The sequence below is a fragment of the Macaca mulatta genome, chromosome X, assembly GCF_049350105.2.
Source record: "Macaca mulatta isolate MMU2019108-1 chromosome X, T2T-MMU8v2.0, whole genome shotgun sequence".
NCBI lineage: Eukaryota > Metazoa > Chordata > Mammalia > Primates > Cercopithecidae > Macaca > Macaca mulatta.
In genome coordinates, this window is record NC_133426.1 from 23,421,908 (window position 1) to 23,566,086 (window position 144,179).

Sequence of the window (144,179 nt, forward strand, 5' to 3'; positions counted from 1 at the left end):
CACTTGAGCTTGGGAGGTGGAGGTTGCAGTCAGCCAAGATCATGCCACGGCACTCCAACCTGGGTGACAGCGAGAGACTCCATCTCAAAAATAAAATAAAATAAAATAAAATAAAATAAAATAAAATAATGTCTTAACATATGTCCCTCAGTTGTCTTTCAGAATCTTGGACCCTCCCCACACACATACTGAGGACCCCCACCGAATGGATCCATTGGCACGTAGACTTCAAATAAAGGGGAATTGAAGACTGTCCAGTGGTGAACTCTGACCACTGTTCTCTGTTCTAAATTTCTTCCTGAGGGCCTTGGAGTCACACTCCAAAGCCAATTAACATTTTTTTCTGCTGACCCAAAATTTTTAAACAAAGCTTCCCTTCCTTAACCAATTGCAAATCAGAAAACCTCTGAATCTACTTACAACTTGTAAGCCCTGCTTCAACATATCCTACCCTTTTAGGCCAAACCCAATGTATAACCTCGATGCATTGATTTATGATTTTTGCCTATAGCTTCTGCTTTCTTGAAATTTAACCCTGCCTTTAAAAACCCTTACCTGCAAGCCATCAAAGAAGTCAGGATTTGAGCAATAGCTGCCTAGTTCTCCTTGCTTGGCATTCTGCAAATAAACACCTTTTCTTCTTTTGCTGCAAAAACCTCAGTGTGGATATCTGGTTTTACTACATCGGGCAAGCAGACCCCAATTTGGTTCTGTAACACCACTGTTCCAATCATGGCATTTCCCCATTGGAAACATCATTTATAATCAAGAGAAGAATCACAAATACTTAACACAGTTCTTCCCACAATACACTCAATAGTATCAGTTACAACATCTTGTGCGTACTGTTCCATAAGAGCCCACACATAAACTTATATCTGTCTAATTTGAGACTTATTTCCACATCCAAAGTAAAAATCATACCATGCCCATGGAGGCTTCAAGGCATTACGGGGACTTGTGCCTCAGCATCCATAAGGACTGAAAAAGTTTGGAAAGTGTCGTCAAACCACCAACACACTTTAACAAGTGGATAAAGTCTCTAGTTGCTATTAGAGAAGAATGGACCTCATCTTTACCCTAGACCTATTTGGGTTTTTTTTATTTTTGTTTTTGTTTTTTTTCTGAGATGAAGTCTCACTCTTGTCTCCCAGGCTGGAGTGCAATGGCGCGATCTCAATTCACTGAAACCTCCGCTTCCCAGGTTTCAGCAATCCACCTGCCTCAGCCTCGCGAGTAGCTGGGATTACAGGCATGTACCACCACACTCGGCTAATTTCTGTATTTTTAGTAGAGATGGGATTTCACCATGTTGGCCAGGCTGGTCTCGAACTCCTGACCTCAAGCGATTCACCCGCCTCGGCCTCCCAAAGTGCTGGGATTACAAGCATGAGCCACCGCACCCAGCTATTTGTTCTTGAAAGAGGAGAAGTCTGGGTAGAAATGTGGTGTTGAAGGTGTTAGATCAACAACATTCCAAACAGCACAGACATTAGCAAGGTTTTCTAGGTCTTCATGGCCAGGTAGGCTTAAAACATTGGATAGGTTGTTAAGTAAAATGGTGATCTCCTTACAACACTGGATAGGTGATTAGGCAAAACAATGATCTCCACTCATTCCCTCCAACACGACTGCCAGTGCTCCCTCATCTGTTTGCTGAGGAGGAAACCTCTATAGACTCATTGGGCTATTACTCAAACCTATCCCTCATGTTCCTTCCATTCTGTTCATTGTAGAAGTAGACCTCAGAACATCTCTATATAAGTGACTGCACTCTACCAGCAGCTACTATTTTACTTGTGGTCATAGGTAATGGCCAGAGGAAAGCTGTTTCAATTTCCCAGTAACACATATGGATACTCAACAAACAGGAATTGCATTTCTTAGATTTATGTCTAATATGAACTATCAACTCAAGACAGCAGGTATCTCAGAGACAAAGATGAAAGATCACATGGCCGTTATCATCAAAGAATTTATCAATGTGGTCTGTTTATGAGTACCAGTGTTGTGAACATTAAGCTGTTTTCTATTCTGCAGCACTATTCTGGTGGTGGATGGGCAGCAAAAAGCCCCCATCCCAAAAGACCATGGAGAAGATGAAAAACTGCCTCATAAAATCTTTTCAAGGGAGATACGTAGGTGAGTGGAAGACGGCCTCAGAGCAATTCCTCACAAGCTTCCTATCCTCTTGCATTCTGAGAAGATTGCAAGGCATTCTGCCACATTTAGACAAACCATGCTCAAGTTCTGCCCTATGTGGCCTATATGGATACATATAGGGTGACCAGGACAAAATGTACATGCAGTGCCCTACACATGGATAACAGCTGGGAGTTCCTCTTCCTGGAACATCTGTAAATCAAAATATCTTCCCATTCATGGTGGAAGCTGGTGCTGTCCATTCCCCACCATACGTTCCAGGTGTTCTATAGAACTTTAAGTTGCATAACTGGAGACCCACCACGATGAATGAGGGGAAGAGGGATGGTTTGAATGACACTAGTGAAACAGCATCATTAAGCTTCACTCACAGCCCTAAGTTATAGAAACATGAGATTAGTGTCTGACTCATTAGAAAAAAAATCTGAGGCTGGATCTATCCTTTCCAGAATTTACAAAAGGGGGCTCGTTGGGTAGTGACTTCTGTCTCCAGTAGAAGAAAAGTTTATGTCCTCCATGTGGAAATATGGATGATAAGAAAGGGAGTGTGATGGGATTTTCTCTACCATCAAGAGGAAAGAATGAAAAGAACTTCCTCCTTGCTTCAAACAAATGGCAAAGAGCATCTGAAGCCTTGTCTTACACCCCCGGAGTGTTGAAACACAGGGTTAGTAATAAGTTCATATAAGTGAAGTCAAGAACCTGGAGTTTAAGCTTCCCTGCCAGAAGATACAATAAGAAGCTGGCTTGAGAGCAAACTGCACTTTTGCCACATGCAGAAGAAAAGGCTGTAATTTCCAGTGTCACATGTGGAGGCTACAATATTGAATGGCTTCAAACGGTATTAAAATTAAAGTACCCAAGAGGAGCACTTGGAAATAAAAGAGGAAGCCCTACAGAAAAGTGGGCCAAAAATTCCTAGGAGCTAGGGCACATCTAGTGGCCAGGTAGAGAAAAAACATTCCTGAAAGCCTACCTTAAATAGGAGGTTGAACACAACCCCTCTCATTTAAGAGATTTTTCAGATGCTCTGTTATTGATTGAATCATGTATTTCAAAAATTCAGATATTGAATACCTAACATCTAGTATTTCAAAGCACACATTTATTTGGAAACTGGGGGGTTACAATAGTAATCAAAATAAAGTAAAGTTATTACAGTGGTCCTATTCTAATATGAATAGTGTCCTTATAAGAGGAAATTTAGACACAGACACAAATATAGGAGAATGCCATTTGAACATGAAGACAGCCATCTACAAGCCAAAATGAGATGGCTGGACCTAGATTGTTCCCTCACAGCCCTCAGAAAAAATAAACCCAGCCAATACCTTGAATTTCAACTTCTAATCAACACACACACATAAGATTTGAGGTGGAGAGAGAAAAGAATTCTTAGAGAGAGTTGTTGGTATGGTGGGCATTTTCTCCACATTCATAAGAGAGGAACAATGATTGCTTCTCACTTGATGTAAACCACTGACAATGAGATTCAGACAAGTTGACTGATGCCCATAAAGGTTGAGGGACACAGGAACTAGCATCTGACTTGTACAAGGAAAAACAAAAAGCTGAGACTGGGGGTGCCCCTGGGGCACAGTAAAAGTTCACCTGGTAAGTGAACAGCAATTCTACCGTTTACAGAAGAAAAATACTTGATTTCCAGAATCCATTTGCAGACCTGGGGGTAAAAAAAGAGCCTGAGAATAACTTTAAAGGAATGTCAGCCAAGAGAACCATGTGGAGGTACAAAAAGAGCTCAATACTGGTAGATACCACAAAATGCCAAGGAACTATTGGGGTGGGAGGGTGTGCAGTTTAAATGACCAATCAGAAGAAAGGCCCCACATGGGGCAGGGGCATGATGTCTGAAGTCCCCATGGGATCTTCCACTCAGGATTTCTTATCTCAGAACCCCATACTCACATTACAAAGCCAATCATGCAAGAGTGTTCTCCCTGAGCCCTTCTCTTGCTCTCTCAAGATCTCATCAGGGGTATAAAAATAAGCAAATACTCAACTGGAGTATAGATGGAGAAAATAAAGGCCAAAAAATGACTGCCATTTCCACTCCCAACCCATACATGCACGTCACTCGCAGGATTCCAATACTCAAGCAAGCCTCAGCTGGGAGTAGAAGATCTTTCCCAAGATTCAGGAAATGATGTATTGATTATTACACTAGAATAAGCTTCTTACAAGATGGAAGTAGCCACAGGACATCTGGCTTTATGAGAGTAACCAGAAAAGCTATGAGAACATCCTGGGCTTTTTTCCCAGACATGGGAAGGACAGGTCAGCAACACAGTTTTCATAGAAAAAAGAATGAAGTTGTTTTCTTTTTATTAGACTTCTTTCACATCAGTTCAACAGGACTTGAATGAAGAAACAGTGATCAAAGTCCAATTTGACTATGCTCCAAAGTTATATGACAACCTAGAAGTCATATTAAGGACTGCAGGAGAGTCATCTACATTGTCACTATTTGATAACACAATGCCAGAGATAATGACACACTGTGACCTTTCAACCATCCACAAATATATTTTTCTATTACCTTCTAAGGGACTTTTAAAATTACAAAAGAAATTACCTAGAACCCTGACGTGTCACATTACAACAGGAAAACAGAGTAAAAATGCAGAAACTGGTATTCTATAAAATGAAGGGCTCCTTCACAGTAGCCAGCCCAGTTTGACTAGATGCCTGAAACTTCAGTGAAATCAACAGCCAACAAATACTGAATATTTTAAAGAGACATTTAAATATACAAAACAGGCTGCCTCCCAAAACCCTCAAGTCCAAACATCACATTTTCTCCACATTCATGAGAGAGGAACAATGATTGCTTCCCACTTGATGCAAACCATTGACAAAGAGATTCAGAAAAGTTGACTGATGCCCATGAAGGTTGAGGGCGACAGTAACTAGTGTCTGAACTAGGCTTAAAAGTATGGGGACGGCCAGCACGGTGACTCACACGGGTAATCCCAGCACTTTGGGAGGCCAAAGCAGGTGGATCACTGGACGTCAGGAGTTCAAGACTGGCCTGGTCAACAAAATGAAACCCCCGTCTCTACTAAAAATATACAAAAAAAAAAAAAATTAGCCGGGCGTTGTGGCACACACCTGTAATCCCAGCTACTCAGGAGACTGAGGCAGGAGAATCGCGTGAACCCAGGAAGTGGAGGTTATAGTGAGCAGAGATCACGCCATTGCACTGCAGCCTGGGCAACAGAGTTGAGACTCTGTCTCAAAAAAAAATACATGGGGACATAATCACACTGGAGATAATCCAATATATAAATTCTCTCTAGAATAAACAAGAGAACTCAGGCCCAGAGAGAGTTAAATGTAGTCACATATGTGGAGGGTCTGCTTGATCTCTGACCACTCCTACAAGGATGTGATAAAGAAACACAGGTTTTACCCCACTTTATTCAACCTCAATTTCCCAGTATTCTCTCATGTGTCCTCTTTTCTCTGCTCCTTCCTCAATTTTCCCCTCGTTGTCTACTTTCCCCATTGTCACTCATTCCACTAGTGGTATTTATAAAGAATGCAGTGGTTCTCTGACTCAGGTTAGGTCCCCAATGCTACGGGAGGCTTCTTAGGAGTACCTGGGTACAGAGATTCTAAAAGAATCCATTTTGTCGTTCTTATCTTCTATATGTATGTGTTCCTAAATAATATCCACCTATAAAGAACCTGAGCCTCAACCAGTTTCTCCTCTCTTGCTTTTCATAATCTCCCTTTTCACTTCTTCTATTTACCAACCATAAACCTCTTAGACGGAAAAATATTTGTAAATATCTGCAATAGTGTGTTACATAAGAGTTTCATAAGTAAAACACCAGAAGCATGAGAAACCATAAAAAATATGTGAATTGGAAATCATCATAATTAAAATCTTTTGTGCCAAAGGACATTATCAAGAAAGTTAAAAGACAATCCATGAAATCGGAGAAAATAATTGCAAATTATATATGTGATAAGGCTGTAGTAACCAGAATAAACAAAATACTCTTTAAAACTCTGCAATAAAAGACAACACAATTTAAAAATGGGTAAGCATATGAATACACATTTCTCCCAAAACGATATACAAAGTTTTAAAAAGCGAATGAAAAGATGTTCAACAGCTTTATCATTGGGGAAATATAAATCAAAATCACAGTAGATACCACTTCACACCTACTAGAATGGCTATAATCAAAAAAACAGGGACAATAACAAATGTTGGCAAGGATTTGTAGAAATTGAAAGCTTCATACATTGCTGACATGCAATAGTATAGCCACTGTGGAAAACACTTTGGCAGGTCTTCACAAAGTCACAGAGTTACCATACCCCACAATTCCAGTCGTAGGTAAATACACAATAGAATTGAACATATGTTCATAGAAAAATTTATTCTCAAATGTTCATAGCAGCATTATCCACAATCGCCAAAAATAGAAACAAACGAATGTCCATTAACTGATAAATGTATAGAGAAAATGTTTATACAATGAAATATTATTCACCCATAAAAAGGAATGAAAGATTGACACATGCTGCAACATAGATGAACCTAGAAAACAACTATGCTACATGAAAAAAAAGCCATTCACAAAAGGTGACATATTGCATGATTCCATGTATAGGAAATATCCACAATAGGCAAATCCATAGAGTCAGATAGAAGATTAGCGGTTGTGAGGTAGTGGGAAGTAGGGGGCACTGAGAGTGACTGCTAATACATATGAGTTGTCATTTCTGGGATAATGGAAATGTTCTGGAATGAGACAGTGGCAAATGTTCCATAACACTGTGATTATACTAAAAACCACTGAACTATACACTTTAAAGTGGTGAATTGTATCTCAAAAAACTGTAAAATAAAACAAACATTTATCAAACTCATAGTTTATGTGTGGATCACAAATTCAGGAACGGCTGAGCTGGGTGGTTCTGGCACAGGGCATCTCATGAGGTTACAGGCAAGATGTCAACCAGGGCTGCAGTGATCTGAATTGATTAGAGCTGGAAAATCTGCTTCCAAAATGGTACAGTCACAAGGCTGGGAAGGCAGTGCTGATAGATTGTGGGAGACCTCAGATTCCTCCCATATGAGCCTCTCTGGGGGCTGTTGGAGTATCTTCAATGACTTGGTAGATGATTTTCCCCAGAACAAGTAATCCCAGTGAGAGACAGAGAGAAGCTATTCTCTTTTTGTGATCAGGCCTCAGAAGTTACCAAACATTACTACCATCTTATATATTTAAGAGAAGTGAGTCCCTAAGTCTGGCCCACACTCAAGGTAAATCATATTTATCCTATCATTTCATCTTGATCACATAGGGAAGGTATTATTCTCTGTCATCTACAGATGAAGAAACTGAGGCTCAGAGAGATCAAATAAATTTCCCAAGGCCACAAGGCCAATAGGTGCCAGAGTTCATTTTTGTTTTTGTTTTAATGTATTTTTTTTTTATTTTTATAGATTTAGGGGTATATGAGCTCTCACACTCTGTAAAGAAATACCTGAGACTGGGTAATTTATAAAGGAAAAAAGTTTAATGGCCTGGAGTGGTGGCTCATGCCTGTAATCCTAACACTTTGGGAGGCCAAGGTGGACAGATCACCTGAGGTCAGGAGCTTGAGACCAGCCTGGCCAACATGGTGAAACCCCGTCTCTACTAAAAATACAAAAATCAGCCAGGCATGGTGGTACATGCCTGCAATCCCAGCTACTTGGGAGGCTGAGGCAGAAGAATTGCTTGAACCCAGGAGGGGAGGTGGAGGTTGCAGTGAGCTGATATCGTGCCACTGCACTCCAACCTGGGCAACAGAATGAGACTCCAAAAAAAAAAAAAAAGTTTAATTGGCTCACGGTTCCACAGGCTATATAAGAAGCATGATTCTGGCATTCTGCTCAGCTTCTGGGGAGGCCTCAGGAAACTTACAATCATAGCAGAAGGCAAAACGGGAGTGAGGCATCTCACATGGTGGGAGCAGGAGCAAGAGAGAGCGAAGGGGAAGTTGCTACATGCTTTTAAGTGACCGGATGTCCCGAGAACTCACTTACTGTCACGATAACAGCACTAGGAGGATAGTGCTAAACCATTAATGAGAAACTGTCTCCATGATCCAATCACCTCCCACCAGGCCTCACTTTTTTTTTTTTTTTTTTTTTGAGATGGAGTCTCACTCTGTTGCCCAGGCTGGAGTGCGCTGGCGCAATCTCGGCTCACTGCAAGCTCCGCCTCCCGGGTTCACGCCATTCTCCTGCCTCAGCCTCCCGAGTAGCTGGGACTACAGGCGCCAGCCACCACGCCTGGCTAATTTTTTGTATTTTTAGTAGAGACGGGGTTTCACCGTGTTAGCCAGGATGGTCTCGATCTCCTGACCTCGTGATCTGCCCGACTTGGCCTCCCAAAGTGCTGGGATTACAGGCGTGAGCCACCGCGCCCGGCCAAGGCCTCACTTTCAACCTTAGGAATTACAATTCAACATGAGATTTGGGCAAGGACACAGATTCAAACCATATCAAGGGGGTATAAGTGCAGATTTCTTACATGCGTGTATTGCATGGTGGTAGAGTCCGGGCTGTTAGTGTACCCATCACCCAAATAGTGAACACTGTATCCAACAAGTAATTTTTCAGCCCTCACCCTCTCCCACCTTACTATCTTCTGTAGTCTCCAATGTCTTTTATTCCACTCTATATATTTATGTGTACCCTTTGTTTCGCTCCCACTTAAAAGTGAGAATATGGCTGGCCAGGTGCAGTGGCTCACACCTGTAATCCCAGCACTTTGGGAGGCTGAGGCGGGTGGATCATGAGGTCAGGAGTTCGAGACCAGCCTGGCCAACACGGTGAAACCCTGTCTCTATTAAAAATACAACAATTAGCCAGACATGGTGGTGGGCGCCTGTTATCCCAGCTACTCAGGAGACTGAGGCAGGAGAATCATTTGAACCCGGCAAGCGGAGGATGCGGTGAACCTAGATCATGCCACTGTACTCCATCCTGGGTGACAGGGCAAGATTCCACCTCAAAAAAAAAAAGTGAGAATATAGGATATTTGACTTTCTGTTTCAGGAATTATTTCCCTTAGGATAATGGCCTCCAATTATATCTATGTTGCTACAGAAGACATGATTTCTTTCATTCTTTTTATGACTGACTAGTATTCCATGGTATATACATATCGCATTTCCTTTATCCAATCATCCATTTATGGCCACTTAGGTTGATTCCATATCTTTGTTGTCGTCAACAGTGCTGCAATAAATATATGCAGAGCTCGTTTTTGAACGTACAAACTGCTGACTCAAAACCTGTGCTCTTAACCTCCATCAGTGGTGTTTCTGAACCAGACATGCTATACGCGAAAGCAAAGATGCATGTGGCCCAAAGGACCAGTTAAATACTCATCTTTGGGGCTGGGGACCGAGCACCTGAATGGTTTTTAAGATCCCTAGGTGTTGCTGAGGTGCATCTTGGGTTTAGAACTGTCCCCTCTGAGCCTGATGGGTTTGTATTATCAATATGGGAAGCTGACTCCAGCTGGATGGTATGTGCCTTGAGGACAGAGTTCCCACCTCAACCTTCCTTGTGGAACCTACTGTGACAGTACAACATCTGCCCGAAGGAAGCAAGCACTAGAAGGATTCTGAGCAACTGCTACCCAGGAAGACAGTTTCTAGGATGTTCCAAGGGAACTGAAGTTTTCATGAGAGATGGCCAGCCTGGATACTCTCTCCAGTAGGCAGGAGATTCACTAGGGCCCACTTGGGGTCAGTGCCTGCCACAGTCAGGGGTATCTCAATCCAACTCAGAGCAAAAGGGTATCAGAAAATAATGCTCAGCACAAGTTTTCTCTCTCAGCTCCCAAGTGGGTCCTTGTCTGGGAGTGATTTGAGGCCCCCTACACAACCAAATCCTCATCATACCCAAAGAATATCAAAGAGTTTCAAAATGTACACTAATAGCTAACGCCCTTTGGTATTGTATGTTCCATAGTAGCCATGCGGGTACTCTTCCGAAGCCTCTGTACAAAGATGTGTACAGAGTAATGCACTTTGGACTTAAGACCTAGAATGAAAAACTTTATCAGCAATGAATGTTTCTACCTGAAGGCTTAGCCCCTTGGCTGGGAGGGGTGCCAGATCATTGGCTCCTCCTGGAAGAAGGCACTAGGACAACTGGAAGTGAAGGAGTCCTTATACAACCAACAGATGTAAGTTGTTGACTGCTCAAATAAAGTGCTTTTCCAGATCTAAGACTGGTGTTTTCTTACCATTTGAACAGAGACTATTCTATTGAGAAAACAACTTTTTTCAGCACTTTCTTGTAGAAGTTTGAACCCAGTGTGTTTACTCTCTCCAAAGGAACCAATATTTCAGATGTAATTTTCACTTTTCCAGAATTGTTTTACTAGTTTTAAAAGATGTTATCAATAACCCAGTCACTGTGAGGGTACAACATGTAACCTTTTGCTACCATCTAGTGGATCTACTGAACTTTACACTGAAACATTTTTTTTTTTTTTTTTTTTTTTTTTTTTTTTTTTTTTTTGAGACGGAGTCTCGCTCTGCCGCCCAGGTTGGAGTACAGTGGCCGGATCTCAGCTCACTGCAAGCTCCGCCTCCCAGGTTTACGCCATTCTCCTGCCTCAGTCTCCCGAGTAGCTGGGACTACAGGCGCCTGCCACCTCGCCCGGCTAGTTTTTTTTATTTTTAGTAGAGACGAGGTTTCACCGTGTTAACCAGGATGGTCTCGATCTCCTGACCTCGTGATTCGCCCGTCTCGGCCTCCCAAAGTGCTGGGATTACAGGCTTGAGCCACCGCGCCCGGCCAACACTGAAACATTTTTGCTTTAATACAGTCATTCTACTACTTCATTACCTTTACCCAACACCAAGTAACACCGCTAACAAAAACAGCAAGATAGGTCCCCAGTGCCTTATCTCCTTTGGTGCTCCTCAATGAACACCACCTCCATATAGCTTTTTTGTATAAATTTAAGGGGTACAAGTGCAATTTTGTTACATGCATAGATGGCATAGTGGTGAAGTCAGGGCTTTTACGGTATCCATCACTCAAATAACATACACTGTACTCATTAAATAATCTATCATCATCCACCCCCTCCCACCTCCACAGTAGCTTTGAACTGAGCTTACAATAAACAAGCAGCATAAAGTTTACAAATCTATAAAAATAACTGGGATACTTAAAGTCACTAGTAGAAAATGGCAGAAAAAACAAAAGGAACTACAAGAAAGCTAGCATTGCAATGTGATGATCTTTCAGACTTCTCTGTCCTGAGGACATGATGTCAGCTAACGGAGAGAGGGCAGCTCCAATAATCCTCTACACTAATCCACTCCGAATTTGGTTACAATACTAAATTGCTATATGATGAATAGTAAAGCTATCTGGGAAAGAGGAGGCTAGCTATTGATCAACATTCATACTCCCCTTCTTTTACAGAATTGGAAGTTTTACCTGAGGAAAAACTTCCTGTTCCAGGCCCCCTGCTACAGACTTTAGGCCCTTGCCCTTGCCTTTCCTTCTAGGGGCTAGACATGATGGTGAGCAATCCCTGGCCGTGTGAAGGAGGGCAAGAGTTTAAGATGGCAGAGTAACAAGATAGCAGCCTGATGCCAGTCTGGAGTTCCCACCCAGAATTTTACATGAGAGAGAAAGGAACAAGTGGAGAGGCTAGGGCAGAAAGACGGAAGCAATAGGAGAGGTCAGGAAAGGAGGGATGCATGGAGACATCCTTGCACTTGTGAGATTTGGCAAAGGAGGGACCTGAGATGAGGAACTTAAAGACATGTCCTTGGAAAACACCAAAACTTAGAGGTTAGGAAGAGAAAGACTAGTCATAGAAGAAACAGAGCAACAAGATGAACAACAGAGGAGCACCAAAGTCATAGGGGTAAGGGGACCATCAGTCTTATTGTAAAAAAAAAAAAAAAAAAGGCTTGAGAAAAGACTCATAGATCTATATATAATAACTGTGGGATGTCAGTATGACCATGCCCTGGAGCTATCTGCCTTTTATAATCCTCCCATTACCTTACCTACACAGTATGCCCAGATCATCCTTACGTGGCTCACCGATTCCTTCCATATATACCTTGTACCATCTTAGAACATCTCCCACCCTCAGACATACTGGCCACACCAGGAACACATTATTAGTTATCACCTCATAGTCACCATCATTATCACAATGCCCCATAATTGCCCACAGCCAACAAGCACAGCAAGGTGGAATAAAATGTAATCCAGCTACACTATGAATACAGCATCTAAGACAGAACACTGGAATTCAACAGAGAAGTGAAAGGAAATACCCAAGGCATGGAAGGAGAGGAGAGGTACACAAATCAGCTCAGCCAGGATCAGATGGGAGCCCAGAGGCTCCCCAGTGTGGGGAAAGGGTAAGTGAGAGATCCCCAGTCGTCCACATTCCCACTACAGACTCCTATAATGCTAGCCACAATAGAGCCCCTCAACTCTCACAGGCCCTAAGACTAGCATGGGGAGCTGCCTGGAGACCATGCGATGGCATTGCTCTAGAGAAGTTGCTCACACTGGGTCCCACACACTCCCCAAGTCCTAAGCAGCTATAGCATGGCACCATTTTGAGAGCCCAATCCCCACTATACTGCATTCTTCCCTGGAACCCAACAGTCCCTGCATCTGCACATCCCTGGAGCCCCACTAACATCCCCTCACATCCACCCAGAGGTCTGCAGCAGTATGACACCAGCTAGACCCAGCAAAACAGTAGGCTCCCCAGCACTCTGGCACACACACTGACTGCCCTGCACCCCAGGAACGGGCAGTGCAGTGCACCCAGGAGGATGCTCCAAAGACAAAGAGAGCCAAGTCACATGCTCCTCAGAGCCTGAAACTCGACTGCCTGGAGCCACAGCCATTGACAGCAACCCCGCTCCCATCACCAGCAGGACTACAGGACACTTAAATGCACTTAAGTGTCTTGAACTCCTGATCTCAGGTAATCCGCCCGCCTCAGCCTCCCAAAGTGCTGGGGTTACAGGTGTGAGCCACCACACCCACCCAAATAATTTAATTTTTTAAAAAAACAGGAAATTTCACAAACACATGGAAACTAAATAACACACTCTTGAACAACTATTAGACAAAAGAGGAAATCAAAAGGAAATTTTAAAACTACCTGGATACAAATGAAAATGAAAATACAATTTATGAAAACTTACGAGATGAAGCAAAAACGTAATAAGAGGGTAGTTTATGGCAATAAATATCTACATCAAAAAGAAGAAAGATGTTAAACAACCTAATTTTATAACTCAAGGAACTAGAAAAAGAACTAATTAAATCCAAAGTCAGCAGAAGGAAGGAAATAATAAAGATTACAGCAGCAATAAATGAAATAAAAAAACAACTTTAAAAATCAATAAAATTAAGAGTTAGTATTCTGAAAAGATAAACAAAATTGACAAACACTTAGCTAGACTAAGAAAAAAGGGAGAAGACTCGAATGAAATCAGAAATGAAAGAAGTACAATACAAAAAATGATGCAGAAATAAAAAGGATTATAAGGGATTATTATGAACAATTATACACCAACAAATTGGATAATCTAGAAGAAATGAATAAATTCTGAAAAATATACAACCTAGCAAGACCAAATCAAGAAGAAACAAAAAGCCTGAAAAGCTTAGTATCACATAAGGAGACTGAATTCATAATCAGAAACCTCCCAACAAAGAAAAGCCCAAGACCAGATGGTTTCATGAGTGAATTCTACCAAATACTCAAAGAAAAAATGCCAACCCTTCTCAAACTCTTCCAAAAAGTAAAAGAAGAGGGAACACTTCCAAACTCATTGTATGAGGCCAGCATTACCCTAATTCCAAAGCCAGCCAAAGACAGCACAAGGGAAAAACAAAAAAAAAAAAAATCTGTAGGCCAATATTCCTGAAACATAGATGCAAAACATCTTGAATAAAATACTATAAAACCAAATTCAACAGCACATCAAAAGGATTATATACCACAACCAAGTGGGATTTGTCCCTAGGATGCAAAGATGGTTCAATATGCAAAATTTAATGTGATATACCACACTAACAGAATGAAAGATAAAACCACATAATCATCTCCATAGATGCAGAAAAAGCATTTGACAAAATTCAGCACTCTTTCATGATAAAAAATCTCAACAAAATAGGTATAGAAGGAACTTACCTCAACACAATAAAGACCATTTAACCCACGGTTAAAATCATTTTCAATGAGGAAAAACTGACAGCTTTTCATCTAAGATCCAGAACAAGGCAAGGATGACAATTACTGCCACTGCTACTTGACAAAGTACTGGAAGTCTTAGCCAGAGCAATCAGGCAAGAAAACAAAATAAAAGGCATCCAAATCAGAAAGAAAGAAGTAAAATTATCTCTGTCTGCAGATAACATGACCATACACCTAGAAAACCCTAAAGACTCCACACACACATACACACACACACACACACACACACACAAAACTCTTAGAACTAAAAAGCAAATTCAGTAAAGTTGTAGGATACAAAATCAACACTAAAAAATCAGTGGTGTTTCTATACAGTAACAACAAACTATCCAAAAGGGAAATTAGGAAAACAATCCCATTTAATTAGCAAAAAAATAAAATACTTAGAAATTAACTGAAGAAATTAAAGACTTGTACAGTAAAAATTACAAAACACTGATAAAAGAAATTTTAAAAGACAAATAATACAAAGACTTCCCATGTTCATGGATTGGAAGAATTAATACTGTTAAAATGTTCATACTATACAAGCAATCTACAGATTCAGTGCAATTCCTGTCAAAATCACAATGGCATCTTTACAGAAACAGAAAAAACAATTCCGAAATGTATATGGAACCATAAAAGAAACCGAATAACCAAAGTAATATTGAACAAGAAGAACAAAGCTGGAGTCACTTCCTGACTTCAAATTCTATTACAAAGCTATAATAATCAAAATGGTAGGGTACTGGCAGAAAAACAGATGTATAGACCAATGGAACAAAACAGAGATCCAAGAAATAAAGCCACACATATATGCTCGACTAATCTTCAACAAAGGCATCAAGAATACACAATAGGGAAAGGATAGTCACTTCAATAAATGGTGTTGGGAAAACTGGATATCCACATGCAAAATAATGAAATCAGACCCTTATCTTACACCATAAACAAAAACTGACACAAAATGGATTAAAGACTTAAAGATAAGGTCTAAAACTATAAAACTCCTAGAAGAAACCAGGGGGAAAACTCCTTGACATTGGTTTTGGCAACAATTTCTTGCATATGACACCAAAAACACAGGCAACAAAAGCAAAAGTAAACAAATAGGACTATGTCAAACTAAAAAGTTTCTGCACAACAAAGGAAACAATCAACAAAACGAAAAGGCAAGCTAGAGACTGGTAGAAAATATTTACAAACCATATATGATAAGGTGTTAATATCTAAAACACATAAGCAAATCTTACACCTTACACCTTAACAGGAAAAAAAAAAAACCCAAATAACTCAGTTTAAAAATGGGCAAAGGACCTAAATAGACCTTTTTTCCAAAGAAGACAATACAACAGGTATATGAAAAGGTGCTCAACATCCCTAATCATCAGAGAAGTACAAATCAAAACCACAATGGGATATCACCTCACAACTGTTAGGAGGGCTATTATCAAAGAGTCAAAAGATACGTGTTGTCGAGGATGTTATACACTGTTGATGGGAATGTAAATCAGTACAGTCATTATGGAAAGTAGTATGGAGGTTCCTCAAAATATTAAAAATAGAATTACCATACAGCCCAGCAATCCCACTTCTGGGTATATATCCAAAGGAATTGAAATGAGAATTAAAAGAGATATCTGCATATCTGCACTCCCATGTTTACTGCAGTATTATTCCCAATAGCCAAAATATGAAAACAACCTCAGTGTTGGTGGATGAACAGATAAAGAAAATGTGGTGTGTCTGTGTGTGTGTAATATTATTCAGCCTCAAAAAAGGAAGGAAATCCTGCCATTTGTGACAACTTGGATGAACCTGGAGGACATTGTGCTAAGTGAAATAAGCCAGACACAGAGGGACAACTACTGCATGATCTCACTTATGTGTGGAATCTAAAAAAGTCAAACTCACAGAAACAGAGAATAGAAGGATGGTTATCAAGGGATGGAAGGTAGGGGAAAAGGGATGATGTTGGTCAAGGGGTACAAACTTTTAGTTTTCCAAGATGAATAATTTCTGGAGATCTAATTTACAGCATAGTCACAATAGTTAACAGTACTGTACTCTATACCTATAGTTTGCTAAGAGGATATATCTTAAATCTAATCTTCTCAACACATACACACACACACACACACACACACACAATGGTAACTCTGTAGAGGTAATGAATATGTTAATTAGCTTTATTGTGGTGATCACTTCATGATATATATGTATATCAAAACAAGTTATATACCTTAAATACATATAATTTTAATATATCAATGATATTTCAACAAGGCTATTTTTTTAAAGTTTGTCTTATATCCTTCTGGAATTAGCAAAACCAGGGATTAATATCAGACTCACACAACTGAAGTCCAGAACCTGTGGCTGGAATGCTCTTGCTGGAAGATATAAAAGAGACTGACTTGTGAGTGAACCACACGTCTATCACACGCACAAGAAAGAGCTGTGCTTTCCAATGTCTACACATGGAAGCTATAATGTTGAGAGGCCTGAGATTGTATTAAAATCAAAGCATCTAAGAGGAACACTTGGAAAGAAAAGAAGGAGCACAACAGAGGGGTGAGTGACAAAATCCTAGGGGCTAAGATGCCCAGACCGAGAAAAGACACATTCCTGAAAGCCTGCATCGAATGGGAAGTTGAACACACACTGTCTCAGGTAAGAGATTTGGCAGAGGCTCTGTTATGGATTGAATTGTGTCCTCCAAAACGTTTATATGTGAAGTCCTAACACCCAGTGTCTTAGAATGTGACACTATTTGGAGATAGGGACTTTACAGAAGTAATCAAGTTAAAACAAAGACTTTAGGTGGCCCTGTTCAAATATGACTGGTGTCCTTTAAGAAGAGGAAATCTGGACACAGACATATACAGAGAGAATGCCATGTGAATAGGAAGATGGTCATCTATAAGCCAACGACAGAGGCCTAGAACAGAGCCTTCTCTTGCAGCCCTTGGAAGGAACCAACAGCCAACACATTGATTTCTGACTTATAGCCTCCAGAACTGTGAGACAAATTTCTGTTGTTTAAACACTGAGTTGGTGCTACTTTGTTGTGGCAGCCTTATCAGACTAATCTGATAAGGACAGCCTTATCAGACTTGGCCTTGGTCTCCAAAGGCCAAGATAATAAATGTCAGATACTGCCATAATCTAAAGTGAGGCACTAGGACACCTTGTGAAGAAATGGAAACATACAGGATCTGCTGGCAATACTTGTCACTTCACTTATATGTGGAATCTCAATAAGTTGAATTCATAGAAAGACAGTAGAAGGGTGGTTACCAGGATGGAGTTAATAGGGAGATGCTAGTCAAAGGGTATAAACTTTCAGTTATAACATGAGTAAGTTCTGGAGATCTAATGTACAGCATGATAACTATAGTTAATGTATTATTCTAGATTGGGTTTCTACCTGCTTAGAAGTGACCGCAGGACAGTTTGTTAAGAGTAGCCAGATGACTATGGGAACTTCATGAGATTCCTTCCAATACAAGGAAAGAACATTCTCAAGCCAGTTGTTTTACATAAAAAGAAAATTACTTTCTTTGTGTTTCCACGAAGGCGGCTCCACAACAACACAATTGTGGACACAGTGAACGAATTTCTATCTGAATACGCCCCAGAGAAATCGGACAGCCAAGCAATTATAATGACGACTGCAGACCCACTCCTCTCTGGAATGTTTGGTAGCCCCAAGGTAGGAGATACATAGCGACTTCTCAGCTATGCACAATCCTACTCTTCTAGCATTTTTCAGTGGATATTGAAAATATGAAAAAATAAAGAGGTCCCCCTGAGAAAACCAACTAGTATAAATTCCCCTGCTTAAAGGAGGGAAGGAGAATTTCATAATGGAGATGATCCTCTGGGAATAAAAAGGGGGCTACTAACCCAAAAAGAGCTGAAGGCAGTCATACATGTGGCAGTCTGCATGCACCCGGACATCTCACAGAAAGATAGGATAAAGGGATATTGGGTTACACACACATTATACCTGCCTTGTCTTCCTGAATTTCTCCCCATTCAATCCCCTTTTATCCCTTTGTTCTCCTTTGTGCTCTTTCTCTATCTTTTCCCATGTTTCCCATGTTCTTATTAAGCTGAGTGGTATCTACGAAAAAAAAAAATGCAATGGTACTCACAATGAAGACTGTACCCCAATCATTCAAGGACACTTTCCTAGAGAGTATCCTAATAAAATTTATTTCCACATACTCATCTCCCGTATATGTGGTTTCCTAAATGAGATCTGTTCCTAAATGAGATCTCCAATGACCATGGAACACATCCAGATTCTCCTCCTACCCTTTTCACTACCAACTGCATTTTTCTAAACGTGTACTGTGACCTTAGGTGCCTCTGGAATTAGAAGGTAGGTTAAAAATTCCAGCCGGGAGCAGTGGCTCATGCTTGCAATCTCAGCACTTTGGGAAGCTGAGGCAGGTGGATCACCTGAGGTCAGGAGTTCGAGACCAGCCTGACCAACATGGAGAAACCCCATCTCTACTAAAAATACAAAAAACTTAGCTGGGCATGGTAGCACATGCCTGTAATCTCAGCTACTTGGGAGGCTGAAGCAGGAGAATCCCTTGAACCCAGGAGGCAGAGGTTGCAGTGAGCCGAGATCGCACCATTGCACTCTAGCCTGGGCAACAAGAGCGACACTCCGTCTCAAAAAAAAAAAAAAAATTCTATCAAGTACATTTGTCAAAAGCAGCTGGGGCCTTGAAAATCCACTCCATGCGGGAGCTGAGGCCCAAGGCCAACATGGAGATAAGGCCTCCTGAGGGCTGCCAACCACCTCATTGCAAATTTGGAATTGCAGTTCCTAGCCTAACAACTGGGTACACAACATGTCATGATCCAAAAGGCAGAAAGAATACAAATAGGAGGAAATGATTTTTGCAAAACTACAGGACTACACATGTGGATTTACTAGGCACCAGAAGGTACAGTGAATTCAAAAGCCAACAATCACCAAGTCTTTTCAGAGTACCGTTAAAAATACAAAAGAGGTTCCCAGAGAATAACCATTAGTCTAAAACCCCCACTTAATGATATAGAGATAATCCAATATAAAAATTATCTTTAAGAACAACCAGAAGGCTTCAAGTCTAGAGAGCAGAAGGAAGTCAACCTGTGGCAGGGTCTGCATGCATGCTGACATCTCACAGAATGACAGGAAGAAGGAATACTGGCTTACATTCGCTTTTGAAATACGTAAACTAGACAACTAAATGTATCCTCAGACCCACAATTAAGGCTGCATTGAGGCAAGATGTTGTGGGTCAGACAAGTTCCTGAAAGTCCGTCTTGAACAGGATATTGAAAGCAATGTGCTTTTGGATGTAAGTATTTTGGCAGAGGCTCCAAAGGTCAAAACAATAAATGTCTAGGACCCCATATCCTAAGGTGAGGTACCATACTATCTGCCAAAACCCTGAGCAAAACTGGGTCGGCTGACATTAGTCCATTTCCAACTTTAGAGATGTGAATATTGAGGTGGAAGAAGGAGGAAAGAAATTTTAGAGGGAGTTGTCACTGTGGTAGGCATTTTCTTCTGTGTCCTGAATAAAAGCCTTCACTTGCTTTCCCTAATCTCATAAACAAACATTTAATTTAAATGGAAGAAACCTGCTGGGAAAATGTCACATTTAGAAACAAAACTGACTTTCTTAAGCCTGTGCTCCACTACAAGCTGAGCATCAGCTGTCCATTCTGCTAAGGTTTTTTGTTGTTGTTTTATTTTTTATCAACATATAACAGTTGTACATATTTTGAGGGTACAGGTGATATTTTGATATATGTATGCAATGTGTAATGATCCATTTTCTTTAAGAATTTGAGTCATTTTTCAATGGCACCTGCTGTCTGGGGATGGCATGTGAAGTAAATAGTTCATTGCAGGGAGTACTTTTTGCCGTAAAGGTTGCACCAATGTGTAACTGTATGTGGTTGGTGAATCCAAATATTAAGCCAGTCCAACTAACAGTTATTTCAAAGAATTCCACATCTGCTGTGTGCACAGGATTGACAATGCCATACCCAGAAAAGGGATATACTGCAGCCCATGAACAGTGGTAACCTTGAGAAAGGGTACAGCGCCAGATCTGAACTATCTGCATGTGGGATCCAGAGATCCTCTTTCTACTCAACTAGACAGCTGGCACTCTGGGCACATTTGCCAGACTCCCTTGGTCTCATATGCTGGAAACAGTAAGTCTTAATTTGGGGCCAGATCCTGAATTGTAGATGGACTACCATGCCTTGTTGCATAGTCTATCAAGGCGGCCATTATCTCAACATGGGCAGGACATGTCTGATGAGCTTATTAATTCCACTAATTTTCTTTTTTTTTTTTTTTTTTTTTTTTTTGAGACGGAGTCTTGCTCTGCCGCCCAGGCTGGAGTGCAGTGGCCGGATCTCAGCTCACTGCAAGCTCCGCCTCCCGGGTTCACGCCATTCTCCTGCCTCAGCCTCCCGAGTAGCTGGGACTACAGGCGCCCGCCACCTCGCCCGGCTAGTTTTTTGTATATTTTAGTAGAGACGGGGTTTCACCATGTTAGCCAGGATGGTCTCGATCTCCTGACCTCGTGATCCGCCCGTCTCGGCCTCCCAAAGTGCTGGGATTACAGGCTTGAGCCACCGCGCCCGGCCTAATTCCACTAATTTTCATCCCCAAATGGACTTTATCCACAAGGATTTACATGGGGCATAAATAGGAAGTATATCTTTTATGCAATTACCTGATTATAGTTGCCACCACTGAGGCTGAGACTTGATCATATAGTCGGCCCCCTGCCAGGCATTAGTCCACACTGTCAGCCCATGGGCATGTTGCCAGGAGTGATTCAAAATATAACAAGGTGAACTGGGGGGCTATTTTTAAGGCAAGAACTGCAGCCTATATCTAAACCAATACATCAGAATTCCCTTTTCATGCACAGAAGAAGCAAGCAGGTTTTGTACAGATTGTACAACTTCTGCAGCCTACTATACCCCATCTGCCTTCAACTTAGTAGATGCATCCATGAACAAGACTCAGGAACACTCAGGAACCTGGATGCACCAAAGCCACCAGGAACATCAAGGTGGCACAGTCCCTGCATCTGACACAGGCACAGCTAGAGGGTGACTGGACACTTTTTCCTACACCTCTAAGATACCTTTACTATCTGATGTACTTCTTCTCTGGAAATACCCTTTTCCCTTTAAAATGAATGTTTCTTAGCCAAAACTCACTTTAACAGCGTTCTCATTTGGGATTCATCCCATAATAAAGAATTCAGGGTCTATCAAGACCTGCTCCTGTCTTGTTACTCTGTTGATGTCCGCCAACACCAACTAACAAGCCATCAAAAGTCTCTAAAGTGACATATGTCAAGTGATAGTTTCAGACAAGGACCGCAAATGAATCCCAAAATGTGCTATTACCTTTAACAAAAGAGCCACATCTTTTGCTGTAAGTTTTTGTCTGCATTAATAGCAGTTACTGACACTTTCTTTGAAAATGCCTCTGGGTGACTTGCCTCAGTGGCAAGGTGGTCTAGACAACTTGTTGGAGAGTTTCTAAGGCAGGCTGTTGGTCAAGTTGAATGCCTTTCAAGCAATCTTATGTAATGAGCTGACAGGATCTCTGTGTATGAAATATATCCAATACTAAACAAGCTTATAATGTTCTGCACCAAATTTGGTTTTAGGGCAGTTTTAAAACCATCAGTTTTTCCTGAACAGGCTCAAAGATTATACTCTGGGCTCCAACCCACATGGTTCAACAGAACTATATCTAAATGACTGGCTATTGATTCTTGTCAGGATTAATCTTCCAGTGCTGGTCACTCAGATATTGGACTATTAAATACAGACAATACTGTGTCTATAGCCCTTACAATCACAATAATGTCATCATTTAAAGATACCAGGACACCTCTGGTTAGATTTCAGTCTTTTGTAGGTTTCATCCTATTCACTGATGAGAAATCACATGTTTAGGTTATCATGAGGCAGCAGATGAACATATATTGTAATCTATAAAGCCAAAAAGCCTCTGAAAAAATAATGCAGGGGTACTGAAGAAAGCATTAGCATGTCCACCACCACAAACCAGGCCATTCTTTCTCAACAATGAACTCTGTGATCACTTTGATATCTGCAAGAGGAGCAATAACGAGGACTGTTGCCATATTGAGCTTGTGATATGGTTCAGGGAAGCATCAAGTACTACAGGGTTTTTTGATCAACTAAGGGAACTCCTTTCACCAGCCCCCAACATGGAACCCTATACTGCTTTACTTATGCCCCATGACTGGGTTGGAGAAGGCTGGCAGGTTCTGGGTTACCTATTCAACCAACTACCACTACTCTATCATGGCATTTCCCCCACTGGAAATAGCCCTTACAATCAAGAGAAGAATTACATATACTTAATACAACTCTTTCCACAAAACACTCAGCAATATCAATTATAATATATTGCCTACGTATTGGCCCAAAAAGGCCCACCCATAAACTCACATCAGTCCATAGTCGAATCTGACAGTTATTTCCACATCCAAAGTAAATTTTTGACCGTGCCCTTTGGGACTTCTTAGAGCCATAGTAACTTGTGACCCCATGCCCATAAGGACTGAAAAAGCTTGAGAACTTTAAGTCCCCAACCCTTGACTACATCAAGTTCCAACATACCTTGATTGGTGCATAAAGCCTCCAGTTCCATTTAGAGAAGGAGGGGCCACATGCTCTGCCCTAGACTTGTATGTTCTTAAAAGGAGAAACATCTGGACCGGGTATGGTGGCTCTTGCCTGTAATCCCAGCACTTTGGGAGGCCAAGGTGGGTGGATCACCTGAGGTCAGGAGTTTGAGACCAGCCTATTTCAACATGGTGAAACATCATCTCTACTAAAAACACAAAAATGAGCCAGGTGTGGTAGCTCACACCTGTAATCCCAGCTACTCAGGAGGCTGAAGCAGGAGAATTGCTTGAACCCGGGAGGTAGAGGTTGCAGTGAGCCGAGATCGGGCCATTGCATTCCAGCCTGGGCAACAAGAGCAAAACTCTGTCTCAAAAAAAAAAAAAGGAGAAAGATCTAGATAGAAAGGTAGTATTAAATGTACTAAATGTGATAAATGTCAGTCTGAAGAGTACATATCTCAGCAAGGGAGGATAAGCCTCTCAGTCCTCCTCCTGTGATTAGCAATGTGGTCATGGCCAGACTGACTTGGAACATAGGGTGGATCATAGATAATGGGGTTATCTTCACCCCTTGTCCTCCAGCACAACTGGCAGGACTCCCTCATCTGCTAACCAAGAAGCCAAACACATATTGCCTCATTGTGCATTTGCCCATCCTCAATATCACTTCTTTCCTACTCACTGTAGGAGTGGACTTCAGTACACTTCTGTGTAACAGACTGTCCCTGTCACCACTTTATCAATGAGGTCTGCTACTGCTCCTCAAGTCCTGTTCCATACTTGTCCAGTCAACCTGTGGGATCTCACTTGTATTTTTTCCAAAAGGGCACTATGACCTTATCAGCCTCCAGGAAAAGGGAGTTAAAAATATGATGGAATCAATCTGTGAAAAACCAGGTGTGGCAGAGCCCCATGTAGTTTTCCCTCTTTTACTTTAAAATAAACAGGCCAACTTTTGCAGCCATTTTGCAGCAACAACTGTTCTCTCAGGAACACAGAATACTTTATTTGGTGAAAGACAATAGTTGTTCTTTGACTACAAATGGGATTCAGTGAGCAAAACCACTTATATTATTTCAAGTATCATAACTGGCAGGTAAGCCCTGGATTTTGTTGGGGATCTTAAGTTTCCCTTGCTGGTAAGCATCTGAGGCCATAGGGTTGATACCTTCAATTTGCCAATCGAGACATTATAACACAGTGAAAGCATTAGGCATAAGAGGAATTTTTCAGGCTGGGCGCAGTGGCTCATGCCTGTAATCCCAGCACTTTGGGAGGCCAACGCGGGTGGATCACAAGGTCAGGAGTTTGAGACCAGCCTGGCCAACACGGTGAAACCCTGTCTCTACTAAAAATACAAAAGTTAGCTGGGCATGGTGGTACATGCCTATAGTCCCAGTTACTCGGGAGGTTGAGGCAGGAGAGTTGCTTGGACCCGGGAGGCTGAGGTTACAGTGAGCCGAGATCATGTCACCGCACTCCAGCCTGGGTGACAGAGCAATACTTCGTCTCAAAAAAAAAAAAAGAATAATTTTTCACTGATAAGATTTGAGCATTCACAATTCACCATATAATACATTTCGAAACTAATTACACATTAGCAAACAGTGCATATAATGAATCAGCTCACAGGCCTATCAATGATAAAATCAATTTTGACTTTTTTATCTTTTCACTACAAGTTCTACCAGCTGCATTCAGACACTTGTACGGAAACAAAGACTATAAATAATTTTTACATAGACACTACAATACCAACTTCCAGGAGACCATCTACTCTCCTTGGCTGGAAGCCCAGAAGATAAGGAGGTGGGAGACATGCCAGGGGAACAACTGGCACCAGTAAGCACGAGTTTGTACTTGCTTTCAGCCATCCTCTGGGGTCACAAAAAATGTACCTTTAACAATAATTAGGCACCAATTAAACAGATTATTTCAATCTTACCTCTTGCTGCCTAACCTTCCAAACGGTTTCAACAGGTGACATACACTATTGGACCACAAATAAACTATCTTATCTTTCCCCTAACTTGGCCCACACACAGCGGGCCCATTTACCCCTACCTTGGCCCACTGTTGGACAGTGGGAGGACCCCTACACTCCCCACTCACCCATCATGTAGACAAGGATACCAGGCGGTCTTGACCTCTCCTAATACACCCTATCTGTGTTATACAATCATAAGAATCTCATCTCATCCAATGGCTTGACCACAGTAAATCCAGTGCCATGGATCCCTGGTGTCTTATCCATCCTAACATGGAATTTACAGTCTCCTAGTGGAGGAACCTTATTGCCCCTCTTGCCTACCAGCTAGGTGAGAAGATGTATCTTAGAAACCAACCTGATCAGTATGCTCTCTTGTCTAATAAAAGGGCCAACTTTTTCAGCCACACATTTCAGACCAGATATGTCATCTCATGCACAGAGATGTGCAAGGCCAAGGACAAGGCCCAAATTATTATTCCACTAAAAACTCTAAAAACACACTTATACGGCCAGGCGCAGTGGTTCACACCTGTAATCCCAGTACTTTGGGAGGCCAAGGTGGGTGAATCACTTGAGGTCAGGAGTTTAAGACCAGCCTGGCCAACATGATAAAACCCCATCTCTACTAAAAATACAAAAATTAGCCAGGTGTGATGGCACATATCTGTAATCCCAACCACTTGGGAGGCTGAGGCAGGAGGATCACCTGAGCCTGGGAGGTGGAGATTGCAGTGAACAGTGACTGTGCCACTGCACTCCAGCCTGTGTGACAGATCGAGATCCTGTCTCCAAAAAAAAAAAAACACTGGTGGTCAAGGGGAGAGGAGATGAAGATACGAAAGGCAAAAAGAGTTACTATATCCATCCAACTGAGAGTAACTGCTAAAAGGTATGGGGTATCATTTTGGGGTAATGGAAATGTTCTGGAATGAGATCGTGGTAATTGTCAAATAACAATGAAAAAACTAAAAATCACTGAACTATACACTTTAAAATAGCAAAGTTTTTGTATATTAATTATATTTCCCCAAAACTGCAAAATTAAACAATAACAAACATTTCTCAAACTCACGGTTTGTGTGGATCACGAATTCTGGAATGGCGGAGCTGGGAGGTTCTGGCCCAGTGCATCTTGTGAGGCTGTAGTCAAGATGTCGGTTGGGGCTGCAACATCAAAATTGACTGCAGGTGAAAGATCTACCTTCAAGGAGATACAGTCACAAGGCTGGCAAGGTGGTGCTGGTAGTGAGAGGTCTGTTTCTTCCCACATGGGCCTCTCCAAAGGCTGTTTGTATGTCCTCACAATCTGGTGGATGACTTCTCCTAGAATGAGAGAGGAACAAATATTGCTTCCCCATTACCTCAAGCAAATGACAAAAAACTTCAGAAAGCTTGGCTTATATCTCCTGCAGGTTAAGGACTGCAGGAAATAATTTGACTCATACAAGTAAAGTCTAGAGGCTGGGGCTAGAGCAGCTCCTGGCAGAAGGAACAATAAAAATGGGATGCTTGGGCATAACCTGCACTACCAGCAAATGCGGAAAAATCTGTGTTTCCAGGAAACAAATATGGATCCCACAAAAGACAGTGGCCTGAGATTGCCTTAAAAGGAAAAAAGCTAAGTGGGCCACCCACTGGAGCGGAAGGACTCCAACACAGGGATGGGCTACAAAAGGCCTAGGGACTGAGGGGAAGCCTAAGTGGCCAGAGGAAAGACACTGGATGTGGCAGGGTCACGTACTCTGAGGTCCCTCAAGGAGCCTGCAAATGTCCCCATGACTGTGTCAGACAAGGATTTCCTCCACATCACCAAGCCCCAAGGCTATATTGCAACTTTGCCAATCACGCAAGGGTATGCCCTTCTCCCACAAACCTGGTACTTTCTGGGTCCCCACTGTCGATCAGAAACAGTGTGTGGTGAAATCAAGTTTACATATGAACATTTATGTGACCATTGACTAATATTTGTGAGCATCAGTGGAATTTTAGCTTGATAATAGCAGGAACATGTCTATTTTGTTACTGCTGCCTCCCAGTGACAGTGTCTGGCACATAGTAAGTGCTCAAAAACTATTCCTGATCCCTACCTCACATGTTACACAAAATTAACTCAAATGGACCAAATACCTAAATATAAAAACTATAACTATAAAACTCTTAGAAGAAAAAAGCAGGTGTTTATCTTCATGATCTTGGATGAAGCAATGGCTTCTTAAAAATGGCACCAAACATACAAGCAACCAAAAAATAGAGATAACTTGTACTTCATCAAAATTAAACTTTTTTACATCAAAGACCCTAGCAAGAAAGTTAAAAGACAATCCACAGAATAGGAGAAAATATTTGTAAATCATACATCTGATAAGGGTTTAGTATCCAGAATATAAAAAGAATTTGTATAACTCAACAACAAAAAGAAAATAACCCAATTATTACATAGGCAAAAGATTTAAGTGGACATTTCTCCAAAGATGATACACAAATGGCCAAAGAACATATAAAAAGATGCTCAACATCATTAGTCATTTGGGAAATGCAAATCAAAACCACGATGAGATACAATCTCACACCATTAGGATGACTATAACCAAAAAAGAAAAAAATGGGCTATAACAAGTGTTGAAGAGGCTGTAGAGAAATTGGAACCCTCAAACATTGCTGGTGTGAATGAAAAATGGTGCAGCTGCTGTGGAAAACACTTTGGCAGGTACTCAAAAGTTAAACATAGAGTTACCGTATGGTCCAACAATTCCACTCTAGGTATATACCCAACAGAACTAAAAATGTATGTTAACACAAAAACTTGCATGAGAATGTTCATAGCATCATTGTTCAAAATAGCCCAAAAGTGTAAACAACACAAATATCCATCAATTTATCAATGGATAAACAAAATTGGTATATCAACAATGGAATATTATTAAGCCATAAAAAGGAATGAAGTACCAATACACACTACAACTTGGATAAACTTTGAAAATATTAAGCTTAAGTAAAAGAAGTTAGGCACAAAAGGACAAATATTGTTTGATCTTACTTATATGAGGTATCTAGAAGTATTCAAATTCATAGAGACAGAAAGTAGAATATTGGTTTCCAGGGCATAGGGGGAAAGGGAGATAGAGATTTATAGTTAATTGGTTACAGTTTCAGTTTCGGAGATGAAAAAATTCTGGAGGATGTGATGATGAGTGCACAACAATGTGAATGTACTTTATGTCACTGAACTGCACACTTAAAAATGGTTAAAATGGTAAATTTTACGTTATGTATATTTTACCACAATAAAAAAGGATTGAAGTACTAACACATGATACAACTTGGATGAATCTTGAAAACATTATGCTTAAGTAAAAGAAGCAAGACACAAATGATTCCACTTAAATAAAATGTACAGAATAAGCAAATCCAGAGAGAGAAAAAGTAAATTAGCTGTTGTATGGGGGGATGTTGCTTGTTGGATAGGAGGAAGGGGAAAATTGAGAGTGATTAATAGGTATGAGGCTTCTTTTAAGTGTTCTGGAATCAAATAGTGGTGAGCACAAAGCTCAACATTGTGACTATACTAACAACTACTTTATATTTTATTCTTAAAAATGAAAAAAACATGTTTTGTGAATTTTGTCTCAATTTAAGAATTGGCCAGAAAGTCTTCCCCCAGAATGAGTAATCTAAGCACAAGACAGACAGAAACTATCTTTTTATGACACAGCCTCAGAAGTAACAAAGCATTACTTCTGCCATATTCATCAGAAGTGAGTACCTAAGTCTGGCCCACATACAAAGTTAGGCTTAACGTTTACCCTATCATTTCAGTTTCACAACATGGAGAAACTATTATTGTCTTCCATGTGCAGATGAACACACTGAGGCTCAGAGAGGTTAAATAAACTTACCAAGGCCACAAGGCCAATAGATGGCAGAGCTCCGATTTGAATTTAAAAACAACTGACTCCACAACCTGTGCCATCAGTGGTGGTACTTAATTTGCCCATTTGTGAAACCTATTTGTGCCCATTTGTGAAACCAAAAACGCTTGGGGCCTCCCCAAAAACCTATTGAAACATCATTTGGTGGCTCATGCCTGTAATCCCAGCACTTTGGGAAGCCGAGGCAGGCAGATCACAAGGTCAGGAGTTCGAGACCAGCCTGGCCAGCACAGTGAAATCCCATCTCTACTTAAAAAAATGCAAAAAATTAGCCAGGCATTGTGGTGCGCACCTGTAATCCCAGCTACTCAGGAGACTGAGGTATGAAAATTACTCGAACCCGGGAGGCGCAGGTTACAGCAAACTGAGATCACACCACTACACTCCAGCCTGGGCAACAGAGCAAGACTCTGTCTCAAAAAAAAAAAAAAAAAGAAACGAAATAAATAAACGAAAGAAACATCACTTCTGGGCCTGTAATCATAGCACTTGAATGGTTTTGTTTGTTTGCTTGTTTTGTTTTTTTTTTGTTTGTTTGAGACGGAGTCTCACTCTGTTGCCCAGGCTGGAGTGCAGTGGCACAGTCTCGGCTCACTGCAATCTCCGCCTTCCAGGTTCCAGCAATTCTCCTGCCTCAGCCTCCTGAGTAGCTGGGATTACTGGTGTGCACCACCACGCCTGGCTAATTTTTGTATTTTTAGTAGAGACCGGGTTTCACCATGTTGACCAGGCTGGTCTTGAACTCCTGACCTCAGGTGATTTGCCTTTCTTGGCCTCCCAAAATGTTGAGATTACAGGTGTGAGCCACTGCACCCAGCCAGAATGTTTTTAAGCTCCCCAAGTGTTTATGAGGTGCATCCTGGATTTGGAACCTTCCCCCGTCTCTGATGGTTTTGTATTATTAATATGGGCTACTGACACCAGCTGGATGGTAAGTATCTTGAGGGCAGGGCCCCCACCTCAAGCTTCCTTGTTGATGTCACTGTGACATCACAATGTCTGCACAAGTATCATTGGATGAAAGGATTCAGAGCAACTGCCACCCAGAATGTCAGTTGCCAGGGGGCTCCAGCAGAACTGAGGGACGAACAGTAGGTGCCTGAGAGCTGGCCGATCTGGTCACTCTCTCCAGTGGGCCACAGGGGCCCACTTGGTGGGCAGTCCCTGCTGCCAGCTAGAGCATCTCAATTCAGCCCAGAGCAAAGAGGTGTAGGGACATAACGCTTTCCTCAAGCTTCCTTTCCCAGGTCCAAACTTAGAGGCCCAGTTTTGGGCCTAGAATTCACTGAGGCTTGTGGCTGTTTGTCCAATAGTCACCATGGATCACCGAAGCCGACTACGGGGCATAGGCCTGAACCGAATCCCTGGGACTCAGTCCCGAGCCCCCCGAGTCCCACTCCCCTTCCACGTGGAACAGGAGGCCAGGGGAGGAGAAGACTGGGAGCGAGAGCCACCTCGTCAGAGGCCTCCTATCTATGAGCCACCAGAAAGTGAAGAGCTGCCAGATAATGTTATGGGTAAGGACACACCCTCCCTTGGCAGAAGGAGGCTAGCGTCACCTTTTTCATCCTTTACCTCCAGGAAGCAGGGTCTGGGAAGCAGAAAGCAGAGTATACAATGGGCAGAACTAGGGTGAGGGATGAGCTTGGAAGGGGGAGATTTTTCTATCTGCCACAAAGGGTTGTTTCACAAGAGTAAGGATAAAATATGTGAAAGCAATTTGAAACTGAGGCTGTTTGGCATATTAGGTGTTATTTATAAAATCAGGTGTTTGCAATGTCAGTTGCTTACTGTGGGCCACGTTCTTTGGGAAACAAAGACCAATTACATGTTGATTTCAGCCCCAGAGAGCCCACAGTCTAGTAGAGGAAAGACAAACTTAGGAAGGTTTCTGCAGGATTCAGAAAGATAACAGGTGCTTACAGAAAACAAACGTAACATGTTCTCACTTAATTGTGGGAGCTAAAAATTAAAACAATTGAACCCATAGAGATAGAGAGTAGACGAATGGTTACCAGACGCTGGGAAGGGTAGTGGGGTCCTGGGGAGGAAAGTGGGGATGGTTAGTGGGTACAGAAATATAGTTAGAATGAATAAGACCTAGTATTTGATAGCACAACAGGGTGACTATAGTCAATAACAATGTAATTGTATACCTTAAAATAACTAAAAGAGTATAATTGGATTGTTTGTAACACAAATGATAAATGCTTGAGGTGATGGATACACCATTTACCATGATGTGATTATTACACATTGTATGCCTGAATCAAACTATCCCATATACCCCACAAATATATATATGTATATATATATGCACATATATACACACATACCTACTATGTAGCCACAAAAAATTTTTAAAACTTTTAAAAAGAAAGATAACAAGTACTTGCAGGAAGACAGAGTGCACCCTTGGATCATACAGGTTCATGCCTGTAATCCCAGCACTTTGGAAGGCCAAGGTGGGTGGATCACAATTAGCCGGGCGTGGTCGCGCGCACCTGTGATCCCAGCTACTCAGGAGGCTGAGGCAGGAGAATTGCTTGAACCTGGGAGGCGGAGGTTGCAGTGAGCCGAGATCATGCCACTGCACTCCAGCCTGTGCGACAGAGCAAGACTCTGTCTCAAAAAAAAAAAAAAACACACACACACACCTAACGCAGGGTTAAGTTGTAACGTTGCCTGTTTGCTCTACAGTTCCTTTCCAGCTGGAAGAGAAGAAATGGTCTAGGGATATGGCTTTTCAGGTTAGACTTTTCTTCCCCAAGTTTTCTGGGGACCTGAAAAGGGCTCCGACTCGAGAGAGGAGTCATGGCTGTTCACAAAGATCACTGCAAGGAAAATAATAAGAAATGTCTGTTACAGGGATAAAACGCAAGCTATTCAGAGGCAGAAAGGTTAGTTTCCCTTTTGAGGGGCAGGGGGTGGCGTGGGATGAGGAGGCTTTTTGGGAGAGATGGGCGTGGAAGGATGTCTAACAAGTGCTGGCGGCGAGGGTCGTTGGCCCTTCAATGGTGGGAAGACAGCCATGGGCGAAGCTTTGTGGAAGAAATAGGTGTGAAGGATGAGAAGGCCTAAAACAGTGCTGAGGGCGCAAGGCCAGTCACGGGCAAGGGTGCAAAGGCTCGAGGCCTGTCACCAGCAAGCGTGCGAGGCCAGTCATGGGCAAGGGCGTGAGTCCTGTCACCAGCAAGGGCTCCAGGCCAATCACCGGCAAGGGCTCGAGGCCTGTCACAGGCAAAGGCGCAAAGGCTGGAGGCCTGTCACGGGCAAGGGTGCGAGGCCAGTCACCTGCGAAGTTCTGTGTACAAGATGGGCCCGGAAGGATGAACGGGAGTCTAAAACAGTGCTGAGGGTGGGAGTGCAGGAGATCAATCACAGGTGACGACACAAGGGGGTCTTAGTCCAGTTGGTGGACGCTCGGTGGCCTGGGCCTGCCCCCAGTGCGCAGGCGCACACAGCAGGTCACAGAGGGAAGACAGCGCAGGCGCACACAGCAGGTTGCAGAGGGGGAGATGGGTGGGGAGGGCAAGGAAAAGGCCAGGGATTGGGTGATGGGGCAATTGTGAGAAGAAGGAACAACACTGCTGGGAGAGTTTTCTGGTAACTTTTCAAGTCTTCATTTAAATTTAAAATAAATAAAAAAGCTACCTTTGAAACAACAGATTAGGCCACCAAAAACTGCCGTTCACCCTTGCCTGCTGGAGGAAAGTAAATGGTTAGACCTATCCTCTCTAAGTTTTTCCAGCACTTAAAAGAGCTGCAAGTAGTGCAGATCATGGCACTGTTCACACAAATCACTTCGAGAAAAAAATTAGTAAATGTATATTAGATCTTGAAACTTATTCCTGTCTATCTGGAACTTGGTAACCTTTGACCAACAACTAACTCCCCATTCCTTCCCTCTCTCCCCGCCTTCCCTACTGTCCAGCCTCTGGTAAGCAGCAGGGTAAATTTTACAGTCAATAATAATGTGTATTTCAAAATGCATAAGAGTAAATTTGAAATGTCTCACCATAAAAGTCATAGGTAAACAAGGCGATGGATAAGTTAATTAATGTGATGTAATCATCCCACATTGGATACATATTTCAAAATATCACATTGCATCCCACGAATGTATACAATTACGATTTGTCAAACATAATTTTTTAAAATGTTAAGTGACTCTTAAAGAGCTTATTAGAAGTATAAAATGCAAGCCATTCACAAGCATATAGGCTAGATTCCGCTTGTGGGGGCTTGTGTGCAGTGGTGAGGCTTTGTGGAAGAGATGGGCGTGGAAGGATGTCTAAAACAGCGCGAAGGTCAGGAGACCTTGTCGCAGCCTTTGCAGAGTTGGACTACGCTCCAGATCCTGGTCCGCCGCGGGACGCAGGCGCAAATGCAGGCTTGGGAGAGGGGAGGCGGGGCCGGCGCCCACGTGGCGGGGCGGTGAGCAGGGCGGAGGGGGGAGGGAGGGGGCGGAGCAGGTCTCGCGAGGCCGCGCCCCGGCTCGCGCTGGCGTCGTGCACGCGGTTGTAGCTGCCTGGCGGCGGGAGAAGCCGCGCTCGCGCCAAGGGACGTGTTTCTGCGCTCGCGTGGTCATGGAGGCGCTGCCGCTGCTAGCCGCGACAACTCCGGCCCAAGGCCGGCACCGAAGGCTGCTTCTGCTGCCGCTACTGCTGTTCCTGCTGCCGGCTGGAGCTGTGCGGGGCTGGGAGACAGAGGACAGGCCCCGCACCCGCGAAGAGGAGTGCCACTTCTACGCGGGTGGACAAGTGTACCCGGGAGAGGCATCCCGGGTATCGGTCGCCGACCACTCCCTGCACCTAAGCAAAGCCAAGAGTAGGTGGCGTCCCGCCAGAGGGTGGGAGGGGAGACTCCGGAGACACGTGTACCCCGGTTACACCCCCGGAGTCTGGGCTTGGGCGGCACCGCCTACGCTGCCTCCGGGCCCTGGGCGGGCCTGGTTCTCTCCTAGGAGGGCGGGGAAGGGAATAAAGGGGAGTTCTAGCTGTGAAGAAAGGTATGGTTTCCACTGATCAGATTTTAGAAGAGGTAGTGGTTACCCCAAAAGCCGCAGCTGAGGGAAAGTGGGTGGCCCTAGTCCCGAGTTTGCATCGAGGATGTTGGGCAAACTGAAACAGTTCCTGAAACATCTCAAAGTGCCCGCAGCACATCCCGTCTTTTTCAGGTACTGTTTCAGCGAAGGAAGACATTGATAGGTTGAATCACAAAAAGTTTGATTAAACAGAAAAGTTGCTAAACACAGTTGCTAAACACAGTGCTCAGGAGGTCAAACATTTCGTTTTTCTTTCCTCCTTTTTGTTTGCATCTTACAAAGATTATTAGTAAAAGCCACCTTCCCCAAAGCCTATGTAGTTAATGGATATTCCTTAAGTTTCTCAGACATGAAGAACCTATTACAGAGTGTACTTTTGAGGGAAATGAGGGGAAAGGAGGTTAGAGGTATGCATTTGGGTTGATGATAAACCTCGTGGCAAATTTGTGTCCTGCCAATTTGGTTTTTGATTATTTGCATTTCTGTCCAGTGTACAAAGCTAATGGCCACTTTCAGGAATGACACGTCAGACGAAGTAGATACTGTGAAAGTTGTGGCCTGCTACATCTGGATGTTAAAATTAACCAAAAGTGAACAGTGGCTATAGATAAAGGCTGTCTCTTGCTTGCTATTCAGTAACCTGCTTTTCCTACAGATCATTTGACATTCTGTGGTGTGCAGTTGGCTTTTATGGTTCAGTTACAGCATGTTCCATGCCAATATTCAGTGAAAAAAGTAATGCTTCACAATTCTGAATCCCTAGAGTTAAATGGAATGTTGTTATGACTTAGGATGGGTTGGGAGTGATAAATGAGAAAAACTGTTTTGTCCTCTTAAACATTTACAGTTCTTACTTACTGAAAGTTAACTACTTTGGGACTTTTTTTTTTTTTTTTTTTTTTTTTAGACAAAGTCACGCTCAGTCACCCAGGCTGGAGTGCGGTGGGGCAATCTTGGCTCACTGCAACCTCCGCCACCCTGGTTCAAGCGATTCTTCTGCCTCAGCCTCCCGAGTAGCTGGGACTACAGGCATTCGCCACCACACCTGGCTAATTTTTGTATTTTTAGTATAGACAGGGTTTCACTATATTGGCCAGGCTGGTCTGGAACTCCTGACCTTATGATCCGCCTGCCTCGGCCTCCCAAAGTGCTGGGATTATAGGCGTGAGCCACCGTGCCCGGCCTACTTTGGGATTTTTAAGAAAACCAGTCTTAAATTTTAAAATCACAGTGTTTCCAAGCCCCACTGGTTTTACTTGCCTGGGAAAGTATTTTAAGTATGTCAGCCAGTTAAGTGTTTACTTGCATTACATATATTTTCCATAGGAAACGAATCTACTTCAAAGCTTTCCCTTTACCAGCAAAACTTAACATTTTAGTTGTTTACTACATTTCTCTGTCACATGTAGGCTTATCTAGAATTAAAGATACAAAGACTTTTGTTAGTAAAGACTATTATGGAGCCATTAAGGCCATATTTTCAAATAATTTTTAGTAATATCAAAAACTGTTCATAATTAATTTACTGTTTCCTTTAAGGAGGGAAAAAAGGCGGGGATGCAACGTGGCAAATTTGTGTTTAAAAAAGCATGGAAAGGCCAAGGCGTGGTGGCTCATGTCTATAATTTCAGCACTTTAGGAGGCCGAGGCTGGCTGATCACCTGAGGTCAGGAGTTCGAGACCAGACTGGCCAACATGGTGAAACCCCCATCTCTACTAAAAATACACAGATTAGCCGGGTGTGATGGCGCATACCTGTAATCCCAGCTACTGGGCAGGCTAAGGAAAGAGAATCCCTTGAACCCGGGAGGCAGAAGTTGCAGTGAGCCCAGATCACACCACTGCACTCCAGCCTGGGCAACAGACTGAGACTCTGTCTCAAAAAAATAAATAAATAAAATTTTTAAAAATAGGACTGGAAAAACAGACATTAGAATGTTAACAGTAGTTAAGTTGATGGGAGTTACGGAGAGAGAGGGTTTAAATATTCTTTGTACTTCTCTGCATTTACCAGAATCTTTATGTTAATTATGAAATTTATATTCAAGACAATGTGTTTTTTTTTTTGATAAATGCAAGGGATTGCTTTGGGAATTCCATTTATAGATCTTAGCAAAGTAACTACCATTCTTAACCAAATATTTCCAAAATCAATTTTCAGAACAAAATTTATTTTTCAAATATGGTTTTCCCAGTATGCTAAAATCATTAGGGCACATCATTGTAATAGATCATGAAAATTATTATAACCTTTCACTTAAGTAGCATTTTAAGTAATTTATTTAAAGTATATATAATTGAATACCCTTCTGTCTATTTCTCCCTCCTGGCCTTTACCTAATCAGATCAGGATTATATATATGAGGTAGGATGCTGGCTCAAGATAAGTAATCATATGTTATATATTAATTTTTAAGAGAAATTCATGTTGTTTGTCTCTATTTCAGAGTGACCATAAATGGTGGCTGTTACAGAAAAGTATAAGCCTTACTTTCTAGGAACCTTAGCCAACTTGGAAGCAAGTATTGCCCTCAGTGTTTATAAAGGGTCTGAAAGTATAAGTGCTATCTGAATGTGTTAACAGAGCATGAAGTGCATTATTATCTAAGTGTGTTGGCTAAAATTACTGTATGCCCTTACAAGACAGCGGCATGAACTGTTCAACTGAACCATTGGGTCACTTGAAACCTGTTCAAGGGAGTCTTCTTTCAAAGCCCTCTAGGAAAATGATCCCATGGTTTGGGATTTTACACTTCTGGCCTGACATATTTGTACATTCCCTCCTCATTTTGTATAGCCTTATCTGCAGCAGGTCCTCCATGTGTAGGTTAGAAGCTGGACAAACTAAATTAGTACATCTGGAAGACTGCCATTAGAGAAAGGAGAATCTAATTATTTGAAATGTAGGAAGTTGACAACTTGAAGCAGGGCTATAGTGAAGTATCCAGGAGGGTTTAGTGCAGGGTGGAATTTAAGGGGTCTGTGGGCATGAATAGGGGAAAAAAGTATTTATTTTCACTAACCCCCATCTGAAAGTTAGTGTTTCCTTCTATTATGAATGTCAGCAACAAACTACACTAGCTTCAGCAGTACTTGTACCTTGCACCAATAGAACCACAGTTATTTTCTTGCTACATTATGGTTATTGCAGGTATCCTGAAACACCATCTTCACTCATCGTTATCTTAGGTAGTTAAGTTGTCAGATCACGACTAGATCTTGCAGTTTTGAAGTGTTACAGAGCACGTGTATTATGATATCACCATTTAAAAAAATATTTTGATAATTGCATTTAAATACAATTGGTTTCTTTTGTAATTCTATGTATTTTCCTTTTTGCATTCAATAACACTCTTTTAAGAAGTCTGTAAGCTTCACCAGACTGCCAAAGAGATCTAAAGGTAGCCCTGATTTTTAGTGATTTTCTAAAGATGTCCTTCTACCATTCCACCAACTTTCTAAGTGTTACAGAACATCATGTATTTTTCTTTCTTAGTTTCCAAGCCAGCGCCCTACTGGGAAGGAACAGCTGTGATCGATGGAGAATTTAAGGAGCTGAAGTTAACTGATTATCGTGGGAAATACTTGGTTTTTTTCTTCTACCCACTTGATTTGTAAGTAATACATGTAAATAGCAGCTAGTAAAATCTCAGTCTTTATCAGTTGTTTTTTAGGAATATCAAACAAATTTTGTTCAGCTCTTGGTTTTTAAAAAGGCAAGCTGAAGTAAAGAAATGTATTTAAAATGGTAACATCTACCATATATTTCAGAGTCATAACACATCGACCTCAATAGTTATGTCTACATGATTATGCTGTAATGGAATAATTAGAGGAAAGCTACAATATATTCATTAAGCTATACCTACTAAGGCAAGAAAATGGACTGATAATATTTTAGAAAGCTTTAATAGCAAGACTTATGCCATAATTCTTTTTAATGTATCCCTCTTAATTAGAAAAATAATTCTATAATCCCAGCACTTTGGGAGGCCAAGGCTGGCGGATCACAAGGTCAAGAGATCAAGACCATCCTGGCCAACATGGTGAAACCCCATCTCTACTAAAAACACAAAAATTAGCTGGGTGTGGTGGTACGCACCTGTAGTCCCAGCTACCCGGGAGGCTGAGGCAGGAGAATCACTTGAACCCTGGAGGCAGAGGTTTCAGTAAGCCGAGATTGCACCACTGCACTCCAGCCTGGCGACAGAGTGAGACTCCGTCTCAAAAAAAAAAAAGAAAAAGAAAATTAAGCCATTTTCTCTAGTGATACCATGTAACTGTGGTTTTTCCATTTTTATTCTTTGCTGCATCTGTTGCTTTTCTGGGATTTGAACACTTCGCTGAAAATACTATATACTGCTTAAGGAATAAGGAATAACACCTGTGTATATGTTATGCTTATTGTGGGGTTTCTCGTCTTTCTTTAACTCTGTGACAGTGAGCATTTTTGTATATGGTCAGAAAGTTGACTAAAAGTAAATACTCCTACAGCTTTATTCACATTGAGGATTTAATTTTATTTTGCAAAACACTATTTTGAGTGTTTTTCAAAACTCATGAAAGTGAAAAGAGACCAAAAAGAGTTATGTCAATTTTTATCTTTTATTCTCTTGGAACTTACTTTTTGGTTAAAAAAAGTATCTTTGCCACTGTGCCTTTTTCCATTAGGACTAATCTAGAACCACATAGATCATATTTAAACTTGCAGGGAGGGTATACTTAAGCTCACTTCTATAGGTTGTTTCTAGGCCAGGGATTAACAAATTTTTTCTACTGGATTTGGGCTGTTGACCCGTTTGCCAACCCCCGCTCTAAGCCAAATAGGAAGAATTCTCATGAAAATTATTACATTGAGACTAAAGTTATGAGTCTGCATAATATATAATCTTTTAAATTAGTAAGAACTTGCTTCTTTCTAATCAACTCATACTGTGACTTGATTTTTTTAAGTATAGCTTAATTTCTAATAGAAACCAGATATAGAAATTTCAGTAAACATAAAAAATGACAGGCCTTCTAAATTCATGTTTATAAAACCAGAAAGTTAACATATATGTTAAATATATACAACACCCTGAATTTGGAAATTAGTCTAATGTAGCAGAAAAATATGTTGTGTTTCTCCATTGTTATTCATAACTCCATAATGGGTAAGAGATAGTTAATTGGAGCATGTTGTTAGCAGTGGTCTTCTGGGACAAGGAGCTAAGATAGCTTCTTCCTGTTTTCATGTAATGCTGGACTGTGCCTGGTTAGAGAAGGAAGAATTCTGGGGCATTTGCCACAGTCTACAAGGAGGAAAGTTACAAACGTAACCCTTCAGTTTCCTGCCAAAACTTTTTCTGTCTTCATTAAGAAGTTGGTCAAATGTATCTCTAGGTAGCATTCCTTGAAATAAGAAGAAAGGCAAAGGCTGGGCGCAGTGGTTCACGCCTGTAATCCCAGCACTTTGGGAGGCCGAGATGGGCAGATCACCTGAGGTCAGTAGTTCTAGACCAGTCTGGCCAACATGGTGAAACCCCGTCTCTACTGAAAATACAAAAAAAATTACCCGGGCGTGGTGATGGGTGCTTGTAGTCCCAGTTACTCAGCAGGCTGAGGCAGGAGAATTGCTTGAACCCGGGAGGCAGAGGTTGCAGTGAGCTGAGATCACACCACTGTACTCCAGCCTGGGCGACAGAGTGAGACCCTACCACAAAAAAAAAAAAAAAAGGAAAGCTGAGGCTGACCATTCCTACCCCTTAGAAAATATTTAAAATACATTTTATAGCCCAGGTTTCCAGGGACATCATCCTAGATTAGAACTGTCTACTTGGACATGACAGTGCTGTACCTGAACAGCTGAAACATGTTAAAATCCTGTATTGGTCTCTGATAGAAACTTGTTCCCGAAGTCTGTTTTTCAAACTTTCTTGACCATGTCTCACAGTAGGAAATACATTTTTCATTGCCAGCCAGTACACAGGCACATATATATACAGCAACATTCCGTCTGGATGCACCAGCACAGCCATGCTCCTTAAAATGCTGAAAAACCCTCATGTCATGTGGTAAATAGCCACTTCCCTTCCCTCCCCAAGTAGTTAGTCCTGCCTGGTCCCTTTCAGAAACCTCCAGAATAAAAGCCAGCTTTGAGTTAAGATTGTTAAATATTTTGAATATCACTGTTGAAGACAAACATATATATGTATTTGTATATACAAACATATGTTTCATAATTTACCCTTACTATATATGATATAGTCTCCTATTTTTTATCCGATTTCACTTTTTTAAAATGTTGTTTAGAACTCAGTTGATTTAAGGAGTCCCTACCATGGTTTGAAAAAATGCCACCCTAGTAATATTTTCTAAACATGGCCTTCTGACAACATGAGGATATTAAGGTGTAAAATCCCTGGCTGCACAGGACTGGTAGACAAGGTGGAAGAGGACCTTATCAAGAAAGGAGGGGTGGGGGTACTGGAAAACATTGCCTCCTCTCCAAAATACAGATAGATGCATCTAGTTCATAGGGTTGGTATAGGAATATAAAAAAAAATAGTGGCCGGGTGCGGTGGCTCACGCCTGTAATCCCAGCACTTTGGGAGGCCGAGGCGGGCAGATCACGAGGTCAGGAGATCGAGACCATCCTGGCTAACACGGTGAAACCCCGTCTCTACTAAAAATGCAAAAAATTAGCCGGGCGTGGCGGCAGGCGCCTGTAGTCCCAGCTACTTGGGAGGCTGAGGCAGGAGAATGGTGTGAACCTGGGAGGCAGAGCTTGCAGTGAGCCGAGATTGCGCCGCTGCACTCCAGCCTGGGCGATTGAGCGAGACTCCGTCTCAAAAAAAAAAAAAAAAAAATAGTGAAATGATGTAAAATGTTTATAGATCCTTTGAAAGCTGTAAAGTACTATATAAATAAAAGGTATTATTAAATAAAAGTAATAAAATGGGGTGTGGCTATTGCTATAAGGGAGAAGGGAACACTGGTTGACTACTGATCTATTAAGTTGTAATAAGAAAGTTTATTGAGATGTAGTTGAGAACTCTGTAATATGTTTCTTTATTAAATATTTGATCAAATGACAGTTTTGAAAAGGTTCAAATATAAAATTATTCTTAATGTGCTTTTTTATTATTAAAGGTATTTGTAAAAATTGTCATTTGAAAGTTTAGGTATATGCTTATTTGGAGAATACTGATTTTTTTTGTTTGTTTGTTTTACCTTTCAGCACATTTGTGTGTCCAACTGAAATTATCGCTTTTGGTGATAGACTTGAAGAATTCAGATCTATAAATACTGAAGTGGTAGCATGCTCTGTTGATTCACAGTTTACCCATTTGGCCTGGTCAGTATCTTACACTTACATTTGTAGAAAAAAAGAATGGATTTACTCTTAAAGCATGGGCAGATAAATCTTGATATGATACAATAAGAATATAGTCATTTATCAAGCAATTCAGGAATAGATTTATCTAAGAGTAATACATGCCTCTATACATTTTCCGGGTTAAAAAAAGAGAGAAGAGTAATATAATCAGCTGCAATAGTAAAAATGCTTAAGGATTTTATAGGACATTTCAAAATTAGGGGAAAAGTTAAATGCAGTAGATGTGATTTCTATAACGAAAACCACTGAATTATATGATTACTTTATTATGATAAATAGGGTTACCATAATCTGAAGGAAAAAAAAATCTTTAAAATATGCCATTTCTCTGTTACAGTTGTATAGTCAAACTCAGCTTTTACAATTTTCAAGAAACAATAATTTTTTTAAATTAATTTAAAAAAATTTTTTTAAATTCATTAATCATAAAAAGATGTTCTACCTAAATTCATTGTAAAGAATTGCAAAATAAAATGACAAGAGATGCCAATTTTCCCTGTCTGTTTGGCCAAGATTTAAAAAGATTGAAAAAATTTATCCACTATGGACAAAAATTGAAGAAATGGCACTCACACACAGCTACTTAGCATTTCTGGAGAGCCGTTGGGCAACATGTCTCAAAATTGGAAATTTACATGTTAATACGAGTTTTTAATAGTGTCCACAGTCTTGTGCAGAAAACTTTGTGCACAATAAAGACCATTCAGAATTAGGCCAGGCACAGTGGCTCACGCCTGTAATCCCAGCACTTTGGGAGGCCGAGGCAGGCGGATCACCTGAGGTGGGGAGTTCGAGACCAGCCTGACCAACATGGAGAAACCCCCATGTCTACTAAAAATACACAATTAGCCAGGCATGGTAGCAGGTGCCTGTAATCCCAGATACCCAGGAGGCTGAGGCAGGAGAATCACTTGAACCCAGGAGGTGGAGGTTGCAGTGAGCTGAGGTTGCACCATTGCACTCCAGCCTGGGCAACAAGAGTGAAACACCATCTCAAAAACAAAACAAACAAAAGATTCAGAATTATTTTGGTTTTAAAACATAATATTCAATTTATTAAAGTTACAAATTTAAAACACGAGCTTTTTTTTCATTTATAATCTGTGTGTGTGTATAACAAATTTTCATTGCTTGGGGAGCTACAATTTAATTAATTACATTTCCCTAAGAAATTAATTCCCATAAGTATTTTTAAATGCAGTTATATGTTTAATATATTTGAATTCCTTAAGTATCTCAATTTTTAGACAAACCTTCCCAAATACTTACGTAGTTCTAATGTGCCAAATTATCTTAAACATTATAAATAACTTAATATATAAATATGTACTGATTATTTCTTAATATAATATAAAAATATTAAAATAGCCTGGCATGGTGGCTCACACCTATAATCCCAGCACTTTGGGAGGTCAAAGCAGGAGAACCACTTCAACCCAGGAGTTCAAGACCAGCCTGGGCAACATAGTGAGACCCTATCTATACAAAAAATTTAAAAAATTAGCCAGGTCTGGTGGCGTGTGCCTGTGGTCCCAGCTACTCGGGAGCCTGAGATGGAAGGATCACTTGAGCCTAGGTGGTCGAGGCTGTAGTGAGCCAAGATCATACCATTGCACTCCAGCCTGGACAACAGAGTGAGATCCTGTCTCAAAAAAAAAAAAAAAATTAAAATATAGGCTTAATTTGCTTTATCATTTCCTTTAAAAAAAAGAAAGACAGGGTCTTACTGTGTTGCCCAGGCTGGAGTGCAGTGGCACAATCAGTCATAGCTCCCTGCAGCCTTGAACTCATGGGCTCCAACAGTCCTTCTACCTCCCCAAATGATTGGGACTGCAAGGTTGCACCACCATGCCTATTTTAATTTTTATTTTTGTAGAGATGGAGTCTTGCCATATTGCCTGGGCTGTGCTTCATCACTTCTGTAGTAATTCTAAATCTTCCGAGGATTAAAATGCATATCCACTAAGGAAAAAGTTATGTCATCCCAAATAATTTGGGATTGCTTTCCCAAGGAAATTTGGGGATACATTCTCAGCTGGATAGGTTTCACATCAACCAGAGATTTCTACTTGGGTGTCAGAACTGGGCTCCAGATACCTGGAGCAATGTCGTTTTGTTTTCTGTCTGCTGTGTCAGTACCCTCCTGTTACAGCATCAGCCCATGTCTCCTGGCTTCAAGTTACAGAATACCCATTGAGCATCCCTAATCTGAAATCCACAGTGTTCCAAAATTCAGAATTTTTTGAGTGCTGACATGATGCTCAAAGGAAATGCTCAGTGAAGCATTTCAGAGTTCAGATTAGGGATGTTCAACCAGTAAGTATGCAGATATACCAAAATCAGAAAAAATCTTAATCCAAAACACTTCTGGTCCCAAGCACTTCTGATAAGGGATACACAACCTGTACTGAAGACTGATGCATCTGATATTATAACTAACTTCCTTCACTGTTTCAAGTGGACTTTGCATTTCTTTGTCTCTCAGAATGTTAAAATGTCATCCATTTGTATCCTGTCTATCTCTTCAAGGCTTTGTCTTATGATCACACTACTGAGATCATGCTTATGATACTACATGTCTTTTGATCTATCAGTTTCACTTTCAGAAATCAATTAGACAAGTGTATAAAAGTAAGAATACAAGGATGTTTTCAGCAGTGTTTATAAAGCAAAAAAAGGTAAATGGTTTAAATCTCCATCATGGAGATTAGTAAAATATAGTAAAGATGGTCCTGACTTATGATGGTTCGACATATAATTTTTCAACTTTACAGTGGGTTTATGGGATAGTAAATACATTTTTAGCTAATGATATTTTTAACTTATGATGTGTTTATCAAGACATAACCCCTGCTGGGCACAGTGGCCTGTAATCCCAGTACTTTGGGAGGCTGAGGCAGACAGATCACCTGAGGTCAAGAGTTCAAGACCAGCCTGGCCAACATGGTGAAACCCCGTCTCTATTAAAAATACAAAAATTTGTTGGGCGTGGTGGCGAGTAGCTGTAATCCCAGCTACTCGCAAGGCTGAGGCAGGAGCATCGCTTGAACCTGGGAGACGGAGGTTGTAATAAGCCAAGATCGTGCCTTTGCACTCCAGCCTGGGCAACAGAGCAAGACTCCGTCTCAAAAAAAAAGACACAACCCCATCATAAGTCAAGGAATATCTGTGTATCCATACATTAAAAATGTGTTATAGGCCGGGCACAGTGGCTCATGCCTGTAATCCCAGCACTTTGGGAGGCTAAGCCGGGTGGATCATCTGAGGTCAGAAGTTCAAGACCAGCCTGGTCAATATGGTGAAACCCCATCTCCACTAAAAATACAAAAATCAGCCAATGTGGTGGCACACGCCTGTAATCCCAGCTACTTGGGAGGCTGAGGCAGAAGAATCGCTTGAACCTGGGAGGCAGAGGTTGCAGTGAGCCGAGATGATGCCACTGCATTCCAGCCTGGGCGACAGAGCAAGACTCCATCTCAGAAAAAACAAAAATGTGTTGTAGGCTGAGCACAGTGGCTCATGGCTATAATCCCAGCACTTTGGGAGGCTGAAGCAGGAGGATTGCTTGAAGCCAGGAATTTGAGAACAGCCTGGGTAACAAAGCTACACCCCATCTCTACAAAAAAAGTGTTTAAAACATTACCCCAGTGAGATGGTGCATACCTGTAGTCCCAGCTTCTCAGGAGGCTGAGCCAGGAGGATCGCTTGAGCCTGGAAGTTCTAGGCTACACTGAGCTATGAGCACATCACTGCCCTGCAGCCTGGGAGACAGAGCAAGACCCCGTCTCAAAAACATAAATATGTGTTGTGTATATATTTTTTTTAATGTTTAAAGGATATGAATATATTAAATGGGAAAAGCAAAACAGAAAGTATATTAGCCTGTTTTGTTAGTGAAAGAATGTGTGTATTTTGTTCATGTGTGTGCATGTGCATGTATAGAGAAAGAGTGCTGTTTTAATATATGCTGTTTACTTAGCTCTGAGAGGTAAGCATTCTGTTTGTTACAGGATTAATACCCCTCGAAGACAAGGAGGACTTGGGCCAATAAGGATTCCACTTCTTTCAGATTTGACCCATCAGATCTCAAAGGACTATGGTGTATACCTAGAGGACTCAGGCCACACTCTTAGGTACCTTTCAGTGGTTTTACATTATGACAAATCCAAGCATGTTTATAATCCTCCTTGAAATAGATGTTATTTATGAAACAGAAGAACAAATTTTGATCAAGAAATATTATTTTGAGACCAGGCACGGTAGCTCAGGCCTGTAATCCTGGCACTTTGGGAGGCCATGGTGGGCAGATTACTTGAGGTCAGGAGTTTGAGACCAGCCTGGCCAACATGGTGAAACCCTGTCTCTACCAAAAAATACAAAAATTACCCGGGCATGGTGGCGTGTGCCTATAGTCCCAGCTACTCGGCAGGTTGAGGTGGGAGAATTGCTTGAACCTGGGAGGCGGAGGTTTCAGTAAGCCCAGATCATGCCACTGCACTCCGGCCTGGGCGACAAAGTGACAAAAATAATAATAATAAATAATTGGCCGGGCATGGTGGCTCACGCCTGTAATCCCAGCACTTTGAGAGACCAAGGCGGGCAGATCATGAGGTCAAGATATCGAGACCTTCCTGGCCAACCAACATGGTAAAACCCCATCTCTACTAAAAAATGCAAAAATTAGCTGGGTGTAGTGGCACATGCCTGTAGTCCCAGCTACTCGGGAGGCTGAGGCAGGAGAATCGCTTGAACCCAGGAGGCAGAGGTTGCAGTGAGCCGAGGTCGCACCACTGCACTCCAGCCCAGGTGACAGAGCAAGACTCTGTCTCAAAAAAAAAAAAAAACAGAAAGAAATATTACTTTGTTCTATTAGTCTTTAAAATAAACTACTAAACTTAAACTATGTTACTTTATATTAGCCCTGATTAAACTATGTTAGCATCATAGACTTTTAGAGCTGGAAGGTTATTTAGAGATCTTTCACCAACTCTGTCATCTTACAAATAAAAGAGACAGATTCATAGAGTTGCGTGATCTTAGCCAAAGTTATATAATTATTTAATTGCAGAGCCCAGACTTAAATCCAGGTCCCCCAACTCCTTGTCCATTTCTTTTTCCTTTTTACCAAACTGACTCCAGTAGTGTTTTTTTCTAAATACAAGTGTCATACTACTTAGCAAACCTGTGTCTTTGGAGTAGGAAAAATTAAGGAAATATTTTACCCAGATACTCTCACTGGGTTACTTGAGCTAACAAACATTAATAGAATTATTTGAAAAGGGGGCAATTTTAGCGTGTTGTAATTTGGTTGTATTGCTGATTTGCTTTGTATTGCCAATAGTTTTTCTTATATGTTTTATGTGAAAGTGTCAGTATTTTATAATCCTGTGTTTTTTATAACAACTTTTTTGGAATATAGTTCACATATAATACAATACCCATTTAAAGAATACAATTCAGCTGGGCATGGTGGTACATGCCTGTAACCCCAGCACTTTGGGAGACCGAGGTGGGAGGATCCCTTGAGCCCAGGAGTTTGAGACTAGCCTGGGCAACATAACCAGACCCTTGTCTTCTACAAAAAAAATAAATAATTTTTTTTTGTTAAATTAGCCTGTTGTGGTGTCACATTCCTGCAGTCCCCCTACTCAAGAGGCTGAGATAAGAGGATCGCTAGAGCCTGGGAGTTCAAGGTTGTAATGATCTATGATCACACCACTGCACTCTAGCCTGGGTAACAAGAGTGAGACCCTGTCTCTAAAAAAATTAAAAATAAAGAATACATTTCAGTGGTTTTTGTGTATTTACAGAGTTGTGCAACCATCACCACAATTTTAGAATGTTTTCATACTCCAAAAAACCCCATACCCATTAGCAATCACTCCCTGTTTCCCCTAACCCACTTCCCCTGGCTTTAGGCAACCACAAATCTACTTTATGTCACTATAGTTGCCTATTCTGGGCATTTCATATAAATGGAATCCTACAATATGTGCTTTTATGACTAGCCTCTTTTCATGCATAGTGTTCTCAAGGTTCATTGTATTGTATCATGTATTGCTACCAGCAATTTCCCCTCTTTTGTACTTGCTAAGTCTTTAATGTTTTCTGCTTTCATAAAGTCTGTTACTAAGTTAATTTCCAAGAGTAAATATGCCCCAAAAAAGACTGAGGCAGTTTTAAAATGTAGAATCATTTGAACATTAACCAAGTAAAATTATCTAATGTTAGCTATATTATTTGATTTGAGCCATTAGTTTCTTTTTAAAATTTTTTTTTAAGGCCAGGCATGGTGGCTCACGCCTGTAATCCCAGCACTTTGGGAAGCCAAGGCAGGTAGATTGCTTGAGTCCAGCAGTTTGAGACTAGCCTGGGCAATATGATGAAACCCTGTTTCTACAAAAAATACAAAAATTAGCCGGGTGTGGTGGCACACACCTGTAGTCCCAGCTACTCAGGAGGCTGTGGCAAGAGGATCACTTGAGCCCAAGAGGTTGAGGCTGCAATGAGCCGAGGTCATGCCACTGCACTTCAGCCTGGGCAACAGAGTGAGATCCCGTTTGAGAACAAATTTAAAAATTATTTTTTATTTTCAAAATAATACATGCACATATGTGTATAGTTTTTAAAAGCCAGATTATCTTCAACAACTGTAAATACTATGGTACACTTCTTAGCCAAAAACAAATTTTTAAAGCTGCAGTTTTACAGTGATAATTCCAAATTATACATTAGATTGAGGGAGAGATATGCGCACACGTGTGTGTGTGTGTGTGTGTGTGTGTGTGTGTGTGTGTGTGTACCATTGGAGTAGGCAGGTAGTGTGGTGTTTGTTCTATATAGCATCCTTCTGCGTGGATGGTGTAGGAATTCAAAATACATAGAAGAAATGGCCTCACCTCTACCATTCTTCTCTTACAGAGGTCTCTTCATTATTGATGACAAAGGAATCCTAAGACAAATTACTCTGAATGATCTTCCTGTGGGTAGATCAGTGGATGAGACACTACGTTTGGTTCAAGCATTCCAGTACACTGACAAACATGGAGAAGGTACCTTTCCTTTCTAACCTTTTGATTTTTTAGTTTGAAAGATAACATAATTCGTTTGGTTTCTTATCATAAAAGTAATTTGGATATTTCCACAGTTTTCTGATTATTTACAAATTATTAGCAGATCTTTTTAACAGACCAAATTATAATTTAAAGTGCTTTAACAAAATATCAGGCCAGGCATGGTGGCTTATGCCTGAAATCCCAGCATTTTGGGAGGCCAAGGTGGGAAGATTGCTTGAGCTCAGGAATTCGAGACCAGCCTGGGCAACCCAGTGAAACCTCACCTCTACTAAAAATCAAATATATATGTGTATATATGTGTGTGTGTGTGTGTATAAAACTAATGTATTCTGCTTACTAAATAAGATGCAAAAATATTCACTATTTGCATAGTCCTTTTTGATAAAACTCAAAGAGAAAAGTTTCTGCTACTGCAATTTTTAAAATTATGTTTCTGCAAGCTTAGAATGTGTCAATCTGGCAGTATTTAGTGATGTAGTTTTCATTTGCCTGTTTGTATTATTGAATTTAGCCTTTAAATAATCCTTGATCACTTTTCTGCCTTTCAGCTAAGATGAAGTATAATAATGTAATCTCTGGGCTTATTCAGTATCACATTTGTAATCTACAAGTTCATCATTTTGCTAAAATAGAACACATATATTCCTTTTAAAAATGTCACTGAGTCACTGAGTCAGGATGCATTCTAAAGTCTCTTTTGACAAATAGTGAATCATGTCATCAGTACAAAGTACTGCAGGAAACATGGCAAACAAGCTAACTGGAAGTTTATGTAAATTTGGAGGAATTTTTGCCATGCCTAGGCCTTCCAGCTCACCAGATTCCCAAACTTTCCAACTGTATTAGAGGGGCAATCAACTCGATTTCTTATATTTTTAATGTAACTAAACACAATTGCTAAAAATGAAAATAGATTAGCTGCCTGCTGATAAGCTCCATGACTAAAATTCCTTGGTGTGAACAGGAGGCTAATAGAAGTCATGTGCTCGGTGGTCTGGAAATGTTCTTATTAGTATATTCTGTTAACTTCAGTCTCATGTAGAAACAGAAAAAGTCAGTTGCTGGAGGTAACTGAATTCTGTTTTTAAAATGTCTTCTGCCTCTTTTTGTTTCTTTTAGTCTGCCCTGCTGGCTGGAAACCTGGTAGTGAAACTGTAAGTATATATATATTTTTTATGTTGAGCTGATGGTTAGAGTCAAAAAAAAAAAAAAAAAAAACATGCTAACCTTAGAATAATCTTTCCTTGTTACTAGAACTGTCTTGATTTTGTAAATGAAGTAAACATTGCTAAGCAGAAATCAGAGTACAGACATTCTTTGGCCTGTAGGAAGAGTAGCTGAAACTGGAGAAAGCAGAATATGGGGCGTGATGCTGTGAACTTTAAAGCCAAGTATACAGATAAATACACCATTCCAAAAAAAAAGGGCAGAGGGGAGACTTGGTAGAATAATTCAGAAGTCTTATAGGTCATGTATCAAATTTCTTCCTGTATTCTGGACAAAGAAAACAGTCACAAACAAAACCTTTCTATGCATAGTAAGAAGTTTTGAGAAAATCTAGCTCAATTAATACTGAAGATAATGATTCTCTCCTTGTCATGAAGAAAGAAGAGATTGAAACACATATATTCTTTCATTTAGGAGGCTGTAAAAAAATTTTTTTTTTTTTTTTTTTTTTTTTTGAGACAAGTGTTGCTCTGTCGCCCAGACTGGAGGGCAGTGGCATGATCTGGACTCAGTGCAACCTCTGCCTCCAGGGTTCATGCAATTCTCATTCCTCAGCCCCCCAAGTAGCTGGGACTACAAGCCTGCACCACCACACCCAGCTAATTTTTGTATTTTTTGGTAAAGACAGGGTTTCTCCATGTTGTCCAGGATGGCCTCAAACTCCTGGCCTCAAGTGATCCACCCTCCTCAGCCTCCCAAAGTGCTGGGATTACAGGCATGAGCCGCTGCTCCCAGCCAGGAGGCTGTATAATTTATAGACAATCCCTGAAGTACTCTCCTGCCAAAATACAATTTAGAAACTTGCTTGAACCTTTTTAGGAAGAATATGTTTATCTTCTAAAAATCAAGAGTTTTACACAAGCTGCAGTTAGGAAATTGGGAGATACTAGAGCATTAGAGGAGGAAATCATTATCTTTGGGTAATAGAAAAATATAGACTCCTAAGACTTCCTTCCTTAGCAAACCAAAGAGAAGTACCATTAGCCATAGATAACCACTGGTAGAAATTTGCGCTCTAACCTCAGGTGTGCCCGTTTCTGGTCCTTGAACTTGGTAAGCTGATTCTTGGCTCAGGGCCTTTGCCCTTGCCATTCTTTCTGTACTCCATTTGCATGACTAGTTCCCTCTCTTTGCTCACATTTTTGCTCAAATATCATCTTAGAAGTCTTTCCTCACCACTTTATCCCCACCCTACACATCCTCCAACCAACTTTTTTTTTTTTTTTTTTTTTTTTTTGAGACGGAGTCTCACTCTGTCACCCAGGCTGGAGTGCAGTGGCCTGATCTTGGCTCACTGCAACCTCCACCTCCCAGGTTCAAGCGACTCTCCAGCCTCAGCCTCCCAAGGAACTGGGATTACAGGCGTGCACTACCACACCTGGCTAATTTTTGTATTTTTAGTAGAGACAGGGTTTCACCATGTTGGCCAGGCTGGTCTCAAACTCCTGACCTCAAGTGATCCACCCACCTCAGCCTCCCAAAGTGCTGGGATTACAGGCATGAGGCACCACACCTGGCCCAACCAACCTATTTGTAAAAGCATTTATTACCGCAACCTAAAATTAGAATTAGGATGTAACTCCAAGGGCAGGGACTTCGGCTGTGTTGTTCACTAATAAATACTGCCTATCATAATACTTTGAATAGTTTCCATATAGCAAGTCTGTTGAAAGAATATCCAAACACATAAATATATACAATTATTATTTGTCGATCAAAAATAAAATTAAAAAGAATGACCACCACAGTATGTGATAACACGTATGCATTCTTCTGGAGGGAGAATCCATAGTTTTCATCAGATTCTCAGAGATTTGTGGCCCCCAAAAGTTAATCATTTAAATAGTCAACATGTTTTCTGAAATGTCCGGTACTCATCCTGTAATACCTTTCAGAGTTAAATTGTACTTCTTGGGAGCTCTCACCGATCTCTGGGAACTTGGACACCTAGCACATGCCTGTGATTGGAGATGTTATTCATCAGTCACAGATGGTTTTGCTGCACCTCCAAGGGGAAGTGCCCCCTACCTTGAAGATGTGTCTGAAATGCTTTTTAAGGCTCCTTAAGCTGCTGCTTAAGCCAGCAGCTTCTGATTTGTATTTCTTTCTATAAGCCTCATAATCAACAAATGTAAACTAACCTGACTGATTTATACTTTTAAGGTACCTAGTGTTCAAAGTACCTTTAATGTATAATTTCAAATCCCCTTTGAGATCCATCAGAGCAACATAGAGATGAGTAAGTTTGCTATTGTAACATTAACTTTGACCTCAAAGGCAAACCTGTTGTGCAAACCCATCAGAAATTGATTCAGTCAGTCAATTACAAAAGTTACAATAAGTTATTTTTATATATATAAAGATAGATGTACTTTACCTATAACTAGCAAGTAACATAGTTAATGTGAGGTCAAAATATATTGGAAATTTTTTTTTTTTTTTTTTTTTTTTGAGGCGGAGTCTTGCTCTGTCGCCCAGGCCGGAGTGCAGTGGCAGGATCTCGGCTCACTGCAAGCTCCGCCTCCCAGGTTCACGCCATTCTCCTGCCTCAGCCTCTCGAGTAGCTGGGACTACAGGCGCCCACCACCACACCCGGCTAATTTTTTGTATTTTTAGTAGAGACGGGCTTTCACCGTGTTAGCCAGGATGGTCTCGATCTCCTGACCTCGTGATCCACCCGCCTCGGCCTCCCAAAGTGCTGGGATTACAGGCGTGAGCCACCGCGCCCGGCCTGGAAATTTTTTTTAAGTCTAACAGGTTTCTAAGGCTGTGATGCTCTTGGAGGGAACACAACAGTATTCATTAACTATTGACAGTAGTGCTTGATGTATTTGAGTTTGGGTGTTTTTTTTTTTGGTTTTTTTTTGTTTTGTTTTGTTTTGTTTTTTTACTTTGCAGCTTGAGATTTAAAAGTTGTATTCTGGACTTTAGTAAGCCCATAGTGAACACCTGCCTCCTTTTCAGATAATTGTGGCATAACATCATTTTAGCAGCAGATGATTTTTAAAGTACATTAACATCTGTAGCCATGCTCTCTAAATGTGTTTGACTTAATTAGATCAAACCTGAAGATGCCATGAAAGCCTGGTGGCCAAGAGAAGAGCTGTAAGTAAGTTTTGGGGTGCTTGAGTACAGATGTTAATTTATTCACAAAAAATACATAAAAATATTTGTCTTTTGGAATAGCCGAAATTAGTAGGTAGGACAAATCTCATTTTTTTCTAAATATACAATCTGATATACAAAAATAATTTTTACTCAAGGCATGGGCAACTAATGTCAGACTACTCATTATGTTTATTTAAAATGAATAATTTCCTTTTTTTGTGTTTTAACAGATAATCCCAGATCCAGCTGGAAAGCTGAAGTATTTCGATAAACTGAATTGAGAAATACTTCTTCAAGTTATGATGCTTGAAAGTTCTCAATAAAGTTCACGGTTTCGTTACCACATTGTGTTGCAGTAGTAATTTCTTGGAGAATATAAAGATCCACGTCAGAGTCCAAAGATATTTAGCGTTAGCGTTAGACACTGATGTCAAAAGACAAGCAGTTATTTTCTGTCTTTCCAAAGGAAGAAATGGGAGATTGAATCAAACTGAGTAACAGCAATAATGATATTTATGGAGTATATGCCATGTGCCAGGCATTGTGTTAAGCAGGTTAGGGGCATTATTTAATCCTCACAGCAACTCATTGAGTTCTTTATTTTAGAGATGAGGAAACTGAAGTGCAGGTAAATTACTTACCCACAGTCACATAGCTAGCTAGCAAAGGCAAAAATCCGACCTTGCACCCAGACAGGCTAATTCTAGTTTCTGAGCTCTTAACACTCTACTGTGGCTCACCTCTCCATAGCTTTGAGGGTAGCGGTAAAGAACACGTTGTGAGCACACTCACCTTCCACAGTAATAGGAATAGCTGGCCCCATGGCCCACTGCTCTGTAATAACATAAAGCCTTTTGCCCCCGCCCCCATCTCTAAATTTACATCTTCAGCTTGTACCAAATTTATAAATAACAAGTTAGATATTTATATTTAGTTTAGCAAAATTTGAATCCTTAAATACATATAACTAACTCTTAACAAATGACCATATACAAACCTGAACTCCAGTGCTACTTCATCACCCCATTTGGCACCCCAATATGGCAATTACTTTATTGTCATTATCTGTAGACATGCCACATAGTTAAGAGACCAGGTACCCAGGAAAATTAACTTCTTGCTATCTGTCTTCCATGCTAATCTGCTAATCTCTTTGTTTTGTTTTGTTTCTGAGACAGTGTGTCACTCTGTCACCCAGGCTGGAGTACATAGATATGGTCACAGCTTACTGCAGCCTCAACCTCCTGGGCTCAGGCAATCCTCCCACCTCAGCCCCCCAAGCAGCTGGGACTATAGGTATGCACCACCATGCCCGGCTAATTTTTATGTTTTTTGTAGAGACGGGGTTTCACCATGTGGCCCAGGCTGGTCTTGAACTCCTGAGCCTAAGCAATCCACCTGCCTCGGCCTCCCAAAGTGTGGGAAGATGCATGAGCCCCTGTGCCCAGCCATCCCCTCTCTTAATACAAAAAGCCCTTCTCCCGGGGAAAGGCCATCACTAGAAGTGGTGGGGGAATTACTGGGCTTCTGGCTGAAATAGAGTTCTGTCACAAATGGCGGGTGATTTGTAGATACATGGGAATCCAGCTGCCGTTTATAACCTTTTTCTATAGCAGAGTATGTTCTAATGCTAATTTACAGTTTACATTTTATAAACCAATCTATTAGTAAAGTTGAAGACTGCTAGTACTTTGATATCTAAACAGGTTTGTGATAACCTTGTCAATAGGCCCAATACAATTGGAATTCTATATGCAGATTTCCTCCTTCCAATCTAAAAAGTATAAATGTTTTACTCATGAAATAAGCTGGTATCCCTTTTTTTAAGAGGGTCTCACTCTGACATCAATGTATTTATGTGTCTGTATATATTCATACACATACACTCCAGGCTGGAATGCAGTGGCCTAATCATGGCTCACTGCAGCGTCAAATTCCTGGCCTCAAGCGATCCTCCTGCCTCAGCCTCCCAAGTCGCTGGGACTACAAGCATGCACCAGCATCTTCTTGATTAATAGTTTCCATTTTTTGGAGGTTTTCTAGCCTCCTGTTTATTTTAGTATCGTTTACAAGGAGAGCTATTTGTAGGTCCACTCAAAAAAACCAGTCATTAATGTTTCATTCAACATTCAGCAACTATTGAGCATCTAAACACTTGGCATATATCAATGACCAAATAACAAATTTCTGCCACCGAGGAGCTCAGTATTTGATTACTGAAGCGGGTGCTGATAGAATAGTAGTATCTTGGTACTCACAAGTAAGTGAAGATACATACCCTGACTTGCCACTTTTTTTTTTTTTTTTTGAGACAGAGTCTCACTCTGTCACCCAAGCTGGAGTGCAGTGGCACGATTTCAGCTCACTGCAACCTCTACCTCCCAAGTTCCAGCCATTCTCCTGCCTCAGCCTCCCAAATATCTGGGATTACACGCATGTGCCTCCACACCTGGCCAATTTTTGTATTTTTAGTAGAGATGGGGTTTCACCATGTTGCTCAGGCTGGTGTCGAACTCCTAACCTCAAGTGATCTGCCCACCTCGGCATCCCAAAGTGCTGGGATTACAGGTGCGGGCCACAGCGCCTGGCCTCTCACCACTTTTCATATTAACTGGGTGATATAAATAGCCTCTGAATAAAATAGCACTAAATACACCCCTTTTGTCAGTGCCTTTTATAAACTATCCCTTCGAAGAGCTGACTTCTGAAAGTCCGTAAGTCCAAGCTTACATCTTAAAGATGGTCTCATGTGGCCATTTACAAGACTGGAAAAAGAGTTGAGAAAGGATAGTCCCCTGCCCTCCTGGAGAGGATGGACCCTGGGCCTAACCAGGATGCAGCTACTAGAGACCTAGTCCCAGAAGATACTGACCTACCAAATCTAAAGCAGTGCCTCTCAACGGGGAGGGATGGAGATTTTGCCGCCAGGGGACATGGCAATATGTGGGATGTTCTTATTATCAAAACTGAAAACACCACTGGCATCTGGTGGGTAGAGGCCAGGGGTGCTGCTAAACATCCTACAATGCACAGGACAGTCCCACAACAAAGAATTATCTGCTCCAAGATATTAATTGTGGCAATGCTGAGAAAACCCATTCTAGAGACTAAGGAAAGGAGGAGACCCATATCATTTAGTAGCTGCCTGTACAGCAGGAGGTCAGAACAATGCCACAACAGTAGGAGCTTACCCAAAATAATAGATCAAGAGATGACCTGCCCACAAACATTTAAAAAATAGTAAATAAGGCCAGATGCGGTAGCTCACGCCTATAATCCCAGCACTTTGGGAGGCTGAGGCGGGCAGATCACCTGAGGTCAGGAGTTTGAGACCAGCCTGGCCAACATGGTGAAACCCTGTCTCTACTAAAAACACAAAAATTAGCTGGGCATGGTGGTGGATGCCTATAATCCCAACTACCGGGGAGGCTGAGGCAGGAGAATTGCTTGAACCCAGGAGGCGGAGGTTGCAGTGAGCCGAGATCACGCGACTGGACTCCAGTCTTGGCAACAGAGTGAGACTCTGTCTCAAAAAATAATAATAATAATAGTAAATAAATAGGAGGCCATGTGCAGTGGCTCACGCCTATAATCCCAGCACTTTGGGAGGCCAAAGCGGGCAGATCACCTGAGGTCGGGAGTTTGAGACCAGTCTGACCAACATGGAGAAATCCTGTCTCTACTAAAAATACAAAAATTAGCCGGGTGTGGTGGCAGACACCTGTAATCCCAGCTACTCAGGAGACTGAGGCAGGAGAATCCATTGAACCTGGGAGGCAGAGGTTGCAGTGAGCCGAGATCATGCCATTGCACTCCAGCCTGGGTAACACGACTGAAACTCCGTCTCAAAAAAAAAAAAAATGTAAATAAATAGGTGACCGACTGGCCGCAGTGGCACACACCTGTAATCCCAGCACTATGGGAGGCCTAGGCAGGTGGGTCACCTCAGATCAGGAGTTCGAGATCAGCCTGACTAACATGGTGAAACCCTGTATCTAGTAAGTACAAAAAATTAGCTTGGTTTGGTGGCAGGTGCCTGTAATCCCAGCTACTTGGGAGGCTGAGGCAGAAGAATCGCTTGAACCTGGGAGGCAGAGGTTGCAGTGAGCCAAGATCATGCCATTGCACTCCAGCCTGGGCAACAAGAGCGAGACTCCGTCTCAAAAAAAACAGAAGTGACCTGAAGTTTCTATGAAACACACCAGGCAATACCTTTCCAGTGCACTAATATATGAATGACATCTATTATTCCCTGCTTCTCCCCATAATTTCTAGTCTTCTGTTAAATATTTCGCAGTTAAGCCTGGCCAGTGTTCTGAAGTTTCCAGTGATCATGGTGGACAGCTCTTTCAGGGATTTCTTAGTCCCTAGAATCTCACACAAGAGATCATTCCTCACGCCCTCACCACCACAACCCCACTGTCTCTTCTCTGTCCAAGAGCTCATCTAACCCTACATCCTAAACTTCCCATCTGTCACTAGGTTTCTAGGTTGTATATTTTGTTCTCAAACACATTAACTACTATTTAATTATTTAATGATATTTTGGTATCCTAACCCCCCTATGAACTTTGTGACAACACTATGTCACTGAAAAATCTTTGAATACAAGGTTATTAATATATAAGATGTAACAAAATGTGTGTTTCAGGTAAATAATTTAATAGGCTGGGTGTGGTGGTTCACACCTGTAATCCCAGCACTTTGGGAGGCCGAGGTGGGTGAATCTTTTGAGGTCAGGAGCTCGAGATCAGCCTGGCCAACATGGTGAAACCACGTCTCTACTAAAAATACAAAAATTAGCCACACGTGCTCACTTAAACCCAGGAGGCGGAGGTTGCAGTGAGCCGAGATCGTGTCACTGCACTCCAACTTTGGTGACAGAACGAGACTCTCTCTCAAAAAAAAAGTTTCATAAAGGTCTCTGTGGTGGGGGTGAATATATATACACATATCTATGTATTTGTGTGTCTATATATACTCATACATATATAGAGGGTCAGAAAACTTTCACAGCTGGGTACAGTGGCTCATGCCTATAATCCCAGCACTTTGGGAGGCCGAGGCAGGAAGGTCACTTGAGCCCAGGAATTTGAGACCCGCCTGGACGATATGGTGAGACCTCACCTCTATAAAAAGTACAAAAATTAGCCATACGTGGTGTCCTGTACTTGTAGTCGCAGCTGTTCCTGAATCTAAGGCAGGAGGATCACTTAAGCCCGAAAGGTCAAGCCCTCAGTGAGCTATGATTGCACCACTGCACTCCAGCCTGGGCGAGAGAGCAAGACCCTGTCTCAAGAAAAAAAAAAAAGAAAGAAAGAAAAACTGTTTTTCCTCTGTTCTCACATGACAGCAATCAATACAGAAGACTTCTGTGACCAAATGTGTAGGGATTTTCCCCACCAACAGGCAAGCAATCAGTTCTGCAGTGGATACCAGCCAGGAATCTTCTGATCCAATTCAAATCTGATGCTGTCCACCTGGATATAGCATCAGAGCCCACAGGTTGAGGGCTCAGTCCCACAAGACTGCCCCACTTCAGACACCAGCTCCCAAGTACAGGCCTCTGGAACTTCTGACCGACTGACTTCAAGTTGGGGTTCCCATGACCCCCTCTTTAGGCTCAATTCACTTGTTAGAGCAGCTCACAAAACTCAGGGAAATGCCTACTTACACTTACCAGTTTCTTATGAAGGATATTTTGAAGGATACGAATAAACAGCCAGATGAAGAGGCACATAGGGTGAGGTCTGGAAGGGTCCTGAGCACAGGAGCTTCCGTTCCCATGGAGTTGGGGTCCACCATCACACCAGCACACGGGTGAATTCTTGTTCACCTTCCTGCAAGCCTTCACCAGTTCAGCTGTCCAGAAGCTCTGCGTACCTGGTCCTCTTGGGCCTTTTATGGAGACTTCATTGGATAGGGATGATTGAAGCATGGACAACCCTGTCAAAATGGGATTGGATCGCTTCTTGGCATTTTGGCTAAGATCAAGTGCCAAACGTGATTGGACAAAAAGGGCATGATCTAATGCTAATAGACTGAGTGGGGAATCCTAGTAAGGCCTGTCCAGATTCCTCTTGGCCTCTCTGTACAGCACTCCTTCCTCCTGGGTAGAGGGCAGGACCCTTTCTGAAATGAGGGTCTTATGACCTTCAATCAGACAAGGTAGGTCAGAGAATTTCTTTATGTCCAGCTCCCAAGATATAAAGGTGGGGGCAGATTATATTTTCAGTTTCTATGGCCTGCCTTGGAGAGACAAAGGAGCAGGTGAAAAAGGAGGGTATGAGAAGGTCAGAGGGAGAGACTGTTTTCCGAGCCCTGCTTCTGAGGCCTACAGCACCCGCACATTAAAACCAAAGACGGTCTTTTCCTTTGATCGCTCTGAAGCACTTCCAAAGCTGCTTCAGGAACCAAGGACTAAACGACAAACGCTTTAACAAAAGATATGCTTATTGTTTAATCCCTTAGGAAATAACAAGGGCTATGGGAGTTATGAGCCAGGAACCATGGACAAAAAGCTATATATATATAATGATATATACACACACACACACACACACACAGCCGCTTCTATAAATTCATTATATTTTTTACCTAGCTTTTAAAAAGAAAAGAAAATGTTTATCATAGTTACTATGTATTTAGTTTCAGATGGCAAAGCAATTTTTACCAATCCTATTACTAACATAACAATTTTAGCATAATATTGTACATTTATGTAAAATGCTAAAAATATATTTTATTTATTTATTTTGAGACCGGCTGGAGTGCAGCGGCACGATCTCTGCTCACTGCAGCCTCTGCCTCCCAGGTTCAAGCAATTCTCCTGCCTCAGCCTCTCGAGTAGCTGGGATTACAGGCGGGCACTACCCCGTCTGGCTAATTTTTGTATTTTTAGTAGAGGCAGGGTTTCACCATGTTAGCCAGGCTGACCTCAAGTGAATGGCCCGCCTCAGCCACCCAAAGTGCTGGGATTACAGGTGTGAGCCACCGTTTCCAGCCCAAAAATATATTTTAAAAGAGCCTCCTTCCTGAGTCTTAAGCTTACAATTTTTTAAATTAACAAATTCAAAAACCAACTCGAACACACAAATTCACCTAAATCGTACATTTGTTTACACGAAATACATTTATTACCTAAATATATGCAAGGGACTTTGCTAGACAATAGGAATAAAAAGATCTGATACAATTCCTTCCCTCAAGAAGCCCACAGTCTCATAAGTGAAATAAGCATGTAAGAAAAGGAATTATGGCCAGGCACAGAGGCTTACACCTGTAATACCAACACTTTGGGAGGCCAAGGCGGGCGGATCACTTGAGCCCAGGAGTTCAAGATCAGCCTGGGCAACATAGCGAAACTCTGTCTCCACAAAAAATTTAAAAATTAGCCAGGTGTGGTGGTGCACGCCTGTAGTCCCAGCCACTCGGGAGGCTGAGGCAGGAGGCTCTCTGGACCCCCGGGGTAGTTGAGGCTGCAGTGAGCCATGATCACACCACTGCACTCCAGCCTGGGTAACAGAGTAAGACCCTGTCTCAAATAAATAAATAAAAACTTAAAAAAGGAATTGCAATACAGTGGAATAAGTGCTAAAAATGCCAACTCCTGTGGAGGTTCCATGGTGAGCACAAACAACCACAAGAAAAATCAGGGATGGAATGAGGGAACGTTTCACAGGGAAGAGGAGGTATACACCCATTTCCCATTTCTCCACTGAAGGCCATACCACCTGCAAGTCGCCCTTACAGAAGAAGACAGTACTTATCACCCAACGTCAAGAGACCAAGCACTGACTGGTCTTCCTCTTTCATAATTATCTACCAGGAAATGGCACATACTTTAGAGTTAATTGGCTAGGGTTAGGGGTCTAATATGGGGCTAAGGCCAGATGGAAATTTTAAGAATTGAATCAAGGCTGGGTGCAGGGGTTCATGTTTGTAATCCCAGCACTTTGGGAGGCCAGGGCAGAAGGATCACTGGAGCCCAGGAGTCTGAGACCAGCCTGGGCAACAGAGTGAGACCCCAACTCTACAAAAAATTGTTAAAAATAGACAGGCCTGGTGGTGTGAGCCTGTGGTCCCAGCTATTTGGGAGGCTGAGGTGGGAAGATCACTTGAGCCCAGGAGGTCCAGGCTGCAGTGAGCCGTGATCGAGCCACTGCACTCCAGCCTGGGTGACAGAGCGAGACCCTGTCTCAAATAAAACAAAAAAAAAGAATGGAATCTGTAGTCTTGATTTAATTCACTTCAAGCTCTGGTAATTTGGACAGTTCACTCTGGACATCAGAAACAGGATTTCCAAGTTGCGTTAAAGGGAATACACTACACTGTAACACAAAGGCCACAAGATGGCACCCAGCCCACAGAAATCAAACAGCCACTTGCAAAGCCAGCGCGGGGGGCAGGGGGGCGTGGGAGGTGCCTTTCAGACTAAACTAAAAGAGCAACAACTGTCGAACGAATTTTTTTACAAATTTATTAAAAAACAGGAAAATAACTTAGAAATTCAGAACAATTTAAAACTAAGCACAACTTAAGTAGGTATGTTAACTTATACCAAGTGTACTCCTTCCATCCATGATGGAAAGTCAAACTTTTTAACCATAACCCACATAGAAGTACATTTTACATTGTGACGTAGTACTCACATAGATGTGTGTACCATGAGCATACATAACATGTCACACAACACTTAACGTTACTATGCATGACGCATTCTGATGTTTTTTTCTTTTTTTAAATATTCAAGCCCACTCATTTTTATGTCCCACTAATTTCAAGCCCATAGTTAGTCAAGTCCCACTAATTTCAAGCCCATATATATAGAAATATATATATATAATACATATATTTTATATATTTTTTTATGAGACAAAGTCTCACTCTGTCACCCAGGCTGGAGTGCAGTGGTGCGATCTCGGCTCATTGCAACCTCCACCTCCCGAGTTCAAGCAGTTCTCCTGCCTCAGCCTCCTGAGTAGCTGGGATTACAGGCAGGCGCCACCACACCCGGCTAATATGTATTTTTAGTAGAGACGGGGTTTCACCATGTTGGTCAGGCTGGTCTAGAACTCCTGACCTCGTGATCCACCCACCTCGGCCTCCCAAAGTGCTGGGATTACAGGCGTGAGCCACCGTGCCCGGACAATATATATATATTATTATTTTGAGACAGAGTCTCGCTCTGTCGCCCAGGCTGGAGGGCAGTGGTGCGATCTTGGCTCACTGCAGCCTTCGCCTCCCAGGTTAAAGCAATTACCCTGCCTCAGCACAAGTAGCTGGGACCAAATGTGCGTGTCACCATGCCTGACTAGTTTTTTCATTTTTTGTGGAGATGGGTTTTGCCATGTTGGCCAGGAGGTCTTGAACTCCTGGGCTCCAGAGATCCGCCCACCTCAGCCTCCCAAAGTGCTAGGATTACAGGCATGAGCCACCACGTCTGGCCCTAATCTCTTCGTTTAACTCCTCTTTTCTGTTTCCTATTTTATAGTAAATTCATGATTTGGTGCCAACAGAAGGGAAAGAAAACACAAGTCAGCTGGGCGCGGTGGCTCACACCTGTAATCTCAGCACTTTGGGAGGCGAGGCAGAGGTCAGATTACCTGAGGTCAGGAGTTTGAGACTAGCCTGGCCAACATGGTGAAACCCCAGTCTCTACTAAAACTACAAAAATTAGTTGGGCGTGGTTGTGGGTGCCCGTACTCCCAGCTACTCGGGAGGCTGAGGTAGAATTGTTTGAACTCAGGAGGCGGAGGCTGCAGTGAGCTGAGATCATGCCACTGCACTCCAGCCTTGGCGACAGAGTAAGACTCCATCTCAAAAAAAAAAAAAAAAAGGAAAACACAAGTACATTTAGAGAGTCGATCACAATTGTAGCAAAAGTTTTATTCTAAGAGGAAATAAACCAAATGCCCAGAATATTTCAGCCATCATTCATTCTTATGGTTGAGACTTGACTGCATTCTGATCCATATATATATATGGCATTAGTTAACCCTTTACTATAACAGCTGAGAAAATATGTCAGAAATGTGGCAAAGGACCAAAATTCTAGACCTAGTCTCGCCTCTCCCAGTTATATAGTTACAAGTTAAGCTTTAGGAAGTTACCTTCCCTAAGCCTGTTTCCTCATCTGCGAAATGTGGGTAATAATAGTATTGATCTCAAAGAATTACTGTAAAGATTAAATGAGAGTATACATTTTAATGTCATTAGTACAGTGCCTGACACATATGTGTTAGCCACATATAAAAATTATATGATTACATTTTTATTTTTTTTTAGACAGGGTCTCCCTCTGTTGCCCAGGCTGGAGTGCAGTGCAGTGGCACGATCTTGGCTCACTACAGCCTCTGCCTCTGGGTTCAAGCAATTCTCCCACCTCAGCCTCCCAAGTAGCTGAGACTACAGATGCACACCACCAGGCCCAGCTAATTTTTCTATTTTTTGTAGAGACAGGGTTTCACTGTGTTGCCCAGGCTGGTTTCAAACTCCTGGACTCAAGCAATCCACCAACCTCAGCCTCTCCAAGTACTGAGACGTTTCACCATGCTGGCCAGGCTGGTCTCGAACTCCTGACCTAAAGTTATCCACCCACCTTGGCCTCCCAAAGTGCTGGGATTACAGGCGTGAGCCACTGCGCCCGGCACTTACTATTTTTTTAGAGACAAGGTCTCACTCTGTTGTCTCACTCTGGAGTGCAGTGGTGCTATCACAGCTCATTGCAGCCTCAAACTCCTGGGCTCAATCATTCCGCCTCAGTCTTCCAAGTAGCTGGGACTACAGGCACGTGCCACCACAACCGGCTAATATTTTATTTTCTGTAGAGATAGGGTCTCACTATGTTGCCAGGCTAGTCTTGAACTCCTGGCCTCAAGCAATCCTCCTGCCTCAGCCTCCCTAAATGCTGGGATTACAGGTATGAGCTACTGTGCCTGGCTGAAACTGTTTCTTTTTAATAGGGACGTCTTAATCATCCAATCAGTGGCCTTTTCCCAGTACTCATCCTTACCACCTTCAGTGACGCCACTGATCCCGCCATGAAAATGGCTTTGAGAGGAAGGAGGGTGGTGTGGTTAAGACCTGGAAATCTGGCTGCTCTTAGAGTCCTCAAGTCACCATTTAAGAAATCCAAGGCCGAGTGGGCACAGTGGCTCATGCCTGTAATCCCAGCTACTTGGGAGGCTAAGGCAGGAGAATCACTTGAACCCGGCAGTTGGAGGCTACAGTGAGCTGAGATCGTGCCAATGCACTCCAGCCTGGGTGACAGAATAAGACTCTGTCTCGAAAAAGAAAAGAAAAGAAATCCAACCAGCCTGGGAGCTAGCCACCTCAGCCACCCCAGCTGAGGCACCAGATGGCCCAGCCCCAGATGAACAGAGCTGAGTGACCTCAGCTAATGCCACATGGAAAAGAAGAACCTCCCAGTTGAGCCCAGCCATCCCACAGAATCAAGTACGTCTTTAGAAAGATAAACTGCACAAACTAATTGAAAAGAAAAAGAAAAATGTGGAAATCCCAGGGGAGTTAGGTGAATGTTCAGTTCTCCAGGAGTCAAGTGCTTGGCTCTATTCAAAGAGGTGAAAGAAAGCAGATCGGATCAGAGCAAACACAGGCATCAAATGGAACATGTTGACAGAAGATTTGGGTTGCCACAGAATCACATGGACATGCCCAACACAGTGCAAAGCATACTAGAATGAAGTAAACTCTTCTAAAGAAACCAGTGGTAAAGACACCATCCTCAAAGACTACACATTGAAGAAGTATGGAGGCGAAAACTAAGAACTTGGTAATAAATAAAGTAAAACTGGGATCTCAGCACAGACTATTTAATATAAAACAATGTCCAACTCACATGAGGAAGATGTATGGTAGAACTTAGCAGTGCTGGTCCTGGTTAAAAATTCTCCTTTAACTTTTCAGACGCAGTCTCGCTCTGTCGCCCGGGCTGGAGTGCAATGGCGCAATGTCGGCTCACTGCAATCTCTGCCTCCCAGGTTCAAGCGATTCTCCTGCCTCAGCCCCCTGAGTAGCTGGGATTACAGGCACCTGCCATCATGCCCAGCTAATTTTTGTATTTTTGTTAAAGACGGGGTTTCACCATGTTGGCCAGGCTGGTCTTGAACTCCTGACTGCAGGTGATCCACCCACCTCGGCCTCCCAAAGTGTTGGGATTACAGACGAAGCCACCGTGCCCGGCCAAAAATTCTCCTTTATTCTTTGAGAGGGACATAACACTAATAATCCAGAACCTAGTGTATATCCTTTAGTTTGCTTCATCTCATCTTCCTAAAGTCCTGTATTAAAAATAAAAACCTCTAGCTTTTATATCTGTATTGGTACATGCCAGATTTGGGGTGAAGATTCTGGTATCCAAAATTACGTGAACAATTTAACAAAAAGACAAAAAAGACAATAAGCAATTTAATTTCAATCTCAGTAGAATTCAAAGAAAGGCAATTAACAAATGTCGGGGGTTTTGTTTTTGCTTTGTTTGTTTGTTTTGAGACAGGGTTTCACTTGTTGCCCAGGCTGGAGTGCAGTGGCGTGATCTTGGCTTACTACAACCTCAAATTCCTGGACTCAAGCGATGCTCCCAGTTCAGCCTCCTGAGTAGCTGGGACTACAGGTGTGCACCATCACGCTGAGAGGAGTTAGCTAGCTTTCCTTAGGTAGACAGCAAGGGGAGGGTCCCCAAAGAGCCCCCAACCCACGGGTCAGTGCCTCATCCCCACATAACATAAAAAGCAGCCTGGGGATAAAAATCAAGCTGCAGGCACCGATAAGGGAACTAGCACAGGGTGGTGATGTGCCTGGAGACAAGCCCGCGGCTGCACAGATCGGAGAACCTCCAGCCCACTCAGATAAAAACTTGCACAAACCTCCGGCTCACTCAGATAAGGGAACAAGACCTGACATAGAAATGTCTTTGTCTTTTGTATAATCATCAGGCTCCCAGGAAAAAGTTTCTTCTCCTTTTGTAGGCATGAACACTGTGGGCTCCGACGACTCTGGTGAGCCCTTTCGTTTTTCCAGTGTTGAGCCCGGCCTCTAAGAATTACTTCAGCACTATTGGTCCCGGGCCAAGCTTTCACTTCAGCTCCTGATAGGTCCCGGGCCAAGCTTTCACTTCAGCTCCTGATAGGTCCCGGGCCAAGCTTTCACTTCAGCTCCTGATAGGTCCCGGGCCAAGCTGAGTAGCCCCAATGAATCATCAATTCAGCTCCTGATTGGTCCCGGGCCAAGCTGAATTTCACTTCCTCCAAGACAGCTCACAGACTAAGCAAATTCCTTCCCCTTCCCAGTCCGCAAAAACCCCCGACCCCAGCCTCATAGTGGGCAACCCATTCAGGCCCCCACTCTCCGCTGCGGAGAGCTTTCTTTTTCTCTTTTTCTTTTTTTTTCTTTTTTTGAGATGGAGTTTTGCTCTTGTTGCCCAGGCTGGAGTGCAATGGGCGATCTCGGCTCACCACAACCTCCGCCTCCCGGGTTCGAGGGATTCTCCTCAGCCTCCCGAGTAGGTGGGACTACAGGCGTGTGCCACCACGCCCAATTAATTTTGTGTTTTTAGTAAAGACACGATTTCTCCATGTTGGTCAGGCTGGTCTCGAACTCCGGACCTCAGGTGATCCACCAACCTCGACCTCCCAAAGTGCTGGGATTACAGGTGTGAGCCACCGCACCCAGCGGAGAGCTTTCTTATTCTGCTTCTTAAACTTTCACTCCAACCTCACCCTTGTGTTTGTGCTCCGTGAGACAAAGAACTCTGGATACTATCTCAGACAACTAGAGATGGCTACATTTTGGTGCATTGGCGAGACTACAACACCTTGCTAATTTTTGTATTTTTGTAGAAACAGGTTTTCACCCTGTCGCCCAGGCTGGTCTTGAACTCCTGACCTCAAGCAATCTGCCTGCCTTGGCCTCCCAAAGTGCCACCACAAAACTATGAGCCACCACATCCAGCAGAATGTCATTTTTCACCTATCAAAATGGCAAAGTTTTGTTTTTTTTTTTTGCTTTTTTTTTTTTTTTAATTATACTTTAAGTTCTAGGGTACATGTGCATAACGTGCAGGTTTGTTACATATGTATACTTGTGCCATGTTGGCGTGCTGCACCCATCAACTCGTCAGCACCCATCAACTCGTCATTTACATCAGGTATAACTCCCAATGCAATCCCTCTCCCCTCCCCCCTCCCCATGATAGGCCCCAGTGTGTGATGTTCCCCTTCCCGAGTCCAAGTGATTTCATTGTTCAGTTCCCACCTATGAGTGAGAACATGCGGTGTTTGGTTTTCTGTTCTTGCGATAGTTTGCTGAGAATGATGGTTTCCAGCTGCATCCATGTCCCTACAAAGGACACAAACTCATCCTTTTTGATGGCTGCATAGTATTCCATGGTGTATATGTGCCACATTTTCTTAATCCAGTCTGTCACTGATGGACATTTGGGTTGATTCCAAGTCTTTGCTATTGTGAATAGTGCCAAATAAACGTATGTGTGCATGTGTCTTTATAGCAGCATGATTTATAATCCTTTGGGTATATACCCAGTAATGGGATGGCTGGGTCATATGGTACATCTAGTTCTAGATCCTTGAGGAATCGCCATACTGTTTTCCATAATGGTTGAACTAGTTTACAATCCCACCAATAGTGTAAAAGTGTTCCTATTTCTCCACATCCTCTCCAGCACCTGTTGTTTCCTGACTTTTGAATGATCACCATTCTAACTGGTGTGAGATGGTATCTCATTGTGGTTTTGATTTGCATTTCTTTGATGGCCAGTGATGATGAGCATTTTTTCATGTGTCTGTTGGCTGTATGCATGTCTTCTTTTGAGAACTGTCTGTTCATATCCTGGCAAAGATATTTTTAAAAGAAAAGATAAAAATTGGCAAAGTTCAGGGAAATTGCTAATGTGTCAGTGATTGTGTGAAACTGTTCTGAAGGGTCACATGAAATACATATTCAAAGCCTTCAACGTGTGCCTACTATTTGACCTAAATATCTCATTTAATATTTTTCCAAAGAGAATAATTTAAGGGTCAAATGTTTTAGAGTATTTAGGATATTTACTGCAACATTGTTTATAATAGCAAAAAGGAAATACTAGAAAAAGCTTCAGTGTACAGCAGCAAATGGTTAAATATATAATATATTATCTATACAATAGCATGCAGTAGGTCTCTTAACTCCACTTAACACATTCACAAAACTCCCCAGGGTGCATCCCTCCCCGTTAGCCACCCCCCATCATGTCATACGTAGATATGCAAAATGCTGTATTGAAGGGCCAGGTAAATCTCAGTCAGGATGGCATTCCAGCATGGAGAGACAAGTTATTACAGTACAGCATATACTTGATTCCATGAGTCAAACTGCATGCTTCCAAGAGATAGTTGTGTTTGCTCCTGTGACTATTTCATGCTGGAGGTGCTTGTTGACACTGTGATTTCAATAAACATTACATAAACTAATATAAAAAATTGTTTGAGACAGGGTCTTTCTCTGTCACTCAGGCTGGAGTGCAGTGGTATGATCATAGCTCACTGCAGATTCAAACTCCTGGACTCAAGCAATCCACTCACCTCAGCCTCCTAACTAGGACTACAGGTGCACACCACCATGCTCGGATAATTTTTTAACTTTTTGTAGAGACAGGGTCTCACTATGTTTCCCAGGCTGGTCTCAAGCGATCCTCCCACCTCAGTCTCCCAAAGTGCTGACATTACAGGCATGAGCCACCACTGTGCCTGGCCTAAAAATTTTTTGTTAAAAATGTTTTCCACCGGCCGGGTGCAGTGGCTCACGCCTGTAATCCCAGCACTTTGGGAGGCCAAGGTAGGTGGATCACCTGAGGTCAGGAATTCGAGACCAGCCTGGCCAACATGGTGAAACCTCGTCTCTACTATACAAAAATTAGCCAGGCGTGGGGGCGGACACCTGTAATCCCAGCTACTCAGGAGGCTGAGGCAGGAGAATTGCTTGAACCCAGGAGGCAGAGGTTGCATTGAGCTGAGATCGTGCCACTGCACTCCAGCCGGGGTGACAGACTAAAACTCTGTCTTAAAAAAAAAAAAGCTTTCCACCTAATTCTGAGGCAGAGCCAAGTTTGTGAACACTAATGTAGAACCCACAGTAAATATTGCTTCCTTCTTGGGAGCACTTTTCCCAGAGATTATTTTTTTTTCTAAGTTACCTTCCTGTTGAAAAAGAAGCGGTCTTGGCTGATTTTTTGGGGGGTTTTGTTTTTTTTGAGATGGAGTCTCGCTCTGTCACCCAGGCTGGAGTGCAGTGGTACAATCTCGGCTCACTGCAAGCTCCGCCTCCCGGGTTCAAGCAATTCTCTGCCTCAGCCTCCCGTGTAGCTGGGATTACAGGCACCCACCACCACGCTCGGTTAATTTTTGTATTTTTAGTAGAAACGGGGTTTCACCATCTTGGCCAGGCTGGTCTTGAGCTCCTGACCTCATGATCCATCTACCTCGGCCTCCAAAGTGCTGGGATTACAGGTATAAGCTACCACGCCCTGCCACCTAGGAGGCAGATTAACGGGAATGCCTCCCTTGGGCTTCCTAGGTGACACTGTGATATTAGGTATGACCTCTCTTGCTCTATTCCTTGAAAGCAGTACAGGTACTGGTCAAGAGTGCCCTGGACCCACATTGCCTGGTTTTGAATCCCAGCACCTCCACATGTTACACGTCAGACCTCGAGCAAGTTACTTAAGCTCTCTTGTGCTTCAGTTTCCTGAATGGCCTAACCCTAAGAGGGGGTTACAGAACGTGCCTCATAGTGTTGATTGGAAGAAATAAAGGAGCTCAGACCTGCCAAGTGCTGAGGATGGTGCCTACCTAGCACATGGCAATGCTCCATAAACGTAAGCAGCTATTATTATTGTGGTTCCTATTTTTTAAATCAGATATATCCTGCCTAGCCACCAGCAGAATGTGCTAAATAGCTGTCCGGTGAATGAAAGAATGACCAAATGGTCCTGTGTTTTTCCTTATCTAGATCATCTCTACACACCTCCTCATGGTATGGTTTCAGACCCAAATCTTCCCACAAATCTTTACAGATGCAGTATCTTTTGTTAAATCCCTTCACCCCAACTTTTCATCTACCCTCTGACAACAAAAGTTGGGAAATAGAGGGAAGCAAAGGAATCATGTATGGCTGATGGGATTTAGACAGCACAGAGGAACTGGTTAAGTTTAAAGAATGTCATCCAAACACCCTGGCAGGAAACCTTGTATACTGACAGTTGCAACATGTGTAAGAAAAGAATGAATCCAATGGTATCCTCAATTATTTATTTTTGAGACAGAGTCTCATTCTGTCGCCCAGGCTGGAGTGCAGTGGTGTGATCTCAGCTCAATGCAACCTCCACCTGCTGGGTTCAAGCAATTCTCCTGCCTCATCCTCCCAAGTAGCTGGGGCTACAGGCACACGCCACCATACCCGGCTAATTTTTTGTATTTTTAGTAGAGATGGGGTTTCACCATGGTGGCCAGGATGGTCTTGATCTCCTGACCCTCATGATCCACCCGCCTCAGCCTCCCAAAGTGCTGGGATTATAGGAATGAGCCACCGCACCCAGTCTCTCAATTTTTTTTTTGTTTGTTTTTTTAGAAGATAGGAGGCAACATGGTAGGTTCATAATTTAAAAATTGTTTTGAAAGTATTTATTGTTTAATAATTCTTTCTCCCCTCAGCCCCATCTGGCCACTCTCTCTTTCTGCTTTTCTGATCATCCTAAAGGCTGAATACATCCTCCTCCTGTATGGAGGATAAGATGCAACACTCAAACCAATACACTCGATCAGGTCTTCATTAGATACCACGTCACTGTGGGTGGAGTGCTAGTTTTCAACAAATGTGGTGTTCCTAGGGTTCCAAAGGTAGTCCTTTCTCACGGTCGCTGGGCCACTCATGGAGTTGAAATGCCGCTGCCCATCTAAGTACAACATGGACTCTGAAACACAAGAGAGAACCCTGGAGAAACTTGTAACACCTTAGAAAGCCACCATATAAACACAAGACTACTTGGGAACACTGGGACAGAACAAGATGCATTGTTGGGCCAGGGGTGTGCCACATTCCCAAAGGAGCAGGCCATGACTCCTGTCCCCTTCCTTTGGCTGGATCAGTTTTTGACTACCAGTGGCTGCTTGCCTGCCTGGGGGCCACAGGCATCTTTGGTCTTCAGGGCTGCCAGATCTCAAAAGCAAAATCTCCTAAAGACATGCTCTTGTGCTGACAGGCATTAATACACTTCCTACAATTCAAAAGGAGAAAAATGTCCTTAGAAGTTCTTCCCTTTGTTAGGGACAAGCAATAATCACTACTTACCTCCATATGTTTTGGGGAAAACCAATGGCACTTCTTTTTCTGACATGAACGTGAAATGAAAGACATTGGTGGTTGTATGCTCCTTCTCCTGCAGGGACGCCACTTCACTGTGTACTCTGACTTGAATGTAATTATTCTGAGTAAAGCATACCTAACAGATTATAGACACTATAGTCAGTCAACTGCATTAGGAAGGGGAAAAAGACAGTCATAAGAGAAAACAGTGGCTTTTGGATATAGAAACTTCTAGGCTCAAATGAAAAAAAAAGTTGTATGTCAACTCTCATCACACACCTACCTGCGAAGAAAGAAAGAGCAATGAGCCAACCTCAACAGGTTTCTGAAACATGATGTCATCTACTGCTACCACAAACGGTCGAGAACCACTATTGGGGAGAAAGACAGAATTTGGGGTATACTACAAAATTCAGATGATCTCAATTTTTTTCCCTAACAACTAGCTGAAGCAAAATAACAATGAATGAAGAATAAACTTAGACAAGGGGGAAAAGATCCTACCAGTGAGGAATGGTAAGAGATGCCATCGTGAGCAGATTAGGGCCAAAATAACTGTATCTTTTCCCTCCTACATATCATCACTGTATTTTCTCAGTGGTTTTTCAAATGTATGAACTTACAAAGTCAGAAACAACCTTCTAAAATGAAGATCAAACTCAGCTGGTATCAGTGTGGTATTCATTTAAAAACATAACATATTCCCACACACACCCAGACTGGTCTGAAATGTTTCATTTCAGTGGGGTGATATAAATTGCTTCTCAGAAGTTAAGACTGCCTTACATATAACTCACCCGAAGCTACAGGCAGTAGCCCACCCAAGTTCATATGCTTTCCTCATAAGGAAACCACCAAAGATCCGATTGAAAATGTTCCGCTCCTACAGCACATAAATAAATATCAATGAATACAAACTTATGGCCACCTTTGTATACAGAACAGAGGAATTAACAATGCCACAGGACAAAGGCCAGTTTAAAGGTATGTCAAATCTTGGACAAATATCATGAATGGAAGCTATCCTATTCAGATTTCTCACTAAATTATAATACCTGAGGGTGGCAAATTTCCAAACTCTTCAGTTTTGAATTCTCCATCCACACCGCATTAGGGGGCAAAACTCGACTCCGAAAACTTATAGTCCTATACAAATGAATATTTATTAAACCCTGTTAATGCCATGGTTCTCTTGTTGAAAAGTAAAAACATTTGCAAGTCACTCCCAATACACTCAGACAATTGTGGCTCTAAAGAAGGCCAAGGTTTAGGCCAGGCACGGTGGCTCGTGCCTGTAATCCAGCACTTTGGGAGGCCAAGGCTGGCAGATCACCTGAGGTCAAGAGCTTGAGACCAGCCTGGCCAACATGGTGAAACCCCCGTCTCTACTAAAAATACAAAAAAAAAATTAGCTGGGCATGGTGACAGGCACCCGTAATCCCACCTACTTGGGAGGCTGAGATGGGAGAATTGCTTGAACCCGGGAGGCAGAGGTTGTAGTGAGCCAAGATCATGCCACTGCATTCCAGCCTGGGCGGCAGGGTAAGACTCCGTCTCAAAAAAAAAAAAAAAGATCGGGTGTGGTGGCTCACGCCTGTAATCCCAGCAGTTTGGGAGGCCGAGGCAGGCAGCCTGACCAATGTGGAAAAACCCCATCTCTACTAAAAATACAAAATTAGCCAGGCGTGGAGGTCCATGCCTGTAATCCCAGCCACTCAGAGGCTGAGGCAGGAGAATTGCTTGAACCCAGGAGGCAGAGGTTGTGGTGAGCTGAGATCATGCCATTGCACTCCGGCCTGGGTAGCAAGAAAGAAACTGTGTCTCAAAAAAAAAAAAAAAAAAAAAAGGCCAAGGTTTAAATGTTTTTCCAACGTGGAATCTCACCATCCTTACTTTGGATCCAGTGTGCTGAGAAACATCTCATGTATGGTGGTCCTCTCCTCAGCGCTGGGGGCCATTTTCAGTAACGACGTGGAACTGAAGGCAATTCTTCTCCCCTTGTTCACTGAAACATGGGAGAATAAGGAGCAATGATCAGGAGGGTCACACTACAGCACAGGGCGTTCTGGGGTGCCATTCAAAATCTCACTGAAAATTATACACATATCCAAGAGAAAACTGCAGAGGCCACATAAAACTCCCAGTGAGTCTTTGGTTCCACGTGGAAATTATATTGGTTCAGTGTGAGATCACTTGATATCATCCTGATCCAGAGCTCTGACCTGCAGTTATCCCATCAAGATGCATTTCTCACTTCATTAAAACAGAGAAAACAGGCCAGGTGCAGTGGCTCATGCCTGTAATCCCAACACTTTGGGAGGCTGAGGCAGGAGGATCACTTGAGCCCAGGAGTTCAAGACCAGCCTGGGCAACATAGTGAGACCCCTGTCTCTACAAAAAAAAAAAAAAAAATTTAATTAGCCAGGCATGGTGGCATGTGCCTACAGTCCTAGCTACTTGGGAGGCTGAGGTGGTGGATAGCTTGGGCCCAGGAGGTCGAGGCTACAATATAGTTCATTGCAGCCTCAAACTCCTGGACCCAAGCCCAACTCCAGCCTGGGCAACAGAGCAAAAACCCGTCTTTTAAAAAAAAAAAAAAAAAAAAAAAAAAAAACTGAGATAACAAATTACTTCACTTAGTAAATATTGTCTGATCAATAAAATCATTCAAAGGACTGCAAAGAACAAAGAATAGCATATTTTTAATTTCAATAAATTATTGGTATGAATAAGACATTTGGGTCAGGCACAGTGACTCACGCTTGTAATCCCAACACTTTGGGAGGCCAAGGCAGGCAGATCACAAGGTCAGGAGATCGAGACCATCCTGGCCAACATGGGGAAACCCCATCTCTACTAAAAATACAAAAATTAGCTGGGTGTGGTGGCACACACCTGTAGTCACAGCTACTCGGGAGGCTGAGGCAGAAGAATCGCTTGAACCCAGGAGGCAGAGGGTGCAGTGAGCCGAGATGGTACCACTGCACTCCAGCCTAGCGACACAGAGAGACTCCATCTCAAAAAAAAAAAAAAACAAACAAACAAAAGACATTTGACTGGTATGAAGAACCCATATAAAATCTTAAATAATCTCTTCTTCAGTGTAATTAATGTGCTTTTCAAATTTATTTTATTATAAACAAATTAATGTACATTCTCCTTGTCTAAAGAGCTCCTCTTCCTCCGGGCTTTCAAGGATGAGTGGATTTACAAATGCCGGCCTAAAAAGAAGAAAAAAATATATATAATTTAAGATACGCCATTATCTAATAAAACTTGAAGATGAACTTACTAGTTCATCTAATCACCTACTAGTTTTACTAATCACCTACTAGTCTTAAAGAATCTGCTTTTCATTTTGGGTAGTGCTTACTGCTTGCCTTACACGTGAACGCTGGAACAATTAGGGAAGCCTTACGGTTACAGCCTTAATTGCACACTAGAAACTTCACATTATAAAAAGGATAATGGCAATTGCGAAATGTTTAACCTGATTCTAATCATGAGGAAATAGTCAAATATAGGTTGTAGAACATTCCACAAGAAAACTGGCTTTAGGCCAGGCATGGTGGCTCACGTCTGTAATCCCAGCACTTTGTGAGGCCAAGCTGGGCGGATCACCTGAGGTTGGGAGTTCCAGACCAGCCTGACCAACATGGAGAAACCTGGTTTCTACTAAAAACACAAAATTAAGCCGGGCGTGGTGGCACATGCCTATAATCCCAGTTACTCGGGAGGCTGAGACAGGAGAATTGCTTGAACCTGGGAGGCGGAGGTTGTGATGAGCCGAGATCGTGCTACTGCACTCCAGCCTGGGCAACGAGCGAAACTCTGTCTCAAAAAAAGAAAGAAAAAAAGGGAAAGGAAAACTGGCTTGGACTCTTTAAAAATATCAATTTTTGAAAGACAGCAAATGGCACAGAGACTATTCAAAAGAAACAGGATAACCAAATGCAATATATAATCCTTGATGGATTGGGTCCTGAATCGGGGAGATAGCTATAAAGGACATTTTAGGGACAACTGGTGAAATCTGAATACGGATCACATATTAAATAATTGTATCACTGCTAAATTTCTCAGATACAATAAAGGCATTGAGGTTATGTAGAAATACCTGGTTCTTAGGAAATAGATGCTGAACTCCTGAATGGGTGAAGCAGTCTCAAACTTACTTTTCAATGATTCATGGGAAAAAATATGTAAATATGTGTATTTATAGAGAGAGGTTAAGAGAATAACGCAAATGTAATACAATTTAGGTGAAAGGCATTTGTTTGTTGCATTATTCTTTCTACTTTTCTGTAAGCATCAAATTTCTTGAAATAAAAAATAAGGGAAAAGGGATAATACTTCACCGTGGTAGAATCCAAAGATTTGATGAAACAACAATGGAAACAAAATAATTGAAACAGGCCGGGGGCAGTGGCTCACACTTGTAATCCCAGCACTTTGGGAGGCCAAGGCAGGTGGATCACCTAAGGTCAGGAGTTCGAGACCAGCCTGGTCAACGCGGTGAAACCCCATGTCTACTAAAAATACAAAAATTAGCTGGGTGTGGTGGTGGGTGCCTGTAATCCCAGCTACTAGGGAGGCTGAGGCAGGAGAATCACTTGAACCCAGGAGGCAGAGGTTGCGGTGAGCCGAGATTGCACCATTGCACTCCAGCCTGGGCAACAAGAGCCAACCTCTGTCTTGAAAACAAAAAAACAAAAGAATTGAAACAACAGCTTGGAAAAGTGACATGCATCAGCTGGGAGTGAAACTTGCAGCAATGGCCTCAGTGCTTGAATAGAAGCCCCAGGCCAGTCACTGGCCACAGCAGGTCAGCTGGGGCTGGCAGGAAGGGCCAGAGTAGATGGGTGTTATTCTTCCTTCAGATCACTAAGTGACCAACATATTTTCCTATCTTAATTTGACTTTCCAAGTCAGCTTTCCATGCAGCAGCAAAGATTTTTCACTGCAGACTCCTAAATCAAGTTTCTAATACAAACGAGATTTCCCATAGGCCACTGAACTCTGTCCTGTGCAAAGAGCAATTCCTCCCACCCCAGCTCTACCCACACAATTAGTTTTTCTCAGTTTGGGTGTAACTGTTGTTAGAAACCAATAATTCAATTGAAGAGAAAAAAAGATGACGTAAAGTAAGTTGAAGTCTATATGGTTAAATCTGACTTGAAAATGACCATGAGGCTTTTTTTTGAGGCAGGGTCTTGCTCTGTCGCCCAGGCTGGAGTGCAGTGGTACAACCTTGGCTTACTACAACCTCCGCTTCCCGGGTTAAAGTGATCCTCCCACCTCAGCCTCCCACATCGTCTGGGACTACAGACACATGCTACCACACCTGGCTAATTTTTTGTACTTTTAGTACAGATGGGGATTCGCCATGTTGCCCAGGCTGGTCTCAAACTCCTGGGCTCAAGTGATCTGCCCACCTTGGCCTCCCAAAGTGCTGGGATTACAGGCATGAGACGCCACATCCAGCCTTCACGAGGCTTTTTGTTTGTTTAAAATATATCCTAGCTCTGTCCACTGAAAAGGCCTAGAAACAATAACAAACTAGTAACAATGTACTGTTCTAGTGCCCAGATTTTGAGGTCTAAATACCAGTTCCCACTAAAAGAAACCCCAGAACTACTTGGAGAAATGGATGACACCAGGCCTGAGGCAGGAAATATGTAGGATGAGCCCAAGACATCTTGTGTCAGAGAGCAGGAAGGTATCAAAGAGACAGGTGGAAAGGAGCCAGCTTAGAGGAACTCCCACGGCCCAAAGATGGTACACTTGGAGCATCAAGAGAAACGATGGCTGCAATTTATTGAAATACATAAAACATATTAAAACCATGAATTCATAATGATACTGTTCTGGCAGGACAGTGGCTCACGCCTATAATCCTAGCACTTTGGGAGGCCGAGGCGAGAAGATCACTTGAGCTCAGGATTTTGAGATCAGTCTGGCCAACATGGCAAAACCCCATCACTACAAAAGGTTTAAAAATTAGCTTGGCAACTACTCAGGAGGCTGAAGCCAAAGAATCGCTTGGACCGGGAGGTGGAGGTTGCAGTGAGCCAAGATTGTGCCACTGCACTCCAGCCTGGGTAACAAGAATGAAACTCCATCTCAAAAAGAAAGAAAGAAAAAAAATTAGCTGGGCATGGTGGTATGCGCCTGTGGTCCCAGCTACTCAGGAGGCTGAAGCAGAAGGATTGCTTGAGCACAGGAGGCCCAGGCTGCAGTGAGCAGTGCTCATGACACTGCACTCCAGCCTGGACAGAAGAGCAAAACCTCATCTCAAAAAAAAAAAAAAAAAATGGGGCTGGGCGTGATGGCTCACGCCTGTTATCTCAGCACTTTGGAATGCCTAGGTGGGCAGATCACTTGAGGTCAGGAGTTTGAGGCCAGCCCGGCCAACATGGTGAAACCCCGTCTCTACTATAAATACAAAGCAAATCAGCCAAGCATAGTGGTGCATGCCTGCAGTCCCAGCTACTCGGGAGGCAGAGGCAGGCGAATCTCTTCAACCCAGGAGACAGAGGCTACAGTGAGCCGAGATCGCGCCACTGCACTCCAGCATGGGTGACCAAGCGAGACTCCATCTCAAAAACACATACACACAGAAAAACAAAACAAAAAAAAAAAAAAAGAAATTTAAAAACATGATACTTTTCTAAAAAGCTAAAAAACTGGGAAAGGCATGTCATCACCAGCTAGTGAACTAACTCCTTATTCTGAAAACATGTAAATAAAAGAATGAAGCATTGATCCTAACTCTCCATTTCAAACCCAATTGCCCTAGTTGTTAAGGGAAAGCTCTTCTTTACAGAATTCCAGCTGATAAATGTAGAAGGAATGACAAAATTTGAGAATTACTCTAAACCGCCTCATGATAGTAATTAAAGCAATGATCAGCAGTGGACGTCGAAAGCGCTGGAAAAAGACTGATGGGAAACTCAGCTATTTGCAGGATGACAAAGGAAACCCCTGTAGATTGTTGCTGATCAGAAGAGGAAAAACTGAACTTCACAAAGAAGAGATTAGGCTGTAACTGCTTGAACCCCCACACCAATCTTAGCATCACTGTGAGTGGGACAACTTGTACCTCCTGATATGATGCAACATGAGATATGAGATATACAGCATCACCTAGGTAGTACTCTCGCCAAATATGCTCAACCAAAATCTAATACAAGGCTTTAGATCTAACTTCAGTTTAGAGAAATTACTAGGGATAGAGAAAAACAAGACCAAAAAACAAACCAACCAACCACCATGAGAAAGCAATAAGACAAATCCAGAAAGTGGGACACTATTTAGAACAAATGATCCAGCCTCTCAACGAGTGAATAAGAAACAATAGGGGAAGACACACCTGTTCTGGATTAAAAAAGATTTAAGAGATTGCACAGCTCAGCTGGGCACGGTGGCTCACGCCTGTAATCTCAACACTTTGGGAGGCTGAGGTGGGTGGATCACTTGAGGTCGGGAGTTCAAGACCAGCCTGGGCAACATGGTGAAACCCACATCTCTACTAAAAATTAGCCAGGCATAGTGGCACACTCCTGTAATCCCAGCTACTCAGGAGGCTGAGGCAGGAGAATCGCTCAAACCCGGGAGGCGGAGGTTGCAGTGAATCGAGATCCCACCATTGCACTCCAGCCTGGGCAACAAGAGCAAAATTCCATCTAAAAAAAAAAAGGATAATATTCTCTTAAGTAACTACATTATTATTGTCATGCCTAACAAAAATAGTAAGTCCTTAATATATTCTAATATTAATTCATATCCAGTTTTCTCCAAATATATTTTGAATGATTTGTTCAAATCAGGATCCAAATATGGTCCACATATTACATTTTATTTTTATGCCTGTAAGTCTGTTTTTTTTTTTTTTTTGGTAACAGCTTTATTGAGGTATAATTTGCATACCACACAATTCACCCATTGAAAGTGTACAATTTAATGGTTTTTAGTGTATTCACAGAATTGTGCAACATCTCTTTTTGTTGTTGTTGTTGTTTTGAGGTAGAGTCTCGCTCTGTTGCCCAGGCTGGAGTGCAATGGTGCAATCTCGGCTCACTGCAACTTCCACCTCCCAGATTCAAATGATTCTCGTGCCTCAGCCTCCCCAGTAGCTGGGATCATAGGCGCGTGCCACCACGCCCAGCTGATTTTTGTGTTTTTAGTAGAGGTGGAGTTTCACCATGTTGGCCAGGCTGATCTCAAACTCCTGACCTCAAGTGATCCACCAGCCTTGGCCTCCCAAAGTGCTGGGATTACAGGCATGAGCTACCTCGCCTGGCCTGAGAATATTCTTATTTTTTAAAAGATGCCTAAAGTATTTAAGAGTGAAATGTCATTATGTCTGGGATTTGCCTTAAAATATAAATTTTCTTTAAACAACAGATGAAACAAGAATGGCCAAAATATTGCAATTAAAACTGTAAAGTCCAAATGACAGGTATATGGACATTCATTATAGTCTTCTCTCTAGGCTTATGTATCTTTGAAATTCTTCAAAATAAAGAATTATGAAAAAATAGCAATTACCCTTTATTTTCAGAATCACGAGCCACCATTACAAATGTTGCATCCAAAACAGGACAAAATTCATCACCATGTAACTAAAGAACAAAGGAAAGAAAATGTACATATGAGAAATAGATTGATCGGGAAGACCTGTCACAACTCTAACAGATAGTATGTATGTGGGCCGGGCGCAGTCGCTCACGCCTATAATCCCAGCACTTTGGGAGGCCAAGGTGGGAGATCCCTTGAGGCCAGGAGTTTGAGACCAGCCTGGTCAATATGGCAAAACCCCGTCTCTACTAAATAATACAGAAATTAGCAGGGTGTGGTGGCACATGCCTCTAATCCCAGCTACTCAGGAGACTGAGGCATGAGAACGGCTTGAACCCAGGAGACCAAGGTTGCAGTGAGCCAAGATTGCAGGCCTCCGTCTCAAAAACAAAAAAAAAAAAAGAAAAGAAAAGAAAAAAAAAGAGAGGGAGAGAGAAAGCCTGAAACTGGAAAAAGAGGAGAAGCATGCTCATTAACCATCATCTGCTAAGGGCCTACCCTGAGCCAGGCGCAGCACTAGGCTCTGGGAATGGCAGAATGACAAAGGAGCCTGTGGCCTAGCAGAGGAGAAAAAAACCTCAAAGCCCAAACAGGGGGCTGGGCATGGTACCTCACACCTATAATCCCAGCATTTTGAGAGGCCTAGATGGGAAGATCGCCTGAGACCAGGAGTGCAAGACCAACCTAGGCAACATAGCGAGACCTGGTCTCTAACTAAAAATAAAAATTAAAAATTAGCCAGGCATGGTGGTGCATGCCTGTAGTACCAGCTAGTTGGGAAGCTGAGGCAGGAGGATCCCTTGAGCCCAGGAGTTCGAGGATGCACTGAGCTATGATCACGCCCCTGCATTGTAGCCCGGGTGACAGAAAACATCCCATCTGCAAAACAAAACAAACAAAATGCAAACAGTATACTGCGTGAGATGGGCTGCTGGCATGGAGTTTGGAACTGTGCAAGACTGGGACCCAAAGGCAAGGGTCACAGAGGGTATCATAAGCGTTTAATTTGCCTGCTTCCCTCAGAATCTGAGCTTCTTGCAGGGCGTACCTGTCCTCCTGATGGCACACCTACCCAAGCGGACCTCTCATCATGCTCACAAACACTAGTATGTTCCAGGGAACTGCAGTGTGCCAACCACTAGCACATGTTTATGCCTCCGTAGCTGGGCACAGGAGCTCCCATAAAGAGGTAAAATCAAAGATGATTATGTGGGTTAAGTTAAATGCAGGTAGAGTATCTCTAATCCAAAAATAAAAAATACTCCAAAATCCAAAACTTTTCAAGCACTGACATGACACTCAAAGGAAATGCTCATTGGAGGAGCATTTCAAGATTTTGAACTCTGGGATTAGCAATGCTCGACCAGTAAATACAAATATTCTGAAATCAGAAACACTTCTGGTCCCAGGCATTTCAGATAAGGAATACTCAACCTGTATTTACAATGCACAGGCCTCTGAGGTTTTAAGATGTTTCTTCCCCGCCCCCACCCCATCCCCAGGAAGAGGGTCTCACTCTGTCACCCAGGTTGGAGTACAGTGGCACGATCATGTCTCACTGCAGTCTCAACCTCATGGGCTCAAGTAATCCTCCCGCTTCAGCCTCCTGAGTAGCTGACACTACAGGCGTGCACCACCACACCCAGCTAATTTTTGTAGAGATGGGGTTTTGCCATGTTACCCAGGCTGGTCTTGACCTCCTGAACTCAAGCAATCTGCCAGCCTCAGCCTCCCAAAATGCTGGGATTACAGGCATAAGCCACCATGCCTGGGCCTTAAGATGTTTCTTTATCCCCTAGAAGTCTGTACTTCCAGGAAAGTCATACCATAAAGTAATGAGAGAAGCTATTTATAACCTGAGAGTATATTCGGTTCCCTCCTCAACAAATGATACAAGCCTCATCACTACTACCTACTCAGGCCCTTATCACCTTCCCCCTCAATTGTAGGAACAGTCTCACCAATCTCATTATGCCTTTGCCCTATTCAAACATTTCAATAGTTCCTCTTTTCTTCCACCAGCACCTGGGCTAATCCTGTTAGCGTGGCATATAAAGCCCTCCACAACAGAGCCCAGGATTCTTCTCCAGTTGTTCACCAAATACTGTGCTCATACCTGCACCTTTTTCTCTAGCCATAGCTAACTAACCAACCGAGAGGGATAGAGCAGGCTATTGACTGCCTCCTGTCTATCTTTACCTGATGCCTTCCTTAGCAGCCTCATTCTTCATGACACTCCTCCCCTCCCCCATCCCTATTCCCCAGATTTTCTTTCCCTCCTTCATTCAGCCCCCTTAATAGAAAGAGTCCTCTCTTGACAGTGGTTCTCAATGTAAGAGAAGTAGATATGACTCTAATAGGGGGCATTTGAAAAATACAGAGTGGTTTTGGTTGTCACGTAACTTGGGGGGCATTACTGTGGAGAGGGGTAACCAGGGAGCTAAATCCCTCATAACGCAGGGGACAGGCCTGCAGAACAATGAATGCTTCCACCAGAAATGCCAACAGTGTCCCTGTTGAAAAATAATGCATAACAATATACCATATGATAATCATTTGTTTATGTGGCTGTCTCCCTACTGCACCGTGAGCTCCTGGAGGACAAAGACCATTTTCCTCCAGTTATACCCCTAGTATTTAGCACAAAGACTGGCAGATAGCAGATACCTGATCAGTATTTGCCAATGAATGAAGGAGGCAGGTTCTAGGCACTACTAGAATATCAACTCCAAGAGAATGGAACTTTATCTGTTTTGCTCACTGCTGTATGTCTGGCACAGGACAGGCACTCAATAAATGATTGCTAAATGAATGTGAAATGAATGGATGTCAGGAAGTGAGCTAGGTGACTCAAACCCAGGTCCTATCGTTGAGGAGTAGAGTCCACAGTGGAAGAGAAAAGAATGTTCATGCACAGCTCTGTAGGAGACTAGCAGGTGCCAGGAGAGTGAGTCAGAGAGATGGTATTGAGGAAGGAGGCCTGGGGAAGGAACAGGTGTTACATGATGGGAGAATAAGGAAAGGGATTGAGCATGAAGTTATCCTGGAGCACAGGGAGAATGTGGATACAAAGCCAGAGCACGAGAATTTCAGGCAAAGGAAAAAGCACCAGCAATGATACTCATTCACTCACTCCCAGCTGAATATCCCTTATCCAAAATGCTTGGGACCAGAAGTGTTCTGTATTTCAGACTATTTTGGAGTTTTGGATTTGGAATGTTTGCCTTCAATACTCACAGGTTGAACATTCCAAACCCAACGAGCATTTCCTTTGGGCATCATGTCAGTGCTCAAAAAGTCAGATTTTGGAGCATTTCAGATTTCAGAGTTGCAATGTTCAACCTATATGTAAATTATGGTTTACTATCATGAACACCCACTAGTGCCAACCACTAGAACGCAAAGATGAATAACTCCCTATTCTTACGATGCTTGAAGGCCAGTGGTGAGCATTAAGAAGGTATATAAATGATAAGTCAAAGGGAATATAGTTGGAAACGTAGGCTGGGACTAGTTTATGAAGCCCCTTGGGTCCTAATTAATCAAAGGAGTTTTGTTTTTTGTTTGAGATGGGGTCTCACTCTGTCACCCAGGTTGGAGTACAGTGGCGCAATCTCAGCTCACTGCAACCTCCACCTCCCAGCCCCAAGTGATCCTCCCACCTTAGCCTCCCAAGTGGCTGGGATCACAGGCGCACGCCACCACACCGGCTAATTTTTTGTACTTTTTTTTTTTTTTTTTTTTTTTGAGATGGAGTCTCACTCTGTCGCTGAGGCTGGAAGGCAGTGGCACGATCTCGGCTCACTGAAACCTCCGCCTCCCAGATTCAAGCGATTCTTCTGCCTCAGCCTCCCCAGTAGCTAGGACTACAGGCATGTGCCACCACCCCCAGCTGATTTTTGTATTTTTAATAGAGATGGGGTTTCACCATATTGGCCAGGCTGGTCTCAAACTCTTGACCTCATGATTCGCCTGCCTTAGTCTCCCAAAGTGTTGGAATTACAGGCATGAGCCACCATGCCCAGGCAATTTTTTGTACTTTTTGTAGAGACAGGATTTCACCATGTTGCTCAGGCTGGTCTTGAACTCCTGAACTCAAGAGATCCACCTGCCTCGGCCTCCCAAAGTCCTGGGATTGGAGCCGTAAGCCACTGTGCCTGGGCCAGTCAAAGGGGTTTAGACTTTAATCCACAGATAATGAACGGTCACTGAAGGTTTCTGAGAAGGGAAGTGACCTGATTCAAGATCAGCTTTGGAAGACTTATGCGGTAAAAATGCATGAAATTAACAGAGAGCGGTCAGGCTAGAGAAAGTCAGGTTAATTAAAAGACCGTTAAGGCACTCACACAAGAGGCAGTGAGGACTTGAATAAAACACAGGGCCAAAAGGATGTGGGGAGAAAGAATTCTGGTGAGTTGCTGTGGGTGATGAATTTGCAAGACCTGGCAAAAGGCTGCATGGGAAAGGGAAAAATTAAAGCTGTCACAAAGGTCTGGAGCTGGAGGAAACAGGAGGCTGGCAAAGGGGAGACTGGAGGAGGATGAGAATTGGAGCCATTCAGTTTGGAACGTACTGTTTATTGGAACTTGAGGTAGCAACAGCACGTCTAGGTGAAGAAATTAAGGAGCACTCAGAAAAGTGGGTATGAAGGTCAAGCCCAAAATAGAAATTTGAGGCCACCTCAACAGTATTTATAATAAATTAATATTATTGCCAGGCTGGGGGCGGTGGCCCATGCCTGTAATCCCAGCACTTTGGGAGGCCGAGGCAGGCAGATCACTTGAGGTCAGGAGTTCGAGACCAGCCTGGCCAACATGGTGAAACCCCGTCTCTATAAAAAATACAAAAACTAGCCAGGCATGGTGGTGTGCACTTGTAAGCCCAGCTACTAGGGAGGCTGAGACAGAAGAATCGCTTGAACCTGGGAGGCAGAGGCTGCAGTGAGCCGAGATCGTGCCACTGCACTCCAGCCTGGGTGACAGAACGAGACCCTGTCTCAAAAAAAAAAAAAAAAAAAATTCCAACAGTGGTTACTGCGTAATCGGCACCGTAGCAAGTACTTCACATGAATGGGTTTTTTGCAATTTCCCTTTCCACAACCATGTAACGTGGTGCTGTTACTAGTTTCATGTTACATTGGAGAACACAGAGGCTCAGAGAGGTGGTTTCCCCACAGCCACATGACTAGGAAGGAGCAGCGCTGGGATTAGAACTTAAATCTATGCAAACCAGAGGTAGAGTGCTTATCCCCACATCACTTCTCTGCAATAAAAAAGATCACTCAAGTCATAAGTGATTAGTCAAACAGCCAGTGAAGAATGCAAATTTAAAACAAAAGTGTTTGTCTGACACCAATTTCCACTGGTTCTCTCTCAATAATTCCTATATCACTTTTTCAAACTATTTGTCCAAGATTCAAATTGTCAAGGTTCCCTAAAAGGCAGGTCCTGTGCCAGGAATCTGCTGTGCATGGCACGACACTGAGCAGACTAGGAATTAACCAAGAATTTTTTTTTTTTTTTTTTTTTTTTTTTTTTTTTGAGACAGAGTCTTGCTCTGTCGCCCAGGCTGGAGTGCAGTGGCGCGATCTCAGCTCACTGCAAGCTCCGCCTCCCAGGTTCACGCCATCCTCCTGCCTCAGCCTCCCGAGTAGCTGGGACTACAGGCGCCCGCCACCACACCCCAGCTAACTTTTTTGTATTTTTAGTAGAGACAGGGTTTCACCATGTTAGCCAGGATGGTCTCGATCTCCTGACCTCGTGGTCCACCCACCTCGGCCTCCCAAAGTACTGGGATTACAGGCATGAGCCACCCTGCCTGGCCAGTCATTCTTAAATAAGTTTTCCACAACGAAATCTTGGACATACACTAAATCATTTTATTTCTGTGTTGTTATCCTCTTTGAGGTACTTTTTCTTGCCAAATTTCTTCATTTGTTTGTAATAGCTATTCTGAGTTTTACTCATCAGATGAGCTGTTCCTAACTACTGTAATAGCTCAAATGACTGTTAAGGGTCCAATTGTGTTCCCCAAAAAGACACGTGGAAATCCTAACCCCCGTAACTGTGAATGTGACTGTATTTGGAAATAGGGTCATTGCAGACATAATTAGGTAAAATGAGGTCATGCTGGAGTAGGGTGGGCCCTTAACCCAGTATGATTAGCGGCATCCTGACAAGAGACACCAGAGAGATAGACACACGAGAGAACACCATGTGATGGCGGAGGCAGAGACTGAATGAAGTGCTACAGCTGGAAGTGAAGGAACACCAGGGATCGCCAGCAAACCACCAGAAGCAAGAAACAGACAAGGAAGGTTTCTCTCTTACAGGTTTTAGAGAGAGCATGACTCTGCTGACATCCTGATTTTGGATTAGTAGCCTCCAAACTGTGAGTCAATAAATTTTCTGGTTTTATGCCACCAGTTTATGGTACTTTGTGGTACCGCTGCCCCTTGGAATCCACACAGGATTGGTTCCAGAACTCCCCACCACCACCCGCCAATACCAAAATCCACAGATGCTCAACTCCCCTATATAAGATGGTGTCGTATTTACATAAGACCTATGCACCTCCTCCTGTATACTTTAAATCATCTCTGGATTACTTACAATACCTAATACAATATAAATGCCATATAGATAGCTGTTTGAAGGCCAGCCATGGTGGCTCATGCCTGTAATCCCAGCACTTTGGGAGGCTAAGGTGGGAGGATCACATGAGGCTGGAAGTTCAAGACCAGCCTGGGCAACATGGCGAAACTCCATCTCTATTTCTCTATTTTTAATTTTTTTTCTTTTTTTGAGATGAGTCTCACTCTGTCACCCAGGCTGGAGTGCAGTGGCGTAATCTCGGCTCACTACAACCTCCACCTCCTGGGTTCAAGCGGTTCTCGTCCCTCAGCCTCCTAAGTAGCTGGGATTACAGGCGTGCACCAACATGCCTGGCTGATTTTTGTATTTTTTAAATAGAGACAGGGTTTCACCATGTTGGCCAGGCTGGTCTCAAACTCCTGGCCTCAAGTGATCTGCCCACCTCAGCCTCCCAAAGTGGTGGGATTACAGGCGTGAGCCACTGCACCCAGCCCCATCTCTATTTTTTTTAAAAAAAACGGTTGTTATACTGTATTGTGTTTTATTTATATTATTTTTCATTGTTTTTTTCCAAACATTTTCAATCCATGGTTGGTTGAATCTGTGGACGTGAAACCTACAGACACAGAGGGCCAACTGTACAGCAATCCTGGGAAATGAATACAGTAATCAATTCCATTCACTCCTACCATAACAACTTCTGTGAAATTCTCCTGGGCAGAACCAGAAATAAACACCTTAACGTGGAGCTGTATATGATTAGAAAGTAATAAATATTAAACATAAACACCAAATAGTATTTCAAGCTTTGTCCACAAGGAGGATATTAATAACCCACCATCCGTATGACATGAGCTTTCAACTGTTTTTCTAGAAGCAGTAAGCGACATACCTGTACATAGGTGAATAAGCTTTTCCTGCATGGAGACTAGCTGGTTTTATGTAAACAGTGGACAATCTTCAGGCGCATATTTACCTGGAACATTTGCATCTTCACTTCCATGGATGTCTTCCCGACCCAGCTAACATGGCCACTGAACTTAATGTCCTGTTCTGGGCTCAAGCTCTTCTTACACATATCTGCAAAACAGAAGTTAATCGGGGTCCAAATCATACCAAAAATGTTCTGTTCTGTAAATATGCACAATTAGAAATTATGGCTAATTCCATTACATTTCTTTTTTGTCTTCAAAACTAAAATAACTTTTTTGACACGCAGAAGAAATCTACATGTGTTTTTGAAAAACGTAGAAAAAGCAAAGAATATAAAAAACTGGAATCATGCAAAATCCACCTAATTATAACAAATATCTTGGTATATAGCATTCTAGACATTTTCATATGCATATGTACATTAAAATTCCCCATAAAGGGCCGGGTGCGGTGGCTCATGCCTGTAACCCCAGCACTTTGGGAGGCCAAGGCAGGTGGATCACCTGAGGTCAGGAGTTTGAGACCAGCCTGGCCGACATGGTGTAATCCCGTCTCTACAAAAAATACAAAAATCAGCTGGGCGAGGTGGCACACGCCTGTAATCCCAGCTACTTGGGAGGCTGAGGCAGGAGGATTGCTTGAACCTGGGAGGCGAAGGTTGCAGTGAGCCGAGATCGTGCCAGTGCACTCCAGCCTAGGTGACAAGAACAAAACTCCATCTCAAAAAGAAAAAAAAATTCCCATAAAAGGAGAGGACTTCCTGTAATCTCAATAATATCCTGCAATTACTAAGAATTCTAAGTATGCATAGGAAATGATATCACTTACCAATCTTATCCACCAGGGCTGTAACTATCGATAAAGGAGACATCTTGGCTGAATGGATTTTGTTGTGCATGTAACAAGTAAGAACTGCAGGAAAACAGGAGTGTACCAAATTTTTAAAAGGCAGAATTATTTCCCAACAGTTCCAATTTACTCCCTGGAATCCATTAAAAGTCTTGTCTCCTTTTGAAGACCCAGCCCCCAATATTCCATGGATCATCTTATCCTAGGACCAAACACTTTTATAAATTGAAGGATTTGGGAGATCCTCCAATCTGACTGCCCCCTCAATTTTAAGATTTGGTGAAGAAATCAAAGCCCGAAGCAAGCCCAGACCCACCAGGCAGCTTGTTACTACTCCACAGAGACTCAGTGCCAAAATCAGAATAGGAACTCAGCACATGAGTCTGACAGTATCAAACATCTTCAGGAAACAGAAACAAATCACAAGGACTTGGCTACCTGTTTTCTCCCTGGCTCTGTCCTAATTAATCATGAAACAATTATTTCACTCAGTTATCCCTCCTTCCCCATAACACCCTTGGCTCCTATGCCACCCTGTGGTTATCTCTATACTTTCCATATTTTAACAAGCATTTATATGTGCCAAGCATGGTTCATGCACCTTACAGATATCAACTCATTTAAAGTTGTATAATTATATGTTGGGCCGGGCGCGGTGGCTCAGCCTGTAATCCCAGCACTTTGGGAGGCGGAGGCAGGTGGATCACGAGGTCAAGAGATTGAGACCATCCTGGCCAACGTGATGAAACCCTGTCTCTACTAAAAATACAAAAATTAGCCGGGCGTGGTGGCGTCCCAGTTACTCAGGAGGCTGAGGCAGGAGAATCACTTGAACCCAGGAGGCAGAGGTTGCAGTGAGCCGAGATTGCACCACTGCACTCCAGCCTGGCAACAGAGTGAGACTGTCTCAAAATTAAAAAAAAAAAAAAAATTGTATAATTATATGTTGATTGGCTCCCTGCTTCCCCTATGATCCATTCAAATTTGCATCACAAACTCTCAGGACAAGATATGTGGCTCAATAGTATTTGTTGAGTAACTGTAAATCCTTCCATCTATGCACCTACTAAAGGACGCACTGGGGGAATGACAGGCTAAAGGCAATAAATTCCATTTAAAAGTCTTTGTCCAGCAAAGAAATCAGATGGCTCCAACCTATGACAACATGAGTAGAAATGAAGACTATGAGTTAAGAAGAAGGTAAACCTGACAAGACTTGAATAAATTCAGTTTTCTAGCTTGGATAGGTAAGCATGGTGTACTAGTCACTGAAAAAGAGAACACAGACTGGGTACAGTGGCTCATGCCTGTAATCCCAACACTCTGAGAGGCCAAGGCAGGAGGATCACTTGAGCCTAGGAGTTCAAGACCAGCCCAGGCAACACAGCAGAGACTCCATCTCTACCAAGAACACAAAAGTTAGACAGGTGTGGTGGCACATGCCTGTAGTCCCAACTACTCAGGAGACAGGTGAGAGGATTGCCTGAGCCCAGAAGGTCAAGGCTGTAGTTAGCCATGATCATGCTGCTACACTCCAGCCTGAACAAAAGAGTAAGGCTCTGTCTCAAAATAAAAAGAGAATATAGGAAGAAAAGAATGGGCCATTTTCAATGTGTTGAATTTGAAGAGCCTATGGCACATCCAAATGAAGGTATTGGGCAGGGCACAGTTGTTCACACCTGTAATCCTAGGGCTTTGGAAGGCCATAGCAGAAGGATCATGTGAGCCCAGAGTTTGAGACCAGCCTGGGCAACAGAGTGAGACCCCTGTCTCTACAAAAAACTTTACAAATTAAGCCAGGCATGGTGGCTCAAGCCTGTAATCCCAGCACTTTGGAAGACAGAGGTAGATGGACCACCTGAGCCCAGAAGTTCCAGACCAGCCCAGGCAACATGGTGAGATCCCGTCTCTACAGTAAAATACAAAAATTAGCCAGGCATGGTGGCATGTGCCTGTGGTCCCAGCTACTTGAGAGGCTGAGATGGGAGGATGCTTGAGCCTGAGATGTGGAGGATACAGTGAGCTGTGATTGTACCATTGGACTCCATCCTGGGTGACAGAGTGAGACCCTATTCCAAAACAAAACAAAACAAATTAGCCAGGCATGGTGCAGTGTGCCTATAGTTCCAGTTACTCAGGAGGCTGAGGCAGAAGGAACACTTGAGCCTACAAGTTCAAGGTTGCAGTAGGCTATGATTTTACCACTGCACTACAGTCTGGGCAACAGAGCGAGACTGTCTCTAAAAAAGAAAAATAAATCTAGTAGCTAAGAGGAAAAACTGATTGAAACTCAGAAAAACAGGCCAGAAAATGTAGCTTCGTAAGTATTCAGCACACTGATAGCAACTGAAACACTGGGAGTAGATGGGTTTATAGAGAATCTGCAATGTCAACCCAAAAAAGGGCAGAAGGGAAGGGTAGAGAAGAGACGGAGGAAAACGTAATATAAATGTAGTTTTTACCACTGATCGATACACTTAAAAATGATAAAGATGGGCCAGGCGCGGTGGCTCACACCTGTAATCCCAGCACTTTGGGAGGCCGAGGTGGGGGGATCACCTGAGGTCACGAGTTTGAGACCAGCCTGGCCAACATGGCAAAACCCCATCTCTACTAAAAATACAAAAATTAGCCAGGCGTTGTGGCAGATGCCTGTAAGCCCAGCTACTTGGAAGGCTGAGGCAGCAGAATTGCTTGAACTCGAGAGGCGGAGGTTGCAGTGAGCCGAGATGGTGCCACTGCACTCCAGCCTGGGGGGTGACAGAGCAAGACTCTGTCTCAAAAAAATAAAATAAAAAATAAAAAATAAAGATGGTAAATTTTATATTTTAACCTCAACTTAAAAAATAGTGCTGGGCTCAGTGGCTCACGCCTGTAATCCCAACACTTTGGGAGGCCAAAGTGGGAATATCCCTTGAGTCCAGGAGTTTGGGACCAGCCTGGGCAACATGGCAGACCTTGTCTCTACTAAAAATCAAAAAAATTAGCCGGGCATGGTGGTGTGCACCCGTAGTCCCAGCCACTCAGGAGGCTAAGGCAGGAGGACTGCTTGAGCCAGGAGGTTGAAGCTACAGTGAGCTGTGATCATGCCACTGCACTCCAGTCTGGGTGACAGAGTGAAACTCTGTCTCAAAAACTACATAAATAACTTTAAAAGATTTAACTATTTTCACTGTTAAATTTTAAAATGCCTTAAAATTTAATTAATATGAACAAATTATAAAATTCAAAAGGCCGGGCGCGGTGGCTCATGCCTGTAATCCCAGCACTTTGGGAGGCCAAGGCAAGTGGATCACCTGAGGTCAGGAGTTCGAGACCAGCCTGACCAACATGGTGAAACCCCGTCTCTACTAAAGATACAAAAAATCAGCCGGGCGTGGTGGTGGGTGCCTGTAATCCCAGTTACTTGGGAGGCTGAGGCAGGAGAATCACTTGAACCTGGGAGGTGGAGGATGCAGTGAGCTGAGATTGCGCCACTGCACTCCAGCCTGGGCAACAAGAGCGAAACTCTGGCTCAAAAAAAAATAAACAAAATAAAATAAAATGAATTCAAAAAATAATCACTTTTTGAAAGAGCAGAAGGCAAAACCCTGGGGATAACTTACATTTAAGGGATCAACAGAAAAAGAGGAACCTACAAAGGGGACTACAAAAGAGCAGCCAGAGAAGCAGAAGGAAATGTCACCAAAGCCCAAGGGTGGGCTGGACGATATAAGAAGCCACAAAGGGGTCAGGTCAACCCTGAAAAGCATCCATTCAATTGTGCAGTAAAGGAGCCAATGGCGAGCTTGGCAAGAGCAGTTTCAATGGCGTGGAGGAGCAGAAGCCGGAACACAGCAGACCGGCAAATATTTAATAACAGGAAGTTAGCATACAGAGGCAATGAGAGCAGGTGATTTTCCCAGTTCTTTTCAGAAAGTGAGCTATGAAGTAAGGAAGAAAGTGTGAGGTGTTATAAGAAAAGAGGATTTTTTACTTATCTTTTTTTTTTTTTTTTTGAGACAGAGTCTTACTCTGTCACCCAGGCTGGAGTGCAGTGGTGCACTCAGTTCACTGCAGCCTCTACCTCCCGGGTTCAAGCCATTCTCCTGCCTCAACCTCCTGAGTAGCTGGGACTACAGGCACACGCCACTATACCCGGCTAATTTTTGTGTTTTTGAGACAGAGTCTCGCTCTGTTGTCCAGGCTGAAGTACAGTGGCACAATCTCAGCTCACTGCAACCTCCACGTCCCAGGTTCAAGCAGTTCTCGTGCCTCAGCCTCCCGAGTAGCTGGGATTACAGGCACGCGCCACCATGCCCGGCTACTTTTTGTAGTTTTAGTAGAGATGTGGTTTCACCATGTTGGCCAGGCTGGTCTCGAACTCCTGGCCTCAAGTGATCCACCCGCCTCGGCCTCCCAAAGTGCTGGGATTACAGGCGTGAGTCACCCTGACCGGTCTATTTTTCATTTTAAGATGGAAGAAGCTTGAATATGTTTATAACTTGAGGGAAAAGTGAAGTTGAGAAAAGGCTCAGGAAATGATGGAGAAAGCTAAGTGATAAGGCAGTTCCTTGAAGAAATAGAAGGAATAGAATCAAGTGAACAGGTTAAAGAGACTGGCCAGGCCGGGTGCAGTGGCTCACGCCTGCAATTCCAGCACTTTGGAAGGCCAAGGCAGGCAGATCACGAGGGTCAGGAGATCGAGACCATGGTGAAACCCCGTCTCTACTAAAAATACAAAAAACTAGCCGGGCGAGGTGGCGGGCGCCTGTAGTCCCAGCTACTCAGGAGGCTGAGGCAGGAGAATGGCGTGAACCCGGGAGGCAGAGCTTGCAGTGAGCCGTGATCGCGCCACTGCACTCCAGCCTGGGGGACAGAGTGAGACTCTGTCTCAAAAAAAAAAAAAAAAAAAAAAAAGAGACTGGCCATCAATAGCAGTTAATGAGCAAGAAAGAGGGTAGTGGTGGCAGGGGAGTTTGTGTATATACAGACACCTAAGCAAACCAAAGTCAACCAGGATGTAGTGCAGTGGTGTCACCACAGCTCACTGCAGCCTCGACTTCCTGGGCTGAAGCAACCCTCCCGCCTCAGTCTCCTGAGTAGCTGGAACTACTAGTGCATGCCACCACACCCAGCTACTTTTTTGGTTTTTGTAGAGATGGGGACTCACTGTTTCCCAGGCTGGTCTCAAAGTCTTGGCCTCAAGCGATCCTCCTGCCTCGATCTCCCAAAGTGCAAGGATTATAGGTGTGAGCCACTGTGCCCAGCCATGAATTTTTAACTGGGTTCATTTAATCTAGAGAAAAGTAGTTGCTAGGTGTAAGCTTAACAACAAGCTTATATCTATATTTTAAAAGTCAGAGCCGGGCGTGGCGGCTCACAGCTGCAACCCCAGCACTTTGGGAGGCTGAGGCGTGCAGATCACCTGAGGTCAGGAGTTCGAGACCAGACTGGCCAACATGATGAAACCCCATCTCTATTAAAAATACAAAAATTAGCTAGATGTGATGGTGGGCACCTGTAATCCCACCTATTCAGGAGGCTGAGGCAGGAGAATCGCCTGAACCCAGGAGGTGGAGGTTGCAGTGAGCCAAGATCGGACCACTGCACTCCAGGCTGGGCAACAAGAGTGAGACTCTGTCTCAAAAAAAAAAGAAAAAGAAAAAAAAAGGCCAGGCATGGCAGCTCACACCTGTAATCCCAGAACTTTGGGAGGCTGAGGAAAGAGGATCCTTTGAACCCAGGAGTTCAAGAAAAACCTGGGCAACACAGGAAGACCCCATCTCTATTAAAAAAAATAGTTTAATAGTTTTTTAAAAATATATTAGAACCTTTCTTCAGACCCTTTCCCAACCATTCAGCCCAAATATCATTAGGTGGGAGCAAGTAAGGTAGCCTAGAGTAGGGGGCTGGCATCTGAGCAGGGTGAGGAGGACATCCTTGCAGAGGGGCTGCAAGAGTGATGGCAGAGCGTGTCACAGCTTGAGCACAGTGAAGAGGGTGAGCCTGCAGAGGGGGACCTGGTGTGGGGTACCAGAGCCCAGGTGAGGTGAGGGGAGCATCCGTGATGCATGAGGGGTGGCAGCCATAGGAAACTGGTCACATACAGGGGAACTGATAAAATAAGTCAATATATGAAGGAGAATGGAGCCAGTTGGAGAAGGGAATACAAATATGGAAAGGAAGGAAATGAGAATGAACCCCGTGGTGGCTGAACTGGAATTGGAGCTATCAGTGCAATCCCATGGTTTTCGTACATACATCTGTACAAAGATTTAGAAATAACATATATGTATGTATATGCACATGTATTTCCCAGCTCCTCTGCTAAGAGGGTATGGGAGCAGTGATATCCAGGAGCAATGACCACTCCCAACGCACGTATCTCCATTTCGAAATATCATCCTCCATTTCAAAATATCATTCTCCATTTCAAAATATCATCCTCCACTTCAAAATATCATTCTGCATTTCAAAATATCATCCTCCACTTCAAAATATCATTCTCCATTTCAAAAAAGGGCTCCTTGGAGATGTGGGTGATTCTAGGACTGGGGCAAAGTACAAGATGGGCCTAGAATATCTTATTGTGCCAGAAAGTGAGAAAGGGCTCAAAGAATAATGGGGACGCATCAAAGAAAACCACACAGAAGCTAGCCTGAAGGGACTGGGACACTCCTGGGACCATTTGAGCATCAAATAGATGATAGTAACATATTATAGTCCATTCAATAACATAGGAATTCCTGAGTCCATACTGATTTAAAACTAATGAATTGAAAGTCTGATGAAGGTCTCAAAGTTACCTGCCCCCTCTCCTACATGAGGTACTTATTAATTACGAAGGGGAAAAGAGTAACTTTACAGTGAAGAAGAGTGGCAGACGTCATCGCCATCCAGTAAGCAAAGCTGATATCATCAGTAACGAGAAATCAAAACCATGTACCACTTGATAGGATGCAATAAGAACAGAGAATCCCTTCTGTGACATTCCTGCCAGAGATGCATATCCCAAAGCTAATCATGAGGAAGCATCACACAGACCCAAATTGAGGGACAATACACAAAAGAACCATGTCAAAGTCACGAAAGTCAAAGAAAGATTAAGGAACTAGTCCTGACATGACAATTAAATCAACATATGATTCAGAACTGGATCCTTCTGCTATGAAGGACCACTGGCAAAAGTTGAATGGGACCTGAGGATTAGACAGTATGACACATCAGTGTTAATTTCCTGATTTTTTATGACTGTTTGTAGTTATGTAGAAGAATGTCCTTGTTTGTAGGAAAGACATATTCAAATATTTGGGGGTGATGTGGCATCATGTCAGTGACTTATTCTCACATAATTCAGGGACAAATAATTTTTTTTTTTTTTTTTTTTTGAGACAGAGTCTCACTCTGTCGCCCAGGCTACAGTGCAGTGGCGTGATCTCAGCTCACTGCAACCTCCACCTCCCAGGTTCAAGTGACTCTCCCGCCTCAGCCTCCCGAGTAGCTGGGACTACAGGCACATGCCACCACGCCTGGCTAATTTTTTGTATTTTTAGTACAGACAGGGTTTCACCATGTTAGCCAGGATGGTCTCAATCTCCTGACCTCGTGATCTGCCCACCTCAGCCTCCCAAAGTGCTGGAATTACAGGCATGAGCCACCGTGCCTGGCCACAGAAAAACTCTTTATACTGTATTTGCAACTTTTCTGTAAGTTTAAGACTTTTTTTTAAGTTACTAGTAAGAAAGATTATTCAGACTATACCTCCATTAAATAGGAATCTACATTTATTTTGGAGACGGAGTTTCACTCTTGTTACCCAGGCTGGAGTGCAATGGCACGATCTTGGCTCATCACAACCTCTGCCTCCCAGGTTCAAGTGATTCTCTTGCCTCAGCCTCCCAAGTAGCTGGGATTATGGCGCCCGCCACCACAACTGGCTAATTTTGTATTTTTAGTAGAGATGGGGTTTATCCATGTTGGTCAGACTGATCTTGAACTCCCAACCTCAAGTGATCCGCCTGCCTCAGCCTCCCAAAGTACTGGGATTACAGGCATGAACCACCACACCTGGCCGATGTCCTTCTTTTTTTGTGCACTTTAGAATATCACCATCTGTGCAGGTTAAAGAATAAAAGAGCCCTTTCCAGTCACAGAATTCAATGTATATCTGTAGGTATCTATTAGAAAGACTAAAATAATACCAGTACCTCCCAAGCTGTCAAGATCCTCAAGAATCCTGCCAAATCTGTGAAATAAAGCAAACGGTGAATTAAATGCAAATCATGTTGGTCTCCTTTTAAAAATAAATAACACACTTCAGGGTGATGAAAATGTTCCAAAATCGATTATAGTGATGGATGCACAACTCTCTAAATGTATCAAAACCATAGAATTGTACACTTTAAATAAGTGAATTGTATGGTGTGTGAACTGTATTTCAACATTGTTATAAAACACGGAAATAAAAACAAATACATAAAAATAGCACTGTGTTACCTTACGGTGTTTTGAACAGTCAAATATTTCTCTCGTAATTCAGGCTCACTGCCCAAAGGCAAGAGAACTTCAATGTAACTGTCCTTCATTCTCCTAGGAGGCAGTTCATCCTGTGATTTAGCCAAGAAACTATGAAGTAACTTCCTTTCTTCCATTGCCTTCACATGGTCTCTGAGAGGAAAGGATGCAGGATTCATAAAACAAGAGCAGTGCTAGCCCACAATTCCAGTGGTATACAGGTCAGTAAGATACCATCAAAGGAGGAAAAAGAAGATCTGGGCCTACTTTCACCTTCTCTTCCTTTCCTCCCTTACCACCCACCACTTGGTGAAATTGATCATTTCCGGTATCATTTCTCAAGCTTAAAAACATACTTAGGCCGGGCATGGTGGCTCACACCTGTAATCCCAGCACTTTGGGAGGCCAAGGCAGGCAGATCACGAGGTCAGGAGATCGAGACCATCCTGGCTAACACGGTGAAACCCTGTCTCTACTAAAAAATACCAAAAAATTAGCTGGGCGTGGTGGCGGGCGCCTGTAGTCCCGGCTACTCGGGAGGCTGAGGCAGGAGAATGGCGTGAACCCGGGAGTTGGAGCTTGCAGTGAGCCGAGACTGCGCCACTGCACTCCAGCCTGGGTGACAGAGCAAGACTCTGTCTCAAAAAAAAAAAAAGAAAGAAAAACATACTTAAGGCCAGGTGCGGTGGCTCATGCCTGTAATCCCAGCACTTTGGGAGGCCGAGAGAGGTGGATCACCTGAGGTCAGGGGTTCGAGACCAGCCCGGCCAACATGGCAAAACTCCATCTCTACTAAAAATACAAAAAATTAGCCAGGCGTGGTGGTGGGCACCTGTAATCCCAGCTACTTGGGAGGCTGAGGCAGGAGAATTGCTTGAACGTGGGAGGCACAGGTTGCAGTGAGCCAAGATCACAACACTGCACTCCAGCCTGGGCAACAGAGCAAGACGGTCTCAAAAAAAAAAAAAAAAAAAAAAAAAAACAAAAAAAAACAAAAAACAAAACTTAAAAGTGATATAGATATACCCAAATGAGCCATATATTCACCCTTATCAAAAAGTTTACTCAAAGACTAGAATATTTGAAATTAAATTAAAAATTCAGAGAGATGGACACAATAGTATATATATAAATATATACGCTAAAGAATGGGTTGGCCACTCTACTTTATATTCCCATTTCTCACCTGACAGTTCTCGGATTCTTTGAGCCCCAGTTCTCTCTCTCTCTCTGCCTTCAATTTCAGGAAAGAGAGACAGAGGAGGGAAAATGGACTATATCCAAAGGAAGTATGGAAGGCAGAACAAAAGGTAAAGAAGAACAGAACATGAAAAGGGACAGAAAGGGAAGAAAAAGAAGAGAAGATTAAGGTGGAAGAGAAAAGAGAGACAAGGGGATACGGAACGACAATGTTGATAAGAACATTAGCTAAGATGTCTTTCTAAGCTTAACTTATAAAGTATTATTTCCAGAAATGTTTACCCTTCAAAAAATACAGGAGATAGAGGAATGAGTTAAATAACACCAGTAAATCCAGAATGTGGAACATTCTCAAGACAAATGGCTTGGCCTCCTTAAAGTCAAGCTCATGGGGGAAGAATGGGGGAAGGATGACTGTCTATTACCCTAGATTAGGGGAGACTAAAGAGTCATAACCACCAGATGCAATATGCAATCCTTTATTGGATCTTGATGTTTTTTAAACAGCTATAAAAACATTTTTGTTAAAAGGAGTAATCTATTTTTTAAAAAATGGTAACAGTTAAGGAAATGTGACTATGGATGAGTAATATACTAGCAAGGAATTGCTGTCAATTTGATTACATGAGAGAATGTCTTATTTGCTGGAGATAAGCAAAGGCTGGTTTATAAAATATTTACCGGAGATACACGCTGAAGTGTTGTATCTATAATTTATTTAGAAATGCTTCAGCATATGTGTATATTGGGAAATTTGGCAAAATATTAATAAGTATCAAATCCAGGTGGTGGGTACACAGGTATTCATTCTTTCTACCTTTTAGTAAATTGAAATTTTTCATACAAAGAATTTAAAAATAAGTCATTAATTTCTATACCAACGATAGATTATTATATATCTAGTGATCACTCGTGTTTTTTCTATCTCATTGTAGCCTCAAAATTCTGTAAACCAAGAGGGATATGATCCTATTTTACAACAAGGAAATATTGTGAGAAAGATAAAGACAATATGGGAGGCCTAATTTTGAACTGACAAGAAGCAATAAAGGATTCAAGTTGCATGAAACAGAGAAACTAAGAGACTTGGGTTCAAGTCCCAAACCCTGATATTTAATCATTCAATCTCTGAGTTTCAGTTTTGTGTGTAAAAAAGGAACAGGAACATATGTCATAAGCATGTCACAAGTTTTGTTATGAGAATCAGTGAGGTAATATACCTAAATGCACTTTGAAAATGCAGAATATACGTAAATCACCTTCTTTCATGACAATGAGGTGTCATCTGATGAGCATGTTGAAATGTTGACCTTCTCCCCCAAGCAAAATACTTCTCAACCTATCTCTGAACACAGGGCTCCCCATCCCCACTGCGAGACCATCAACTGAGCCTACATACAGCCTAGTATAATACGTTGGGGATGAAAAGAACGAATGAAAACAAAGATGCATACCTCCAGTTTGTGGATGCTCCTACTATCTCCCGCAACTTATCTCGAACTGAAACAAAAATAAAGAGGACATTCCATGAAACAAAGAAATACGAGAAACGGATTATGGCAATGAGCTCAAGAACTATGAAAAGCAATTCATGCACTCAAAAGATTTAAAGATCCATAGATTTCCATTTAATGCCACAACAAACAGCTCAGGGACAGGATCAAGCCTCTGCTCCCTAAAAACCTGAAAGAACTATACTGTCTCTTTAGTGCACAAATGAATACCTTTATGCCAATCACAGGGTTTATATAAACAAACAGAAAAGGATAACTTCAACTATTCATTTAATGGGGCTGTATCAGTGTTAGCCAATAAGAACCATTATGATGGAGATATGAACAGGATTCCCACCTATCTTCTTTTTTGTTTTTTTTTTTGTTTTTTTTTTGAGACAGAGTCTCGCTCTGTCACTCAGGCTGGAGTTCAGTGGCACAATCTTGGCTCACTGCAACCTCCACCTCCCGGGTTCAGGCGATTCTCCTGCCTCAGTCACCCCAGTAGCTGGGATTACAGGTGCTGTGCCACCACACCCGGCTAATTTTTGTAGTTTTGTTTTGTTTGAGACGGAGTTTCACTCTTGTTGCCCAGCCTGGAGTGCAATAGCATGATCTCAGCTCACTGCAACCTCTGCCTCGTGGGTTCAAGTGATTCTCCTGCCTCAGCCTCCCAATTAGCTGGGATTATAGGCAGACACCACCATGCCCAGCTAATTTTGTATTTTTAGTAGAGACGGCGTTTCACTATGTTGGTCAGGCTGGTCTTGAACTCCTGACTTCAGGTGATCCACCTGCCTCGGCCTCCCAAAGTGCTGGGATTACAGGTGTGAGCCACCGTGCCTGGCCCCCATCTATCTTCTTATACGCAGTATTAGATCAAATTACTTAGTTCAGAGACTAATACTAATATCCAAATCTGAGTCTCATTATAATTAATTTCTCATATATTTATAGTCTTCTAGTTGTTAGAAAAGTTTAAGCCAGAAAAATGAAGCAAAGACTTACATCAAGCTAAGGCAAAGAATGCAATTTTAGTTAATGCCACTGCCCAAAAGTGCAAGCATATATTAGTGCTTACAAAATTTAAGCTCTTAAAAGAAAAGCTGATACTAATTACCACACACACCATGATTCACATGTATAGGTGAACATGCTATATGAATAAAGGGAAAATCAATTAGAGAACCAGCAATAATTGGAAACTAAAAGATAAATCTATAGTATTTCAAATACTGTGTTGAGTTCATGTGTTTTTCCTAGCACTTCAAAATACATATTCCAGTTATAGGAAATTAACTATAGCAATCCTCAGTCCTTCAATAACTAAGTGATCAAAACCAAATATGATTAATATTAACATGCATTTTAACTTTCATGAAAAAATGGTTTTCTATCAAACAATTATGGATACACCATAAGTTTGGTGTATAATTACAATTAAATGTTACAGAACTGCAAACAACAACCATTAGTAATTTAGTCTTATTTCTGATTTTTTCCTCCTAAGTGCCTTGAATAAAAGAATGGACAGGGCCGAAGCGTGTGAATCATGAGGTCAGGAGTTCAAGACCAGCCTGGCCAAGATGGTGAAACCCCGACTCTACTAAAAATACAAAAATTAGCCTGGCGTGGTGGGCACCTGTAATCCCACCTACTCGGGAGGCTAAGGCAGAGAACTGCTTGAACCTGGGAGGTGGAGGCTGCAGTGAGCCAAGATCACGCCACTGCACTCCAGCCTGGGCGACAGAGTGAGACTTCATCTCAAAAAAAAAAAAAAAAAAGAACAGGCCAGGCACGGTGGCTCACATCTGATATCCCAGCACTTTGGGAGGCCAATACAGGCGGATCACTTGAGGCCAGGAGTTTGAGACCAGCCTGGCCAACATGGCGAAACTCCGTCTCTCCTAAAAAATACAAAAATTAGTTGGGCGTGGTGTAGCATGCCTGTAATCCCAGCTACTCGGGAGGCTGAGGCAAGAGAATCGCTTGAATCTGGGTGACAGAGGTTGCAGTGAGCCGAGATCCTGCCACTGCACTCCAGCCTGGGTGACAGAGCAAGACTCCATCTCAAAAAAAAAAAAAAAAAAAGAATGGATAGAAAGTACCTCAAACAGGATATGGACTACTGATGCTCACTGACATAAAATAATTACTGCTAGCTTAGTCAGTGTAAGAAGAGAGGCAAGTACTGAGGGCCAAGAAGGAAAAAATTTAAAATTTTATTTACATATATATTTATATACACACATAATATAATTTGGACCCTTTAAAGAAGCCAAAATTTTAATTATAATGAATACTCCTAGTTTCATAAAGACAATCCACAGTTTGCATATCATATTGGTAATTGAAATTAACTTTAATTAAGCATGGACTAACAGGATCCCTCGAACATAACTATGGACTAGGAGTGTTTACTCGGTACAACTAATGGGCCCATCTCTTTTTTCCCATGCCTTCAGAACCTACACACAGGAAGTGGAAATCGCTTAACTAAAAGAGCTCAGTCCTCAAGGCTCCCAGGAACAACAGTTCAAAATCTGAATGTGACTTTTTTTTTTTTTTTTTTTTTTTTTTTTTTTTTTTTTTTTTTGAGACGGAGTCTCGCTCTGTAGCCCGGGCTGGAGTGCAGTGGCCGGATCTCAGCTCACTGCAAGCTCCGCCTCCCAGGTTCACGCCATTCTCCTGCCTCAGCCTCCCGAGTAGCTGGGACTACAGGCACCCGCCACCTCGCCCGGCTAGTTTTTTGTATTTTTTAGTAGAGACGGGGTTTCACGGTGTTCGCCAGGATGGTCTCGATCTCCTGACCTCGTGATCCACCTGTCTCGGCCTCCCAAAGTGCTGGGATTACAGGCTTGAGCCACCGCGCCCGGCCGACTTCTACCTGAAGCTATTAATATTATGCAGCTATCCTGGTCATTTCGTCAATGAAATGTTTATGAAAGATCTACCTTTAATATGCCTCATTTGCTCTAAACTACATTTCTATATACCTTTCAAATAAAAGTAAAACAAGGTTTTTCACCACATAGACATATAAAACATAGACACCATGCTTGCCTTCATGAATGTGGAAGATTCCCTGTTTCTTGGGGTTCTGGGGTCCTTGAGTCAGTCCTCTTCCAGGAGTAAGCTGCCCCTTGCCCAAGGCACAAAGCCTATAAAACAAGATAAAACACAGAGTAGGTTCCCCAGCTTTTTCCCTGGCAATCTCAAAGACCTACCCTCCTCCCAGAGTATCTGGCCATACCACCCTTAGTATATATTGTCTTGCAGGAGTCTGTAGTTGTTTCACAAGTGTATGTATGTTTTCATGAGGCTATTCCATAAATCATTTCTCCCACTAAACATTTCTTGAGAGCAGAGACCAATTAGGTAATTATCTACAAAATAAATAAAAGATGGCAACTAGGTTTAATGGATTTATTATTGGTCTATTTTATTAGTTTCAGAAGTCCATAATCGATTTGGTAAACAACTGAGCAAACTCATTATGAACAATTTATTCTGTTCTTTATTATCGCACCATATCTCCTCAATAAATAAGATAAACCCAATTATAAAGTAAACTTTGAACACTGAATTAGCCCTTTCCAGATGCAAAGAAAGTGTTTATTTAACTTATGCAGAAATTTTCTAGAGTCCCAACACAATAAAATAAAAGCTATCTACTGGCCACGGTGGCACAGGCCTGTAATCCCAGCACTTTGGGAGGCTAAGGCAGGTAGACAGGTTGAGCCCAGGAGTTCAAGACCAGCCTCGGCAACATGGCAAAACCCCATCTCTACAAAAAATACAAAAATTAGCCAGGTGTGGTGGCATGCACCTGTGGTCCCAGCTACTCAAGAGGCTCAGGTGGGAGGATCACTTGAACCCAGGAGGTCGAGGCTGCAGTGAGCCAAGATTGCACCACTGCACTCCAGCCTAGGCAACAAAGTGAGACCCTACTTCAAAAAAACAAAAGATAAAAGCTGTCTAACTAAATGTGCCTAACCTACTCTCCCAAAATAAGTTGATTTTGGTTCATTATTGCTTAAGTGTTGACTCCTTTTTTTTTTTTTTTTTTTTTTTGAGACGGAGTCTCGCTCTGTCACCCAGGCTGGAGTGCAGTGGCCGGATCTCAGCTCACTGCAAGCTCCGCCTCCCGGGTTTATGCCATTCTCCTGCCTCAGCCTCCCGAGTAGCTGGGACTACAGGCGCCCGCCACCTCGCCCGGCTATTTTTTTGTATTTTTTAGTAGAGACGGGGTTTCACCGTGTTAGCCGGGATCGTCTCTCGATCTCCTGACCTCGTGATCCGCCCGCCTCGGCCTCCCAAAGTGCTGGGATTACAGGCTTGAGCCACCGCGCCCGGCCAAGTGTTGACTCCTAATCACACAATATTAGGTCAGGGGTAGCACACAGGCAACATCACAGATTAATAAACGGATCTGTGAGAGCACAGTTGAAGAGGGCAAGGCACTGAATAGGTCAAGAACCCTGCAGGCCAGGCGTGGTAGCTCACGCCTGTAATCCCAGTACTTTGGGAGGCCAAGGTAGGCAGATCACTTGAGGTCAGGAGTTCGAGACCAGCCTGGCCAACATGGTGAAACCCTGTTTATACTAAAAATCCAAAAATTAGCTGGGCGTGGTGGCAGGCACCTGTAATCCCAGCTACTTGTGAGGCTGAGGCAGGAGAATCGCTTGAACCCAGGAGACGGAGGTTGTAGTGAGCCGAGAACATGCCACTACACTCCAGCCTGGGTGATAGAGCGAGACCCTGTCTCAAAAAAAAAAAAAAAAAAAAAAAAAACCAGAACCCCAGATACTGTCACCCATTCTAGTTCAATTTACTAGTAAATTCTCACTACCTAATGTAGGAATAAGCAATGACTAACAACAAAAAAAGAGATACTTTTAATTTTCTTTAGAGACCAAGCTACTATAGATTTCTCTTCTGAAGGACAGCATTCAGAGAAAGTCTCTCAGTATTTACAGTATTCTGTAAAATCTACATGCAGTGTTGACACTGTGCTGTTAGAACAAATCCTTATCCTTTCACCAAGTCAAATCATCTAATTGCACAGAACACAGAAATATGAGTACATGCTCCTTGGCTAATTGAACTTCTTAGTCACCCAGTTATCTTATTTGGTTGCAACACAATCCCTGCTGGTCTACGAAGACCAAAATTCTTGCTGGAGGATTTGGGATTTTGGATCTCTGTTTATTCTTCAATCACACAGCTAATGAGCCTCTCTCGTATATATTTTAGTTTTACTTTTTCACGAAAAATATTCAATTCCTGTACTTTTGCATGCAGATAATATATATATATTTTTTTCAGACGGAGTCTCGCTCTGTCGCCCAACCTGGAGTGCAGTGGTGCGATCTCAGCTCACTGCAAGCTCTGCCTCCCGGGTTCACACCATTCTCCTGCTTCAGCCTCCCAAGTAGCTGGGACTACAGGCGCCCACCAGGCATGGTGGCTCACGCCTGTAATCCTAACACTTTGGGAGGCCGAGGCGGGTGGATCACCTGAGGTCAGAAGTCCGAGACCAGCCTGGTCAACATGGTGAAACCCCATCTCTACTAAAAACATAAAAGTTAGCCAGGCATGGTGGTGCGCACCTGTAGTCCCAGCTACTCTGGAGGCTGAGGCAGAATCATTTGAACCCAGGAGGCGGAGGTTGCAGTGAGCTGAAATGGCATCATTGCATTCCAGCCTGAGCAACAGAGCAAGACTCCATCTCAAAAAAAGAAATTAGCATTTTACAACTGAATATATCTGGTTTTAAAGAACACACTGGAAAAAGCTAATCCTTTCTATTGCTATGATTAGCTGAAAGAGCAAAAAAAAAAATGACCCCCAACGCATTAATAGCAACTATAATAGATATGTTAAATGTATCCAATATAAGAAGTGGGATCTGATTCTGAATGGCTAAATACCCTGAATACACACCACTAACAGGAGCTATATAACCAGTCTCACATATCTGAATAAATACACATATACACAGAAATTGTTTTGTTACACTAAGAAGCAGCATTTTCTGAAGAGGGATGAAAATCATTCTGTCCTGCTTGTGTGAGAGGCAATACAGTATAGGGGTTAAGAGCCCAAAGGCTGGGCACACTGGCTCACACCTATAATTCCAACACTTTGGGAGGCCAAGGCAGGCGTATCACTTAAGGTCAGGAGTTTGAAACCAACCTGGCCAACATGGTGAAACCCCATCTCTACTAAAAATATGAAAATTAGCTGGGCATGTTGGCGGGCACCTGCAGTACCAGCTCCTCGGGAGTCTGAGGCAGGAGAATTGCTTCAACCCAGGAGGTGGAAGCTGCAGTGAGCTGAGATTGTGCCACTGCACAGCAAGACTCTGTCTCAAAAAAAAAAAAAAAAAAAAAAAAAAGAGCCCGATCATGCTGCTTATTAGCTGAGTGACCTTAGACAAGTTACCTAGCCTCCCTGATCCTCAGTTTCCTCATCTGTAAAATGGGGATAATACTACCTATCCCATAGGATTGTCAAAAGGATAAAGGAATTAACACATATTAAACCCTGAAGGGCATGTCTAGAAGATCATGTCTAATATACTGACAAGTCCTCAAAAAACTCTAGCTATCATTATTCCAGAAAGTCATGCTTCTCCAAAGTCTCCTCTAAAGAGCAAAAAGAACCAGGCTGGGCACAATGGCTCATGCCTGTAATCCCAGCACTTTGAGAGCCCAACGTGGGAGGATCACTTGAGACCAGCGTGGGCAACATAGGGAGATCCCGTCTCTACAAAAAAATTTTAAAATATTAGTCAGGCGTAGTGGTGCACACTTGTGGTCATAGCTACTCAGGAGGCTGAGGTGGGAGGATCACTTGAGCCCTGGGGAGGTCAAGGCTGCAGTGAGCCATGATCGCACCACTGCACTCTAGCCTGGGTAAAAGAGCAAGACTCTGTCTCCAAAAAAAAAAAAAAAAGAAAGAAAGAAAGATTGCCTCAGCCAGGCACTATCATGGACCATTGCCAAACATAGAATCAACTGAGGAGAGGAAAGAAGGGAGTTAATGAATACAGAGAAACACTTTGGTCAATTTATTTGGAAAATTGTGGTCCTAGAGCCCCATTGCTTTGCATGCTGCCTTAAGAAATTTGGAAATACATTCCTGTGACACAACAAAGGCATAATTGGAACACTTTTTGAAAAATGTTGCTTACACCAATAGCATATTGGTAATAATAAATCTACATCATACTGTCAACATAGTATTCGGGAATATTCGGGTAATAGTAATTTTTTTTTTTTTTAGACAGTCTCACTGTCACCCAGGCTGGAGTGCAGTGGCGACATCTTGGCTCACTGCAACCTCCACCTCCCGAGTTCAAGCGATTCTCATGCCTCAGCCTCCCGAGCAGCTGGGATTACAGTTGTGCACCACCATGCCCAGCTGGTTTTGTATTTTTAGTACAGACAGGGCTTCACCATGTTGAACAGGCTGGTTTTGAACTCCTAACCTCAAGTGATCAGCCCGCCTCGGCCTCCCAAAGTGCTGGAATTACAGGCGTGAGCCACCACGCCTGGCATGTAATGGTGACTCTTCACTACATTTGGTATCCTATTTACTGATAATCTGATGGAAACTGTGGACCTTGAGCGGGTGTGGGAAGGACTGGAATACATTTTTGCTCACACACAAAATGGTATATACTATTTCAGGAGGTGCACAGACCCTTTTTGATACCCCCATGTCCTCCTATATTTGAAGATTCTGATTCAAACCAACCTCCTTAAGAAACTGAGGCCCCAATTTCGGATGACTTTCCCCAGTGCCAGTCAACGGGCACACCAGCAGAGTCCGGATGAAGCCCAGTTCTTCCGATCTCCCCCAACACGCACACAAACCACACTGAGGTGGAGGAGGTGAGAGAATGGTTTTAATCAATACTTAACACTTCAGTACCTCAGGGTTACTGGCTTATCTCCTGATAAGCCCTCAGGAGTCTTACTTATAGCAAAACCTCTAGGCCTTTACTGTGGAGAGGCCTTTGTGACGCTCAAGTCCAAGGACCTCATGAGTGAACCTTTCCAATCAAAGGAAATCAAGGAACTCAAGGCCTCCACGGCCGGCCTAGGGAGTCACGTAAGTCACCCTGGAGGTGTGAATAGAAATGTCTTGGCTCAGCCCTGGGTCCCAAGCATACAGCAGTTGGCAAGGAAGAGTGTTCAGTGCAATAACAGGCAATGCTACTCATATACCCTCCACTCCGAGGAAATAACCTCTATTTAGAGACTAAACAAAGTCAGGTGCCTCTTGCAAGTCTAAAAAAGAAAAGAAGCTACAAAGGTTGCCCACCAAAGAACCTAATCATCTCAGTCGATATTCATTTGTGAACTCCTCCTCTCACTAGACACTAAGAGATTATCTGCTTAACGTTCAATAGTTTTTTGTTTGTTTGTTTGAGACACAGTCTCACTGTGTCGCCCAGGTTGGAGTGTAGAGGCGCGATCCCAGCTCACTGCAAGCTCTGCCTCCCAGGTTCACACCATTCTCCTGCCTCAGCCTCCCGAGCAGCTGGGACTACAGACGTGCACTACCACGCCCGGCTAATTTTTGTATTTTTAATAGAGAGAGGGTTTCGCCATGTTGGCCAGGCTGGTCTCAAACTCCTGGCCTCAAGTGATCCATCCACCTCGGCCTCCCAAAGTGCTGGGACTACAGACGTGCACCACCACGCCCGGCCTCAATAGAATTTTCAAGAAAGGAACACAGGGTTATGAAAGCACTTGAACAGGACCATGGAGCTTTTGTAGAAGACCTTTCACATTGCAAGCTAAAGTCAACTGTGGCCCCTCTCATAATGACTTTCAGTTGTCTTCAAATAGTTTAACAAAGGTTTTTTGTTTGTTTTTAAGTACTATAAACAAGAGAGACAGAACCCTACAACTGATAACAAAGTCCCCAGGAACAGTGAGAGAGAGATCCAGGACCTCCAAGAGAATTGATGGGGTTAATGTGAGTCAAAAGCACGATGAGTCACATCAGGGGGACAGGCCCACTGGCAGCGAGATAACTTCAGAAACTGGAGTAGGTGTGAGCCTGGGAGCCAGCAGGCAGAAAACTCGGAAAGGCTGGCATGCTCACGTGAAAGGGATTAGAGAGACCTGGATACGCTCGGAGTCTAAGGCCCTCAGGCCTTAACTGTGCCAGCTGGGAAGATTACATATACAAAAAGGCATCCTCCCTTACCCACGTGGTCCAATCAAAGCACCCAGCCTCTTATAAGGGCTTTGTGGCTCATTAAAGGTAAAGTTCAAATAGGCACCAGGGCCCTAGACGCACAGTCCTTGGGTCCTGGGAGCCAAAAGTTACCCTGCAATCTCTGCCAATGTTACAACAAACTTAAGTCACAGCCTAAGTAGGTCAAGCATTTAATCCTAAAAATGTCCTCCAAAGGAGGATGGAGGGCTAGAGGTAACACAGAACTCAAAATACCATCTTTCTGACAAGGGGCTACCCCAACGCGGCTACCAACCACACCCCTGATGAGCAAGGAGAAAGGAATTTTAGGGAACACCCAACTTCCTCCCTTAAAAGTGTCGCTTTGCTTTTAATATCAAACTCAGTGCCAGAAGTCGCCAAAGTGGGGGCGAGGTTCTCCCAACCCAAGGCCGGCGGGCTCATGTCCGGCCGGAGTCACAGTGGGCGAGCGCCCCTTATCAGCGAGCCCAGATGCCCATACGTGGCCCACTTCTTCCGCCGGGGCCAGCCCGGAGCTCAGAGGGAAGGCGGGGGCGCCCCAGGCTACCGCCCTGCCAGCCCCTTCCACGCGCTGCCACCTACCGCAGTGCTGCCCGCCTCATTGCACTAGGCTGCCGTGAGCGCGATGGAGAACCGGGTCCCGCGCGCTAGTCGGCGGAGGGAAACTGAGGCGATCAAAGACGCATGAGCACCCGACCGCGCCCTAGCTGCGAGACAGCCTGGGGGCCGGACCGTGGGGTCCGGGGGTGGGGCTTCGCTGTGCCGGGGCGGGGCCGCGCTGTGCCGGGGCGGGGCCGCGCTGTGCCGGGCGGACCCTACCAGTTCATTGACTGAAGGCTGGAGTCCGCCTCTGCGGAGCTTCCTACTCAATCAGCTGTGCAAGTCGTGTTGCTAGAGCGAGGACCGGCCTATTCTCGGTTGAGTAAACGAACCACGCAGCAACGCCAGAGCGTGATGTCGAGAAGAGGCGCGGCCCCGCCTGGTGGAACTTGTCTCCTTTATCCTTGATCCCCGCGTCTTGGCTTCGTCTGTTCTTACCCTGGGCTGCACATTGGAATCTCCTGGGCAGCTTTCCAAAATACTGATACTTGGCCGGGCGCGGTGGCTCACGCCTGTAATCCCAGCACTTTGGAAGGCCTAGGCGGGCAGATCACCTGAGGTCAGGAGTTCCAGACCAGTCTGGCCAACATGGCGAAACCCCGTCTCTACTCAAAATACAAAAATTAGCCGGGCGTGGTGGCAGACGCCTGTAATCCCAGCTACTCGGGGGACAGACACGAGTATCGCTTGAACCCGGGAGGCGGAGGTTGCGGTGAGCGGAGATCGCACCACTACACTTCAGCTTGGGCGTCAGAAGGAGACTCTGTCTCAACAACAACAAAAAAACCCTGATGCTTGAGACCCACTGGCTGGAGATTCTGGTTTAGTCCTGGGCGCGGTCTGGGCTTCGGGATGATGTCTAAGGGTGCCCCCAGGTGATGCTAATGTAACCAGAGGCTAAGAACCACTGACCTAAAGGGAAAAACATTGTTCGTCTTCTCTTCTCGGCCTGACCCCTAATGTTTGACATCTTGGCCGAGCTAGAGAGATTCAAGGCCAGAGCGTTTAAGATTCTTTCACCCTACGACCTAATTCTCCATTTCTTTCAATGGTTATTACTGACTTGCTTGCATTGTGCCAGGCACTATTGCAGAGATTGGGGTTACAAAAAGAAAAAAAGGACAAAAATCCCCGCCCTTAAGGCGCTTGCCTGTTGATAAGGAAGGAAAACAAATCAACAAACAAGTTAGCAAATAACATGATTTCTTTCTTTCTTTTTTTTTTTTTTTTTTTTTTTTTGAGACGGAGTTTCGCTTTTTTTGCCCAGGCTGGAGTGCAGTGGCGCGATCTCAGCTCACCGCAACCTCCGCCTCCCGGGTTCACGCCATTCTCCTGCCTCAGCCTCCCGAGTAGCTGGGATTACAGGCATACACCACTATGCCTGGCTAATTTTTGTATTTTTAGTAGAGACAGGGTTTCGCCATGTTGGCCAGGCTGGTCTTGAACTCCCGACCTCAGGTGATCCACCCACCTCGGCCTCCCAAAGTGCTGGGATTACAGGCGTGAGCCACCGCGCCCGGCCAACATGATTTCAAATATAGTAAAGCAGTTTAAAGGAGAAATAAGGTAATGAGTGGGGATCTTTTGAGAATATAAGCAAGTCGTGCTTTGCCTCTAAAGATGGCAATTTCCTAAAAGGCAAGGGCCATATGCTTTTTCACAATACCTCATGCTAAGTAAAAATGTATTGATTTGAATTAAGCTAGATTTCTGTTTTGAATCACTTCATGAGTTACACATGGAGCATGGTCTTCAGCTTTCTCTTTCTACCAAATTTCCCCTGCTTTTATCAATCTCACATCTGGAAGACACCCCTTTTAGCCGACAAGGATCTCTCCTTCATTTTTGTTCACATTGTCTGTACCTTTTCAGTGATTGTCTTGTTGGTTTTGTGTCAGCCATATTTCTTTATACTCTACCACACCTAACACAGAGGGCAATAAATATTGTATTGAATTATACTATTTTTGTTCTTCTTTTTACTTGAACTTTTCTTAGAAGCAATAGGAGACTCAGGGAGAAAAAATAAGTATAAGAGAGAATTTTTTGTAAATGGTATAATAGGTAGGTACAGTTTATAGTTTTTCCTGCAATGGAGTCACCTTCCATCAATTTCCAAATTATAAAGACACATTCTCATCAATATAATAAACACCATCGATGTTGGCTGGAACAGCCGAAACCAAGGACTTAATGCCATGCAGATGCCATCTCTCTATTGCTTATCTTTGCTTTCCTTTGCATACTGGCTTCATTCGTTTTTCACTCTATGTAATGGCATTCTCCATATGGCAATAGAAGCTCCTGAACTTTACATCTTACAACAACAGCCACACACATACAGACTGACCCAAATTTCTACGGCCCAAGTACAAAAAAATTCTGAGAAGAGATTCATTGGTTCAATTTGGATCAAGTACATACTCCTGGACTAGCCAACTGTGGCATCGGGGTAAGGAACCCTTGCCCTGACTTACCAGGAACTGCCTCACCCAGACTCATGGCCAGGTACTGGGTCACAATCTACTAACACGGCTATTTCCATAAGTAACTGTACAGACGGGGATACGGAGCACCTTCTTAGAAAAGGAGTACGGAGGCCAGGCGCGGTGGCTCACGTCTGTAATCCCAGAACTTTGGGAGGCTGAGGCAACTGGATCACCTGACGTCAGGAGTTCAATACCGGGCTGGCCAACATGGTGAGACCCCTGTCTCTACTAAAAATACAAAAATTATCTGACTGTGGTGGTGGGCACCTGTAATCCCAGCTACTCGGGAGGCTGAGGCAGGAGAATCACTTGAACCTGGGAGGCGGAGGTTGCACTGAGCTGAGATCACGCCACTGCACTCCAGCCTGGGCAACAGAGACTCCATCTCAAAAAAGAAAAAAAAAAAAAAAAAGGAAAGAAAAGAAGAGGAGTACGGAGCAGCCAACCACATAGATGTCCACTACAGAGGTTAAAGAGGGAAAAAAATGATCACATCACTTAGCCCACCTACCTTAGTTCTAACTTCAGGGAACCCCTGCTAGACCCAGCCTGCCTAGCATTCATCCACGAGTCTCTAATTATCTCAATTGGCAGCATGCATAAAATTCTTTTTTTTTTTTTTTTTTTTTTTGAGATGGAGTCTCGCTCTGTCACCCAGGCTGGAGTGCTGTGGCCGGATCTCGGCTCACTGCAAGCTCCGCCTCCCGGGTTCACGCCATTCTCCTGCCTCAGCCTCCTGAGTAGCTGGGACTACAGGCGCCCGCCACCTCACCCGGCTAGTTTTTTTGTATTTTTTAGTAGAGACGGGGTTTCACCGTGTTAGCCAGGATGGTCTCGATCTCCTGACCTCGTGATCCGCCCGTCTCGGCCTCCCAAAGTGCTGGGATTACAGGCTTGAGCCACCGCGCCCGGCCAGCATGCATAAAATTCTTAAAACAGCTTAGCAACTCTGATTTCTGTGTGTGTTGTTGTTGTCGTCGTTATTGTCAAGCATATATGCTATAACACATTTTGGATAGCAGGGAAGGAAGGGGAAATGGTCACAAAATCAGAACAGGAAACGTACAACGATTGTATAGTGGCGAGAATCACTGTCCTTAAGTAACGGGTTCTCTACCCAATGTTTTTGTTTCCTGTTATGTTCTATTAGTTCTATTTTAATATGGTCTCAGGGTAACAGAGATGGTATCAATTGTGTAATTAAAAGTTACCTAATCATGCACTGACAGATACATAAGATATTATTAATGTCATTATTACAAGTAAAACAATAAAATCAAATAACAAGGCTGGAAAGCAGTATCCCAGCACTTTGGGAGGCTGAGGTGGGAGGAGATCGCTTAAGAACAGGAGCTCAAGACCAGCCTGGTCAACATAGCAAGACCCCATGTCTTAAAAAAAAAAATTGTTTAAATCAAACAACAAAACCTAACAAGGCATTGTCAGTTCTTTTTTTTTTTTTTTTTTTTTTTTTTGAGACAGAGTCTCGCTGTGTTGCCAGGCTGGAGTGCAGTGGCATAGTCTCCACTCACTGCAACCTCCACCTCCTGGGTTCAAGCGATTCTCCTGCCTCAGCCTCCTGAGTAGCTGGGATTACAGGCATACGCCACCACGCCCAGCTAATTTTTGTGTTTTTAGTAGAGATGGGGTTTCACCATGTTAGCCAGGCTGGTCTTGAATTCCTGACCTCGTGATCCACCCGCCTCAGCCTCCCGAAGTGCTGGGATTACAGGCGTGAGCCACCACACCTGGCCAATGGCATTGTCAGTTCAAGCTAGTATTATGAGTGAAAAATATCCAGTTACCATCTTTCCTTGGGCTGCTGAACAATATATACTTTTGGATATCTGATTTAGGTAGAAAATGTTCCCGGAAAACTGTCATCAACTTTCAAACAAAGTGATTCAAACTACGATTTCAACAGGACAGAGAAACTTTTTAAAAACATCTCTTATTTCCTGAATTATTCAGATTATACAAAAGGATCCACAATAAGGTTAGGAGGGGAGGGCCAGGTACGGTGGCTCATGCCTATAATCCCAGCACTTTGAAGCTTGAGGCAGGCAGATCACCTGAGGTCAGGAGTTCGAGACCCGCCTGGCCAACATGGCAAAACCCCATCTCTACTAAAAGTACAAAAAATGAGCAGGGCATGCTGTCATATGCCTGTACTCCCTGCTACTTGGGAGGCTGAGGCAGGAGAATTGCTTGAACCCGGGAGGCAGAGGTTGCAGTGAGCCAAGATCATGCCACTGCACTCAGAGCCTGAGCAACAGATGGAGACTCCATCTCAAAATACAAATAATAATAGTAATAATAAAGTTAGGAGGGGAGAAGGAAACAATGTAAAAGTATTTTCCAGCTGGACACCGTGGCTCACCGCTGTAATCCCAGCACTTTGTGAGGCCGAGGCGGATGGATCACAAGGTCAGGAGTTCGAGACCAGCCTGGCCAATATGGTGAAACCCTGTCTCTACAAAAAATTCAAAATTAGCTGGGCATGGTGGCACAAACATGTAGTACCAGCTGCTCAGGAGGCTGAGGCAGGAGAATCACTCGAACCCAGGAAGCGGAGATTGCAGTGAGCCAAGATCATGCCACTGCACTCCAGCCTGGGTGACAGGGCGAGACTGTCCCCAAAAAAAAAGTATTTTCCACCCTAACGTTAAAGAAAAAAACAGAAAGACTAGTGGGCTGTTACATGAATGTGCTTAGTTTTTTTGTTCGTTTGTTTGTTTGTTTGTTTTTTGAGACAGAGTCTCGCTCTTATCACCCAGGCTGGAGTGCAGTGGCCCAGTCTCGGCTCACTGCAACCTCCGCCTCCTGGGTTCAAGCGATTCTCCTCCCTCAGCCTCCTGATTAGCTGGAACTACAAGTGCCTGCCACCATGCCCGGCTAATTTTTGTAATTTTGTGGCCCCCAGATCCACTTTTATGACTGCTTTTCAAATCCAAGTGTTGAAAGGTTCTCGTCCAGGAGGCTGAGGCAGGAGAATCACTTGAACCCAAGGAGGCAGAGGTTGCAGTAAGCCGAGATCGTGCCATTGCACTTCAGCCTGGGCAACAGAGCAAGACTCCATCTCAAAAAAAAAAAAAAGAGAGAAAGGTTCTTGTCTTTAGAAATACTTTTCCCGGCTGGCGCAGTGGCTCACGCCTGTAATCCTAACATTTTGGGAGGCTGCAGCAGGTGGATCACTTGAGGTCAGGAGTTCGAGACCAGCCTGACCAACATGGTGAAACCCTGTCTCTACTAAAAATACAAAAATCAGTCAGGCACGGTGGTGCACAACTGTAATCTCAGCTACTCAGGAGGCTGAGGCAGGAGAATTGCTTGAACCCCGGAGGCAGAGGTTGTAGTGAGCCGAGACCACGCCTTTGCACTCCAGCCTGGGTAACGAGAGCAAAATTCGATCTCAAAAAACAAACAAAAAATGCTTTTCCCGCTAACAATTTTCTCTTGCTTAAAAATGGCAAACATGGCCAGGCACGGTGGCTCACGCCTGTAATCCCAGCACTTTGGGAGGCTGAGGAGGGTAGATCACTTGAGGTCCGAAGTTCGAGACCAGCCTGGTCAACATGGTGAAACCCTGTCTCTGCTAAAAATACAAAAATTAGCCGGCCGTGGTGGCGCATGCCTGTAGTCCCAGCTGCTTGGGTGACTGAGGCAGGAGAATTGCTTGAACCTGGGAGGCAGAGGTTGCAGTGAGTCGAGATCGCGTCACTACACTCCAACCTGGGCGATGAAGCAAAACTCCACCGCCAAAAAAAAAAAGAAGGAAAGAAAGAAAAAGGCAAACATTTAAAACATGTAATACTATTATTAACATAGGATCAGAGGGTATTTGTAAGGACAGAACATCTGCATTTCAGGGTGTCACCTTCAATAAAGCTGTCTCTTTCAATAATATAGGGATACAGAGTCAGATGTACAAAAGGTTTATTGGGGGCAATGCCTATAAAACATAAAAGGGAGAGGGAACAGGACCAGACAGGGAACACCTTTAGTTCATGATGTTCTCAGGACTAAAACCTGAGAAAGGAGAGGGGCCAGGAAAGATATTTGGGTAGGAGGAGCCTTGGACTGCAGTGCAGCTCTGAGAAAGCCTAGGCCTGTGAAACAGAGAGTGCTGGTGCAAAGATTGCCCTCCCGAAGAGTCCCGTACTGGCCAGAAGTGGTGAGCCCTTGTACCACGGCAGTGCCTGGCCTTTGCTTTGAGGCTGTCTGGGAAGCATGTAGCCTCAGCTTGAAAGCTGAGGCAGATCCTGATGGCTGTCTGCTAACTCTACCCCTTGTGGCAGGTTCTCTGCTGAAGGGAGATCTGAGTGGGACACCTCCACGGCTAGCACGGGTCACCCCCTGCACTGCACAGATCGATTTCTCCATACACATTCAGGGAACTCCTCCATGGTTCCCATGGGTCTCTCTTCCTGAAGGGTAACTCAGAAGAGGGAGGTTAGTAGGACTAACTACAGCCCCTGTCACTACAGTTGGTATTGGAGTCACAGTTGGTTCTCATCTTGTCTCTCCTCTACCATGTATTTTAAATGCCCCTCACCTCTAGATTTCCTGAAGGTGTAACCCAAACCCTCATTCCTGGGAGGTCTGAGCCCCTGGTAATCATAACCATTTCACACCAGGGTTGCCGCACGTGTCCATTCGCAGTCACAACCAGGCAAAGGAATACCAAGAAGTGCCCAACTAGATTGATCACCCAAGTTCCACACACATTTCTCTCTGCCTCATTGTACAACAGCAGCCTCTTCCTGCTGATTGAGAGCAAGTATCCCTGCCAAGGTGCTGACTCCTTGGCCATAAGAAGTCCAAAGGCCTGGCCACACCCACACTTGTGTCCACTGGCAAGAATGTGCCCCTTTGCAGAACAGAACCTTGAACCCTGCAGAGCCCACAGTTGCAAATTCAGGAAACATGAGTCCCCCTGTGGGCCATTAGAAATGATGGTAATTGGAGGCCAGGTGCAGCGGCTCAAGCCTGTAATCGCAGCACTTTGGGAGGCTGAGGTGGGCGGATCACTTGAGGCCAGGAGTTCAAGAGTAGCCTGGCCAAAGTGGCGAAACCCCATCTCTACTAAAAATACAAAACTTAGCCAGGCATGGTGGCACGCGCTTGTAGTCCCAGCTACTTGGGAGACTGAGGCATGAGAATCACTTGAACCCGAGAGGTGGAGGTTGCAGTGGGCCGAAATCACACCACTGCACTCCAGACCGGGCGACAGAGTGAGACTCTGTCTCAAAAAAAAAAAAAAAAAAAAAAAAGTATTCTCTTGCTGGCCTTGAAGAAGAAAGAAGTTATACAATTGCAAGAAAATGAATTCTGCCAACAACCAAATGAACTTAGAAGACAGACCCCAGCCCCAGCTGACACCTTGATTCCAGCCTTGGAGACCCTGAACAGAGGACTCGGCTAAGCTATGCCCAGACTCTTGACCCACAGAAACTCTAAGGTAATAAACATGTGTTGTTTATGCCACTAAATTTGTGTTAATTTGTTACCTAGCAATAGAACATGAATATAGTGCCTATATTTCATCCTGGAGGGTGGTACCCCATACTTGCAGAGTCTTGTCTCCAAGCCGGCACTTCAGTTACACCTTCAGCAGATCATTCAAATGCTCTGTTAGGATGGCTACTTGTGAAGGCTGTGGTATATGATATGAACGATGAATCCTATTGGTCAGGACCTGCTCCCACTCCGCCTTCATGATGAAGCAGGTCTCCTCAGATGCCATCTGGTGTGAGAATCCAGGCCTGTGGATCAGGCATTCCAAAAACCCCAGGATAATCATGGTAAATGAGGCCCTACAGGTAGGAAAGGCAGTCATACTTAGAGAAAATACTGATTCCCGTGCCAGCAAATCTCTAGCTCTTCTCAGGTGCAGTGGCTCATGCCTGTAATCCCAGCACTTTGGGAGGCCAAGGCAGGTGGATCAGTTGAGGTCAGGAGTTCAAGACCAGCCTGGTCAACTGGTGAAACCCCACCTATATAAAAATACAAAAATTAGCCGGTCATGGTAGCATGTGCCTGTAATCCCAGCTACTCAGGAGGATAAGGCAGGAGAATCACTTGAACCCAGGAGGTGGAGGTTGCAGTGAAGCAAGATCGGGCCACTGTACTCCAGTCTGGGTGGTAGAGGAGATTCAGTCTCAATAAATAAATAAACAAATAAATATTTTTTTTAAATCGCTGGCCCTTCTAAAGTAATACGGTCCAATGTCATCAACTTGCCAATTAGCTTGTGAGTCTCCTTGAAGAAGAGTGCCATGTCAGGGGACTTGGCATTGGTCTCTGATGGCAGGTTGGACATTCAAAGGTGGTAGTAACCAGATGAACCTTCGTAAGTGGGAGTCCATGCTGTTGAGCCCAGGAGGCCTGAGAACCTGGGGAAGGCACTGGTGCAAGTCCCTGAAGCTATGAGTGTCCCTAAAGTCTAATTGCAAACACAGCAGGCATAATTGCACTCCCAGATATGATGAAGCCCTGTGCTTGGGGGCCAGTTGCCAAGTCAACATGCAGACTGCCAGTTCAGAAAAAGGACAGCAAATGAGCAATTAATGTAAATGTCTACTGGATTAAAAACCCAGTTAAAAACAATATTGCTGGCCGGGTGCAGTGGCTCACACCTGTAATCCCAACAGTTTGGGAGGCCAAGGCGAGCGGATCACCTGAGGTCGGGAGTTCGAAACCAGCCTGACCAACATGGAGAAACCCCATCTCTACTAAAAATACAAAATTAGCCGGGTGTGGCGTCACATGCCTGTAATCCCAGCTACTCGGGAGGCTGAAGCAGGAGAATCACTTAAACCCGGGAGGTGGAGGTTGCGGTGAGCCAAGATCGTACCATTGCACTCCAGCCTAGGCAACAAGAGCAAAACTCGGTCTCAAAAAAATAAAAAAATAAAAAAATATTGCTCCATATACAGTTGTGCCTAGTAGCTCAGGAGACTACCATCAAGTCCATTTTTAAAATGTGGTTTTCTCGGGCAGGCGCAGTAGCTGATGCTTGTAATTCCAGAACTTTGGGAGGCCGAGGTGGATAGATCAGCTGAGGCCAGGCGGTCAAGACCAGCCTGGCCAACATGGCGAAACCCCATCTCTACTGAAAATACAACAACAACAAAAAATTAGCCAGGCGTGGTGGTGCACACCGGTAATCCCAGCTACTCGGGAGGGTGAGGCATGAAAACTGCTTGAACCTGGGAGGCGGAGGTTGCAGTGAGCCTCGATTGTGCCACTGCACTCCAGCCTGGGCAACGGAGTGAGACTCCTTCTCAAAAAAAAAAAAGTAAAAAAGCGGTTTTCTGAAATGTCATGTAACATTACCTGATTATCTGACCCCGTACCGTCTATCATCATTTGACTGGGGATGGAGGTGAGGAAAGAAGTGAGATCAAGACATGAAACAATTTTGCTGGACTCAGCTCAGCGATGATGCAAACTTTACATTTCAGAGCTCTAAGGGACCTGGAAAACTATCCTATTCCTTCTCTCCTCTCCTCATATACAAATGTTTTTGTAAATTTTTGTACAACTTTTTAAACAATGAGGCTGGGCATGGTGGCTCACACCTATAATCCCAACAATTTGGAAGGCCAAGGCGGGAGGATCACCTGAGCCCAGGAGTTCAAGACCAGCCTGGGCAACGTAATGAGACCTCGTCTCTACAAAAAATACAAAAATTAGCCAGGCACGGCGGCCCATGCCTGTGGTCCCACCTACTTGAAAGGCTGAGACAGGAGGATCACTTGAGCCCAGGAAGTCCAAGCTGCAGTGAACTGTGATAGCATTCCAGCCTGGGCGATAAAGCGAGACTGCATCTCAAAAACCAAACAAACAATGTTTTTAACAAGGAAAATATGACTTAGTGAACTTAAAAGACTTGCCTAAGGCCATAATGGCAGAACCAGAACTATAATCCAAGGCTCCTAAAAGCCAGTCAAGACATTTTTCAGCCCCCTACATCATCTCTCAAGAGCTATGAATATACACAACAGCAATTTGCATGGCTAAGCACATGTTCTGAGAAAAGAGAACATGTTTTCCAATTGGTAAATCAAGCTGCAACTTTTAGAAAAGAAAGATACAATACAAAAAGAAAGAAAAAGGAATCAAACTTTTTACAATAATCAGTTAAGCAAGTTTTTTTATGATTTGAGGCAGAGATGAATCAGAAAATTCCACACTGCTCTCCCCTCTGACTCTGAGGGCTATTTTTACGGAAGTGACCTAAGATGCTTATAGTAATATAATAAGAGTCAAACGTTTCCTGGCAGCCAATCTAGAAAAAAGAATAGAATATTGGAATTGGCAACAACCCTATAAGAACAGGTTCAGGCTGGGCGTGGTGGCTCACGCCTGTAATCCCAGCACTTTGGGAGGCCAAAGTGGGAGGATCACTGGATCTCAGGAGTTTGAGACCAGCCTGGGTAATATAGTGAGACCCTGTCTCTACAAAATAAAATAAAATAAAATAGCCGGGTGTGGTGGCGCATACCTGGGGTCCCAACTACTCAAAAGGCTGAGGTGGGAGGATCACTTGAGCCCAGAGGTTGAGGCTACAGTGATCTGTGATCATACCACTGCATTCCAGCCTGGGCAACAGAGTGAGACTGTGTCAAAAAAAAAAAAAAAAAAAAAAAAAAAAAAAAAAAACAGGTTCAGCAAACCTGACCCCTAAAGTAGAAATGCCTTTTTGTAACCCTTTTTCCAGAAGCTCCCCATTCTTTAGGGCAGTTCTGTTGGGGTATTCTTCTTATTAAACATTTTTCTTTACATGGAGCTAATATCTGCTTCCTGGAACTGCCCCTGATATGACACAGAATAAGTCTAAGTCTAGTCCCACTGTCTTTTTTTTTTTTTTTTTTGAGATGGAGTCTTGCTTTGTTGCCCAGGCTGGAGTGCAGTGGCGTGATCTCGGCTCACTGCAACCTCCACCTCCCGGGTTCAAGCGATTCTCCTGCCTCAGCCTCCCGAGTAGCTAGGACTACAGGTGCATGCCACCATGCCCGGCTAATTTTTTGTATTTTCAGTAGAGACGGGGTTTCACCATGTTAGCCAAGATGGTCTCGATCTCCTGACCTTCTGATCCACCCGCCTCAGCCTCCCAAAGTGCTGGGATTACAGGCATGAGCCACCATGCCTGGCCTAGTCCCACTTTCTTGTACAAGCCTTCAAGTTTAAATCTTTGCCATGTTACTCCTTTCCTTTCATCTTCTTGAGTTCAGTTAAATATTGCCAGTTCCTTCAATGACACAGTGGTTTGCAGCCCTAAACCAGAGTAGTCATCCTCCAAGGCTGTTTAAGGCACGTATTCTACAAACACGAATGCAGGATGCTGCTATATGCCATTCCATGTGCCTGGGGGAGGATGTCCACCCCGACATTGTAATGAGAAAAAATAACTCCGCTTCTCAGTCCAGACATTGGGTAAATGTTAGTAGATGTACAGAACAGGTGCATATTATTCCATACCCTCCCACCCCAATCCTCTATTCCATGATCATCTCAACTCCTTGCCTCTCATGGCACTTGGGAGATTGAGGATTGATCAATCCCTGATTGTTACTGATGTCTGATGCCCAGCCTATAACTGATCTCACTACTTACTTCCCTTCACTTGTGACTAATTATAGAAGCAGTTATATCAAGCAGGGCCAGGGTCAGGACCAGGATGTGGCAAGTGAGGCATTTGCCTTGAATGCAAATTTGATTTTTCTAATATTCCATTGAAATATTATTTATCTTGATTATTGGGGGGTTTGTACCCCTTTAAATTCTGCACAGGTGAATGTCTCACTTGCCTCTTCCTAATCTCGGCCCTGATTCATGGTTGGATTGACCAGTGAGACCAAGAACCAAGAGCTTGGACTAACCAAGAGGTCAGAGTTCATTTTGAGTGATAGCCCTCCTATTCAGCTAGAAGAGAGATTTATCTGATTTCCCTTAAACCTCCCACACACAGAGAAATTGTCAGATTTCATCAGAGCAGGGGCCATAGGTCCATATATCACCTCCCACCAGAGTGCCAGCCCCTGATGTACCTTTCTGTCCTATTCCAGGGCTTAGATATCTAATTTGTGAACCACTAGGCAAGAAGAAGTCAGAATACAAGAAAAATACTGACGGTTGAAGGCACCAATATTGGAATCCTCCATTGCTGATGACCAGGTTAGTCCCAAGGCCTTTTGGTTAAAAGTAATGAATTTTTCAAGTGAAAGGTGATAGGGCTGGTTACATTTGGGGTCAGCAAAGTCATAAAGAATATCACCAGAAGCAACTCTTACTAGTTGGTTTGTTTTGTTGTTGTCGTTGTTGTTTTGAGACAGAGTTTCACTCTTGTTGCCCAGGCTGCAGTGTGATGGCACAATCTCGGCTCACTGCAACCTCCGGCTCCTGAGTTCAAGTGATTCTCCTGCTTCAGCCTCCCAAGTAGCTGGGATTACAGGCACCCACCACCATGCCCGGCTAACTTTTATATTTTTAGTAGAGATGGGGTTTTACCATATTGGCCAAGCTAGTCTCGAACTGCAGACCTCAAGTGATTCACCTGCCTCAGCTTCCCAAAGTGCTGGGATTACAGGTATGAGCCACTACGCACGCCCGGGCACTAGTTGGTATTTTTAAAAGGGGTTCCTATTGAATTTCTATATTGTTGTTTAACATAATTAGTAAAAAATCTGCCAGGGTAAAAATTACAGGATTGGGCCAGGTACAGTGGCTTATTCCCGTAATCCCAGCACTTTAGGGGGCTGAGGCGGGTGGATCACTTGAGGTCAGGAGTTCGAGACCAGCCTGGCCAACAGGATGAAACCCCATCTCTACCAAAAATACAAAAATTAGTTGAGTGTGGTGGCACACGCCTGTAGTCCCAGCTACTTGGGAGGCTGAGACAGGAGAATTGCTTGAACCTGGGAGGCAGAGGTTGCAGTGAGCCAAGATTGTGCCACTGCACTCCAGACTAGGTGACAGAGTAAGATACCGTCTAAAAAAAAAAAACTGACCAAATAATAGTATGGATAGTATTGTTTATTGAGCACTAACTCCTTAAATAAGCACTAATCTTATTTAATACAACAACTGTATGAGGTCAGTATTACCATTTTATAGATAAGGAAATTGTGGTTTAGAGACATTAAGTAACTCTCCAAAAAGTCAAATGGCCAGCAATTGATAGCTAGCACACATCTACCAAATATTAGGTTGGTGCAAAAATAATTGCAGTTTTTGCCACTGAAAGTAATGACCAAATAAAAAAAAGTAATGGCTATTATCAGATGTGTAATTAGTTGTGTCCTTCTCCACCAGAGGGCGCAGTCCTGCACCCAAGACATGCCGTGAAAAACTGATAATGGGGTAGATTTGAAAGTAGGCTCATGACCCCAGTCATTGGTAACAGCAATCAGTGGTGGAATCAGGGGATTCTGAAGTCAGAGGACTCAAACTTGGAAATGAGAAATCATCTAGAAATCTAGATGATCACGGGGCCTCAAACTGGAATATTCAGGTTCCCTTTCATGTACATATTCAGCATTCTCCAAGCCTTCAGACAATATTTCTCCCTTTTTGGTTTGTCGCCCCATGGGGACAAGTGTATTCTACATTTATTTTTACTCTGGTAAATTATAAAGTAATTAATGACAGATAGTTCTAACTTAATTGACAGGCTCCCCACCAACATTGCAAATAAAATGACTTGAAAATTGTCATCTCAGAACCCTATGTCTGCATTTAATTTTCGTAATCTAGGACTCTTTTCTATCTAAAGCCAGTAAATAAGGAAACTTTATTTCCACTTCTTTCTACTGTACTTTGGCAAAAATCGATTCTGGACTTCTTACTACTATTTCATTGTGTCCTTTCAGGTGGATGTGAGTCTGTCTCATTTATTGGTTACATCCTTACACATGTATCATTCTTACCCATCTCTTAGTCCAGTCTACCATGGAAACAGTAGGTGATGACAGGACAGTAATAAGCATGAAATTCAAAACCAGAAGGGTGAGCTGATGCTGGAGCTACAGGGTCATTATTGTCTGCAACTGGAGTGGACCATTCCTGCTGTCTTGTGCTTGGTATGGCACTGACATAAAGATACAGTAAGACTGAAAGTAAAGATTAGGAAAAAGGCTTATCAGGTAAATACTTACAAAAATAAAGGTGTACTGGCCGGGCACAGTGGCTCACACCTGTAATCCCAGCACTTTGGGAGGCTGAGGCAGGCGGATCATGAGGTCAGGAAATCAAGACCAGCCTGGCCAACATAGTAAAACCCCATCTCTATAAAAATACAAAAACTTAGCTGGGCGTGGTGACAGGAGCCTGTAATCCCAGCTACTCAGGAGGCTGAGGCAGGAGAATCGCTTGAACCTGGGAGGCTGACGTTGCAGTGAGCTGGAATTGTGCCACTGTACTCCAGCTGGGTGACATAACATAAAAACTTTGAACTTGCTTGTACTCAATAACATAGTCTCAGTTTAAAACGCATTGATAAATTTGACTTTTTTTTTTTTTTTTTTGAGACAGGGTCTCACTCTTTTGCCCAGGTTGGAGTGCAGTGGCAGTATCACAGGTCACTGCATCCTCAACTTCCTGGACTCAAGGAATCCTCCCACCTCAGCCTGCTGAGTAGCTGGGACCACAGGTGTGCACCACCATGCCCAACTAATTTTTAAAATTTTTAGTAGAGACAGGGTCTGCCATGTTGCCCAGGTTAGTCTCAAACTCCTGGACTCAAGAGATCCTCCCACCTCGACCTCCCAAGTGCTGAGATTACAGGCATGAGCCACTGCACCTAGCCAAACTTGACTACTTTAAATTGAAAGACTTCCATATGACCAAAGACACTATTGACAAAAAAGTATCCTAGCCACAGATTCAGTACATGTCTGTAACAAAAATAACAAAAGGGGAGGGATTAGAATAATGAATTAAATAAAAGGGCTACTACAAATGAATAAGAAAAAGAAAAACAAGGCAATCAAAAATGGACAAAAGTCAGCCCAGTGTGGTGGCTCACGTCTGTAATTCCAGCAGTTTGGGAGGCCAAAGTAGGCAGATCACCTGAGCTCAGGAGTTCAAGACAAGCCTGGTCAACACGGTGAAACCCCATCTCTACTAAAAATACAAAAAAATTAGCTGGGTGTGGTGGCGGGCACCTGTAATCCCAGCTACTCGGGAGGCTGAGGCAGGAGAATCACTTGAGAGGCAGGGAGAATCACCTGGGAGGCAGAGGTTGCGGGGAGCTGAGATCATGCCACTACACTCCAGCCTGGGTAACAGAGCGAGACTCTGTCTCAAAGAAAAAAAGGACAAAAGTCATGTTAGAATTTTACAGAAGAAGAAAAATATATGGCCAATAAACATATGAAAAGATCACTATCACATTAATCAAATTTAAACCATGATAAGATACCATTTCATACCCATCAGATAAGCAAAACCAAAAGGTCTGAAAATATCAACTATTGGTGATAACGGAGAGCACCAAGAATTCTCATTCACTGCTAGTGCAGGCTGTAAATTGGTATGATCACCTTGGAAAACAAGTTAGCACTATTTCACAAAGTTGAACACGTGTATACCCTGTGACCCAGCATTCCAGTCTTAGGTAAATACCCTATAAATTCTTGCTCCTGTACACAAGGACATACACAAGAATGTTGTTTCAAACAACATTGTTTGAAATGGCCAAAGAAAGGGAAAACAAGGCCAGGCACAGTGGCTCATGCCTGTAATCCCAGCCCTTTGGGAGGCCAAGGCGGGCGGATTGCCTGAACTCAGGAGTTCGAAACCAGCCTGGGCAATATGGTAAAACCCCATCTCTACTAAAAATATAAACATTTAGCCGGGCGTGGTGGCAGGTGCCTGTAATCCCAGTTACTTGGGAGGCTGAGGCAGGAGAATCAATTGAACATGGGAGGTGGAGGTTACAGTAAGCTGAGATCACACCACTGCATTCCAGCCTGGGCAACAGAGTGAGACTCCATCAAGGAAGGAAGGAAGGAAGGAAGGAAGGAAGGAAGGAAGGAAGGAAGGAAGGAAGGAAGGAAGGAAGGGAGGGAGGGAGGGAGGGAGGGAGGGAGGGAGGGAGGGAGGGAGGGAGGGAGGGAAAAAGGAATGAAGGAAGAAAGGAAAGAAGGAAAGAGAAAGAAAGAAAAGAAAAGAAAGAAAGAGAGAGAGAAAAGAAAAAGAGAACGAAAGAAAGAAATTAGGGAGGGAGGGAGGGAAGGAAAAGAAGAAAGAAGAAAGAGGGAGGGAGGGATGAAGGGAGGAAGGAAGGAAGGAAGGAAAGAAGGAAGGAAGGAAGGGAAAAGAAAGAAAGAGAAGGCCGGGCGCGGTGGCTCAAGCCTGTAATCCCAGCACTTTGGGAGGCCGAGACGGGCGGATCACGAGGTCAGGAGATCGAGACCATCCTGGCTAACACGGTGAAACCCCGTCTCTACCAAAAAATACAAAAAACTAGCTGGGCGAGGTGGCGGCGCCTGTAGTCCCAGCTACTCAGGAGGCTGAGGCAGGAGAATGGCGTGAACCCGGGAGGCGGAGCTTGCAGTGAGCCGGATCTCGGCCACTGCACTCCAGCCCGGGCGGCAGAGCGAGACTCCGTCTCAAAAAAAAAAAAAAAAAAAAAAGAAAGAAAGAGAAAACAAATCTAAATGTCCATCAACAGGAATTTTTTTAACTTTGAATGCTCTAAGGAATGATTTTTAATCCAATTAATTCATAATGCATTACCAAATCAGTTTCAAGGTCAGTACTCCTTCCTTGGATAGATTTCAAATGGATAGATTCATATATGAATACGTGTAAACACTCTAAATAAGGGACAGGCTACCCTGCACGGTTGGTGTCATTAACTGGAAAAAGCTGTGTGGCTCTTTGTCTCCCACAGGGGCTCACAGGGTTGAAATGCTTGTTGAGTTTACCATGGTTCAGATACTGGCCCTCTGATATGCAAGTCTGAAACTTGATTTGTCACTTCAGTAAAGGTAAATCTATGTGTCTAGGAGGACTCACATTAGCGAAGAGACTGATATATGAAATTAGAATATCAATTTCTTTCTTTTTTTTTTTGAGACAAGGTCTCTCAGTAGGTCAACGCAGGCTCAGGTGCAGTCACGGCTCACTGCAGCCTCAACCTCCCAAGCTCAAGCAATCCTCCCACTTTAGCCTCCCAAGTAGCTGGGACCACAGGTGCGCACCACCATGCCCAGCTAATTTTTTAAATGATTTTTGTAGAGATGAGGTTTCCCTATGTGATCCAGGCTGGTCTCGAACTCCTATGCTCAAGTGATCCTCACATCTTGGCCTCCTGGGATTACGGGACTGAGCCACCACACCTGGCCTCAATTTTTTTTTTTTTTTTTTTTTTGAGATGGAGTCTCTCTCTGTCACCCAGGCTGGAGTGCAATGGCGCGATCTCAGCTCACTGCAACCTCCACCTCCTGGGTTCAAGCGATTCTCCTGCCTCAGCCTCCTGAGTAGCTGGGGTTATAGGCACATGACACCATGTCCAGCTAATTTTTATATTTTTTAGTAGATTTGGGGTTTCACCATGTTGGTCAGGCTGGTCTAGAAGTCCTGACCTTGTGATCCACCCACCTCGGCCTCCCAAAGTGCTGGGATTACAGGTGTGAGCCACCACGCCCACAGTTTTTTTGTTTTTGTTTTTGTTTTTTTGAGACAGGGTCTCACTCTCTCGCCCAGGCTGGAATGCAGAGGTGGAATCTCAGTTCACCAAAACTTCTGCTTCCTAGGCTCAAGCAATTCTCCTGCCTCCGCCTCCTAAGTAGCTGGGATTACAGGCACACACCACCACTGTCTGGCTAATTTTTGTATTTTTAGTAGAGATGGGGTTTCACCATGTTGGCCAGGCTGGTCTCAAACTCCTGACCTCAGGTGATTCACCTGCCTCAGCCTCCCAAAGTCCTGGGATTACAGGCGTGAGCCACCGCGCCCTGGCTGCCCCACTAATTTTTTTTTTTTTTTTTTTTTTTTTTGTATTTTTAGTCTAGACGAGGTTTCACCATGTTGGCCAGGCTAATTTTGAACTCCTGACCTCAAGTGATCAGCTCGCCTCAGCCTCCCAAAGTGCTAGGATTACAGGTATGAGCCACTGTGCCTGGCCACTTCTACAAAAGTTATAAACCCCATAATACATGCCCATTACTTTCACCCTAGATAGTTAAATATCTTTTAAAGATGTTAAAAGCAAGAAAAATATATTTTCTATTTACCCACACATTTGCCATTTCTGGTGCTCTTCATTCCTTTGTGTAAATTCAAGTGTCCATCCGGTATAATTTTCTGTCAGTCTGAACAACTTCCTTTAGCATTTCTCATAGTACAGTTTTAGTGATGAATTCTTTTGCCTTTAGCTTTCCTGAAATATGAATCCATTTTTAGGTTATGCCTTCGTTTTTGGAGAACATTTTCACTGCATATAAAAGTCTAAGCTGACAGTGTTTTTCTTTCAGCTCATTAAAGATGTCATTCCACCATCTCCGATTTGCATTGTTTTTGATGAGAAACCAGTCGTCAGTCTCATCTTTAAAATTTTCTCTCAATCAGGCCAGGCATGGTGGCTCATGCCCGTAATCCCAACACTTTGGGAGGCTAGGGTGGGTGGATCACTTGAGGTCAGGAGTTCAAGACCAGCCTGGCCAGCATGGTGAAACCCTGACTCTACTAAAATAAAAAAATTAGCCGGGGATGGTGGCGCATGCCTGTAATCCCAGCTCCTCAGGAGGCTGAGGCAGGAGAATTGCTTGAGCCTGGGAAGCAGAGGTAGCAGTGAGCCAAGATCGCGCCACTGCACTCCAGCCTGGGTGACAGAGCGAGACTGCATCTCAAAAAAAAAAAAAAAAAAAAAAAATCTCTAATCACTGGTTTTCAAAAATTTGATTCTGAAATGCATTGTGGTTTCCTTTGTGTTTATGCAGCTTGGCATTCACTGGGATTCTTAGATGTGTTAATTTATAGTCTTCAATATATTTGGCACATTCCAAATGTAGAATGAGAATTACAAAACTGAGAATTGTATTGCACTAATATATATTACAGAAAGTAAATAAAGAGTGCTTAACTACTATTCACAGGTACTTAACTATTTTTTGTTTTGTTTGTTTTGTTTTGTTTTGTCTTTTTGAGACAGAGTCTCGGTCTGTCGCCCAGGCTGGGGCACAGCGGTGCCATCTTGGCTCACTGCAAGCTCCACCTCCGGGGTTCACGCCATTCTCCTGCCTCAGCCTCCTGAGTAGCAGGGACTACAGGCACCTGCCACCACGCCCGGCTAATTTTTTTTGTATTTTTTAGTAGAGACAGGGTTTCAACGTGTTAGCCAGGATGGTCTCCATCTCCTGACCTCGTGATCCACCCGCCTCGGCCTCCCAGAGTGCTGTGATTACAGGCGTGAGCCACCGCACCCGGCCCTATTTTTGTTTTTAACCATGGCTTCAGAGACTAAGAATTGAAAGAAAGTTTGGGAAAATTTAGCAAGAAATAGGTTTCTGACATTTTAAAAGAAAAAGAAAAAAAAATAGAAAGTCTGGGAAATGGTTATGTCTGCTGTCCTGTCCAGATTCTAAGCATTATAACTGCACGATTTCCCCCTATCTGGTATCTGTAAAATATCTATAAAAAGAACAAAGGGCCAGGTATGGTGGCTCACGCCTGTAATCTCAGCACTTTGGGAGGCCAAGGCAGGTAGATCACTTGAGGTCAGAAGTTTGAGACCAGCCTGTCCAACACAGTGAAACCCTGTCTCTACTGAAAATACAAAAATTAGCCAGGCGTGGTGGTGCACACCTGTAATCCTAGCTACTTGGGAGGTTGAGGCAGGAGAATTGCTTGAACCCGGGAGGCAGAGGTTACAGTGAGCCAAGATCGTGCCACTGCACTCCAGCCTGGGTGACAGAAAAATTGTGTGAATTGATATATTCTGTATCATGGCCTTTTGAACATTTTCTCCTACTTTCATCTTTTCTGTAAGCTTGCTTCTTTAAAAAAAAAATCTGCAAGTGTAGATTATAGTTGAATGCTATTTAGGTCATGAATAAGGCCCACTTCTAAAGTGAGACAGACTTGTAAATAATTTACCCAGGTGATGTGTTCTGGATTGAACCACGTTCACATGGTGTCTGGCCAGGCAGATAAAATGCTCCCAGGAAAGTGCAATGGGGTTTACAATACTGATTATCCATACTCTAATGATTCCTGATTCTATGACTATTGAGCCACACCTCATTGGTTGGCAAACAAGAATCATTACACATTTATTATTCGTGAGGAAGGTCAATGCTTCATGCCAAAGGTCAATGAATAAGAGAATGGTCCTGTGTAAGGGCAGGATAAAACAACTTTAGGGCCCCATTAGGCCATTCGCAGCTGTTCTTCCTAACCCAAAAGTAGTTGGAATCCTTATATCGCCAGGTAGCCAGAAAGGAACAAACATTTAGAGGGCGCCTATTATATTCTAGGCACTCTACAAAGGGCTTTACAACATCATTTAGTATTTACAACCCTAGGAGGAGGAAGCTATTATTATTCACTTCATTTTACACATAATCACACTCAAATTCAAGTACCTTGTCTAAAATCACACAGCTGGTAACTGGCAGCACTGAGATTTGCATCTAAATGTGCCTGGCCAAAAAACAACAACAACAACAACAACAACAAACACCCTGCTTTTTCCACCACACAAGTACACTTAGCTCCACCTTCCTAAAAGGACTTACTGAGTCAACTACTCTTTGGCGTCATGCCAAGGGCTGGCATTCTCTAAGTCACTTGCATGGATGGGAGAACCCATAATCCCTGTCTGAGGATAAGTGTGTATTCTATCTATGAGGGAAGAACATAAATGAAGAGATGTGGACCATTTTTTTAAAGTGAAGGCAAGTTTAGTTTTTTTTGTTTTTGTTTTTGTTTTGTTTTGTTTTTGAGACAGAGTCTCGCTCTGTCACCCAGGCTGGGGTATAGTGGCATAATCTTGGTTCACTGCAACCTCCACCTCCCGGGTTCAAGCCATTCTCCTGCCTCAGCCCCCTGAGTAGCTGGGATTACAGACATCCACCACCACACCCAACGAATTTTTGTATTTTTAGTAGAGATGGCATTTCACCATGTTGACCAGGCTGGTCTTGAACTCCTGACCTCAAGTGATCTGCCCACCTCCACCTCCTAAAGTGTTGGGATTACAGGCATGAGTCACCACACCCAGCTGTGAAAGCAAGTTTATTAGGAAAGTGAAGGAATAAAGAATGGCTACTCCACAGGTAGAGCAGCCTGCAGACTATTTTCAAAGTATTGGGACAGCTCTCACCTCAGAAAGAAACGATGGTATTGTGATGCCTCAGCTTTACCAAGTAGATTCACCAACCGTGAGATCTACCTCAATGATCATAGAATCAGGAATCCTCTCAGAGTCATTCTGAGATGATTCATCATAGAATTGGGAATCATCTCAGAATCATTACCAGAGTCTCAGATCATCAGCATTATAATCCCTATTGCACTTTCCTTGAAGCATTTTAGCTTCCTGACCAGACACCATCTGTTCCTGTGAGCAGAAAAATCCTACGGTCTCTGCAATTCTCCTTCTGTGAAGAGGCCTGGATGGAGGCAGCTTCCTGTAGCCTCTCAGGGTGGCAGGGATTTCCTAGCATGTTGATTGTGTCACGGGATCCTTCTGGTGTTGCTTTTCCAGCTAGAAAGCTCTGTGACCAGTAGTGCCTTTGCCTGAGTTTTGATCAGGCTCGCTAGACTCGTTCCACCGACGTGGCCTGGCAAGCTGCGCTCAGCTCATGCTACCAGCCAGGATTCTACGCCTGTCAAGGGTGAGCCAGGCACAGAGCGGCGAGGGTTGTGTAGGCGAGCAAACGCAAGGTCTAGTCACTGCGCACAGCCAGACACACCAGCTGCTGCAGCTGGGCGGGCAGCTCCAGGCGCTGGCAAAGGTGCCAGTTCCATGCAAGTCTGCAGCTGGATCTGATGAACCACAAGCAGCTTCTGCTGTGGGCACCTGTGTCTGGACAAGGGGAATGCAGTGGTGCCCGGAAGTTTGAAGATACCAGAAACCGCAGAGCCCCAAAGAGGGTGTCACAGCCCTGGCTCAGGGAACCCCTAGGTCTGGGCTCCCTGAAGGGCCACAGCACTTCTCTCCTTCACATCACCCACAAGTTGGGGCAGGGGGGTGTGGGGGGAGGAGGGTGTATTTCAGCCCTGTTTGTGTTACTGCTCTTTCAGTCCCGCCATTAAGTGGGTCCTGAGTTCTCGTCCCACATCCAGGAAGAATGAGGCACGCGGACAACTACAGGGTGAGCAAAGCGGAGAGGAGCCTTATTGAGTGACAGAACAGCTCTCGGGAAACTTGAAGTGGGTAGCTCCTTTCCGCAGGCAGGTTGTCCCAGTGAATGTCCAGCTCTCAGTGGAGAAGAGACCCAGAGTGGGTAGCTCCCTTCCTCAGGCAGGTCGTCTTGATGAGTCAAGGAGACCTGAATTGGGTAGCTCCTTCCCACAGCTGGTAGTCCCAGGGTCTGTGTGAGTGGCTAGGCGCAGAAGGGAGGAAGTGCATGCTGATTGGTCCATGGGTGGCCATGGGCTGACCCAGAAAAATCACCGTAAGTTCTCACTCTGGGCCACAGACTTCACCCGCGACTGACAGCCTAGTGCCCGGGCTTCAGGCCTCCCTGACTTGAAGGTGGGGCTTCAACCCACCCCTTTCCACCCAGGAGCCTGTCTGCCTCCTGCTACCATCAATCATGTCGTCCACAGCACCCAGGCTGTTTCTGCAGAGGAGTGCCGGCAGGCCCGCACCGAGCTGTCCTCAGAGTCCCCTGCCCCACGCTGCCAGCCTCCCTCCTGTGCTTGTCAGTGCCCAAAGTCTGGAGGGGGCCAAGGTGGCAGGGGGCTGGCATGTCAGCGGCGCCCCAGGCGCAGGCACACCCAGCTGGGTCTAGACAGCGCTTGGGCTCAGCCACAACTTTGCTGCGCCCCAGAGTGGGCTCCAGGAGCAAGGAGAGGCCAGGCAGCGGGAGCAGACACTTCCAAGCCTTGCGGGGCAGGGGGCTTCCTGGCCCCCAAGAGCACAGGGATGTCCAGGTCTGCAGCTGTGGCTGGGAGGCTGCAGCTGTGCGGCTGCAGCTGTGCCTGAAAGCACGGGGCTCCCACCCAGCCAACTCAGAAGGGGGTGGGGCTCCGGCCAGCCCCACGGAGCACGCAGCCCCTACCTTGCCTCCCCCACTACAGCTGGCATCTTTGCAGTAGCCGCTCCAGACAGGCCGCTGCTGCCATCAATTGTTACTTGTCTTAAACTGTAAGTGTTCCTAACCCATATTGCAGAGCTCTACTTATCAGTCCTATTCTTGTGATTGGGGACAGGGATGCAAAGCAGAGGAGAAAGGCCTAGGAAGAGGAAGAGGTTGAGGAGACTGAAACTGTCAAGAGCACTCCCTGTTGTAATTAAAACAAGACGTGCGCTAGTGAAACTTAATTTGTGAGACGTGGACTCAAGTGTTTTGATTGTTTACAGATTTTTGCCCAAGTTCCAGCCTTTGGAGAATATTTCATATAACATCTGTTTTTTTAGAGAGGATTTTTTCTTTTTTTTTTTTTTGAGACGGAGTCTCGCTCTGTCGTGCAGGCTGGAGTGCAATGGTGCGATCTCGGCTCACTGCAACCTCCACCTCCTGGGTTCAAGCGATTCTCCTGCCTCAGCCTCCCGAGTAGCTGGGACTACAGGCGCACGCTAAGACGCCAGCTAAATTTTTTTGTGTTTTTAGTAGAGGCGGGGTTTCACCATGTTGGCCATGATGGTCTCGAGCTCTTGACCTCGTGATCCACCCGCCTCGGCCTCTCAAAGTGCTAGGATTACAGGTGTGAGCCATCGCACCCGGCCACATCTGTTTTTTTATTTACCATTTCTGCCAGAAAATCTATGAGGGTCATAATTGCACAGTGGTACAGTAAAAGATTTCTTGACTTCAAAGTCAGTAAACTATCCAGGCGTGGTGTCTCACGCCTGTAATCCCAACACTTTGGCAGGCAGAGACAAGGCAGATCACTTGAGGTCAGGAGTTTGGGACCAGCCTGGCCAACATGGCGAAACCCCATCTCTACTAAACATACAAAAAATTAGCTGGGGATGGTGGCATGTGCCTGTAATCCCAGCTACTAAGGAGGCTGAGGCAGGAGAATGGCTTGAACCCGGGAGACAGAGGTTGCAGTGAGCTGAGATCGTGCCACCGCACTCTAGCCTGGCCGACAGAGCAAGACTCCATCTCAAAAAAAAAAAAAAAAAAAAAAAAAAAAAAAAAAAAAGTCGGTAAATCTCAGCTGTACTTCTGACTCTGTTTCTTTTTTAATGAGGTTTCTTTTCTCTTGCCCAGGCTGGAGTGCAATGGCGCGATCTCAGCTCACCGCAACCTCCACCTCCCGAGTTCAAGCAATTCTTCTACTTCAGCCTCCCAAGTAGCTGGGATTACAGGCATGTGCCACCACGTCCAGCTAATTTTTTGTAATTTTAGTAGAGACAGGGTTTTTCCACGTTGGTCAGGCTGGTCTCGATCATTCAGGTGATCCATCCGCCTCGGCCTCCCAACATGCTGGGTTTACAGGCATGAGCCACCGCGCCTGGCCTTTTTAATGAGGTTTCTAGTCAACTATCTGTCACTTTCTAGCTGGGTGACCTGGGACAAGTACTTTACCTCCTCTGGGCTTCAGTTTTCTTAACTTTTAGATGAGGGATTTGGACTACAGAATTACTTTCTTTTTTTTTTTTTTTTTTTTTTGAGACGGAGTCTCGCTTTGTCGCCCAGGCTGGAGTGCAGTGGCCGGATCTCAGCTCACTGCAAGCTCCGCCTCCCGGGTTTACGCCATTCTCCTGCCTCAGCCTCCCGAGTAGCTGGGACTACAGGCGCCCGCCACCACGCCCGGCTCATTTTTTGTGTTTTTAGTAGAGACGGGGTTTCACCGTGTTAGCCAGGATGGTCTCGATCTCCTGACCTCGTGATCCGCCCATCTTGGCCTCCCAAAGTGCTGGGATTACAGGCTTGAGCCACCGCGCCCGGCCCAGAATTACTTTCTATGCTTCTAAGATGACAGAAATCTCAACAGCAGAGGATGTAGGGCTTTGAAGAAAACCTTTATACTTCCAGATCATATTTATCCAGACCAGTTTTATTTAAACGGCTGGTTTTATTCCCAATTTTCCCTGAAGCTCTAGAATGGAAATGTACAATTAATCTCTCCTTTTCATAGTACAACAAATATTTTCTAATTTAATAGACTCCAGATGAGAAAGTAGGACATAATTTAAAAATAAGTAACAATACATGGTAATTAAGACTAAATGAGGCCGGGACCGGGCGCGGTGGCTCACACCTGTAATCCCAGCACTTTGGGATCCCGAGGCGGGAGGATCACTTGGGGTCAGCAGTTCATGACCATACCGTCCAACTTGGTGAAACCCTGTCCCTACTAAAAGTACAAAAATTAGCCAGGTGTGGTGGTGTGCGCCTGTAATCCTAGCCACTCAGGAAGCTGAGGCAGGAGAATCACTTGAACCCAGGAAGCGGAGGTTGCAGTGAGCCAAGATCGCGCCACTGCACCCTAGCCTGGGCGACAGAGCAAGACTCCAGAAAAAAAAAAAAAACTAAATGAAATCACATTTGTAAAATGCCAAACAAGGAATACCACTCACAGTAGGCACAAAGAAATGGAAGAAATGCTGGTTGCATATTTTGTTTTCCCTCTGCTGTAGTACCCCATATAATTAATCTTATGAGACCCTAAAATGTACTACACTTCTCTCAGTCCTATGGTTCTGGGCCCCCTTTTGATCTTCTTGCACCCTTCCCCTACCTCCATCATCCTCCCAAAAAGAATGACTCACCCCAACATCCTCCACCTCCAGAATGAGTTTTCAGGTAATAACCTCTGTTGTTGCCAGCAGACAGACTATGCCAAACATTCACTCGCACCACGGCCAGAACATGGGTCTGTTCCTTGTTCCTCAGGCCAGAGGCTGCTTGGGTGCAGTGTACTCTCGCATTTCCTTCTTTGAAGCATCCTCTATTTTCCTGGATTCACTGTTAACATTTAATTGCCCGTTGACAAATGGTACAAAGGTTGGTAAGCTGAATTTTAAACTTTAAAATCTACCGCATGTACCCAGAGGCCACAGAGAAAAGAGAGGGTGCCTTATGCTTTGTGTACGAACAGGCAATTATTTACTATGATCTTCTTACTGAGTAACCTCTATACCTAGATTCAAAGAGCTGATACTTTTTTGTTGTTTTTTTGAGAGGGAGTCTCACTCTGTCACCTAGGTTGGAATGCAGTGGCAAGATCTCGGCTCACTGCAACCTCCACCTCCTGGGTTCAAGCAATTCTCCTGCCTCAGCCTCCCAAGTAGCTAGGATTACAGGTGCCTGCTACCATGCTCAGCTAAATTTTGGTGTTTTGTTTTTTGTTTTTTTGAGACGGAGTCTCACTCTGTCACCCAGGCTGGAGAGCCATGGCACAATCTCGGCTCACTGCAAGCTCTTCCTCCCAAGTTGAAGTGATTATCCTGCCTCAGCCTCCCTGGTAGCTGGGATTACAGGCGTGCACCACCACACCCGGCTAAATTTTGTGTTTATAGTAGATACGGGTTTTGCCATGTTGGCCAGGCTGGTCTCGAACTCACCTCAAGTGATCCACCCACCTGGGCCTCTCAAAGTGCTGGGATTACAGGCATGAGCCAAAGCGCCCACCCAAGAGCTGATACTTTAGGAGGCCTAAGGATGGTTGACTGCACTTTTCAGATACCCTAAGTGTTTATAAGGAGTTAAAGGCTTGATCTCTGAGGTGAGTGATAGGCAGTAGTCTTCCTTTTAGACGCAGTCTCAGGAGGGGAGAGAGGAAGGGCTGCCCGGAGGAGGTAGTTCACACAGAATGGGTCACGAATCGTGTATCTGCCCCTCAGTTCTAATTGTACCTGTCCTTTTTCTCCAGAAGGCTGGATCCTTTCCGACCAGAACCAGTACCTTAAGGGCTTGTAATATTGAATTGTGAGTCCCCAGAGGGCAGGTACTATGCCATATTTATTTTGACACTCCCCAAGCACAATGCTTGGCAGGAAACAGACCTTAATAAGTTTTGACTAGGCCAGGCATAGTGGTTCATGCCTGTAATCCCAGCATTTTGGGGGGCCAAGGTGGGTGGATCACTTGAGGCCATGAGTTTGAGGAACATCCTGGCCAACACAGAGAAATCCTGTCTCGGCCGGGTGCGGTGACTCACGCCGGTAATCACAGCACTTTGGGAGGCCAAAGCGGGTGGATCACCTGAGGTCAGGAGTTTGTGACCAGCCTGGCCAACATGGTGAAACCCTGTCTCTACTAAAAATACAAAAAATTAGCCAGGCATGGTGGCGGGCACCTGTAATCCCAGCTACTCGGGCAGCTGAGGCAGCAGAATCGCTTGAACCTGGGAGGTGGAGGTTGCAGTGAGCCAAGATCACGCCACTGCACTCCAGCCTGGGCGACAAGAGCGAAACTCCGTCTCAAAAACAAACAAAAAAAGAAATCCTGTCTCTACCAAAAAACACAAAAATTATCCAGGTGTGGTAGCACGTGCCTATAGTCCCAGTTACTCAGGAGGCTGAAGCAGGAGACCTGCTTGAACCCAGGAGGCAGAGGTTGCAGTAAGCCAAGATCTGCATCACTGCACTCCAGCCTGGGCGACAGAGTGAGAGCCCTGTCTCAAAAAGAAAAAAAGTATTGGTTAAAGGTTGAATAAAAAGTAGGCTTTTATTGCCCTTTAAATGTTTGGCATCAGTTCTGGGAGCCAGGATAAATAAATAAATAAATAAATAAATAAATAAATAAATAAATAAATGTGTGGCTGAGAGACTCCATGGTGGCCTTCATGATCCTGCCTCCTGGTGTTCATGCCTTTGTGTGATACCTTCCCCTCGAGTGGTGACAGGACCTGTGACTTGATTTTAACCAATATGGTATAAGTGATAGAATGTTACTCCCATGATTATGTTACATGATGTAAGATTCTCTCTTGGCTGGAAACAAAAGCAAAAAATAGACAAGTGGGACTACATCAAACTTAAAAACTTTTGTGCACCTGGGCACGGTGGCTCACACCTGTAATCCCAGCATTTTGGGAGGCTGAGGTAGGTGGATCACCCGAGGTCAGGAGTTGAAGACCAACCTGCCAACATAGTGAAACCCTGTCTGTACTAAAAATACAAAAAGTTAGCCTGGCGGGCCCCTGTAATCCCAGCTACTCGGGAGGCTGAGGCAGGAGAATTGCTTGAACCTGGGAGTTGGAGGTTGCAGTGAGCTGAGATCGTGCCATTGCACTCCAGCCTGGGCAACAAGAGTGAAACTCTTGAAAATTCATGAAGGGAGGAAAATACTCAATGAAGGGAGTACAGCATAACCAGCCCAGAGAAAGAAACCAGAAAGTTCAGTGCCTTAGTTTCCTCATCTGTGAAATGTATCAAGGAGCCAGGCCTGAGCCCCTCCGGGGCAGAGGCTATTATTTTCACTCTTACGGCTCCAGCATCTAGCAGAGTGTCTCTCACAGAGTCGCACTTGATAAAGCACTTTTTTGTTGTTGGTGTTGTTTGTTTTTGGCATAGGATCTCACTCTGTTGTCCAGGCTGGAGTGCAGTGGCGTGATCTCAGCTCACTGCAACCTCCACCCCCTGGGTTCAAGTGATTCTCATGTCTCAGCCTTCTGAGTACCTGGGACTACAGATACGCACCACCACACCCAGCTAATTTTTGTATTTTTAGTAGAGACAGGGTTTCGCCATGTTGGCCAGGCTGATCTTGAGCTCCTGACCTTAAGTGATCCGCCTGCCTCGGCCTCCCAAAGTGCTGGGATTACAAGTGTGAGCCACCGCGCCTGGCTGATAATGTGTGTTTTGACCTGACCTTGGTGGCATACGGAGAAGATGGTTTGGGACTTGTTTATCCAGGAATAAAGTTCATGTTAGCAAGCAGTGAATCTCCCTCAGTGATTGGGGCTCAGCTTGGAACCATCCTGAGAGGCACATTATTTCTTGCAGAGTGTGCAATTGGGGTCCTCTGAAAATGAAACCAAAAGGGAACTCTTGCTTATGCCACCTGCTTCTGCTAGGGACACACAGCTCTAGTCACCTCCAGCACAAGATTCGTGTGGGGTGGTGGTAATAGTGACACTGCCAGGTCACTTAGGGAAATCTCCCACCAGGAGATTGGCAACTGGGCCATTGATACAGTGGTACCCAGCCACATGAGTACCTGTAATTAAAATGACATTTTAATTAGGATTTAGATATATGATAAAGTGAAACAGAAAGACAAATAAACATGTTTTCCTTTAATTCTTTGGAAATTTTCTTAGCCCCTTATAAAGGGTTTAGTATGAAACTAAAAAATTCAATTTGGATAACTTAGTTTCTTTTTCTCTAATTTACTTTCACTTCTCTTTACACAAATGTCACTTCCTCTCTGTAGCATTCCAGGCCACTCTGCTGCCTCGTCACCAAGACTTCTCTAGCACTCCATCCTGGCAGAATTAATTGTTTGCTGCTTCCTGTAGATCATGTGGTATGTTATTCACTGAAGCAGTTATCACAATGTATTTGATTACATTTCTGTTTTTTCTCTCTAGGTGGCAAATTCTCGGAAGTCAGGAACTCTCCGTGTTTGATCTTTGTGGTCTCAGGACCTAGCATGATACCTGACATATAGTAGGTGCTCAATAAATGAATTAAATGGAATTGAATTAGCATATTGGCGTTACTGATTATTTTGATGTTTTAGTCCCCTCCCCTCTTTACTGATTATTTTCTCTTTTTTTTTTTTTTTTTTTTTTTGAGACTGAGTCTCACTTGCTCCGTCACCCAGGCTGGAGTGCAGTGGGGCGATCTCAGCTCACTGCAACCTCTGCCTCCTGGCTTCAAGAGATTCTTGTGCCTTAGCCTCCCAAGTAGGTGAGATTACAGGCATGCGCCACCACGCCTGGCTAATTTTTGGTGGAGACGAGTTTTCACCATGTTGGCCAGGCTGGTCTCGAACCCCTGACCTTAAGTGATCTGCCCAACTCAGCCTCCCAAAGTGCTGGGATTACAGGCATGAGCCACTGCACCTGGCCTGATTATTTTCAAAGAATTGAAGATAGAGTGCATCAGAAAAATTTCTATATTCGTAACCTTTACTTTCTGTTGCTCAGACTATATATCTTTACTTTCTGTTGCTCAGACTATATGAGCCTCTTGGCTAAATAAAAGCCATTTTTGGAACTGGTTTGCAGATGATTCTGAAAAGAGGCTGAGAGGAGAGGGATTAGGGAGGAAAAAAACTCCTTGTGGGATAGGGTCAGAATTCAAAGAGAAAATGGAGAATTAAAGACAAATTCGACTGAATTCTAATAAGATCAGGTGTAGAATCATAAACCTGAGGACAATCTAGGTATACAAACCCAAGACGTGAAGCAGGCATGGTGGCCCACACCTGTAATCCCAGCACTTTGGGAGGCCAAGGTGGGAGGAACACTTGAGCCCAGGAATTTGAGACCAGCTTGGGCAACATAGTGAGACCCCATCTCTTCAAAAAGTAAAACATTAGCTGGGTATGGTGGCAGATACTTTTTTTTTTTGAGACAAAGTCTCGCTGTGTCGCCAGGCTAGAGTGCAGTGGCGTAGTCTCAGCTCACTGTAACCTCCATCTCCCAGGTTCAAGCTATTTTCCTGCCTCAGCCTCCCAGGACAACAGGCGCGCACTACCATACCTGGCTATTTTTGTATTTTTAGTAGAGATGGGGTTTCACCATGTTGGCCAGGCTGGTCTCAATCTCTTGACCTTGTGATATGCCCACCTTGGCCTCCTAAAGTGCTGGGATTACAGGTGTGAGCCACCGTGCCCAGCCAGGTGGCACATACTTATAGTCTCAGCTACATAGGAGGCTGAGTTGAGAGGATTGTTTGAGTCCAGGAGTTTGAGGCTGCAGTGAGCTATGATCGCACCTCTGCACTCCAGCCTTGGAGACAGAGTGACACCCTGACTCAAAAAAAAAGAAAAAAAAGAAACGAATAAACCCAAGATGTGTAGGAGTGGCATTTCAGAAGCTAAGTTCTAGGAGTAGTGTGATCTTCCTACCTCAGCCTCCCAAGTAGCTGGGACTACAGGTATGGACCACAATGTCCAGCTAACTTTTGTATTTTTTGTAGAGGTGGGGTTTTGCCATGTTGCCCAGGCTGGTCTCAAACTCCAGGGCTCAAGCAATCCACCCGACTCGACCTCCCAAAGTGCTGGGATTACAGGCATGAGCCAAAGCGCCCACCCAAGAGCTGATACTTTAGGAGGCCTAAGGATGGTTGACTGCACTTTTCAGATACCCTAAGTGTTTATAAGGAGTTAAAGGCTTGATCTCTGAGGTGAGTGATAGGCAGTAGTCTTCCTTTTAGACGCAGTCTCAGGAGGGGAGAGAGGAAGGGCTGCCCGGAGGAGGTAGTTCACACAGAATGGGTCACGAATCGTGTATCTGCCCCTCAGTTCTAATTGTACCTGTCCTTTTTCTCCAGAAGGCTGGATCCTTTCCGACCAGAACCAGTACCTTAAGGGCTTGTAATATTGAATTGTGAGTCCCCAGAGGGCAGGTACTATGCCATATTTATTTTGACACTCCCCAAGCACAATGCTTGGTAGGAAATAGACCTTAAGTTTTGGCTAGGCCAGGCGCCGTGGCTCATTCCTGTAATCCCAGCACTTTGGGAGGCCGAGGTGGGCAGATCACCTGAGGTCAGGAGTTCGAGACCAGCCTGGCCAACATGGTGAAACCCCATCTCTACTAATATACAAAAACTAGCCAGGCATGATGGCAGGCGCCTGTAATCCTAGCTACTCATGAGGCTGAGGCAGGAGAATTGCTTGAGCCTGGGAGGCAGAGGTTGCAGTGAGCTGAGATTGCACCACTGCACTCCAGCCTGGGCGACAGAGCTAGACTCCGTCTCCAAAAAAAAAAACAAAAAAACAAAAAAACAAAAACCCAAAACAACAAATAACACAATTTAAAAATGGATGAAGGAGGCTGGGCACAGTGGCTCATGACTATAATCCCAGCACTTTGGGAGGCCGAGGCAGGTGGATCACTTGAGGCCAGAAGTTTGAGACCAGCCTGGCCAACATAGCTAAACCCCCTTCTTTATTAAAAATACAAAAAATTAGCCAGGCATTGTGGCACGCACCTATAATTCCAGCTACTTTGGAAGGCTGAGGTAGGAGAATTGCTTGTACCTGGGAGGCAGAGGCTGCAGTGAGCCAAGATCGCACCACTGCACTCCGGATAGAGCAAGACCCTGTCTCCAAAAAGAAAAAAAAATGGATGAAGGACTTAAATAGACATATCTCCAAAAAAATGTATAAACGGACAACAAGCATATAAAAAGACATTCAGCACCACTAATCATCAGAGAAATGCAAATTAAAACTATAATATCGCCTCACATCTATTTTAACTGTCACTATTTTTTGAAAGGTGGCCAGGTGTGGTGGCTCAAGCCTGTAATCTCAGTATTTTGGGAGGCCTATGTAGGAGGATTACTTGAGCCTAGGAGTTCAAGACCAGCCTGGCCAAGATAGTGAGACCCCCATCTCTACATAAAAATACTTTTAAATTTTTTAAAATTAAAGAAAGGCTAGGCTTGGTAGCTCACACCTGTAATTCCAGTGCTTTGGAAGGCTGAAGTGGGAGGATTGCTTGAGCCCTGGACTTCAGGGTTCAATGAGCTAGGATCATGCCACTGCACTCCATCCAGCCTGGATGACAAACAAAGATCTTGTCACTTTAAAAAATAATAATACAAAATAAAAATAAGCAGAAAACAAAATGACAACTGCTGGTGTAGATGTAGAGAAATTGGAACCTTTACACACACTGTTGGGAATGTAAAACAGTGCGGCTGCTATGGAAAACAGTAGGGAGATTCCTCAAAAAGTTAAAAATTTAAGTAACATGATCCAGCAATCCCACTTCTGGGTATATATCAAAAAAAAAAAAAAAAAAAAATGAAAATAGGGCCAGGCACGGAGGCTCGCGCCTGTAATCCCAGCACTTTGGGAGGCCGAGGCGGGCAGATCACGTGAGGTCAGGAGTTGCAGACCAGCCTGGCCAATGTGGTGAAACCCCATCTCTACTAAAAATACAAAAATTAGCCAGGCCTGGTGGCGGGTGCCTGTAATCCAGCTACTTCGGAGGCTGAGGCACAAGACTCGCTTGAACCTGGGAAGCGGAGGTTACAGTGAGCCAAGATCGCAGCACTGCACTCCAGCCTGGGCGACAGAATGAGACTGTGTCCAAAAAAAAAAAAAGAAAAAGAAATGTTCATGGTAGAATGGTAGAGAGCAGTGGCCCTTGGTCCAACAAAACCAGCCTTAAGTCATAAACATTCATAACTCTATCATGTCCCAGCTTTAACAATTTTGTAACCCCTGTTGAGCCTCATGTTTTGCCAACTGGAAAGACGGAGCTATTATTTACTTCACAAGATAGTTGTAAGGGCCAGGCTTGGCAACTCACACCTGTCATCCCAGCACTTTGGGAGGCTGAGGCAGGAGGAGTCCTTGAAGCCAGGAGTTCGAGGCTAGCCTAGGCAACTTAGCAAGATCCTATCCCTACCAAAAAAAAAAAAAAAAAGTTAAAGATTAGCCAGGCATGGTGGCATGTGCCTGTGGTCCTAGCCACTCGGGAGGTTGAGGTGGGAGGATTGCTTGAGTCCAGGAGTCGTGGTTGCAGTGAACCATGATTGCATTATTGTCCTCCAGCTTGGGCAACAGAGCAAGACCCTGTTTAATAAATATATATATATAGGGCCTGGTGTGGGGGCTCACACCTGTAATCCTAGCACTTTGGGAGGCCAAGGTGGGAGGATCCCCTGAGGTCAGGAGTTTGAGATCAGCCTAGCCAACAGGATGAAACCCCGTCTCTACTAAAAATTTAAAGAAAAAATAAATTGGACAGGTACAGTGGCTCACATCTGTAATCCCAGCACTTTGGGAGGCCGAGGCAGGTGGATCACCTGAGGTCAGTAGTTTGAGACCAGCCTGACCAACATGGAGAAAACCTATCTCTACTAAGAACACAAAATTAGTCGGGCGTGATGGCACATGCCTGTAATCCCAGCTACTCGGGAGGCTGAGGCAGGAGAATCACTTGAATCTGGGAGGCGGAGGTTGCAGTGAGCCAAGATCGTGCCATTGCACTCCAGCCTTGACAACAAGATCGAAACTCTGTCTCAAAAAAAAAATTTTTTTTTGCTGGGTATGGTGGCACATGCCTGTAATCCCAGTTACTCAGGAGGGTGAGGCAGGAGAATCGCTTGAACCCAGGAGGTGGAGGTTGCAGTGAGCCGAG

The 144,179-nt window shown here is 43.7% G+C and overlaps 2 protein-coding genes across 5 annotated transcripts; one reads left to right on the forward strand and one right to left on the reverse strand.

Annotated features, from left to right (window-relative positions):
• Positions 1-33,556: 33,556 nt before the first annotated feature.
• On the forward strand, positions 33,557-53,307 carry PRDX4 (peroxiredoxin 4). 3 transcript variants are annotated; one of them, NM_001193811.2, is made up of 8 exons: positions 33,557-33,910; positions 37,624-37,741; positions 41,347-41,463; positions 45,516-45,638; positions 48,427-48,557; positions 49,701-49,735; positions 53,147-53,252; positions 53,298-53,307. In NM_001193811.2, the coding sequence occupies exons 1-7, from the start codon at positions 33,670-33,672 to the stop codon at positions 53,195-53,197; spliced, it is 816 nt and encodes a 271-aa protein (NP_001180740.1). In that variant the 5' UTR covers positions 33,557-33,669; the 3' UTR covers positions 53,198-53,252; positions 53,298-53,307. The 3 variants fall into 3 exon arrangements, with proteins under 3 accessions (NP_001180740.1, XP_014982569.1, XP_077843689.1); XM_015127083.3 differs by lacking the exon at positions 53,298-53,307 and having other exon boundaries at positions 33,586-33,910; positions 53,147-53,259; XM_077987563.1 differs by lacking the exons at positions 53,147-53,252; positions 53,298-53,307 and adding an exon at positions 52,867-52,975 and having other exon boundaries at positions 33,586-33,910.
• Positions 53,308-70,226: 16,919 nt separating this feature from the next.
• On the reverse strand, positions 70,227-109,399 carry ACOT9 (acyl-CoA thioesterase 9). Of its 2 annotated transcripts, XM_015127097.3 has the most exons (16): positions 109,261-109,399; positions 102,502-102,599; positions 100,568-100,594; positions 99,400-99,445; positions 96,728-96,898; positions 96,439-96,476; positions 88,229-88,312; positions 87,444-87,547; positions 79,845-79,918; positions 74,448-74,515; positions 73,188-73,299; positions 72,350-72,440; positions 72,092-72,177; positions 71,578-71,665; positions 71,280-71,430; positions 70,227-70,902 (listed from the first exon to the last, which is right to left on the reverse strand). In XM_015127097.3, the coding sequence occupies exons 1-16, from the start codon at positions 109,278-109,280 to the stop codon at positions 70,790-70,792; spliced, it is 1,371 nt and encodes a 456-aa protein (XP_014982583.1). In that variant the 5' UTR covers positions 109,281-109,399; the 3' UTR covers positions 70,227-70,789. The 2 variants fall into 2 exon arrangements, with proteins under 2 accessions (XP_014982583.1, XP_014982584.1); XM_015127098.3 differs by lacking the exon at positions 100,568-100,594.
• Between the last annotated feature and the right edge of the window lie 34,780 nt (positions 109,400-144,179).

Bases quoted from the DNA above. Each gene is read 5' to 3' on its own strand.
- PRDX4 (NM_001193811.2), top strand. From the start codon at position 33,670: ATGGAGGCGCTGCCGCTGCTAGCCGCGACAACTCCGGCCCAAGGCCGG. The intron at 33,911-37,623 runs GTAGGTGGCGTC...TTTCTTTCTTAG, and splicing joins GCACCTAAGCAAAGCCAAGA to TTTCCAAGCCAGCGCCCTAC. The intron at 49,736-53,146 runs GTAAGTATATAT...GTGTTTTAACAG, and splicing joins GGAAACCTGGTAGTGAAACT to ATAATCCCAGATCCAGCTGG.
- ACOT9 (XM_015127097.3), bottom strand. From the start codon at position 109,280: ATGAGGCGGGCAGCACTGCG. The intron at 99,446-100,567 runs GTGTGTGTGGTA...TTTTTGTTTCAG, and splicing joins ACCTATACATGTGAATCATG to TTCGAGATAAGTTGCGGGAG. The intron at 74,516-79,844 runs GTAATTGCTATT...TCTTCTTTTTAG, and splicing joins CGTGATTCTGAAAATAAAGG to GCCGGCATTTGTAAATCCAC.